General features: G+C 43.8%; 1 protein-coding gene across 3 annotated transcripts; it reads left to right on the forward strand.

Moving 5' to 3' along the window:
• Window positions 1-15326: 15326 nt before the first annotated feature.
• FAM124A (family with sequence similarity 124 member A) lies at window positions 15327-115034 on the forward strand. Of its 3 annotated transcripts, none has more exons than XM_058686356.1 (4): window positions 15327-15614; window positions 25077-25108; window positions 43944-44677; window positions 50571-51244. In XM_058686356.1, exons 1-4 carry the CDS (start codon window positions 15550-15552, stop codon window positions 50748-50750), a joined length of 1011 nt encoding a protein of 336 aa, XP_058542339.1. In that variant the 5' UTR covers window positions 15327-15549; the 3' UTR covers window positions 50751-51244. The 3 variants fall into 3 exon arrangements, with proteins under 3 accessions (XP_058542339.1, XP_058542332.1, XP_058542334.1); XM_058686349.1 differs by lacking the exon at window positions 50571-51244 and adding an exon at window positions 111690-115034 and having other exon boundaries at window positions 15330-15614; XM_058686351.1 differs by lacking the exons at window positions 25077-25108; window positions 50571-51244 and adding an exon at window positions 111690-115034 and having other exon boundaries at window positions 15330-15614.
• Window positions 115035-121896: the final 6862 nt, after the last annotated feature.

Raw genomic sequence — 121896 nt, forward strand, 5'->3', positions numbered from 1 at the left:
CTGTAGTCACTGTCTCTACCACACAAAATTATTACAATATTATTACCTATATTCCCTACACTGTGCTTTTTATCTCCATGGCTTAGTTATTGTATACATGGAAATACGTACCTCTCAATCCCTTTTACCTCTTTGGCCCATCCCTGACCCCCTTCCTCTCTGACAACCAACCACCGGTTTGCTCTCTGTATTTACGAGTAGGGTTCTAGATTTTTATTTATTTGTTTGTTTGTTTTTTAGATTCCACATATAAGTGAACTCATAGGGTATTTGTCTTTCTTTGTCTGACTTATTTCACTTAAAATATTATGTTCCAGATCCACCCATGCTGTCACAAATGGCAAGATCTCCTTCTTCGTATGGCCGAATAATATTCCATTGTGTACATATTTTATATATTTTATAATTTATACATATTTTATATACATATGAATACACACACACATATGTACCACATCTCTATTCAGTCATCTATCGATGGACACTTGGCCTACTTGCATACCTTCTTGGTTCTTACAGATTATCTGACATTCTTGATGACAAAGGTCCTTGCCCAAACTCTACTTTGGCTTCTGTAAGATAGTTTCCCACTAATCTAGATCTTTCCAAGTTTCCTCCTTCTTGTGCTCCTCTCTTAAACAGTGATGTTCCCAGGGTCTCTTGGACTCTTTTCCTTCTCTTCCTGGCAACGGCTCTCAATTAAATGCTCATCGCATTCTTCCTATATTAATCCACTGGGAGAAGTGAGACAATTTCCACCCCATCCCCACCACCACTGTCAACATAACTCATGAGTAATGTCACCTGCTCAGCGTTAAACAGAAAAGTCAGTAACGCAGAGAATAATATTAACCATATATAGAAGAAAATAGAGAGATGGCGCATAAATACAAAACTAAAGCTGTTTGTGTCTGTCCAAGCCCAATAAACTGGCTTGGGAGTACCTTCCCCTCCCAAAGGCACAACTGGAGATTTTTAACCAAGAAAGCCGAAATCTGAACTATCGCACTTTGTTCTTGCTGAAGAAAGACTTGAATAGAAGGGTGTGGCTAGCAGGTGGCCTAAAGAAAGAGTAACAAGACAATGCCAATCTGTCCACGTGTCCAACACACAGACCAGAGGAGAGGGAACCCTTGTGGCCAGATCTGAGAGCTCACTGCCGTGGTTCATACCCTGTTTTCCCACCCCCCTATCCCATAATCTGCCTGAAGTAAGCAGCCCAGAGCCAGGGTACTTAAGAAAAGAATCTCATCTTTTGCTATGTGGGCAAGAAAGAAAAAAATCGAAAAGGCACCAATGTCCCAGCCCCTACCTCAGCCCCTTCCTTATCTTGGTCCTCCGGTAGAACCCCTCCATGGGTGCAGGCATATGTCCCCTCAAACTGATTGTGGCTTGCTGCAAGCAGATGTAACGGGCTCTTCCAGGACCATAAATCATCAACTTGAGATTCTGTCACTTCCAAGGAGAGCAAAAGGAAGAGGCTGGGATCTCGAGACTGTTAACTCAAGAATCAAACCTCCTACGCTCAAATCCCAGCTCATCCACTGACTGGTTATATGCCTTCAGCAAATTACCTGCCTCACGGTACCTCGTTTTTCTGGTCTGTCAACTGGGGATAAGTAGAGCATCTAACTCACAGGGTTTTAAGCATCCAATGAGTTAATATATTTGAAGCGTGTCGAACAGTGCCTGGCTCGGAGTTAAAGTCTCACTATCCTCCTAATGGGCAGGGAGGAGCAGGAGAAATACCACAAATCTCAGCAGTCCTGTGCTCAGAACATTCATTGTGCCTCTCCTAATTTCTGCTCATTAGAGCAAAGCTTGCCTCCTCACTGATTCTTTTCCCCCCACGGCAATTACATCAGAAGCATGGCGCTTCTCTCTCTGGTTATTTTTTTCTAAGACCCAAGCAGAAGAAAGGAATCAAAGAACTACTCGCTCAACTGCTTTATCTTCCTCAGGGTAAAAAGTTTAATAAATTAGAACATTCTTCCAGCTGGTTCCTGTGGAGAGTACAAAGTTACCTTTTGAATTATGATATATTTTGAGCTAAATATTTCTGTCTAAATGCAGAACATTTCTGCAGCCTGGTGTCTTCTAGGTTGGTTGTTTGCTATTTTGTTTTTATAAGGGAGCAAAAACCATCTGTAGAAAATAATTCTCATGTATAGACAGAAACTGCTTCATTATTTTCACCCCAACCTCAAGTTTAGCTAAAAGCACAAACAACACTTTAAGACACAGCCTCAAACAGTGCCTAGAAACTTGTATGTGATTGTTCTGGACCAACAGTTCAAAAAGAATCATTAACCTCACTTCTCTATCATGGGTTTTATACTCACCAAACAGCCTTCTGATCATAATGTGTCTTACACTGATTTGTCCTCAGACAGAGAACGTACTGAGCAGTGAACCTAAGTCTTTGGGAGAACTTAGTGGTCCTATTTCTCACTCTAAATTAATGAACTGACGTGTTGGCCATACATCAATCACTTGTGAGTTAGATGTATACAAAACAGCCCCGAAAACACCGGTTAGTTCTGCGGGGCCTGGCAAAGTAGAGTTCTTCATCCTCTGAAGCTTCTAGAATGCCATGGCCACGTTCAATTTTGATTGCCATTTTGTAAGCCCTAATGGGGATCCACCTGGTTTACCTTTATAACGTCTCCATTTGGTTCTTAGTTCCTGTAGCGACTACCATAGCTACATCTCCTGCTATGGCCTCTATCTGCCAGGGAACCCTAACTGAATCCCACAGACATGACAAGGCTCAACATTTTTAAGATATAGTATGTAGTCTTGTCCTGCAATCCCACTCTTCCTTCTGCCCCTAAGGGTGCTGGGAGATTATGGAAGGGATTTAAGCAGAGAAGTAGCATGATTGGGTTTGCATTTCTATAAAACTTCTTTATCTGGTGTAGAGAATATATTGTTAGAGGGCAGGAGTGGGTACAGGGATGCCAGTTGAGAGCGATTTCTATCATCTAATTAGCAACAATGTTGACTGAGTTCTTTCCATCGGAGATGAAGAAAAGGGGACAATTCAAGAAACATTGACAAGGTGTACTTATGATGATTGGATGTGAAAGGTGGGACAGATGGAAGTACCAAAGATGATGCCCTGGTTTCTGGTGGATGGTGGGATTGTATACTAAGAAAAGCGGCAGGTTTGTGGAGAAGGATCATAATTTCTGTTTTGGACCCGTTGCATTTGACATATCTCTGAGGTATCTGAAGGAAAAATACCAGGTAGGGAATTGAACTTCAGGTTGGAGCTCAGCTAGGAGAAATGGGTCAAAGATGCAAATTTAGGGGGCACCTGGGTGGCTCAATCTGTTGAGTGTCAGACTCTTGATTTCGGCTCAGGTCATGATCTCACAGCTCCTGAGTTTGAGCCCCACATCGGGCTCCAAGCCGACAGGGCGGAGCCTGCCTAAGAGTTTCTCTCTCCCTCTCTCTCTGCTGCTCCCCTGCTCTCTCTCTCAAAATAAGTCAACAAACTTTCTTTTTAAAGATGCATATTTAGAAGTCATCAGCATATTGATAGTGCTCGTATTTGTGAGCTTGCGTAGGGTCACCAAGGTAATGAGTGGAGAATGAGAAGAGAGAGAGAGAGAGAGAGAAATTAGGACAGATTCTAATACAGGAAGTCAGATTGATCTGTAGGATTTGGCAGAGGAATCTGAGAAGCAATTTTCAGAGATGTGGGAAGAGAGCCAACAGGGGACGATATCAAGTAAAGGGAGTGCTCCAGGGAGGAGGGTGTGGCTGCCTGTGTGGGCTGCTGCTGAGAGGTCAAAAAGTTTCTATAGTCTTTCTGTTGGGAAAAATTCTATGATAGGATTGGAAAACACTTATTAAAAGAAACAACAACAATAACAAAAACCTCTCTGGACAGCCCTAGGTTATGTTTTGAAATGCAATGCAAATCCTAGTTACATGTAATAAAATAACTTTTCAAAAATGATTTATGCAGCACCAAAATAAGGAATTGAAAAAAACAAAAAACAAAAAAACAACCCTCACATAATTGTTCATCCAGAAAGTTGGTCACTGCGATGTCACACATTTCAATGTTGCCAAATATCTCAGTGTTTGGCATCATATAAACGAAATGGGCAGATGTGTGACAGTCTTTTTTTTTTTCCATGAATCATCCCAATATTTAGCATCATGTGCAAAACAACCCAAAACTTTCCACAGCACACTGACCCAGATTCCCTTCCTTTTAGCATAAAACCAGGGGGTTGCGCCTTGATCTTTTGGGTTAATGCACTGTTGGTTTCTTAAATCACTTAGAACACCATTTGTCAATGTTCCCAGACTCACAGATGAACCATCACATGTGTTTCCTCCCACCGTGAAGCCAAATCCAGATCAATTTTGAGTCAGCCGCACACGCCCTCTGAGGTTGCCATATCAGGCCTTGCTTGTTTCCAAGGTGATGAAGCTGTGCAGTTAGTTACTATTCCAAAGCACACGGCTAGATTCCCATCACTATGATATATTCCATTTTCTATTCAATTTCATCCCCAGGAGAAAACTCAAGGGTTATATGGAATTGCACATTTAGACTTGCCCTTCTGTCAAACATTAATAGGATCATGGAATCATAATGCAGAGGGAGGCCTGGGGAACTCACGGGGTCAATACACTCCCCTTCAGCGGGAGAACATCTCACCTGACCCCGAGGAACTAAGGAATCCTTGTATTTAAAAGAGCTGCTTTCCCTTTCAGAAGAGAAGATTCTACAACCTCTGGCAAACAGTTCTCTGTGCTTAGCAACCTCTACCCTGTGAGAATCCTAGGTGCCATGTCAAAGCGACCATTGCAGTCGAAGACCGCTAACCAAAGATAGAATGGGAAGAAAATGACCTAATTTACCTCGAGATGACTCCGTATAATACTTTGAATTCTGGAAAACATCATGGAACAGTGAAGGCATCAAAGCACAGCCAGTTCACAATGTAATGTTTTCCACATTATATTACTCACGCCTGGAAGAGTCCAGAGGTCACTTGGGTCAACTCTTGAGAGGCTGTGGGAATTAACCACTGTCACTCATGGTACCCTTTTTCCAGACTTCTTCCAGTAAGTAAATCTCCCGGTGGGATGAAACTTAATTATTTGGACCATGTCTGCTCTGTTATATATTCTGCCTTGCCCATGATGAATGCTTTAATAAAACTGTAAGTCTCTTTTTTTAAAACAAGGTGAACATCTTTGAGAATTTTCTGGTTTCCTCCAAGGGCTTAGAACACTCACAGGCCCTGTGTTCGGTCACCCTTTCAGCAACATTTGCTGAATGCCTGCTGTGTGCCAGACTCAGTATCCAATGCTAGGCACAGAAATATCTGTTGTAGTAACACTCACCGTGTGTGAAGCCCCGTTTTAGACCGTGAAGGTTCAGGGGTGAGCAGAATAGCCTAGTCTTCGTGGAGCTCGTAATTTACAGGTGGAAAAAGGGAATGATCAAGGAACCACCAAACCAAATGCAAAATCACCTCTTCGTTAAGACCCTCTGAAGGCATAAATAGGGAGATCCATCTAGTCAGGAAGGAAACAATTATTGACAGCTGATCTGATGATGACCAAGTAGGTAAAGAGGGGCCAGGAAGAGTATTCCAGATAGAGAAACCAGCGTATGCAAATGCTCTAGGCTGGGAGAGGAAGCACAGTTGGACATCTGAGGAGGTAACGAATGCCGGTGCGGTTGGAGCACAGAGAGTGGAGAGAGAATGGGGTAGGGGTGGCTGTGATGACATGTGACTGGAGGTTTGGTACCATTCTGGTCTCTGTCCTAAGAGCAACAGGAAGCTGTTACAATCCTTTAGGCTGTGGAGGCGGTGACACCACCAGACTTGTCCTTCAGGAAGAGTATGGTGACTCGATGGGACAGAGGGAAATGGATGTGCGGAGCCATTTGGAGGCTAGCCTAGAGAGGAGGAAGAAAGGACTGACATGATGGCAGTGGAGTTGGAGACAAGTCGAAGATTTCAGGGCACCTCTAACAAGCAGAAACGACAGGACTTGGTGAGGCATTGATAAGCAGTTAAGGGAGAGAGAGTTTTCAAGGAGGACCCCTAGATCTCTGGCTGGCGAGTAGGATACATGCTGGTACTCTTCACCGGGATGAGGGATGGGAGCATCATGGCAGGGGTGAGGGTGGGGGAGGTGATCATGAGCTAAGTTTTGTATACCTTTAATTGGAAGTGCTTTTGAAACATTCAAAGAAAGATGCCACAGAGATAGTAAGGCGGTCAGGCCTGAGGCACGGAGGAGGTGTCAGAGCTGGAGATTCATGTTAGAAGTCCCAGCTGAAACCATAGGCCAAGGGAGAGAATGCAACGGAAGAGGAGAAGGGGGCCTAGGGACAGAGATGAGACCTTCGGTGAAGACCGAGGGGGAAGCCCGCGTGGGAGACAAAGCAGATGTGATCAGAGGGGTGGGAAGAAAATTAGGGAGTGTGATACCAAGGGAAGAGTCTGTCCAAGAAGAAACGACAAGTTAACAGTGTCTAGGGAAACGAACACCTACCTAGAGTAGAAAGGAAACAGGGGTTGTAAACAGAGATAATGCTTTCCGAAAATGTGCTGTGTGAGGAGTGGCAGTTGATGAGAGAAAACATGGCGGTAAACAGGCTAAACAGGCTGGGGATTTTCTCTTTCCTTTTCTTTCTTTCTTTCTTTCTTTCTTTCTCTCTCTCTCTCTCTCTTTCTTTCTTTCTTTCTTTCTTTCTCTCTCTCTCTCTCTCTCTCTCTCTTTCTTTCTTTCTTTCTTTCTTTCTTTCTTTCTTTCTTTCTTTCTTTCTTTTAAGTAGGCTTCACACCCAGGATGGGACCCAACATAGGCTTTAACTCATAACCCTAAGATCAAGACCTGAGCTGAGACTGAGTCAGCCACGTAGCTGCCTGAGCCACCCAGGTGCCCTGGTCTTTCTCTTTTTCAACATGAGACAGATGAGTGTATTTCAATGTCAGTGGAGAGACCCATGAGAGGTTGAAGAGACCGCAGATAGAAAGAGCAAGCAATAGAGAACAATTTCTGAGAAGGCTAGAGGGGATAGAAGCCTTAAGTGGAAAGACTATATTTTGAAGGTAGTCATTGTGGGTGTTGACAAGGTCAGTTTCTTAGACTATAAAAAAAACAATGACCACATTACCAGAGCAAGTAGCATCATTGCCAGTGTCAGGGAATCCCAAAGATACTGTCAGTTGATCTTGTCCTTGCCATGCTGAGGACAGCCGGTCTGGTCAGGGCATTGTCTACTGGTCTACCCAGGACGGTGGTTGCCTGAGCCTGAGCTTTGCTCAACAACCCCAGGCACCCCAAAAAATAGAGCAATCTTCTCATTCTGTGGTTCATGATACTTGTAAACATATCTCACAGAAGTCTCCAGGGGTCCAGACATAGTTCTGGAAAAAAAAAAATAAATAAAATAAAATAAAATAAAATAAAATAAAATAAAATAAAAAAATAAAATAAGGGAACAAGGTGAGTACACCAATAGGTGTTACATAAAAGGTCTGGGAGGTCAAAGAGGTAAGGAGAGCTCCCTCAGCCTGGCTTTGGATTTGAGAAAGGTTATCACATGGTTTCCAAACTGTCTAGTTCCTTTTTAATTCTTGGATACAGCTGGTAGCGGCTTAAAGGCATGGGTTGTGCCCCATGTGTGTGTTCACAATGCCCAGTGCTGTACCTGATACAGAGCAGTTGATGGACCAGGAAAGATTCATCACAGGGAGTAGAAAGAAGGTAGAGACAGAAATGACGCTGGAAAGACAAGTGTCACGTCGACGTGTTTGCCTGTATTCCATGAGTCAGGCGGTAGTGATGAAAGTTAAGTGCTGTGCTGTCGGGCGATAGCAGCAGATCTATCCAGACCCATTTCAAGGTGGTTTCACTTAAAGATGTGCAAATAGAAGTCTTTGTGAGGCTAAGGAACAGACCGGGAGACAGAAATGAAAGTGGGAAGGTTGGAACTGGCGGTCATAGATTTGCATCTGGGAATTGCCAATTGCATTTGGAGCAGGTGGAAAATGAAGGCAGGGTTGGGGTGGAAAGGATGAATGTGGCCAAATACTAGGGTCCTTGTTGGACCAGGGGAGGAACGAAGATGTCTGTAATGTCCACTCCTCAGAAGTGGGATCCAGGGAGTGGGAAGGGAGCCTCAGAGAAGCAAGGTTTCTGCCCTTCCCCTGTCTGTGAACTCTATTCCTTCCTTCAATCTCAACAAACATCTTTTTCTTTTTGTTTTTTTACGGAAGAAAGTTTATTCTATTTTAAAGTTTTTATTTTAATTCCAGTTAGTTAATAAATCAATCATCAACATTAATATATATAAACTAATAAACAGTGTTATATTAGTTTCAGGTGTAGAATATAGTGATTCACACTTCCATACATCACCTGGTGCTCATCACAAGGGCACTCCTGAATCCACACCACCTGCTTAATCAACCTACATCTTCTAGTCTGTGAAACCTTTCCCTGTCACTTCACCCTCCTTCCCCCGCCCCTCCCACGCTGCTCAGGATGTATTGTTCGCTCATGTCCACTGGCTCTAACAGCATTTTGTACGTGTTTCTAGACTGAACCGCACACACGTCTGTCATAACGTTCATTACATCGTGTTGAGGATTAGGCTTTACTTGCCTGGATCTCCCACTAATGACTGTCAAGATTCAAAGGCAGGGTCTCTCTCTCTCTTATGTGGACCAGATCCTACGGGATCCCCAAGTCAGTATCATTTTGAGGAGTGAGTGAGTGCATGGCATTTGCGTGGAGAGAGTCAAGAGCATTTGGATGGTCATACATGGAACCCAAGAGAGCTCACAAAGAGAGATACGGATTTGGAACCTGACTGTAGAGCAAGATGATAACGCCCAATGCTTCTCACACACCAGGCACAAGCTCTGCGAGGTAGCTTCTCCATCCTCCCAAAGCCCTAAGTATGCCCGAGATACAAGCAAGGGATCTGTCCCTTAGAGAGCTTACTTGCCCCAGATCACAAACCTAGAAAGTGATGGAGGGACAGTTTAAACTTGGGCAGTCTGGCCAGCATCAAAACTCAGTCTTACCCATTATACAGACTATCCTGCGTCCTACATGAGACTCCTTCAAAGGTAGTGTGATGGGCTCAATTGTGTGCCTTCTAATCCATAGACCGAAGCCTAACCCCCAGCACCCCAGAATGTGACTATATTTAGAGATAAGGTCTTTAGAGAAATAATTCAGTTAAAATGAGGCCATTAGGGTAGACCTTAATCCAATCAGACAGGTGTCCTTATCAAAAGAGGAAATTTGGACACAGAAAGAGACAAAGGAATGTGCGCGCACAGAAGAATGACCATGTGAGGGCACAGAGAGAAGGTGGCCACGTGCAAGCCAACGAGAGGGACCTCTGGAAAAACCGAACTCATCACCACTGTGATCTGGGTCTTGTAGCCTCCAGAACTGTAAGAAATTCCTGTTCTTTAAGCCACTTGGTCTGTGGTACTTTATTATAACAGTTCTAGCAGATTTTTTTAATGTTTTTATTTCTTTTTGAGAGAGAGTGTGTGAGCAGGGGAGGGGCAGAGCGAGAGGGGGACAGAGGATCCGAATCGGGCTCTGTGCTGACTGCAGAGAGGCTGATGTGGGGCTTTAACTCATGAACCGTGGGATCATGACCTGAGCCAAAGTCAGACGCTCAACAGAATGAGCCACTCAGGTGACCCTGACCAGTCTAGCATATTAATGCAGGCGGTCAGAGCTGTGGAAGATTGGGTCACTGAAAGAAAGTGTCAAAATGTGAAGAGGACAGACAGCCAACCTTTCCAAGTCTAGATCATTAGTATGATGACGAATGGGTGACCTGGCCATAATTCCCAGGAGGTGTGGCTATCCTCAGTGTCCTGAGTCCCGGGTTTCATTGTACTTTTGAATTTCCACAGCACTTTTCCAGAGGTCTTTCCCCACCCTGTCTCACTTTTCGACCACCCCTGGCGGTTGGAGGGGTAACCGTGAGTATACCGTGGGGTGTCTGATCTTAAACTCCAGAGCTCACACCGGGAACTGTAGGCTCAGAGTCTTAAGAAGCCTCCCAGGCCAGACCACTGTCTCTGCTGTCCCTTATCCAAGCCGAGTCATTTATACTTGAATGAGATTATTTTCCAACTCAACCGGTTTATCTTTAGTTTCCTTTATCCCTTGGCCATCTGGTCCCCTTATGCTTGCATGTAAGGCTAGTGGCTTTCTTTGTCTAAGTAGATTTGTCAATAGTTGATAATTTTTCTTGTCATGATCATAATATTTATTTTTCACATCAGACAAACTCTTCTGGAGACTTGGAAGAAAGAGATTTCCACCCCCCCCCCACCCCACCCCATATCTCTCTTTAACCTGAAATGTTTGCTTCTGGAACACGTGGTTTATAAATAAGGTATTAAATAAAAGTGAATAGGGTGCCTGCGTGGTTCAGTCAGCTGAGCGTCTGACTCTTGACCTTGACTCAGGTCATGATCCCAGGGTCGTGGGACTGAGCTCCACTTCAGGCTCCACGCTGATCATGGATCCTGCTTGAGATTCTCTCTCTCTTTCCCTCTGCCCCTCTCCCCTGCTCACTCTCTTTCTCTTTAACTAAATAACTAAATAACTAAATAAGAATGAGCAAAACTTCCCAAACCAACATATCTTCCTGTTCTATTTGCTTCTGGATAACCTAAACTAGTATTTCATTTCAAGAGCTTATCTTAGATCTGGGCTGGCCTCACAGCAAATGGTCCAGAAGGTTTACACTCACAGAAGGTGTGGCCCAGCTTCCCTCCAAACTGAAACTTAAACCCAGGCAAATCCCATGCCCAGGAGATTTAAATGTTTATCTTTCTCAATCTGTATTGCTTCAAGTTCTTATTCTTAAAGCTACTTATCTTCTGGTTGTTCCAAACCCTCAGCCCCTCCCAATTACTTGTGACCTTGTTAATTACTAATCTGTGTCTTCCATCAGTAAAATTGATGCTCTTACTTACCATCAGATTAGTTTGAGGTTCCCCCCCTCCTCTGGTTAAGGGCTTTGATATTCCGGTCCCACTCTAGTGACAACAGCACCGTGCACCTGTCGGGAGCACTGTGGGGCTCTGAGGGGCCCTCTAAGGGAGGCTAGGCTTGGTAGGAAACCAGCTCTGCCCTGGGGGCCCGGAACCTGATAAACTGCCCTCTCCTGACCTCGAAAGCTCCATTAGGCCAGGCCCTGCCTCTGGCTCGTTCTCCATCCTGTCCCTGGCATCCAGCCACTGCCTGGCACACCGTGAGTGCCCAATAAATAAATGGATCAGTGGCCTTATTTTCTAACACACCGACACAGGCAATAGCATCAACAGAGACTGAAATGGGCATTATAGGTGAAATACAACATGAGAATGCTGTTCAGTTCGTCTGAGAGAGAGTCATTAAAAAATCAGGGATATCTTGTGTTGGTATGCTTCGCAATTTCTAGAGGGCTTCAAGTCTCCTGCGAGATTGACACCAACAGCCTTAGTTTAAGGACGAAGGAAGCCTCACGAGAATTTTGTGGGGATTAAAGAGATCGTGTATGTAAAGCCCCCTGGCACAATGCCCGGGATGCAGGAAGAGCTTTTGAAACAGTTGTGAGGCACCCTCTCTTCTAGTGACATGACGTTCAGTCCAGAACCCAGGGTTGACATTTCCTGGCCTGTGACCCCATCCTCAGACAGACTTGATGTCTTTCGGGCAGCAGGCACACCACCTTCAGAAGACCACGGATACTCCCCCGCCCCCATCTTACAGGGGGGAGGGAGGAGGGCGTTGCGCCCCAGGACCAAAGCCATCCATGCTCAGTGACTAGAGGTAGAGCCCGGGAACCATGTACAGGTGACGGGCAAGACACCCCCTGTGTGGTTGCCACAAGGTCCTCCTGCTGATTACCTGCTGGCGACTCTTGTACCAAATAAACCAAATGAGGCTCCTAAGACCCGAGGACTGACGTGGGAGCCCTCCTGTAACTGAGACACGGCTGCTCAGAGGGACCACGATTACCGTTCAAACCTCTCTTCCCCATAACAAACGCATCACTGACTTACCATGAGCCCTTGTGCCAATGGTAAGCGGCACTTGCGGCCCCCGTGGTTGAGGGGGCCTGAATCAGTGCATCATGTTGAGGGGCAGCCCGGGGTTTTGGCCTGGTCTGACCTTTTTCAAGACATCGGAGGAAAACGGAAGTAATTCAAGGAGCACCCATTTTCCATGGCCTTCCTTCTTGGGGCCGTACTTAGTTCACCCTTTCTCCTCCGCCCTTTTCTCCTGCCATCCTTCGAGGCTGTGCCTGGCCTACCGGTCGGCCTTCCAGTTAGGTGACGTAGGTTCCGTCCACACTAAATGGGCACCCTGCTCCTCTGCTCCCCACGGGTGGCCTGGGGCAAGGCGCCTAGACTTGCTGAGGTTTAGTTTCCTCGACTGTAGGATGAAAAACTGAACGTACCTCACCGACCTTTACTGACGACTAAATGAGGTGGCATTGGGGACAAAAATGAATCGTCCCCACACAGAACTGACCAAGTAGGTTTCCTCACAGCTCTAAGGATAATAACATGGTAGAATGTCTGTTACTTACACATTCCATCCGTTTTATCCATTTTTTAGATCTGGTTGCGTTGACACAATTTGTCCTTCTACTTTGCACATAGGCTATGATGGTCTGTTGACCTCCCGGGGATGTCGCGTTTACGTTGAGATGCCTCCCTGCCTTTGCCATTTGGTGTTCCTCTCATCACCCAGCTTTCCTCCACTCTAACTGAATGCTTAGCGCCCCCGCCTGCCTCACACCCCCGGGTCTCTCTATCTGGAAAGCTCTCCTCACTCCTGCCTCCACCCTGGGACTGTTTCCCTTTCATTCACTAACACATATTCATTGCTCCAGATATTGGGGATGTGGCAGTGAACTAAACAGAGTCCCTGCTCTCATGGAGCTGGCATTCAGAGGGTAGGGGAGGGAAGAGCAGCTAATTAGTAAATAAATCTCTCATACGCCCATGGCTGGTAGAGCTTTAAGAAAGACTAGCAGGATAAGGGGATACTGTGATTCAGGTTTAGCTAGGAAGTGTTCTCCAAGGAAAGGGCCATCTGAACATAGTCCTGAAGGACACGTGGCAGGAATCTTACAGAAAATCTGGGAAAAAGTATTCCAGGGAGAAGGAACAGCAAGTGCAAAGGGCCTGAGGCAGACGAGGGCTAAAATATCCCTTCCTGAGAGAGCTTTCCTTGACACCCCAACTTAAATTGTGTTCTCTCTCTCTCATGACACACCATTCTCCTTGGAGTGTTTTTCTCCATTTGTGTGTTTTATATTAACATATGGAATTTAATTAGTCTCCCCCTCTGGATTATAAACCCCGTGATGGCAGGTGTCCTATCTGTTCCCATTTTCTTTTATTTGTGTATCCAGAATTCACCCTCTTGTCTGGTATTTAAATAGTTATTGAATGAATTGATACATTGAAAATGGTTATTAATGGCATTGGGCAGATCACTTACACAGTGTAATTTTTTTAAGTTTATTTATTTTGAGAGAGAGAGAACAAGTGGAGGAGGGGCAGAGAGAGGGAGAGAGAGGATCCCAAGCAGGCTCCGTGCTGGCGGCACACAGCCCAACGCAGCGCTCAGTCTCACGAACCAAGAGATCCTGACCTGGGCTGAAAATTAAAAGTCAAACGCCAACTGAGCCACTCAGGTACTCCTCACACAGTGTAATTTTGCCTCGTGTGAGAATTTTCTTTTAAAAGTCAGTACATAGGGTGGGGTGAGGGGAGTTTCCCCTAAAGGACTGGCACTCTTCTTTCTTCCAGCTAATGAGCACAAATTGAGTATAATACACCCATTTCTGTTTTCCATGCAAGGAATTTTATGTTAAGTAAAGATAATTCAGTTGAGATTTGGCGTTGGCATGTTTACCTGTGCTCGTTTTCTTGATGAGGTTGCACTTGTATTCTTTTATTAATTGGATTTCTCTTTTGTGTAATTTAATCAAGATACAAATTAAAAAGAGTGATATTTAGGTAGGTAAGGAAGGAAGAACAGAAGAGAGGGGAGAAGGAGAGAGGAAAGAAATTATATTCCTCTTCAAGATATAGCTTGTCACTGCTTTGCAAGTTAGGATTGGAAATGTAGCTAGCTCATGCTTTCAATGTAACAATAGCTGCCGGTGAGTAGTACTTGACATTATCAGGATAGATGCTAAGTATTTTTACATGCGTGTTCTCATTAAACTCACAACAGGCTCTAAAATAGATATCAATAGCCCCATCTTTTAGATAAGTAAATTAAGGCTCAAAGAAGTTAAATAACTTGGCCTTAACACAGAAGAAAGTAGAAATGAGTGCCTTGGAGAGGGCTGTCAGAATGAAATCCGAATTGTTTTCATCCCGCCTCCCCTCGAGTTTCCTTTCAGCCTCACACTACCTACTAGGGAGAGGTGTGCCCCTCCAAGAGTGATCATTACCTCCCCCCAAGGCGCTGATGGGGGTCCTTTACAAACATCCATTATCATATCCTTACTGCAACAACCCCTGCAGGTACATCCAATGGTCTTTATTTTTAAAGGCATTTTTTTAAAAATAGCAAAAGAATGCATGACACAGATTGTAAGTGTCGTGGGGTGGCGGGAAGCCACTCAGACCTGCGCTACGAAAGGCGATAATGAATTCAGTGTTGGCAATTCTCAGGAAACTATACGAAAACACCTAGGTGTTCCAATTGGTCCCAGTAGTGAACCAGATCCCTCCTTGCTTTCACTGTGCGGTCGGGGTCGGGTTATTCCGCGGTGCTGCTCCCAGCTACCGGGCTCAGGCACCTTTGGGCAATCCCGGGGACGCAGAATTCTGGGGCTGTGGGCCCCAGCGGGAGGGGCGACTCCTACGCGCGCGCGCGCGCACACACACACACACACACACACTCACACACCACCCGCGGTCGCAAGCGCGCACCGACAAACATCTACCTCACCCAACCACCCACATCACACAACAAGGGGCACGCGACTTCACACGCCTCGCCCGCTCCTGCACTCAAACCACACACGGAAGCGCAAAACACGAGCTGGCACAGGCTCGCGCACACGCTCACACCCCGGGCACACACCCTCTCGCGCGCGCGCCCACCCCCTCGCTCGCCGGCACACGCGCGCGCGCACACGCGCACACGCCCCGTGCACCCACCCTCTTGCGCGCGCACGTGCCCCCGCTCACCCGCACACACGCGGGCGCACCGCCGCGCGCACACGCACACGCTCACACGGCCGAGCGGCGAGGGGCGGGGCCGGGCGGGGAGCGGCAGCCAGTGCGCGGCCGGGCGCCGCCAGGAGAGGGCGCGGCGCGGGGCTGCGGAGCGCGGCTGGCGCCCGAGTTGTTTCCCGGAGCCCGGAGCCGCGAGACGCTCGCAGTGAGCCCAGCCAGCTCGGGCCGGGCTGGGCTAGGCGGGGCCGGGCGGGGCGGCCCACAGGGAGCTCGCCCCGGGTCACGCCGGCGCCCGCCAGCCGAGCGCGGCGGGGAGCGCGCCATGGACCCCAAAACGGGCGGTGGCGAGGAGGATGACTGCGTGGACTCGGGCGCCGAGACCGGAGGGTGAGCCGCGCCGGGCCGGGCCGTGGGCGGGGGACGCTCTCCGAGTTGCGCTGCGGCTGCTCCCTGCCCGGGACCTTCCCGGACCCCGCGGCAGAACCGGAGCCGCTGGGGCCGGACGGGGCCGCGCGGGCTGCCCCTCCTGCCGGACCCCCGGTGGAAGGCAGAGGGGCTGTGGCGGGCCGGCTTCCTCCTGGGCGGTCCCCGAGGGCAGCGCAGCGTGGTCCGTAGCTGCCCCGGGCAGGGCGGGCCCCACCCCCCGGGGGAGGAAAGTGCAAGGACTCAAGGTTCAGAGTAACCCCCCGCACACCACCACATCCCGCCCCTCCTTGCCCCCCGTTATCGCGGAGATGATGTCGAGTACCCGGCAAATGCGGTGCCCCCCCCCCCTGAGATCATCGTTAGGAGATGCGCTTGCACTTGTTTCCACCTTCTGCGAGGACTTTATTCTTCTAGCCCCGCAGCTCTCTGGAGTCCGGGCTGGGGGCTGGGGACGGGAAGAGGATAGGACACCCGGCACCTAAGTTCTTTCAGAATCCTATAAGAGGGTGACATTTTTCATTCCCGGCTTTATTGTGCTTGCTGAGACCCGCTGCTCGACTCATTTCTCCGCCGAACTTCTCTCTGCGCACGTGTCCCAGCCTTGGGTACAGGTGGGGTGAAAATGGTGCTATGATCCAGCCCTGCTTAAAGAAACAGCTTCATCGGACTCAAACGTGTAGCCCAGACCTTTATCTCTGGGGACTAATTAGCCTTCTCCCAACGACACGGTTTTCCTGAGTGGGACAAAAGACCGAGTATCTTTAAGGAGATGAATGTCATTGTAAATGCTTCCACCCAGCTCCTATCGCCAGAGGATTTCCCTGTGCAGAGTCAGCAAACATCCAGGATGCGAATTCTGACCCAGGAGGAAAGGATGTCCTTTCCTCTCTGGAGTAACCCTGGGGGTGGGCTGGAGCTGCCCAGATTACAGAAAGCCTCATTCCTGGAAAGTTGAGGACATTTAGACTATAATCTCGGGGCTTGGCAGCCCTGTGAGGACAGGAAGAGAGTCCAGTCCCAGAATGGGCACAAGGGGTTAGGCTTCCTAGGCAGTCACTCCTGCGGACCCAGCCCAGCCTTCCCTGCAGGCTCCACCCATTCCTAGCCCAAATCTGGGACCTTACACCCTACAGCAATGGGCTTTCCCTGTCATCCCAACTTGCAATCATTTATGGCTCACTGTGGAGCCCAGTTACATTCTGGTGAAGTAACCTGATTCCAAACACTGCACTCCCTTGTTTTTTCCCCCCACACGTAGTGTATAAGGCATTTATCAATTTTAATTGAAGATCCTTGGCTTTTTTTTTTTTTTCCTTCTGCCCCTAGTTAGCTAGGCCATGAATAGAAGAAGAAAACAAAGCAAAACAAACTAGCTCGTTTTCAGCTGGGTTAAATAAGGCACTAACTAACAGGTTCATCCATTTTCAGTTTGCAAAGCTCACCTAAGACAGGTGTTTTCCCCCAAAGATTCTGTCCCGGAGAAGTGGAGGGGAGGCCCTGACCCAGGAGTGACAACTCCCTGGGATCCCCGCGAACAACATGACAGCTGCCAGCGTTCCTGGGAGGGGCTTGCTGAACATACGGACACCAGAACTTCTGTTCACTGCTTCTGTCACTGAAGTGTGTAGTTGTAACAGAATAGAATTGTTTACTTATGGCCTTAGTAGCATCCTTAGGCTAAAGATCAAAGTAAAATGGCATGCACTAAAATAAAAGAGTTTTGATGTAGAGTTAGTAATCTTGCATTGGCCACATAGTCATATATTTCCTGAAATTTGGTTTGGTGACGAAAAAGCCGCTCGCAGTTTCCTAGCTTTTGCAGAGTTTGCCCCCTCTAGCCCTCTCTCGCTTTCCTAAAACTACCTGTCGAGACTATCTACCAAGCATGTAGAAAGCACTTAATACGTGTTTGCTGTCATGACTGTTTTTAAAATACAAACCTGATTCTCTCCCTCTCCCTTCCAAACTTTTAGCGGCTCTGGCATCTATAACAAAGAGCTTAGACTGGCCTATGAGTCCCCCTGGTGTTACTGGGTCCTCCTCTGTCTCTCTGGCCTTATTTTTCGGCGGGACCGCCCTCGTACCCAGCATCAAGCCACATGAGCAAGGTGTTTCTGATTCCTTGCCTTTGTCGGGCCGCCCTTTTCGCCAGCTATGCCCTTCTCCACCTGGCATGCCTGTCCACCGGGTGAAACTCTACCTTCATTCCAGACTCAGCTCAAGTGACACATATGCTCGGGCAGGGATCGTTAATTTGAGGTCCATGAATTGTTTGAAATTTTATGCAAAATGATGTTCTTTGTGGCTTTTTGTGAGAAGAGACTGGTTTTTCATCAGATGCTCGAAGTAGCCTGTGATCCCCTCCAAAGGAAGTTGGGTAGCGTAGAAGTTTCATTTTCAACATGTTGTGTCTGAGGTACTGGGAGACGTCTGAAAGGTGATGAGCCAGCCGTTGAGTGTATCTGTCTTAGGAGGTCAGCCTGATGACACTGCATCGGGGAACCGTCGGCCTAAAAATGGCAGTTGCAGTCCTGGGAGCAGATTTAAATCAACTAAAGGCAGTAAATAGCAAACCCTTACTAGCATTTACTCCATGCTGGGTACTGCGCTGAGCCTTTTATGTAATCCTTCAACAACGCTGTGAAGCAGGTACTATTTAAGACCAGCCTTGAGAAGTGGGTGAAGGAGGAGGAGCTAATAAAGGGGCCTAAGGAAAAGTAGGCATGGGGACGAAAAGAAAGAATGTGGTTTCCTAGAGGCCAAGGGGAAGAAGGGAAAGGCATCAGCTGTGCCACTGAGAAGTGCATTAAGATGCAGGAACGCGAGGTGCTCTTTTTCTCAAACGGAGGTAATGAAGGAAAGGTGGAGTAGAGGAGTGGTGGAGGCGGAAGCCACGTCCTCTCCTCCTGACTCCAGGAGGGAGCAGAACGTGCTGCAGAGGAGGTCGCTAGAGTGCTGTGTCCGAGACAGGGAGGGGCGAGGAGAGGCCGTAGCAGGAGGAGGGTAGAGGGGGTGCAGGAAGGATTCCCGAAACATAGGCAGTAATCGGTCTCCTATAAAGACGTGTTTATAGAAAAGACTCTGAAAGGGAAAGAATAGAGATACAGAAAAACCGATGGTTTGTGACGTCCACTTTCTGAAAAGGTGGAGATACGTTGGACTTCAGACCCCTCGGTTAGATGGGCTTTGCATAGAAGGGGAGGCCCGTCTCTTCTTACAACCTGGCGGGGAAGATGGCTTTCCGTTCCAGGCAGGTGCGACCCCCTCCCTCAGGAAAATGGAGGGTTTTTTTTAATAATTTTTTTTTTAACGTTTATTTATTTTTGAGACAGGGAGAGACAGCATGAACGGGGGAGGGTCAGAGAGAGAGGGAGACACAGAATCTGCAACAGGCTCTGAGCTGTCAGCACAGAGCCTGATGTGGGGCTCGAACTCACGGACCACGAGATCATGACCTGAGCCGAAGTCGGATGCTTAACCGACTGAGCCACCCAGGGGCCCCAGGAAAATGGAGGTTTGAAATAGTTTGGGCACCGCTGAGTGAGAACCCGCCTGGGATCACTGGGATCAGTGATTGTGACTGGATGAAGGTACCGCTCCACCTTGCTATTTACTTTCCTGAAGCGGTGGTCAGCTCCTTAGGGACAGGCAGTAAGGGAGACGGTGAGTGGTTGAGATCATCAAGGTTTGGGGGGAGAAGGCCTATTGCCAGGCCAGTGTGAACAAAACATAGGAGCAAGAGATTTGGAGGTATCGACGGAGCTATCAATCCTTTCGGCAGCATGATCAAAGAGAAGGCTCTAAGAATTTTTGTGCGTCCCAACTGCCGGTGGGCAACTGTGCTGCTCACTCTGACATTGACAATCAGGGGTGCCTGCGTGGCTCAGTCAGTTAAGCTTCCAGCATCGGTTCAGGTCATGATCCCACAGCTCATGAGTTCAGGCTCTGCATCGGGCTCTCTGATCCTCTGTCCCCTTCTCTCTCTCTCTGCCCCTCCCCGACTCACAGGCTCTCTCTCACTCACTCAAAAACAAATAAAAACATTTTTAAAAAGTGACAGTCAAAAGAGTCGGGTTACTGGGGTTCAACTCTGTGCCTTTAGTTTTCTCTGCTGTAAAACGGGGATGACGATAAAAGTACCCACCTGACAGGGTGCTTGTGAGAATTAGCCTCTACATTTAAAGCCCCTAGAACAGTGCCTGGTGTAAGTGAACCCTCAGTACGTTATTTCTCATCATGCTATTACTGCTGTTACGAACAACACTCCAAATGACAAACTTACAGTTGTATTTAATAAAAATGTGTATTTCCAGGTGCCCTCAAGATCATATGTTCTTTATACTCATCGCAGTGGATGCTCTGATGTTTTTCAATGCCCTAAGAAATTTGATCATCGTTCAGAACATCTGTGAGGGATAGGACAAATGTTATGATTTTACAGAGGAGGAAATGGAGGTTCAGAGGGTGCACGACCAGTTAGTGGCCTAAAATGGAAGCCTGGGTCTCCAGCATGCTTCCCACCTCGTGCCTCTCAAAGAGCCATCGATCTGCAATTAATTCTCGTTTCCTGTTCAGGCATTGTCTTTTGCTCGAAATGCTATCTCTGCTGTCTGACCCACCTAGTACAGGCCAAGATTAAAGGCAAACTAGTATTCTTCTGTGGCAATTGATGTCATTTTGAAGCTCTCCTTTTCCAAATGCACGTGAAAGCAAGCTTTGTGCTTCTGTGTACTTTTCGTTAGAAAAAAACTGGCAAGCCAGTTACTATCTTAAGAAACTATCTTAAGAAACAGAATCCCTTAACAGAGGGACAGGCAGTGTTGTTGTAAACCAAAATAAAAGACACAGAGTGAGACAAATGCTTTACAATGGGTGTTTCATTAGTGGTGTCTCCCAGATTTGGCTTCTGAGACACTCTTTCAAATATGACCGTTATCTGATAAATTATATTTTTAATACTGTATAAACGTTTGTGTACTTATTTTGAGAGAGAGAGAGAGAGAGAGAGAGAGAGAGGTGAGCGGGGGAGGGGCAGAGAGAGAGATAGAGGATTCGAAGCAGGCTCTGCACTGTCAGCACAGAGCCCGACACGGGGCTCACACTCATGAGCCATGAGATCATGACCTAGGGTGAAGTTGGATGCTTAACCAACTGAGCCACCCAGGCGCCCTGGATTATTTTCATTCAGAAGGTTGATCTGGCACTAATGAACCTCCACTTCCATGTCACCTGTCACTGAGCTTCTGAAAACATAGGGTCATACCATACCCTTTGGGTGACCTCCACCTGACATTTCAGTTGATTTAAGAGATAGCAAACAATTCACAGGTCTACTGTTTATAAAGCAGGTGAATGGGAAAGGTTAGGGGGAATAAATTTGAAGATGGGACAGGTTTAGAGAACAGTAAAAGGTGAAATCTTGCAGAGAAGACAGGATGATCTATTAGGCACTCTATTATCTTTGTGTTCAAGGTGGGGCTAGTTAGCTCTAAATTACCATGGCATCTAATTCAATGGACTGAGAGCTAACAGATGAGATCCATAATGCACTGAGCTGATGTTTTAGAGAAACGTCAAGATCAATATTACTAAAATGCCAAGATCAATTCTTCTGCCAAGATTTTCCTGGAAAAGAGAATTTAAGAAGGTATATGGCTTCTGACAGTGATAACCTGTCTTAAGTGCAGACCCTTTTATATATAATCCCTATATGTATAATTGTAAGTAAACTACAGTGAAGGCACTGCATCTGACTTTCTGGTCATTATTGGCACAGGTACCAAATAAATGTAATGTTTGCAAATGTGTCTCTTATATGTGTCAGATGTGTGAAGATCTACAATCCTTGCATTATTCTACTTATCTGTGTCATGTGCCCATACATTTTCTTCCTAAAATTCATGGGTTCCCCTTTCATGCTTTATTCTCGTAGAGTTGAATGTCTTGTGCAAAGCCAGGTGGATCAATTCTTAGGATGTGAGACCAATAAACAGGATTCGCTGCTGTTCCCTCCTACCTTAAAAAAGCTCATTTGAGGTTGAGCGTCCGACTTCAGCTCAGGTCATGATCTCACGGTCCGTGAGTTCGAGCCCCACGTCGGGCTCTGTGCTGACAACTCAGAACCTGGAGCCTGCTTCTGATTCTGTGTCTCCCTCTCTCTCTGCCCCTCCCCCACTCATGCTCTGTCTCTCTCTGTCAAAAATAAGTAAACATTAAGAAAAAATTTTTTAAAAACTGGAGGTTATCTGCCCCTCCAGAGAACTGTAGTCATTAGCTGAAACTTTTTGAACTTCTTTAAAGCACAAAATTGTTTTAAGCTTTACAGTTTGTCTTTCACCAGCAATATAATAATTGCAGTAAATAATCTTTTGGAGTTATTTGGAATGTATTTTATGAGCTGTAAAAGTGCCCATAGCTTGACTCAGTTCCTGTTGCCCCTCATGATAATTTTTGTAAGGAAAAGAAAGTAAATCTCAAGCTATATTTATGAGTATCTCATCTCTGTGTGCTTTCAGAAGTGAACAATCAGAAACAATCATATAGCAAACAACAGGCAAATGGTTGAATAAATTATAGTACATCACTTTACAATTATAATTTCAGGAACTATAGCAACATGTTGTGACGGTATTTGGTGAAAAGAGCAGTTTAGAATTGTATCTCCATCATTATGGCAACTGTGTACAAATTACATAAACAGGATCAGCGGTTGGAGAGCACTGTGAGTCTTTAGGTGACTTTTCTTCCTGTTTGATTTCCGTTTTGATGGTGGACAGGGATGGAGGTTGGGGTGATGGATGAGACTGCAGAGCTGGACAGAGGCCATCATTCATGGAAAGAGGGGTTTATGTGGTACACTGTTGAGCTGGGGCTTCATCCAGAGAGTGACAGGATCAGATTTGTGCTTCGCAAAGACTGGCTGCTGTTTGGGGAAGGAACTGGAGCGAGACGAGAGTGACAGGCGACTGACCAGCTGTCAGGCCTGACCCAGACGGTGCCTTTAGTCCCAAGAACTACATACAGAGAGATGCACGGCCGGGATCTTTGTTACACAAGCACCTAGCCTAAAAATACTGCCGTTATACCTTAAGATTCTCGAAATAGGTGTCGCATGTAAATTCCATTCTACATTCACATCCATCTGCATGCATGCCTGTATGCATTTGTGAAACGCATCTGCCTCAGGAGTACTTGGAAAATCCTAGCTGAAAATACACATTTTTAATACATAGTCCAATCACACATTGCCATTGAATGTTTCATTTGAATTGTCATGAAATTTCTTTAAAGCCTGACCATCCTAAGATGATCATATTGGATTGGGATTGTTTGGTCGTTGCAAAATGCCTGTTGACCATTTGTTGCATTCATATACAATTACATTTCTTTTTTTTTTTTTTAAGTTTATTTATTTTGATAGCAAGAGACAGGGAGGGAGGAAGAGAGAGAATCCCAAGCAGGCTCTGCTCTGTCAGTGCCAAGCCCGACATGGGGCTCAGTGTCACAAACTGGGAGATCAGGACCTGAGCTGAAATCAAGAGTCAGGTGCTTAACTGACTGAGCCATCCAGGCGGCCCTACAGTTAGATTTCTAAGTTTTGTCCTAAAGTTAATTTAGTCCCGCCTGGTTCCAGAAAGAATTTAATGCCCCAACACTGGGGTTAATGATCCTGACTGTCCTCTCTTGCATTTTCCTTAGCCAGCGTGTCACCATGCCCCAGCCAATCCTTCCACCTTTCAGCTCCTGTCTTGCCGTCACCCTGCCCTCGTACTTCAAGTCCCTATCATTGCTCACCTCCTGGTCTCCTCGCCAATAGTATCGGTTTAGTTTCCTAACCAGGAATGTAAAAACTTGGATTAGATGTAGGCGGATGCAGTTTGTAATACATAAAGGGATTTGCAAATGTTAGTAGTTGCTATTCTCTCCAGCTTTAAAATTCAGTGATTCTGTAACTGCTAAAGCATTTCATTTGAAAAGGGGAAACTACATGCTGTTTTCCTTCCATTTTGTTCCTCTACCAATAAATCAGTGCATCATTTGGCATGAGAGATGTAGGTTATTTCAACGGGTAAGAGGTGTGCTTTTTTGTGATGTTTTTTGAAGCTTTGTATATGCTTTGTTGATGTGGTAACAAAGTCAGTGGAGTGAAAATTGGATAATTTAAGAAAGGCAACATGAGACTAAGTAAATAAAAGGAGGGTGTATGTAGAAAATTAAACATAATTAACTACTTTATTTGCATAACCATATCCCCTAACTACCACTTGCATAATAAATCCCTACGTGCTTGAGAGATTAATTTTCTACTGAGAATGACTTTGGGACACTGGGGGGAGAAAACCAAGAGCTTCTATACCATATACGTTGCCAGAGAGGGAAGGCTTCCCAGCCACACAAGTAGAGCAGAAACTTCATAGAGATTAAGCAGGCAGATCCTTGGCCAGATTCCCATTCTCACAGAGGCTGAGTGCCAGGAGCTGGTCTTTCAGCCTAGAAACTGATGGGTAATTTCACCCTGGCCCTTACCCTGCCTTTTTCCCTTTCCCTATCACAGCCCACATCCTGTTACTCTAATACGCAGCAGGATTTCTTCTCAGCTGGAACTGAAATCAGTCAAGCATCATTGTGCCTTTGTGTTTCCTGAGGGCCAGCCACACCCTGATTGTGGAAGCCCTCACCAGCCAGGGTCCCTTCACACTGCCGCCGGGTTCCATCATCGCTCTGCTGATGGCAGCCAAGAAACATTTCCCCGTGGTGTGGAGCTAACTTGAAGGGTGCTCATTTGCGGAGGTTTAACCTTCTGGAGAATCATGAACCCCCTTGAGAATGTGTTGAAAACTTTGAGCCTTCTCCCCAGAAAAATAAGCTTCCATTCAAAAATTTGCCAGTGAATTTAGATGGTTCAGGACCCAGCTGGTCTGCCATCTTAGAGATCCAGAGAGCCCACGTGAAGGAACCCCGCTTTCTGAAGTGCCTTTGGGGGTGCCTGAGTGGCTCAGTCGGTTGAGTGTCCAACTGCGGCTCTGGTCATGATCTCTCAGTTCATGGGTTCTAGCCCCATTTTGTGCTGTCTGCTCTCATCATGGAGCCCGCTTTGGATCCTCTGTCCCCACCCCATCTTTGCCCCTACCCCACTCGCACGTGTGCTCTCGCTCTCACTCACTCTCTCTTTCTGAAAAATAAACATTTAAAAAAATTTTTTTAAAATAAAATGCCTTTAAAATTTTGCCTTCACATTCAGACGTAATTTTATTTTACACAAAATCCCTCTGCACTACAATTTTTGATTTGTGGTATTTCCTCACATTTAAATGGCTACTTACCACACTGTAAGACTGTTTTTTAAAATTCTGGCATGAAGAAATCATTTGGATAAAGAAAAATAATGTCTAATCCTACTAACACCAAGGTTTTGTGTTTCAGGTCTGACTACAGCCACATGTCCTCCACCAGCAGTAAGTATGGTTTAAATGTCCTTCAGCGCTGGCCTCTCAGCCCCACCTACCTGTGTAACCCACGCTTTAACAGAAGAATCACCCAAGGTATCCTTGCCGAAGAGCATGATGCGGGATCCTCTGACTCTGAAAGTTGGGGCTTTTCCTGGAGAATTTAATTGTACCTTGATTTCAGAACTAACTAGCTCTAAGAACTAACTAGTTCTTAAATTCTCCAGGAAAAGCCCCAACTTTCAGAGTCAGAGGATCCCGCATCATGCTCTTCGGCAAGGATACCTTGGGTGATTCTTCTGTTAAGGCCACTACTTTCCCTTTGGAAACTGAGTCTAGAGGAGGTAGCCTAGGCTCCGTTAGGACGGATGCTTCTAAAACAGCCTCTCTGAATAATCTGAGGTTACTCATTCATTCAACAAACATTTATCAAAAACCTACAGCCCAAAGGCTAACAGCTCAGAGCATGCATGGGGTGGCCTCGGTTCATCTGTTGGGTCAATGTCCTCCCTTGTAGTTTTGTATCTGCAGACAGATGTCATAGGTGATTGTCCTATGTGGTCAAAAAAAGAAGTGATTGGGAATATGTTTATAAACACACTGTAAGCATAGAAAAATATGCCTGTATTAAACGCTAATTTACAAGTAAATCTACTCATGGGAAATTAGGCCTTATATCTAGGAACAATTTGCAGTGATTAGGATCACTACATAAATGACCAAAGCCATTCAGATTAATTAAACACCTATTTTAAAATAACAAAAAATTGTCTTACAATAAAAGCCCTGATTATTTGAATCAGTAAATACTGAATCATTTTTCCTATCTTACTTCCCTGTTAAGCCTCAATTCTAAATAGTACTCAAATGGAAGGCCACTTAATTGGATTATTCTATTTATTGATGTTCTTGCTTAGTTTTCCTTTGCAATAAGAGACTGTGCAGAAAGCTGTATTTCTGGAATTGTAATTTAGTGTCAAATTCTATTTAGTTATTAGTATAACTGCGGCGAATAATCTGTGATCATTTCAGCCAACTGGAGACCCAACATTGCCCCTTAGTTATTAAGAACCATTAGTGATAATGAGAATAGTGCTCCAGTGATTTGCATTCCCTCCCAGAAGCTTCTGGATTCCTACAAACCACGGAAGCCTGTCTTCAACTCTCTCTCTCTATGCTGCCATTGTCATTCCACTCAGTTTTGCCCAGAAGCTACATTTCTTTAAGAACGATTTTTATGAAATACTTGCCTAAAGCCTTTGCTCAATTCGTAGCTCTCAAATCAGTCCTCTGGGTCACAACAAAGCACCTCTCTTGTCAGCGAAACCGGTAATTTGGTTTGGGACGCTTTCCTCTCCGTTATTTTAATTGCGATCTCTGAGTTGGAATTTCTCTCAGTGCAACTGGGATCAATAGCCGTTTATTGCTCTTCCTTTTCTCTTTAAATGTTTGGTGATTCCTGCCTCAGTCTTCAGTGTTGGGACCTCTAGGTAAGTGAGGATGTGTATGCATTTCATATTTCAGTTAGGACGTGTATTTGGCTATAAATAATAGAGAAAAAAATAAGGACTTAAGTAGGGGTTTGTTTTCCTCTAACAGTAAAAAAAAAAAAAAAAAAAAAAAAACTCAGAGGAGACAATGCAGGTCTGATAGGGAAGCTTCTTTTATCGTTTTGCTTGGCTTTTGGCTTCTGTCCTTAGGGTTGCCTCAGAGTTACAAGATGGCTGCCTCTACCACAGGCATCACATCCTTGTTCCGGGCAGGAAGAAGGGGTGAGTGGATACTGCTGGGTCCCTGGCTGTCTTTGCCTAGTGTTTGCCTGGCCTGTCTTTCCTCCCAGCCAGGAGCACAAATCCTGGCCACACCCAGATGTAGGAGAAGGCCCCTTTAGCAGTCAGTGAAAGGTAACAGAGTGGGCCCTTTCTGAAAAGAAAAAAAAAATTAAGTCTGAAGCCTTAAATCTGTCCTTTAAAAACATAAGTTTGACAGTGCTCTAATAATAAAAAGTATTTTCCAGGTAGATGTTAAAAACCTCATTTCCCCATGGACGAGATAATCACATTCAGAGGACTGAGTAGAGAGATTTTACTGTCCATCCTGAAGGATTCAGTTCCAGGGTCGCTCCTTGTCACAGCCCCACCTGTGCCAACACCCTCTATGTGACTGGCAGGACCCACAGAGCTGACTGGTCCCAGTTCCCACTTGTCGTCGTGACCCTGCATCTCATCGTCATTCCCTTGCCCTTGGGCAGTCTCTCTGAATGACTCAGTTCTGATTTCTGGTTGGGATCTGAGCCTTGGTTCTAACCATTTACTGTTAGGAAATGGATTTTTCTGTCTTCTAGTGGTTCCTGTTCAACATTCACATGATGCTCTTTTATCCATTCATTCCTGAGTTCACAGGGGCATAAGAACTTGCGTGGGTTGAGCTAGGGTTAGAGTCTGTTTGTCCACGGACAGAAAGCTTCCTCCGAGGGCACTGGTTGCTATTTAGGTATCCTCTTTTCCCTCAGAATGCAGGGGCTGTTTCCTCATGCTGCCTGCCCCTGATGGCAGAAGAAGAAAGGGCATCACCAAGACAAAGTAGTCAAGCAGTGGTGTGGCATGGGACTTAGGTCTCCTACATCCTACTTCTGGAATGGAGTCAGGGAGGGCATGTGGCTCACTGGGCATTCTGTTTTCCCTTGACCTCAAGGATCACAGAATCACATTTCCATTGAATGTGTTTGGTGTCACTTTCAGTTCTTGGGGAAGTAGCTGAGGAGGCTTCTTTAATGGATAGTTTTGTAAATGGGGTGAATGTCAATTTGGGTAAGTTTTTTTTCTACTTGCAATGGGTCCCTTTGCCTTTTTTAGATTGACAGAGCTGACAAGCTTTTCCTTCGTGCTTTCTACAAAGCGAAATACACTGTTAACACTCAGATCTCAATAAATCACAATACTTCCTAGGAAGGATGAATTTGATTTATACTCCCAGAATTTTAGGTGGTTTTTCCTGAAAACTGGTTAGAAGATCATCAAGCCAGTATGTACAATTTGCATTCTTAAGTGATTTAAATAAAATTTATAAACAGGATAAAAATAAAAACAATAATTATGCTGGGAGAAGAAAATCAACTGTGCCAGGTAATGCTAATGAAATTCCCATCATGTATGATTGAATATTTTCATTCAAATAAAGATTATAATCAGACTTGGAGAATTATTCTTAGAATACGTTGGGAGCTTAAAAATGGTATCTTTAGGACAATGTGACATTTCTTGAGGATCTCTAGCCCCAGGATAATGCCAGGAGAAGGGGGTCAAAGAAGTAACTAGTTCTCTTTATTGGAGACTGTTCTCCAACAGCCTCCTCTGTTTGCCCTCCTAATCTGTGCCTTAAAACTGCTCCTTCTCACAATTCAGGTATAGTCATTAACTCTTTACCGTATAAACTGCCAGTGGCAGCAGAAATGCCTCACAATTTTGTGCCACTTCATACTTTTCAAAATGCAAATGGTAGAAGATCCTTTGAAGTGATACCGAGGCCCTTGGCAATGCCCTGAGGAATTCCCCGTATCTGAAATTATGGAGAAAGGGTCATGTACAGCGTGTTCTGCTGATTTGAGCCCCGGACCGCATACCAAGGTATGCAGGGAAGGGACACATCGTGGGGTGGGCAGGAGTCACGGAATCTGTTCTTCAACCCACGCAGCCCTCAGATTCCTGCTCTCCTGTTGTTTCCCCGGCTTTCTTTTCCTAGCTCCCTGCTCTGTCCTTCCAGTGACTCAGGCAGCTTCCCTGTTTCCTGCCTGCGTTCTCCCTGCTGGTCCAGAGCTCCCACAGGCTGTAAATCCGGTGGAGTTCTGTCCTCTTAGCTTTCCTGGGTCCGCCATATCTGTGACCTGATGCCGCGGGCCTCTGGACACAATCTCTTCTTGAGGAAAAAGCGTCAAGTGATCCCAGGCATTTTTCAAATAGGAAAGTCAGGCGTCTTCAGTTCATCACAAGGCCTTGTGGCTGGTTTAGAGCTGCTACAGGGGCTTGTGGGTCTTGCCTTCCTGCTGTCTGCAAGGACATCTTATCCCTTCTTAAGGCTGCCTCGTCTCACAGGCACATCTTTCCACATAAATACCATCTTCTCCCTTTCATGTCTTCATAGTCTCATCATTTCCTTGAAGTTTTAAGGTATTAAAATACCCCACGTTTTAATTTTGTCTTCGGCCATATCTGTGCCTCCCCTCAGCACAGAGGGAAAGTTCAGCCTCATTGCGATTTAATTAGTAAAAGTAAGGAGCCTTGAAGGCAATACACTGAAAGGACATGGGGTGCTCTGTGGAACTTGTTGCTGGTGGGGAAGGTTGAAATAAAAATGATCTGTGGCTCTGTATCCAAGAGCTAACTTCAGACTTGGGATAATGAAATTCATTGTTTTCTTTCTGGGTTTGTTAGACAAGTTATTGACAGATGGATGTTTTAAAGAAGCCAGTTGTGCAAATAAGGACGGTCAGTATCTTAGAGAAGGTGATGGTAGCCAATTTAACTTTGATCCATGGGTAAATTTCATCGTTTTCATTTTTTTCTTCTGTGTACAATAATTTCTCCATTATGATTTTCAGAATAAATGCTTGCTCCTGTAGGCTCTTATTTCCTAAGATCCGGGAAAAACCCAGATCTACTCATTAATCCTTATGAAGAACAATTTTAGCCATTGCATGTGCATAATTTTGTGACCAGCATGAAGTTGGCAATGTACACAGTTTTTCAAAGAGACTAAAACATCCACCTGTCCATCCCCAGCTAAACACTCCTATTGCAGTGAAACCATCAGAAGGAAAGGCACGAATTTTCTCTAGATCAGAATGTGGCCTTGTAGGCAAAGTTGGTTATGGATAGTAATATGGTCTGTGGGGCTAATCTGACAAGTGTCTTAAGTAGCTTCATTCAAGACTATCACGACTGTCATCCATTTCCCACATCTTCAGTGTCCTAGGGGCTCATTAGTGATACTAATGATGTTTGACATACTGTCATAAAGCCAACAGGTGACATAAAACAAATCATGGGAGAAACACTCCACTTATTTCCAAGTAGAGGAAAGTCAAGGTTTTGAACTCCTACTTGGTCATTCCATTGAGCCGGGAGCTCTTAATTTTGCAGCATCCAGAAATGAACCCTAAATAAGAACGATTTCCATCTTCAGTGTGCATTAAAAGCACGCTCGCGTCCAGGACTGCTCTCGAAGGAGATTCAGGGTGACCTGCCACATAGCTGGAATGAATCTGCAACCCTAGGCAAGGTCTCCGTGAGTGGCCTTGTGTTGGACGCTCATGGCCCTGATAACACAGCCCTCCTAGACATGTGGCCATGGCTGCAGAGACCAATCGGAAATCATGAAGATGTTTTGCATGTGGACAGATAGTCTGCTTGCTTTGTCCATTCTGTCCTCCTTTGTGGCTCTGCCTTCCACAGTGACTGTAGGATTAAAGCTTGGACTCAGAAGTCTCTATTGTATCCCCTGGCAATGGGCACCTGGTACACTTACAGCCATTGCTCCTGTCACTACGTGAGAAAGAGCCCTTAAGGCTTCTTCCCTCCTCCTGGGAATGCTCTGGCCTCCTTCCAGCTTGCCCTGACTTTTAGAGAGAGGGCCCTGCTGTTGGTGGCTCTTCTCATGCTTCCGAGCGTCGAGGCTTTCTGTGACAAGCATGGCTCCTGGTTTGAGACGCTCATTATGTTCCTGGACCTTCCTCTTAGATCTGGAGCCACTTAGCATGTAGCTTGCAGGAAACTAATGAAAAGGCCACTTGCATCATTTTTGGCAAGTCTGGGTCTTGAAGCCACTCAGGTGGAGGCTTAGCCGCAGCCTGAGAGCCACAGAATGCCAGCTGGTGCAGGTTGGGGTCCACTCGCTCAGCATTTTGTCAGCTGCCCAGAGAAGGTATTCTTGGTCTGGCAGAGCACATAAATCTCCAAACTGGAAAACTTGCTACTCAAAGTATGGTCCACAGACCACTGCTTCAACATCGCCCCGGAGACTATTAGAAATGCAGAATTCCAGGCCCCGCTCCAGACCCCCTGAGCCATGTGAGTTGTTTGTACTGAAGTTTTAAGGGGCACTAATCTAGCTCATCTCCCCAGTGAGCAAGGTAGGTATCGTCTATCCAGATTTCTTTTAGATTCTGATTTTTAATGGCATAATCTGTATACTCTTGGACTTGTATAATATCTACATGAGAAAAAAAATTCACTTGACAAATGTTTAAATTATAGATTATTGATCATTTAAAAGAAGAAAACTGTGTTCCTCTCCTGAGTAGTTCATTTTAAAACATAGAATTTTTTCCTTATCTCCTGAGTAGTTTGTTTTACAACATAGAGTTTGTCCTTATCAAGCAAGCTAGAGATGTGTGTTTGGGGTTTTTTTGTTTGTTTTGTTTTTGTTTTGTTTTGTTTGTTCGTTTTTTTGAGAAGCAGGCGCCAGCCTTATCTGTAAGATCACAGACTAGTGAATGAAGCCTGAGATGAACGAGGGTACTGGAGCTGAAAATCAGTGCACTTAGACGTTATTGGACAGTGTGGGTTCTGTACGGCCAAAGTCCTCTGCATGGGAATCCGGAAGGCTGGGAAACACTGGTATTTGGCAGTTGGTAAGAAAAAAGCGACAAGCAAAGGTACACATTAGGAAATCAAGCGGCGAAGACCATCTACCACCTAAACAACTCCTTTGATGCTCTGTTACGCTGGCATCCGCTTCCCCCCAAATAGGGTGCAGTCCAATGGGTCCAAAGATAAGTTCTAATTGTGTGACTTCAGCTCCTAGAGGTGGTGTCAGTTTCTGTCCAGGATAGGAAGGAAAAATGGGGGCCGACTTCTCACAACCACGTTCTCCTTTAGAAGCTGAAGTAACCCTTCAGGGACAGCTGGTCTACCAGGGTCGTCTGGACTACCCACCCCAAGGAGGGAGGGAACACAGTCTGCAGTGAGTAGTTTCCATCCCACCTTCCTGACATGCTTGGTGCTTTTCTCAATTTTAAGTAATTATCATTACTCAAATAATACATCGTCATTGTAGACAATTCAGAAAATACATATTAGCAAAAAGAAGAAAACTCAGATTGCTACCATCTAGAAATAACCAACAGTCGTAACTTGCCTTTATAGATTTTTTTCTGAGCATCTATATTGCTAGAGTTATATATTATTAGCAAAAATAGTATAGTTTTATAGTCTAATTTTCTCAATAAGTATATGTGAACTTCTTTGTTGTCAGTAAACTTCTACAATAGTTTGTGCAGTATTCCATTATATTTCTTTACATTCACCAGTGCCCAGTTGTTGGCTTTTTTATTATTATAAACAGCATTGCCAGGAGTATTTTTATACTAAATCCTTGTGTGTATCCTTCATTATTTCCTTAGGATAAATTCCTACAAGTGAAATTGCTATAAGCATGTAAAGCTTTTGATGCTTACTGTCAGCTCATTCTCCAGGGGTACCATTTCACTCGCCCCCCCCCCCGGCGTGGATGAGGGTGCCAGGGCCTCATAAAAACTGTGATTTTTGTGAATGAAAAACAATATTGACGGATACACACACAATAACAATGGTCAAAAGTGCTCTGAAGAGACGGTGATAAATGGGGAGACTCTTGGGTTTTGGAGACCTGCAACCTGAAGTCTTTTCTGTGTTTCTCCTGAAAAGTACAGTATTGATTACACTCCCACTGTGACATAGCAGCAGGAACAGCCAGCAAATCCATCAGTACTCTGCACAGGCGTTATGACAAGTTGGAAGTGTTTGGGGACTATTGTGCAAAAAGCCAGGTCGTACCCACTAAAGCTTACGATATTCAGAATTGATTAGGAAGGCAAAGAGGATCCTGCCCATCTTCCTTTGTTTCTTCTTTGTAAACTTTCTCTCCTTCCTCCACGTCGATCAAACGTCTATTTTGTACGACCCGCTAGTTACGGGAGGGAAGGAATATTCCGTCTGCTCTCTGCTCTCCCTCCCCCTCTTGTTTTTATCTCACCTGGCATCTCCTGCCACTATTGTTAGCACAGAAAGGCAGTGCAGCCTGTGACTGGAAGGCCTCTCTGTCCTTTGTAACAAGAGCAGTTGTGAGAAGTCCTTCATTTGTCTGTTGCAGAGAGAGCTGGGCTTCCTCTGTGATTCGTCTTTATTTCACAGCCTCAGGCTTGAGCACAGCGAGGCTAAAATGTGTGTAGGTCACGGATAACCTGGACTCAAGCTTGGACGCATCTTTCTATGAGGTGGCATGCTTCAGGAGTCACATTCTAGCATTTTCTACTCTCTGTTGAGAACTCTATTTGAACCTCCTGTTATAGTGAGTATGAATTTTTACAGTCACATGCTCAGGCATAAGACTAGAACCACTGTACTTACACTGAAGCTGAACTTCACTCTGAGCTGCCCTCACGCCTAGCAGCTGAAGGCACGGTGCTCTCTGCTGTGGGACCTCCACCCCTGCAGGCCTTGGCCCAGAAGTTTCGGTACATGATCCTTTCTCAGAAACCCTCTGCCATCCAGACGTCGGTCAGGTCCCTTCCAGTCTTCTTCCTTCCACCAGAAGCCCAAACCTGACAATCTCTGAGCTGAAAAGGCCACTGTGGCAACATGGCACAGGTGATGCAGGGGGAAAACCCTCTCTGCTCTAGGTTTTTAGCTTTTCTTAGCTCAGAAAACGTTTTCTGTCTCCTGAGCCCCAGGCCTTGCAATAGAGAGCCTTTGCCCTTCAAGACTGTTTTCTCTGCTGTGATCTGGAAACTATATATGAGTTCAGGAACTTGACTCATGGGCCTATCTGCCCCCACCCTCCTGGAAGCCATGAACAGCCCCGAATGTGCAGGTGGAGGGCCACAAGGCAAGAAGAAAATTGTGGTAAATGGGAACTTTGGTTATTCTCTCCAAAATTCATCTGCTGTGTTGGTTAGAACACATCTCCCACTTTGTTTTCCTTCTCTTTGTCATGTGTGAATACCTTGCTTCCTGAGGTTGTGAGCTCCAGAAGGGACATGTGTCCTCCTGCTGTGCAGTCGTTGGGGCTGTTTACAGGAGAGCTGAAGCAGAGCCCCTAACTGGGAGTCTGAGAGATGTCTGCTCCTTTCTAGACCTGCCATTAAGTGGCCGGTCAACTTGGGCAAGTTGCTGGACCTCATCTATGACATGAGGAGGCTAGACTAAATGCCTCCTCCATCTTTAATTTTCTAGTCCTGTCCAGTAGGCTTGTTCTTCAGGGGGTTGGAAGGTAAATATTTTCTAAGGAAATGGAAACAAGGACCAGGAACATGTCAGTATCATGTTGAGATTGGTCAAGCAGTGGAGCATTTGGTCGAATTTTAAACCAGAAAAAAAAAAAAAAAAAAAAGTCCGCAGGCTCCCTTCCCTGCATTGCTAGTTTGATCCTGAGCAAAGCCAGCACCAGATCTCATCACTGGTCTTCCTCCTGTGGCAGTCAGGATATATTTTATGAGCACCTACGTAGTGCTTTTTTCTAAAATGGTTGTAATAGCTAAACGTTTGATTTTTCAACATCCTGCCAGAATAAATCCCTTTGTAAAATAAGTCTTAATTACTGTAATTGTGAGGACTTCTCCCACCAGCTCCAGTTATTAGAGGTCTGGGGTTGGTTGATGAACAAATCATTGGGGTAGGTTTTGGTCACCGTCCTCCTCTTTTGTCTGTTCCGTTGTGATAGATGTAACTTACCTCTCAAAACACAATGAATATCCTAACCCCGTTGTTTGCGAGCCCTGCTGCCTCATCTCCCAGTCTGTAGAATTTTCTTGAGGTCCTGGCTCTCAGGATGACTTTGCTACTGCTGAAAATGACAAGGTATATACGAAGCCGTTGAAAACGAGTGCACATTCCTGAGTAGAAGAAAGGATTCTGTGTCAAATACTAGCATCGCTTCTGTCATGTCGAGCCCTTTACCTTTTATACTCCGAGGGTCTTTGTCCAGTATTAAGCATCAGACTTTGGTGGGCAACAGACCTGTGTTACCTTCTCATAAACTTTCAAAATCACTACAGTCGTAAGGACTTAGAGAACAACTCTGCCATCAAGAGATGGCCCTCGTTCCTACCGCTTTTCTACCTTCTCACACTAAAGACCTAGCAACCTCCTAGTCCCCTTTCAGAATTTTTGCCAGGCTGTGTTGGAATTTAAAGGGTCTTTGTCGTTGCTCTCTGGTGAGTGGCTGGCCTTTGCTTCCCCCTCTTCTTCCTATCTGGAGGTTTATTTCAGAATGAAACTTAGAAGTACGTACAAAATAAAATGCATATTTCCTTTTCAAGGGGAAAAAATATGCAGGGTGTCTAAAGACCCTGTCTTACTTTCTCTATTATGTCGTCCTTAACAGTGTCCTTAATAGGGTCTCAACAGTGTAGCAGGACACTGGCACGCCAGTGCCACACTTCCAGATCCCTGACATCGTTCCTGCAACAGATGGTGAGACTAGAGAAGGCAGGCAGCTATCGTTACGGCTGTAAAAGGCCTAAGGATCAGAAAGATTCCACATTGTTTTCCTCTGCCAAATGAAAATACAGGTTTTGGCTTAACCACCTCAGCCTATATTCCATTTTTCAATTACAAGAAAGTACTGTGAACTCAGGCTGAGAGAGGAGAACTTTTTTTTTTATTTTTTTTAATCTTTCTTTATTTTTGAGAGAGAGAGAGAGCACAAGCAGGGGAGGAACAGAGAGAAAGGGAGACCCAGAATCTGAAGCACGCTCCAGGCTCCGAGCGGTCAGCACAGAACCCCATGCAGGACTTGAACTCACGAACCGTGATATCATGTCCTGAGCCGAAGTCGGAGGCTCAACCGACTGAGCCATCCAGGTGCCCCGAGGAGAACTTTTTTTTTTTTTTTTTAATGTTTGTTTATCTTTGAGCCAGCGAGCGAGAAAATGTGGGCAAGGGGCAGAGAGAGGGAGAGACAGAGGACCCCAAGTGGTTTCTGTGCTGACCACAGAAAGCTTGACGTGGGGTTTGAACTCGTGAACCGTGGGATCATGACCTGAGCCAAAGTCGGACGCTCAACCGACTGAGCCACCCAGGTGCCCCGAGAGGAGCACAATTTTATCTGCATTATTCGGATCCCCGATGTTAAAAAACCTTGCGTGTCATCTTGTTGCCACCAGATTCTCGCTATTCCCACCCTACCTCTAATTTTGGCTTCGGCTGGGGCTGGCACTGGGGTCAGCCTTGCCACTTTCACAGCCCAGCATTGGAGGTCAACCAAAAGCCTTGTCAAAATCCTAAAACTACTAAGGATTGAGAAAGCCTGAGATTTTATCTTAGCTATTGGCAGGGGCAAAGGGAATTGCTTCAGTTTGTTCATTAGTTCAGAGGTTTGAGGAACTAGCTTTAAAGGAAAACTGTTAAAAAAGAAAAAAAAAACGATGAAGGCACGTTATTCATTACATTCGGGATGAATAGACTCTCTGGAGAAGGAATTTGGAAGCCCCTTTCTGAGAGCCTTCACTTCAGGCAGGCATTCCCGGGAAGACCAGGCAGCTTAGTGGGGGGAGGCTGGCTCTTTTGTGGCACTTGACAATGGAGTCGGTTTTGTGTTCGTCACCCTGGAGCCTCTTTTCCTCCCGCTTCCTGACCTAATTTTTCTTCCCAGCGTCCGCCTGCGCCCGGCCTGCCTTTGTTGCACACCCGATCCGCCGTCTCACCTGGGTTTTCTGCCACTCAGTCATGAGGGTCTGGTTGACCAGACCAAGGATCCAAGTCCCTGAACCGCTCAGTGCCACACAGAGGGGCTTTAGAAATGCAAATAAGGAGTTTATTCAGCCTCCTGCATATGCGGTTCCAGAAATGTCCAGGCAAGCTCCAGGGCCAAATTCCCTAAACCGGCAGCAGCTGGAGGTGCCCTTGGTCTGATTCTTTTAGCCTCTTGTGGCACTAGAATGGCACATGGTAGCTTATGCAGGTGATGCTAACTGGTTGTGGCTGTTGCCTTGGAAACCTGTTATGGTACCACATTCAGGATAGGTTGCTCCGTGAAGTGTCTGTCCCTTGCACTTAGCTGCCTGACTTCATCTTCTATATTTGTTTGCTCTGACTCCCCCACTAGATTATAAGTTCCAGGAAGGCAGAAAGTCTTTCGTTCCCCACTGTATCCTGCAGTGCCCAGCACAGAGTAGGTGTTCAATCAACGTTGCCTGGTTCAGTAAATGATTTGTATTGTAAGTTGTCAGTGATAAATGGTGGATAAAATGACAGAGACGTCAGCCATCGTCCAAAACTTCTAGAAGGAGGCATCTGAACTTGTATCCTGAGAGTTGGCTGGGCCTTGCCTTTGAAATGAGAGATCTGGACTTTGAACTAGACATACCTGCTGCTGGGAAGGAAATACGTTGGGGACACACAGTAGTTTGCCAGTTCTGGGAGGAGGGCCAGCCTGGCAGGCCCCAGGCAGTGGGAGACAGCACAGGCAAGAATGGGGTGAAGCCCCCCGGGTGCGAAGGATGGCAGGAGTCCCGGTGCAGGCAGCACTGAGACAGCTGAGTGGGAGGTCCGGCATCAGGATGTCCGTCAACAGGCAGAAGGACCTCAGTCCCTGCCCAGACTTTACCAGACTCCAGCTTAACGTGTCCATGCGGGCCCGGGATTGCCAGAAACTGCCCAGGCATAATGGTCCTCCTCCATTCACGGCAGAATCTCCTGCCGCATTGCCTGAAGGAGCTGAGCCACACTTTCAGGGCCCAGCCAAGCAAAGCAAGGACGGTGAGCTAGAGAGCAAGAAAGCGCATAGGCGCAGAGCACGGAGACCCTGTTCTGGGTGGGCCCTTGTCAGATCCATGAATATTTCACCTGCAGCGTGGGGAGAATATACTTTTATCATGGTATTGTTTTAAACTAAATGAGATAATATATGTAAAGCTTTTAGGACAGTGTCTGGCAAATAAGAGCTTCATATATGGTTATTACTGTCTAAATTGTTATCTTTTGAACTTCAGAGACCCAGGGCACCTGGGCGGCTCAATCGGTTAAGCGTCTGACTCTTGATATCGGCTCAAGTCGTGATCTCACGGTTCATGAGTTAGAGCCTGGCATCAGGCTCTGTGCTTACAGCACGGAGCCTGCTCAGAATTCTCTCTCCCTCTCTCTGCCCCTACCCTAGTCATGCTTGCTTGCGTGCTCGCTCTCTCTCTCTCTCTCTCAAGAGAAATTTCTATTAAAAAACATTTTTTCTTAATACCTAAATAAGAGACAAGGGATATACAAGAGAGGTGAAATATTGGGGGGAAATGTAACAAATACACAGATTCATAGTACACCTTCTGCCTCATAGAAGGCCTGACTCTTACAGTGCTTTACTTAGAGGTGCTTTTTGTTTTACATTATCAAAAAAAAAAAAAAATGTGTATGATCACACGGGAAGGAATCTGACAGCTTTGGTAATACCTGTAAATTTGTGAACAGCTCCCATCCTCTAACCGGCCCTGGGGAAGTCCGTCTGTTGCCCAGTTCATGTCTGGTCTGTGTCTCACCCTAAGTGAACAGGTGCGGTCTGAGGCCCTCCGAGAAGACGTGTAATAGATACGATAAAGGCAGAGCATCTCCCACAGTCGCAACATCCCTGCTTCTCCAGGGAGGCAGAGAGGCTTTCCGTGACAATTAATTATTCACATTTCTTCTCCTTCCCCTCAAATACTTGGTTTCCTATCCAGCTCCAGGAGGCACATTTTCTCTGGGGTGTGGATAACCCTAGCACCCAGCACCCAGTGACGGTTTGGAGCTGCACACTGTGGCTCCTGGGGCCCGTTTATTTTAGGGCCTCGTGCAGTGGGCACGTGCTGGTGATGGCTGGAGCCTATTAATGCCACCGCTCACTCTCCTCATTCTTCTCAGGGTAGGATTTTATCGACTTACATCGCCCTGATGCACGCAGTGCAAAGGGAGCTTGGGGGTCGGGTCTTCATCTTCCTTCCCTGCTTGTTCTTGGCTGCATCCCAGGCTGCCCAGGCGAGCTGGTGCTCGGTCAGATGCCTCTCGCCGTGCCCCCACCCTGCTCGAAGGCTGGGCATCTTGCCTTTCTGCTAAGCTGTCAACACGCACTCATCCGCAGGGGCTTCAGCATGGCCTTTGTTACTGCTCTCTCTGGGAAACCTTTGTGTGGCGGATGGAGGTGTCCTGACGCCAGGCACCCTGACAACTCTGTCTCGGGGACTCAGAAGCCACCTTCCCCGCGACCTCTCCACACCCAGGCCTCACGCTCGCCTGCAAGCATGAGAGGGCAGCACTCGGATGCAAAGACCTGGGTGTGTGCCATCGGGGAGGTGGTTTCTGGATTCTTCTTCTTCACACACCCAGGGCCAGAAGAAAGAGATGTAAATGAGTGACCAGGACATGGAGCTGGTGGCCGGTGGCTGAGAAGCCAGCCAGCCAGAAGGAGGCAGGAAAGCAGTGGAGAGTGGTGACTAGTAGTGTGACCAGAAATGATGGGGCGGGGCCGCTCTCCTCCTGCTATGAAACATACAGCGCTGGAGGGTAAGCACACTTCCCTGCAGAACCGTCCGTGACTGTGCAGACGCGCCTCGGATGCTGTGCGACCTTGGCAGATTACTTCGCCTCTCTGTGCCTCGATTTTCTGCTCTCTAAAATGAAGACAATGATAGTGCCCCCCCCCCAGGGTTGTTTTAAGGATTAAATGAGTTTATATACGTAGAACACTGAGAAAGTGCCGGCCCACAGAGAACATCATATGTGTCTTAGCTAACGTCTCTCCACATACGTGGCTACGCACACACCCTGAGAGTGGGCTCAGTATCTCAACGGGACTGCCTCACTGTTCTGACAGCTCCTTTTCTCAAATATTTTTTCTACTCCATATGTCCTTTTCTCCTCTCGCAGAAATCATCTGTAGTTTTCTCAAGTACATTTCTTCATCCCCTAAATCTTTCCAAGCCTTTCTACCTCTTTCTGTTCATACTGAACATTCATAAATGTTCAGCAAAGTCGCGTGTCCCCACTGTTGGGAGATGAAGTGACCACGGAAAAGTGAAATACGCCTTTTACTTGGCTGTGGTACCTTCCCCTACCTTTGCTGGAGTTGCCGACCAGTGGGAAATTTCATTGGTTTGCCTTGTGCTGCACTTCTGCTGATAGTGGTTGTTCAGCGAAACAGAAAGTAGCCAGGTGAACAGAAGAGCAAACAAAGAGAAAAACCACAAGAGCCCATGAATTCTGATTTGTTTCTTAAGCCACCATGATGATTTCCACTGATTCAGATCTATATGGGGGCACACACGTATCAGATCACTGCATGAAAGCAAGAATACAGTCGAAAGGTAACTTGATCCATCCTTCAGTTCAGCCCATGACCTCAACAGCGCATAGGTCCCATTGCTAACAGGACATCCCTCCTGACAGTCGTTCCGGCTGTCCGTCTCACCAACATGGCCAAAGTGGAACTCCTTATCTTTACCCACAAATCTGCCCTTCTTCCTCTATTTTGTGTGTCTTAGTTAAGCATCGATAACTGACCAGTTACTCAAGCCAGAAACATCATGGTACACTCCTCTCCTGCTTTCCCTGCCTCCCATCCCAGGCCTGTGGGCTCCAAAGCTAGTCCCCTGTGCCTCCTCAAGAGCCTGTGAATCTGGGCCTTTTCTGTATATCCACTGAAACTGGAAATATTGCTGTGTAACAACCACCCCCCCCCCCCCAAACACTGGCTTGAAACAACAGTCAATTCTTATTTCTCACATGTCTTAGGTGCTCCAGACCAGGCCCAGCAAGGTGGCTCTTACCATGTTTCTTCTGTGGGTGTATGAGATTGGCTGATACAGGCCGGACTCAGCTAGGGCGGCTGTGATCCATGTGTCTCCTATCCTGCTTTCTGGCACTAATGTGCTAGCCTGAGCACATTCTTCTCAGGGAAATGTCAGAAGCACAAGAAGGCAGGCCCCAACACACGTCACCATTGTGTCTTTCTGTTGAGCAGAGTTAGACATATGGTCGAACCCGAAGTCAAAGGGAAGGGAAAGCACTTCACCCATTAGTGGGAGGAACTATAAAGTCCCATGGCGGAGAGCAAGGATACAGGGCAGGAAAAGAACGAGGGCCAGTAACGCCATCTCCTCCAAGGCCAAGTCTTGTTATCTGTTGTCTAGGCTGTTTACTCATTTTATGACTTCTCACTTGGCTTCCCCCTGACTGGATTCCAGCATCCCTTTATTAAAACTTTCCACTGCCCCTTATCACTACCAAATTGAGCTAAAGCCCTGTACAACTTGGCTCCAGTCCATTTTTCCCCGCTGCGTCTGTTACCACGTTTCAGAATTACTCACCACCCCCTTCCAAATGTGCTTGTTTTTTTGCACCATTCTGTGCCTTCATAAACAGTCTTCCCTCTTCCTGCAGTGATCTCCCCCACATTGGAGGTTATTATGAGTGAGATGTTGTTTACCCTTCAAGGCCCAGTTCAGAAAACTCCAGAAAACCTTCCCAGAAGCAGTCTGGAAGAAAAGTTGCTCCGTCCTTTGTCACACAGTAGTAAATTGGAAGGACATCACGCTCATATTTAACTGGTACAAGTTCAAGAATACATGCTCAGCCATAAGGGGCTGGAGTTATATAATTTCACCCACCATTCTAGTCCATGATCATGGAAGTGCCGAGACTTGACTTTGCTGTTACCTTGGCCATCCTTATGTTCCAGAAGCCTCTCGCAGGGGGAAAGGCACAGCCTGCTGAGTAGGGATCTGGTGCTTACTGATACAAGACTATTCTTTTATAACATAAGCCATGCGGCAAGCCTGTTATTTCATCTGGGGTTCAGCCAGAGGAACACCTGTCTGACTATGCTGTCTTGTTACAAGCAGGACCTTCAGTGCCATATTGGAAATTTAAGGGACTTTTCAATAGTAGTATTGTCTATAGGTAATTTTTAGCGCAGGGTAACCTTAGACTCTAACCCCTGCCTAAGATGCTACTCTGTCGTGTTTCCTATAGGCATATATCAGATTGACTTTTAATTTTTTATGACTGTATTTACGACGTTCTCATTTGTGACTTAATGGTTCTTTAGAGGGCTGCTGTTGTGGTTGTCCGGGTTATATCCTGCACACTTCTAGGGGAGCAGCACCATTCACACCGGGGTCTACGTAGACAGACTCCCATGGTACTCGATGACACCAGCTTCCTCGTCTCTCAAGGGTCTGCAACATACTGATTCCTCAACAACTGCGTAAATAAATGAGTAAACAAGAAAGGCCACAACAGACTGAATTCACTGTTCCCAAGTGAAATAATCTAACAGCCAGAGTTGGGATGGAAATTCAGACAGGTTTTGGTCCAACAGAGTTAAAACCGTGTTATTACAGGTGAATATAAGGAAATATACCTGCAAGCCCATTTGGCATGTGTTGCGAGCCTAGGAAAAAAAAATTGACTTTTCATCCTGTGAATTGATCGAGTTTATTGTTCCTAAAAGCACATCACGCTTCTCAAACGTTATTGACTGCATGATTGACTTCGGTCTAATACCCTAGTGGACATTGTGAGGCATGTGTGTGATGACAGATCTACATTCTAAATGAATCTTGCCGCTCCCCACCCCCCCCCCAAGTTGCAGTGGACTTAAAGATTTCTTGATTTCCCTTGGATGAATCATAAAGCCTGTAAAAATGCAAATAGAGTTACCTTTTAACAGAACAAGTCTCTTTTTTTTTTAATTTTTTTAATGTTTATTTATAAGAGAAAGAGATAGAGTGTGAGCAGGGAGGGGCAGAGAGAGAGAGGGCAACACAGAATCCGAAGCAGGCTCCAGGCTCTGAGCTGTCAGCACAGAGCCCAACACGGGGCTCACAAACCATAAGATCATGACCTGAGCCAAAGTCGGACGCCCAACCAACTGAGCCACCCAGGCGCCCCAAGAACAAGTCTTATATCAGGCTGAGAAAATGTGCTCAATATTTCTGAATTAGAAATACACCAGTGTGGCCAGCAAACATTTCACCATGTGGGGTAGCGTTGCCAAGTTAAATGGCCAACCTCCCACTTGAGTTCAATGCTCTCAGATGTTCTTTCTGCCAGAGACATCGGGAAGGTACACAACCCGTTCAGGATGTGTGGGCCCCTGAGTGGACATTGCCAAAGGAGAAGCCCATAAGATAGCATTAAGGAGGCAGCAATGGCCCCATCATGCGCCCCACCCCATCCCTAACGACAGCCCCAGTAAGCAGCCTCAGCAAGAACACTGTGAGAACACTGTGCTCCCCGTGCACAGTCCCCTCCCCCACCCCCATGGTTGCTCCAGGAGCAAGGTGGTCAGGACCAGGCCACCCCACCTGATCAGCCTACTCAAAGGACACGGCGAGCCTCCCCTGCCAGGGCTTTATCTGTCAGAGTGAGTACCTGGCTCAGCACCTAGCAGGAAGTGTAAAGAAAGGATTCCATAAATGTTTGTTAAATGAGTGAACAACGTAAACCAGCAAAACAAGCCAATCAGAGGAGTGCAGTGTTACAGGGACCTTTCGTGGGGCGAGGCCCTGCAGCTCCTTCCGGAAATACTAAATGGCCTACGTGCACTTAATGCAGCCGCGTCTCTTCTAATGGGCGTGCTGTCCCCTCCACATCCGTGGAGATTGGACTTTCTGCCGCCTAATACAAAGTAACACTGGACCAGATGAAGTCCGGCACCGGGGACCTCCTAGCACAGGCCAGCGTGGGAACTTCCCAACAGTAGTCAGGTCTCAGCTTCTCGGCTCTGAACGATCACGGAGTCGGCGCAGTGACGATTTAGCCTCTCCTCCCGTGAAAGCCTTGCATGTCATCACGGGACCCCTTTAATGACACGGCCTTTTCGTTTCTCTCTCTGCGCCCCCCAGGTGAGCTCTCCGTGGAGGAGGCGCAGGACCCTTTCCTGGTTAGCATCCACATAATCGCAGACCCAGGGGAATCCCAGCCCCTGCAGGAGGCCATCGACAAGGTCTTGGCCTGGATCCACCCGGACCTGCAGCTCTTCCGGGTCTCGGAGAGGCGGGCGCCCCGGCGGCGGAGGAAGCTCCCGAAGGTGGCGCAGCCGGCGCTGGCCGTGGTGCTGTTCCTTCAGGAGGAGTACGGCGAGGAGCCCATCCTGCAGCTGCACCGCACGCTGCAGCGGCCGCCCTGGCGCCACCACCACACGGAGCGCGTGCCGCGCAGGCTCCTGCCCTACCTGCCCTGCAGCCAGGACTTCTTCACGCTGGCCCCCGGGACGCCGCTGTGGGCCATCCGGCCCGTGCACTACGGCAAGGAAATCGTGCGCTTCACCATCTACTGCCGCCACGACAACTATGCCGACATCCTCAAGTTCTACGAGCTGATCCTCCGGCGCAGCCCCAGCCAAAAGAAGACGGACTTCTGCATCTTCCCCATTTTCTCCAACCTGGATGTGGACATCCAGTTCTCCCTGAAGAGACTGCCCTGTGACCAGACCCCCGTCCCCACCGACTCCTCGGTGCTGGAGTTCCGGGTCAAGGACATCGGCGAGCTCGTGCCTCTCTTGCCCAACCCCTGCAGCCCCATCAGTGAGGGGCGCTGGCAGACGGAGGACCTCGACGGGAACAAGATCCTCCTGCAGGTACCTGGGGCAGACTGGGGTGTGGAGGGCGGGGGGGGTGGGGGGGAAGGTCTCTGTCTGTCTGTGTCTACCTCCCTGTGTGTTTGGGGGAACAGAGAAACCAGGGGGTTGGCTCTGCCAGAAACTCTGGTTAGTACCTGGTAAAGAGCAATGAGCTAAGAAACAAAAAGGAGGGATCAGTGGCCTCCTGTCTGGCTCTTAGATGAAATCGAGGGGTCCATACTGTGCCCGAACACAAGAGGAGGCATCAAGGGTTCTCTGCATGGGTTGTTTTCACTTCACCGCCTTGGCTCTGTGCCTCAGCAAGCAACTTCCAGGTCCTCTGTGCCCCTCTTCACCCACTGTTTGAGCATCGGCTAAATGCCAGTGACTCCTGGGGATTTCAGATGAGCTTATATCCCAGGGACCTTGCTTGTTATGGAAGGTTCCTGAATCTACTCCCTCACACTTAGGGAGTTTTTACCAGTGCATTCTTCCCTTCCACAAAGGACTTCAGGAAAACCCAGCTCTTTGAAAATTGTAAACTATATTGACATTCCGTAGAGAGGATGTGCTTGTTTTCTTCTTCCCTTCAGTGTCTCCCCACCTTCCATCCCTTCTACCACTAGGCAGTAAGTAGGTTGTTAGAATCAAATGATCGCTTGAAAAATTACTTTCTCATAAATATTGTAAGGAGTAAGTGATGCCTTTGGAGTTTTTGGTTTCATTAAGTCTGGGAGGAGGCGAGTGAATACATTTTAAGGAAATGGATGCAGTAGAAAGTCCTGTTCTGTGGTTAATCCTTCACTCAATTGCTGGATTCCTTTCTCCTCCCATCCTTCCAGTGGCTGTCTGACACCCTTTCAGGATCATTAATCATACTCTAGAATTCAAAATTCAGCAGGTAGATTTAAGAATGTCCTGCACTTGGCCCTACCTGTAAATGCTTTCCAAACCCAGGCTTTCTGGAATTAACATGTAAATCAGTTCCAAGCACATAGGACTTTGTTTCTTTTTTTTTTTTTTAATTTTTATTTATTTTTGAGAGAGAGAGAGAGCACGCACGTGCGCGAGTGGGGGAGGGGCAGAGACAGAGGGAGACACAGAATGGGAAGCAGGCTCCAGGCCCTGAACTGTCTGCAGAGCTGGATGCAGGGTTCCAACTCCAACTGTGAGATCATGACCTGAGCCTAAGTTGGACACTTAACTGACTGAGCCACCCAGGTGCCCCAGGACTTTGTTTTTCTGAAAAACCCCTGGCCTGGGCATCTCAGTTTTCACGTTTGGCTACCTAGAAGGAGAAAGTTGATAGCGAATTAGGGGCCATTATCTTGAAATCACCTCCTGAAGATGCTGATTGTAGTTACTTGAATCACAGGTACAGCTTCATAGCTCTTGATTTTGACATTAAGCATCAGAACTGTAATCCACACATCCCAAAATGAAGTGAGAATTTGGCACATGTCAGATAGCTGGTTAAAACTTTAGGCGGGCCACACTGCTCAAGTCAGAAAGATCACCTTGAGATATTAACTGTTTATGGGACACAGATACTTTTCAGTTTTTTCTTTGAACTATACAGATAAGAAACTAAATAATATTGCTTTATTATTCAGTGAACTGAATGCTAGCTAATTGTCTCTTTTGAAATGTGAGAAAAAACTTGTGTTTGAAGATTGCCGATGCTTGTATGCAAAATATAATGCAGTTGAATAAGTAAAAGTAAATGGAAGGGTTTTGTTTATGCTAAAAGACCAAAATGAATATGATTGTTTTGAAGGGACTCCTTCCTTTTTTGCAGTAATTAGAATACTTTTGAGGCCTGTAATAACGGAAGTGAAAGAACAAAGTATAAAAACTTGGCCTGGACTGTGCTCAGAGGAACCATTGAAAGAATATTTCAAAGATTCACACATTTAAATGGTTATAAAATCTGTACAGGTGCAGGCTTTTGAAGTTAGAGCATCAAAGTGTGAAAAAGGTAAGAAAAAAGATTTGTATCTTGGGTCTCAGGAATGCAGGCCTTTGTTCCATATAGTAATATGTCGAGGAGGCAAATTAATGTGGACAGAAATGACTAATATTCGCCCCCCCATAATTCTTGATTATGGCCATTTGTACAGGTTTCTGTGACAGAGTCACAGCAGAAAGCAACCTTCTGCTCTAGCATGAAATATGCACCCGCCCATCTCTTTAAGTTACTTTTAAAATAAAAATGTATGTGTCAGTCTTTAGCAACATTAAGATAGTTAAGTCATGGAGAGAGGGACCTGCCTGGAAGAGTACCTTTTAGCCACATCATCCTTAGCAGTGTATGTCTCCCAAGTTATATTTTCAATTATAATTTCTAATATAAATGCTTTTGTTCAGTTGGGTGGAGTTACCATACACTGAAGCAAATCTTGGGTAGTTTTTAGTTGCTTTCTTAAAATACAGATTGCATTTTATTTCCTCATCCTGCCCTATTAACATTCCGTACTCCAGAGAACTCTTCCTTTGATTTAATTCCCCTGGAAGAGACAGAAGGTTTTTTCTGGGAGTTACCCAGCCTCTTATAAGAATTTGGAAATGTTTTGGTTTTTATTTGTTTGTTTTTTAATTAAGTAGGCGCCACGCCCAACATGGGGCTGGAACTCATGACCCTGATACCAAGAGTCACCTGCTCTACCCACAGAGTCAGCCAGGCACTCCTGGAAATGTTTTTTACTAAAATACGATAAGATGGAAAGAAAGACCTCCTCCTCCTGAAACTCCTCTCTCCTTTCTTGGCACTGCTTGATTCGGCGGGGGGAAGGCAGGGAAGAGGAGGGTGGGGAGTTGCTCGCACAAGTTGCCCGAGATCCCTCTGGAAAATGCATCCTAGAAATTTCCATTCGTGCTCAGTGACACTAAACTGCAGCTTTCTGGAGTCACGATCCGAGTTGTCTGAATCTTTCCGCGTCCCCTAGAGCTAAACTAACATTGTGTGTTGGACACAGCAGGTTCTCTTTATAGGTTTCCCTTTACTTTTTATTGAAGAAGAAGTGATATAGTAAAAGTGCATATATCCTAAGTGCACAGCTCAGCGAGTTTTCACAAAGTGAACATTTGTGTAAGCAGCATCCAGATGAAGAAACGGTAGAGAAGGCTTCTTCCCCACTCCTGCAATGCCCTTCCCGCAAATGAACATATTAATTACTCCGTTTTGCAGCAAGTGGGGAAGAAGTATCTAGTCCAAGAAATTGGGAATGTGCGTATGTTATTTTTTTTTTTTTGTACTTATAAGAAGATCTCACATTTTAAAAAGATTTAAGGTAGCTGACAATGATACATGCCACACAAGAAGATTATTATAAATAATTAGACAGAAAGGGATTTGAAGTAGATAGAATATATTGCTAGGAAAATCACATAAGCCAAAGGTGATATCAGGATGCATGCATTTCCCGCATAGTGTCTAGAGCTAATTGGTAGCCACTAGCCACATGTGGCCGTTTAAATTTAAACTCAGAATTAATCAAGATGCCAACTCCAGTTTGTCAACCTCGACACACTTCAAGGACTCGGTAGCCACACGTGGCTAGTGGCTACACTATTGACTGGCACAGATACATAAAATTGCCATCATCACAGAAAGTTCTGTTGGACAGCATCCTTCCAGCAGTAGTCCTCATATTTGATTTAGAGTTCTCTAGCAGCAGAAACACAGGGGACACTCATCAGTGACAGGACTTAGAGTCCATGGGGAAAAATAAGCCGTGCCTAAGATGTGCAGGTTTGCCTCGTTCTGAGTCGTGGGAGCGGTGCCACCCACACCTTCTCGTGTCCACGGTAGGATCAACAGCCCGCCCTCACCTGTACCCCTAGAATAACTGCACCGAGACCTTACAGACCTCTTTCTTTTTTTTTTTTTTTTTTTTTTTTTTTAATTTTTTTTTTTTTCAACGTTTATTTATTTTTGGGACAGAGAGAGACAGAGCATGAACGGGGGAGGGACAGAGAGAGAGGGAGACACAGAATCGGAAACAGGCTCCAGGCTCCGAGCCACCAGCCCAGAGCCCGACGCGGGGCTCGAACTCACGGACTGCGAGATCGTGACCTGGCTGAAGTCGGAGGCTTAACCGACGGCGCCACCCAGGCGCCCCAGACCTCTTTCTTATACGGTGTCCTCAGAGTGGGCCGGGGTACCTTGCCAAGCATAGTGTGGAAAAGCCACCGCACAGAGGGTGGGCAAAACAAGGCAGTCTCTGCCAGCAGCCCCTGGGCACTTGGCTTAATCCTAAAAGGAGGGATACATCTTCAAGCAGTCTCCTCAAGTTTGTTTCTCCGAGGCCTGAATGGAGGGCCACCTGCCTCCTTTGGAGGCCCTGCCATGGGCAGGGCCGGAGCTGTCCTTAAGGAATGATTTGGGATGCACCCAAACTCACACGCAAAGCACAGTTGAGGGCGCAGGGCTCGGTTCCTCAAGAGCAAGTGACTGCAGCTTCAGGCTGGGGAATGTTGACAGCGTCTTCAAAGAAGCAAGGTAATTGAACAATGCTGTCGAAGGCTTTGGGAGTCTTATTCCATAGGGGATGGTCACCAGCTGTTCTTTGTGTCCGCAAAAGGCAAAAGAGGAAATCCGTTTGGACAAAATGGGTCAGGTAAGATTTGAAGGGCAAAAGATCAGGGGCACCCGGGTGGCTCGGTCGGTTGGGCGTCCACCTCTTGATTTCGGCTCAGGTCAGGATCTCACGGTTTCTGAGTTCGAGCCCCACATCAAGCGCCGTGCCGACAGTGTGGAGCCTGCTTGGGATTCTCTCTCCCCCTCTTTCTGCCCCTTCTCTGCTCATGAGTGCACACGCTCTCTCTCTTTCTCTCTCTCTCTCAAAAGAAAATAAACTTTTAAAAATGGGCAAGAAATCAGACACACACTTGTTGAGATGCCAGGCTCAACCTCTGAGACTCTCTTCACTGGGGAGCTTTTAAGGCCTCATCCATGCCAGCTACTTTACTTGTCTTCTTACATAGTGAGGGGATTGAGTGGACCACCAGTCTCGGGACACGGGGGACACCGGTGCTGTGAGGTCATGGGGACAGAGGCTGATGAGGATGCAGTTGAGGGACTGAGGGGGCTCCAGAGACTTCTTAAAAGTGCTGAATTGTGGTAAAAGACACATAATAAAATTTATGATCCTAAACATTTTTTTGTCTTTATTTTTTAAATTTATTTTGAGAGAGGGCAATTGGGGGAGGGGCAGAGAGAGAGAGAGAGAGGGAGAGAGAATCCCAGGCAGGCTCCACGCTGTCAGCACGGAGCCCAGTGCGGGGCTCGAACTCACAGACTGTGAGGTCGTGAACCCGAGCCAAAGTTGGAGGCTTAACTGACTGAGCCACCCAGGCGCCCCCATCCTAACCGTTTTAAAATGTGCAGTTCAGTAGTGTGAAGTGCATCCACGTCGTGCCCACACCACCACCATCCTTCTCTAGGTCTCTCTTCATCTTGCACAACTGAAACTTTACCCATCAAACAGCAACCCCCGCGCCGCCTCCCCCAGCCCTCGCCAACCTCCACTCTACTTTCTGTCCCTGTGAATTCGGCTACTTTAGGGACCTCACATGAAGGGAATCATACAGTATCTGCCTTTCCATGACCGGCTCGTTTTACTCAGCATAACGTCCTCAAGGGTCATCCACGTGGTAGCACATGTCAGGATTTCCTTCTTTTCTAAGTCTGACCGATATTCCCTCGTGGACATGCCCATGCATTTTGTTTATCCACTCATCTGATGGGTACTGGGATCGCTTCCACCTTTGGGCTTTTGCGAATGATGCTGCTGTGAACGTGAGTGTACAAATATCTCTTCGAGTTCCTACTTTTGCTTCTTCCAGGCGTATGTATACCCAGAAGTGCAGTTGCTGGATCGTATGGTAATTTGTGTTCATTTTTTTATAGGGAAGAACCACCATACTGTTTTCTGTAGCAACTGCACTATTTTCTATTTCCACCAACAATGCACAGGGTAAGACTTATTTTTTGCCAAAGAAGAGAAAGCCTTGCTCTTTGTTTGTGAGGCCACAGCATGTCATTTTCTGCTGTAGGAGGTTGGAAAGAATAGAGCAAACATTGAGGTGAGACTTGTCTTATTATGATGCGCCCCCATGTACTCTAGAACTAGACTCTACAGCAGAAATTGTTGACTTGCCATCCTTGGACCCCACACACAGGTTGTATGTATGTGTTTACGTGCATCATTGGAAAAGGTGCATCAGATCTGTCTCTTTCAAGATTAAGACTCTGCAGAGGCGTCTCATGGCCCTTGCAGGCCCTTCCAGACCTTCACCAAGGCCTAAGGCTTTACATCAGCTGGTCGCTACCTACCTCTCCAGCTTTATCTCCCACTTCTCTCTCCTCTTGGTCCCTCATGCCTTCCATAATGGGCTGCTTTCTGTTCCTCCGATGTGGCAAGCTCACTCCTGCCTCAGGGCCTTTGCACCCAGTGTTCTCTCCACCTGGAATCATCTCCTCCAAGATCTTCTCATCATTTGGGTTTCAGAGATGCCTTCCCTGCTGCCTCACTTAAAGTAGCTCCGTTTGCCTGACCCCAGCACTCTCTATGATATTATCTTTTTTTTTTCCCATACTTAACTACCATCTAAAATTATTTTGTATATTTATCTATTTACCTCTATATTATCTATCTCTACTACTAGATTGTCAAATGAATAAGTATATGAATGAATGTGATGTTGGGCAAGAGGGCCTAGAGCCATAACTGGAATCTCAAATGGGTCCATGACCGCCCTATAGCTTCTTACATCTGGGTTGTGATCCCCTGTTGAAAACAAACTTTGGCAAACATTTATTAGATAACCCCTCTGTGCCAACAGTATCCCCGTCACCACCACCGCACCCCACACCCCCCTTCAGTAGCTCACAAGCCAGTGGAGGCAGCAGTCATGCAAACCAAAATATCCAGCAGAATGTTCCAGATGCTGTGATTTGAAATACACAGGGCCGTATACGACACAGGCTTTGTAGTCAGATGAATTGGGATCGGACCCTAACTCTTTTACTTGCGAGTTGAGTAACTCCAGGCACGTGACATTACGTTGCTAAAACTCTGTTTTCCAATCTGAAAATACAGAATTATAACTCTTAACCATGCAAGGTTGGACATTTGGAAAGAATGCCTTTGAGCTACCTCTCAGTCAGCACCCATGAATCAGTGAACAGGGGCTATTGTTACACAAAGGGTGGATTGGTTGATGCTGGCCAGGGGTCAGATGGTCACGAGAGTCTTCTTAGAAGAACAGATGCCTGAGCTGAGCTGACTGAGGGTGGCCCTGGGTCCAGGGGTTTCAGGGGAGCCCCAGGGCAGCAGCAGACACAGAGACCCAGGCAGGGCTGCTGGGCCCAGGGCAGTGGTCAGGGTTCCGAGCTGCTGTCCTGAGGGCAGGGAGGCAGCTGGTGAGAAACCAGCTACTGGAAACGCAAACCACTCTTCAGATGCTCAGGACAGAGACGCCAGAGTCATTCTGGGGCCTTCTCTTTCAGGAGGTCCCTGTTTATTCCACTTCCAGAATACACGCAGACTCTACCTGCCTCTCACCACTGCCACCTCAGGCCGGCTCAGCCGCTGGTGTTTCCCCGGGAGCCCCTGAATAGTGTCCTGATTTCTGCAGCTGACTCTCCACTGCACAGCTAGAGGGCCCTCTCAGACATAAGTGACACCATGGGAGTCCTCTGCTCAGAGCCCCTGGGGGCTGCCCATCCCACCCCACGTGGAACACAAGCCTGCTTCTCCAAGGTCCACTGTTCTTGCCTCGCCTGCCACACTCCACCCGGCCACCTGCCTTGCTGTCTGTCCCGTGGAACACACTGTTCCGCTCTGTCCCCTCTGCCTGGAGCCACACAAGGGCCCTGTGGCTGCTCCCTCAGCCCCCTCGGGTCTCCGCTCAGCGTGCCCTCATGAGCAACGCCTCCCCAGCCACCCAATGAAAAACACCCGTTTCCTGTTCTCTCGCACACAGACGCTCCGGCTCCCTGCCCTGCCTTCTTTGTCTCCACTGCACTGTCACCTTTTAACCTGCTTTCTAGTGATTGAGCATAAGCACCTTGAGGGCGGCGACTTTATCTGATTTGCCCACTGGTGTATCTCTAGCGTCCAGAATAGTGTCTGGCCTATACTCGACGCTCAGTGTTTGAATGAATAAAAGAAGGAAAGACAGGAGGGGAGAGAGGTGGGAGACTTCGGGCTGTTTCGGACCTGCCCAGTGCAGGCAGACTGAGTGGTGGAAAGCCCGCACGTGGCTGCTAGGAGGAGGTTGGGGGCGAGGGGGATGTAGAGAGACAAGGACCTGGAGGAGGAGACTGAGACAGGAGTGACCTAGCTGACTGCGGTGGGACTCAGGCCACTGAACACTGGGCAGAGGGCAAAGAAGAGGGGTGGGCGGCCTCCCCTGGCCTCTCCCTGCCTGTCCCCCTGGGCCGTTATCACCAACAGCAACTGGGGGGACTAGCAGTGGTCCTCGGCACCTTTGACTCACGAGCACACATTGGTCGTACTATTCCGTGTCCTTGTCCGAGGGACCCGGTGGGGGCCTGGGCATTCCCTCTAGCAGTGCTTCTCTAAGTTCAGCAGGCATGAAAATCACAGATTGTCGGGGCGTGCCTGCAGAGACTGTGGTCCAGGAGGTCCGGGGTGAGGCCTGAGATCCTGCATTTCTGACCAGCTCCCAGGTGCTGCGGCTGGTAACACCCTCTCTGTTCACCATACGCGGGATATTATAAGGCAGGACTACCCAGTGGCTGCTTTGTGTTCAATTATTGCTGCCTGGGGCGTGTCCACTTTGTAAAGTATATTATACTTGTACTTAATAGCAGGCTTGGGACAGAACACCAAGAACACAAGTCACAGTTTTGTGGTGATCATTTCCCAATACATACACGCATTGAATCATTGTGTTGTACGACTGGAATGAACATAATGTTACGTATCAGTTACGTATCATTCTTTTTTTAAAGGAAAAAAAAGTCAAATCGCAGGAAGTATCTGGAGAGTGGGCAGAACTTCCTCACGCTGTTTTTGTTTTGTTTTGTTTTCATCAGAATGAAATTGCTACTGTGCTTTTTTCCTCTTAAAAAAAATATATTCTCTACCTCCCCTCAGTGACAAGAAACCCACTGGAGCCAATTTGTTTGTTGAGGGTATTTTTTATTTTATTCTATTGAAGTGTGATTGACATATTAGCTTCAGGTATACAACAGAGATTCAATGTTTATGTGCCTTATGAAGTGATCCCCACGAGAAATCTGGCTGCCATCTATCACCATACAAATGTCTATGAGTTCATTTCTGTTTTGCTTTTGCTTTGTTTGTTTGGTTTTGGTTTTTTTTCCTAACATTTTTTTTTAATGTTTAATTTTGAGAGAGATGAGCAGGGGAGGGGCAGAGAGAGAGGGAGACAGAGGATCTGAAGCGGGCGGGCTCTGTGCTGACAGCCGAGAGCCCCCTGCGGGTCTCCAACCCACGAGCCATGAGAGATCATGACCTGAGCTGAAATCGGACACTTAACCAACTGAGCACCCAGGCGCCCCTCTGTTTTGTTTAGTTTGTTTTCTTTTTTCACATGTCTCGTAGAAGAGAAATCATATAGTATTTGCCTCTGTCTGACTTATTCATCATATTATCCTCTAGGTCCATCCATGTTGTTGCACATGGCAAGGTTGCGTTCTTTTTTGTAACTGAGTAATATTTCTCTGTGTGTGTGTGTGTGCACAATGCACGCACACGCGCATACTTACGTTGACCACATCTTTACCCATTCGTCTACTAATGCACACTTAGGTTGCTTCCACATCTATTGTAAAAATTGCTGCAATAAACATAGGGATACATATATTTTTTAGAATTAGTGTTTTTGTTTTCTTCATATGCACACCCATGAAGCAGAATTGCTGGGTCATAGGGTAGTTCTAATTTTTTGAGGAACCTCTATACTGTTTTCCCCAGTGGCTGCACCAATTTACATTCTTACCAACAACGCATGAGGGTTCCCTTTTCTCTACATCCTCATTAACACTTGTTATTTCTTGTCTTTTTGAAAATAGCCCTCTGATGGGTGTGAAGTGATAGCTCATTGTGGTTTTGATTTGCATGTCCCTGATGATCAGCGATGTTGAGCATCTTGTCATGTGTCTGTTGGCCATCTGGACGCCTTTTTAGGAGAAATGTCTATTCAGGTCCTTTGCCCATTTTTTAATTGGATTGTTTATTGTTTTGATATTGAGTTGTAGGAGTTATTTATATATTTTGGGTATTAATCCCTTGTCAGACATATGATTTGAGAGATCTCCCACTTAGTAGGTTGCCTTTTTGTTTTGTGGATGGTTTCCTTTGCTGTGCAAAACCTAAAACTGTTTTTATCCTGTTCCCAGCGCTAAGCCTGATGTCCAGTGCACGGCAGCTACTCAGTAAACATTAGCTCCTCCCCCTTGGTCTCTAGTATTCTCAGGGTAGGGGTGCAGTGACCCAAAGGGCAAGGTATCTACTCACACCACGTGAACCAGAGGCCATCGGGCATGCCACCTGGCTCTACTCACAAGGTTTGTGGCTCCCAGTCCAGACTCTGAAGAAAATTACTGTTTTCAACCAACTACAGTGCCGATACTGGGCTGTTTTATCTGTGCAGACTACCCAGGGTGGTTGAAAGTCGCCCCCTGAAAATCATTTCCCAGAGCATCGTCTGGCTTTGGTATTTCTGCAGAATGTGTAAGTGACATCATAGCTCTTTCAGGCTTGGAAGGAAGAGTAATTTTCTCCTTGGGGGGGGGGGAGGGAGAAGCAAACTGTGATTTTAAGCCTTGGCAAGACTCAGAATCAGCTCTCTGAGGCAGAGGGAGGAGAATGAGGAATTTTAAGCATGTTTTCTGCTCTTAGTCTTAGAGTACCTTTCCTTTCGGCTGCCTGTCTCACTTAGTTTATTTAGTTTGGTCTGTCCAGGGCTGTGCTCCCAAAGGGGTCAGGTTTGGTGGTAGATCTGGAAGAAAGTGCTGCTGTTTCTGCACCTGGCAAACGGCTCCCGGCCAGCTGGGCCAGTCCCCTCCAGGCCAACCTCACTGTGTCTGTAAGTAAACTGCAACAGAAACGGATAGTCTGGCACTCTGGGGAGCCGTCTGAGTCAGCAAACACCTTGAATGTCTCCTCTCAAGACCAGGAGAGTCCCTGGGCTCCAAGTGCACAGCCAGTCCAGACCATTCCATGGAGCAGGATGTGTACAAGTGTGGTGCGGCCAAGTGGGGTGTGGTGTGTATGCTCCGGAGTTGGGGCTCCTCCCTCTGGGGCCAGGGACAACAGGACCTTGGCCGATGCCTTCTGGGAGCCAGCCGTTAGGAGTTTGGGCTGCAGATCTCACAGATCCAGACCGAATCCTATTTGTCTGATACCCTGCCAGCCCTGTCAGCTTGGCCAAACCGTGAAACGCCACACCAAACACCTACTTGAGTCTCCAGTGACTTTTCCTCCTGTGTTAATAGACTTTTTTGTCACCTTCCAATTAGGCATTCTTTGATGTGTTCATTACTTTCTAAGTTTCCTTAGAAAGTAATGAAACCAAATTCCCCAAATTTACTTTTGGAAGTGAGAGTTTTTCTCAACGACGCTGTTGCTACCACCATAACGGAACGTTTTTGTGCATTTTCTTTCAGCTTTCGGTTTTTGTTTTATTTTGTTTGGGGTTTTGGTCACGTAAACCGTATACATCATTTTCTTTAAAAACCTATTTTGTTCGCTTTGTCTTTCTCACCTGTCCTCAAAAAAAAAATGTCAGCAAAGACATTTTGCTAAAGGGCTTCAGATCTTTTGGTTGATTTTCTCTCTCTCACCTCCAACCTTCTACCCAACGAAATGGAAATTCAGATGTTACTTTGAGTTTAAGGAACTTTCTGCCTGATTCTTGGCTTCATGCCCGGAGAATGAGCCCCTGGACCCTCTGAAACTTTATGCTGAGGGAATTTCTATCTCCCTCTTTGTATTCACATACAGCTTTGCCACCTGAGAAGCCTAGGTTCCACTAGTTTGGATTTTTGTCACCTAAGAGGAATCACTTTCTTCCCAAGGTGGTCTGGAAGGGGACATCTGGGAGGATCCGGTTAATATGTACCAGAGTGGCTGTCACAGAGCCCGCTCCTGGACCCAGTATAGCCCCTGCTGATGTCCGTGGGAGCCAGAAGGTCTGCAGACCCTTGGGGGGGAGCCCTAACCTTTCCCACTGAGTGACCTTGGGCTGTGACCTTTCCTTCTGCTGTGTGGACCAAGGGCAGGCAGGGTAATCAGTAGGTCCTGAAGGGAGGCAGGAAGGAGTGGAGGGTTTCAGTCACGGGGAGGGGCAGTGGCAGCAGGAGGAAGAGCCTGGACAACCCCCAGGCCTGGCCCACAGGGCTCTCTCTCCACCTGCTGCTGAAAGCTGGTGGCCTGCGTGCCCCAGTGCCAGCTCTGCTCCCAGGAGACCAAGTGTGACTCCACATCGGGCAGAGCGCCTTCTCTGTGAGCACTCTGCAGGTGCAGGAGGAAGATGCCTGGATTCGACTGTCCTGCTCTGTCCAAAAGGGATCTGAATGGTTCCCGGCCTCTTTGCCCACCTCCCTGGCCCCTGGATCTCACTGTATCCCTGAGGGTGCCTCTTCGCCGAGTCCTTCCCTGCTAAACAAAAGGCCATCATGCATCCCCTGGCTGAAGAGCCACTGCGATTAACAAGTGACAGAGACACATCTCTACTGGGTCTCACAGTAAGGCTCTTGCTCAGCCAAGTGAGCCTTTTCTAAATGGGCTTTAGACTCAGTGACTTGTAAGTAGGGGGGATGTGGTTAAAACTAGTGTAATATTCCACTTGGGCACACAAATATCTCCAATCACTTTGGGAAGGAGGCAAGCAAGCAGTATCCCTCATTTTACTTCCACTTACTGATAATATTACATAATCCTGCTTGGTTTTACTTTTTATTTCGTTAATACTTCTTAATGTCTGTATTTGGTATATATAAATTATGTACTGCCTTACTTCTGCAAGTGTTTTAAGTAAGTGTGTATATCGCAGAATAGTTGTCTTGAGAGATCAGAAAACATATAGAGAAGGGCAGAGAAAAAGGAATTGGGGATTCATTGTTGAGCTTCCTGAAAGCCAAAGCAGAAAGAGAAGTACAATTTTCATTGTTTGATTTAAAAAAAAAAAATCCAGATCTGAAAACACAAATGTTTCTGGGTGCTGAATTTCAGCAGGTTCCTTTTATAACAATCAGTCAAGATAACAGTGGATGGTCTTCAGCAATGACTTTTAGAAGATGCAGAAATGTTTTTTGTGTGGCCATGGATAAAGTCGAGGATGACCGATGACTTTAGTCACTGTAACCATTGCTGTGTTTAGGTGAGAGATGCTGTCCTGTTTGCTCTGGAAGTGTTTTAATGCTTGTTATTTGTCAAAGACTTGGGAAGAGGAAATAAATTATAGATGGCGTACATAAAACCTTATTGTGGCAGGATGGGAGCAACCATTCAGGTGGACCCATGAGGCACCTTCTTTCCCTGCCGCTTGTCCTTGTTCCTGTTCTCATAGGGTCCCTCAAAACCCAAGTCACCTTCTGCTGGTACATCCTTCGGGACTCAATCCTCACTCCTACCCAACACCCCCTGCCCCCACATATCAGTCCCCTTCTGTCACTGGGTTTGGTGGCTCATGCTTTAAGATGTGTCTCTGCTGAAACCAATGGCTTCCACTTAATAAGCGTATATCTGCCTCTCTTGTGGATATATATCACCTTTAATCTCCAAAAGCTGAAAATCTTTTTTTTTTTTTTTTTTTTTTACCATTTTGCATATTAGAAAAATGATTATCCCAGGTTTGGCCTCTGAGCCACAGTTTGCATTTGTATCCCATGTCTTCCAGAAACTTAACGCTATGACCCCGGGCAAGTTACATTCTCTCTGCCTCAGTTTCTAGATCTGTCAAGGAGGGTAATAAAAATAAGCACCTCGTAGGACAGCTGTATCAACCAGGGCTCACTCAGGCTTATGAGTGACCTACCATAAGGACTGTACATAATCATGGGAAGTGGCAGAGAAGGCTGTGCCCCTGGTGTTGGACCTGAGATTTCCCCAGATCTGATCAACAGGAGAAAAAGCTGAGGGGAAGTCAAGGTCAAAGGTGTGCTGGAATGGACCTGAAATGCACCTGACACCTGACCAGGGCCAGGAGCAGCTGACGATGGAGGTCCAGTGGGAGCCGGAGTCCACAGGCCCCAGGGGCAGCCACATGCCCACCAGGCAAGCAAGCAGACCAGCACTGCATGTACAAGCCGCCACGGTGCCTAGCACCCTGCTCCAACCTGTAGAGCGTGAAAAATGGCTGCTCCTTCGTTTCCACCTCACGTCCCAAGCACATTTCTCTTGTGACCAACCTTACACAGAATCATGCAGAGAAGGGAATTCCAGGAAACATAGTTTCCACATAGCTAAGTTGACCCAATGCAAAGTCGTGATGATTATGGGATGAAGTCACTGAAATACAGGGAAGGATCTTATTTTTATTCTTTTCTAGTTTTATTGAGATATATTTGACATATAGCACTGTGTATAAGTATACAGCGTGATTTGACCTACATGTATTGTGAGATGATCACCCTGAGACGTTTAGTGAACACCAGGCGTTTCATATAGTTACCAAAAGAAAAAGTTTATTCCTTGTGATGAGAATTCTTCAGATTTGCTCTTAATGACTTTCAAACATGCCATATGGCCTTGTGAACAGCCATCATTTTGTACGTGACATCCTTAGTACTTATTCTTCTTATAACTCTGGGTTGGTACTTTTTGACCAGTTTCATCCAGTTCCCACACACATCCCCCTACCCAACCCCTGGAACCACAAATCTGATCTCTTTTTCTATGAGCTTGCTTTTTCTTAGATTCTACTTATAGGTGAGATCACATATTTGTCTTTCTCTGTCTGGTTTATTTCACATAGCATAATGCCCTCAAAACCTTTCCATGTTGTCGCAAAGAGCAGGATTTCCTCCTTTTTAATAGCTCAGTAACATTCCAGTGTGAATATATACCACAACTTCTTTACTCAAAGAAGTGTCCGTCACTATGGACACTTAGGTTGTTTCCATGTTTCAGCTGTTGTGTATAATACAGCTGTGAACATGGTGTTTCCGATATCTTTTGACATCATGATTTTTTGTTTCCTTTGGCTATGTACCCAGAAGTAGAGTTGCTGGGTCGTAGGGTAATTACATTTGTAATTTTTTGAGGAACCACCATATTGTTTCCCACCAATATGGGAATGGTGGCCCACCACTTCACAATCCCACCAACAGTACACAAAGGAATTTTCCACACACTTGCCAGCATTTGTTATCTCTTGTCTTTTTGGGCATGGCCATCCTAACAGGCATGAGGCATTGTCTCATTGTGGTTTTGATTTGCATCTCCCTGATAACTAGTGATGTTGAGCACCTTTCCATGTACCTGTTAGCCATATGTGTGTGCCATTTTGGAAAAATTACCATTCAGATTCTTTGCCCATTTTTAAATTGGATTATTTGGTGTTTTGTTATTGAGTGATTTTATATATATAAATATATGTATAAATATATATTTATATAAATATATATAGTTGTATAAATATATACATAAGTATATTTTATATACATTATATTTATATAAATATATCTTTATATATCGTATTTATATAAATTTATATTTATAAATGTAAATTTGTATGTAAATATTTGTAATATTTTTATATTTATATGTAAATCAATGTAAAAATGTATATATGTATATATGTAAAATGTAAATTTTTAATATTATATAAATATGTCATAAATATAAATTTATATTAATTTATATAAATATAATATATATTATTTATATATAATTACTATATATATCTTTATATAAATATGTTATATTTATATATATATAAATGTGTGTATACACATATACATACACACACACATATTTATATTTTATATACAAATAGTATACAAAAATAACCAGATATGTGGTTTTCAATTTTTTTCCTATTCCATAGGTGTTCCTTTCACTTTTTAATTTTTTTTCTGTGAAGAACCTTTTTAGTTTGATGTAATCTCACTTATTTTTTATTTTGCTGCTGTGCCTTAGGGATCATATCCAAAAATTCATTGCCAAAACCCATACCATGGAGCTTTTTTTCCTATGTTTTCTTCTAGGAGTTTTATGGTTTCTAATTTTACATTTAAGTCTTTGATCCATTTTGAGTTACTTCGTGAGTGGTAAGATAGGGGTCTAATTTCTTTCTTCTACATGTGAATATCCAGTTTCTCAACAGCATTAATTGAAGAAACTATCTTTTCTCCATTGAGTATTCTTGGCCCCCTTGTCATATATTAGTTGACTACTTATGGGTTTATTCCTGGTCTCTCAGATGTGTTCTGTTGTTCTCTGTGTCTGGTTTTATGCCAGTGCCATACTGTTTTGATTATCATAGCTTTATAAAATAGCTTCAAATCTAGAAGTGTGATACCTCTAGCTTTGTTCCTCTTTTTCAACAATGCTTTGGATATTCAGGGTCTTTTGTGGTTCCATGTAAACCTTAGGATTGTTTTTTCTACTTCTATAACAAATGGCATTAGAATCTTGATAGGGATTGCATTGAATCTATACAAGTCTTTGGGTGATGTGGACACTTTTAATATTAGTTTTCTAATCCATGTACATTGAACCCCTTTATGTTTGTGTAATCTTCAGTTTCTTTCATCATTACCTTGTAGTTTTAAGTGTAGAGAACTTTCATTTCCTTGGTTAAATTTATTCCTAAGTATTTTGCTGGTTTTGATGCTATTATAAAATGTCATCGTTTTCTCTATTTCTTTTTCAGATAATTTGCTGTTATATAAATGCTACTGATTTTTGCATATGATTTTGTATCCTGCAACTTTACCGAATTCATTGTTAGATTCAACAGTTTTTTTGGTGGCATAATTAGGATTTTCTATATGTAAAATCATGTAACCTGAAACTAGAGACCATTTTACTTCTTTCTTTCCATTGCTGATTCCTTTTATCTTTTTTTTTATTTTTTTAATGTCTTATTTATCTTCATTTAATTAATTAATTTATTTGCCTGATTGTTCTGACTAGGATTTCCAGTAAAGTGTTGAATAGGAGTAATGAGAGTGGGCACCATGGTCTAATTCCTGATTATAGAGGAAACGCTTTCAACCTTTCACCATTGAATGTGATGTTAGCTGTGGGTTTGTCATATGTGACCTTTATAATGTTCAGGTAGTTCCTTCTATACCTAATTTGTTAAGAATTTGTATTGAAGAAAAAAGAATTTTTATCATAAATGGATGTTAAGTTTTGTCAAATGCTTCTTCTGCCTCTATTGAGATGATCATATGATTTCTTTTCTTTCATTCTATTAATGTATCATATTTGTTGATTTGCATATGTTGAAACATCTTGCACTCCAAGGATAAATCTCACTTTATCATGGTGGCTGATCCTTATAACATGCCACTGAATTTCGTTTGCTACTATTTTATTGAGCATTTTTTGGATATATATTCATCAGGAATAGGTCTATAGTTTTCTTGTGGTGTCCTTTTCTGGCTTTGGTGTCAGGGTAATACTGGCCTTGTAAAATGAGTTTGGGAGTGTCCCCTGCTCTTCAATGTTTTGGAAGCATTTGAGAAGGATTGGTGTTAATTCTTTTGTAAATGTTTGGTAAAATTCACCTGTGAAGCCATATGGTCCTGGATTTTGTTTTTTTTTTGGGGGGAGGGGGGGATTTTTTTTATTACATATTCAATGTACATATTCAATTGGTGTTTTTAGATTTTCTATTTCTTAACGATTCAGCCTTGGTAGGTTGTATGTTTGTAAGAATTTTTCCATTTCTTCTAGATTGTTCAGTTTGTCATGTTCATAGTAGCTTCTCATGATCTTTTAAATTTCTGTAATATCTGTTGTAATGTCTCCTCTTTTCCTTTATACTTTTGTTTATTTGGGTCCTCCCTCTTTTTTCCTTGGTGTCTAGCTAAAGTTTTGTCAAGTTTGTTTACCTTTTTAAAGAGCCAACATTAATTTCATTAATCTTTTCAGTTGTTTTCCTTCTCTCTGTTTCATATACTGGTGCTCTTTACTAGTGCCTTCCTCCAGCTGAAGGACTTAGTTTTCTCTTCTTTGAGGCATAGACTTAAGTTTGTTATCTTGTTGCTTATGAAGGTATTTATCGTTAAGAACTTTCCTCTTACAGATGCTTCTGCTGCATCCTGTAAGTTTTGATACATTGTGTTTTCATTTTCATTTGTCTAAAGATACTTAGAAATTTCTCTTTTAATTTATTCTTTGATCCATTGGTTGCTCAAGAGAGCATTAATTTCCACGTATTTGTGAGTTTTGCAGCTTTCTCATGTTACTGATTTTTTAGTTTTATACCATTGTGTTCAGAGAAGATACTTGGTATAATTTCAGTCATCTTGAATTTGCTAAGACTTGTTTAGTGACGTGACGTATGGTCTGTCCTAGAAAATGTTTCATGTGTGCTTGAGAAGAATGTGTATCGTGCTTTGTTAGATAAGCTGTTCTGTACATGACTGTTAGGTCCATTTGGTCTATAGTCTTGCTCAAATCTTCTGTTTCCTTATTAATTTAATGTATGAATGACCAGACCATTGTTGAGAGGGTTTTACAAAGACCCAAACTATTATTTATTGGTGTTTATTTATGTTAGTTTTTGCTTTATAGATTGAGGTGGACCAATGTTGGGAGTATAAATACTCAAAATTGTTATATTTTCTTAAGGATTGACCTCTTTATCATTTTATAATGGCCATTTTTGTATCGTCTTTCCATTATTTGTTGCTTTTTTTAATTAACATTTGCTTGAATATCTTTTTCCATTCTTTTACTCTCAGTCTACATGTATCTTTAATTTAAGTCAGTCTCTTGTAGGCAACATATCATTAGATCTTGTGGGGTTATATATACATGTATATATACATTCAGCCATTCTGTACCTTTGGATTGGAGAAATTAATCCATTTACATTTATAATAATTATTGATAGATCCTTAATATTGCTATTTTGTTCATCATTTTCTGACTGTTTTGTATATCCATTTTTCCTTGTTTCTTTTGCTTTTATGTATATTCATATATAGTATATATATTTTACATATATTTATATGTACATATTTTATACATTTTTATATGTATATATACATACATATTTAAATATATCGATGTTTTTCAGGATCAGTATGCCTTGACTTCTGTATCATGCTCCTTTGTGTAATTACTACAGATTTTTCCCTTATGGTTACCATGAGGCATACATAAAATATGTTAAAATTATAGCACCCTATTTTAAACTGATAACAACTGTATACTTTTACTTCTCCTCCCACTCACATTTTAGTATTTTTGTACTTTGCGTTCCATAACAGATTATTGCAGTTGTGACTATTTTTATTTTGTTTGTATTTTTAACTTTGAAACTAAAGTTGTAAGTTTATTACACACCACCTTTAATTACCCTATTACAGAATCTAACTTTGACTATATATTTACCATTACTAGTGAATTTCACTCTATCTTCTTATGTTTTTATGCTGTTAAATAGTGTCCTTTTACTTTCACTCCAATAACTCCCTTTGGCTTCCTGTAAAACAGGTCTAGTCATGATGAACTTCCTCGGCTTTTGCTTGTTTGGGAAAGTCTATCTCTCCATTTCTGAAGGACAGCTTTGCTGGGTATACAGTTCTTGGTTGAGAGTTTTTTCTTTCATTATTTTGTATATATCATCCCATTCACTTCTGGTCTGAAAAGTTTCGGTTGAGAAACCTGATGATAATGTGATGGGAGTTACTTTGCACGAAACTTGTCTCTTCTCTCTTGCTACTTTCAGAATTCTTTGTCTTTGACTTTTGAAATTTTAATTATAATGTGGGGTGGTGGTAGTCCTATTTAGGTTCAACCTGTCTGGGGTCCTTTGGGCTTCATGGTTCTGGGTGTCCATTTCTCTCTACAGGTTTGGGAAGTTTTCAGCCATTATTGTTTTTAAGTCTACTTTCTGTCCTTTTTCTTTTCTCCTTCAGGAATTCCCATAATGTGGATGTTTTTTCTTTTGATTGTGTTGCACACATCCTGTAGGCTTTTTTCACTATTTTTCACTCTTTTTTCTTTTTGCTCCTCTGACTGGATAATTTCCAATGTCCTGGGCCAGGTCATTGATTCTTTTTTCTCCATGGTCAAGTCTGCTTTTGAAACTCTCTATTGAATTCTCTAGATTGGTCATTGTATTTTTTTAGCTTTAGGATTTCTGGGGTGTTTTTTTAAATGGTTTCCATCTCTTTATTGAACTTATTTTTGTTCATGCATTGTTTTCCTAATTTCATTTAGTTGTGTGTGTGTTGCTTTAGTTGATTAAATATCTTTAAGAGGATTATTCTGAATTCATTGTCTGACAGTTCATCGATTTCATGGATCTCCATTTCTTTAAGTCAGTTATTGGAGCTTTATAAATTTCCCATGATGGTTTCATGTTTACCCAATTTTTCACAATCCTTGATTCCTTACATTAGTGTCTGTGCATTTGAATAAGCTATTTCCTTTTCCAGACTTTGCACATTCACTCTGTCAGACAGTCCTTCACCATTCTGCTTGGTGATCTGGCCATGTCAGCTGATAACATACTCAAGCAGGTGGAGGTTGCTATCAGAGTCTATCTTTGGTTTGTTTTTGGTTTTTTTTTAACGTTTATTTTTATTTTTGAGACAGAGAGAGACAGAGCATGAACGGGGAAGGGTCAGAGAGAGGGAGACACAGAATCTGAAACAGGCTCCAGGCTCTGAGCTGTCAGCACAGAGCCTGACACGGGGCTCGAACTCACGGACCGCGAGATCATGACCTGAGCCGAAGTCAGCCGCTTAACCGACTGAGCCACCCAGGTGCCCCCAGAGTCTATCTTTGGATGAGGCCACTGACAAGGCTCTGAGGTCATGGGTGGGTGGGAGTGCTAACTGGCTGATAACACTGGATAGGACTGCTCCCTGTTCAAGCAAGGCTGTAGGATAGGCTCCGTGATTCCTGGAGTTTTCTGGTCAGGCTTCCCAGGTGATTGGGACTGGGTACTATACTCTGTAGTAGGCACAGCTATGAATTAGCTTCCCTGTCCTGGTGGGGTACCAGAATAGGCTTTGAGGCCCATGCTGCTCATTATCTGAGGACTGGATATCCTGGTCAGACAAGGCTACCAATTTTGCCGTGCAGATGGGCAAAGCCCTGTGTTGTGCTCTCCATTCATGTGTCACTGTAAGCAGGGCTGTAGGGTGGACTATACAGCTTCTCATGTGCTCTGTTTAGGTCTCCTGGTTGGGTGGGCTGACAGCTGTATTGAATAGTGGATGGGGCTACAAATTAGTTTCTCTGCCCAGGCAGGGCCCCATACAGGCTCCAAGACTGGCAAGGCTCTTGTTTGGGGATCACATTAGTCAGAACTATGCACCAAGTTCTGTGGCCTGACAGAGCACTGTCCCAGCTCTTGAGATGAGTGGGCCCACTGGCTGGGCTCTCCACTCAGTGCTTCTATAAGAGTTACAAATTGGGCTATACAGATTCTTGGGAGCTCTGATTAAGCTTCCAGAGCTGGAGACTCTTCTGCTTTGGGTGTGGCAATAAATTCTCTTCCCTGCACGGTTGCAGAGCAGTCCCCAGGTCTGGCAAGGCTCCTTGGGAATCAAATCACACAGACCTACACGTTAAGCTCCCTGTACAGATGAGGTTACAATATTGGCTCTGTGGATACAGAGCTACTAGTTGGATTTTCTGCTCAAATGCCACAGTAATCAGGGCTGCAGGGTGGGCTACTGAGATTCTCAGGAGCTCTTGTTAGGTTTCCTGGTTAGCAGGGATGGAGGCTGTATTCAGCACTGGACAGGGCTACAGGTTAGCTTCCCTGTCCCAGAGGGGTAAGGGGTCAGGGGACATGGCACACAGAGTATACCCGAAAGCTGACAAGACTCTTGTCTGGGGAGCTAATCAGGCAGACTTGTATACCAAACTCTCTGCCTAGACTGCGTCACCAGCTTGCCTCTGAAGACAGGCTGGGCTGCTCATTGGGCTTTCTTCTCTAGCGCTGCTGGGCCAAGCTGTTACCCAGGTGCTCAGGCCAGGCTTCCCTGTTGGGCAGGGCTCAAAGCTACCCTCAGTAGAGTGAAGCTATGAATTAGCTCCCTTTTCCAGACAGAGTAGGAGAGCTGACTTCATGTAATTTCCCAGGTGTTCTGATGGAACTCTGAATTAACCCCCTTACCTGGGTGGAACAGAGAACTGGCTCCAAGCCTGACAAGGCTCTGTGTGGTCTTGACTCAAGTCAACACATACCTCAGGTACCCTGGCTGAATGGTGCCACTGGCTTTCTTCTGTGTCTCTTCTGCCTGTGGGACTCCACTCAAGTGTGGCTGGACTGTGCAGCTTTCAGGTGTTCCAGTGTGGCTTCCTGGTTAGGCGGGACCAGGAGCTATACTCAGCAGTGGACAGGACTGTGACTCAGCTCCCCTGCCTGGGTGAGAGGACAGACCGGGCCCCAGAACTGTGAAGGCTTGAGTCCTGAATCAGGCAGACCTGTGTTTTAGTTCCCTGGTCAGACTGTGCCACCATCGTGGCTCTGCAGATGAGCAAGGTCGGTTGGGACTACTACTTGGGTGCTGCAGGTAGAAACTCAGCCAAGATCCGACTACTGGTGGTTGCAATCCCCTCCCACCTTCTCCATCATGATCAGATTTCCAGTCGTCAAGCTCTGCAGATGCTCTCATGATCCTCATGAGGTGAGACAGGAGTGGGGGCTCCCAAGGAGCAACGCACAATGCTGGCAGAGCGGGATGTCCACCCTGGGCTCTCTCTTCCCACTGGAGGCTCAAGGGAGACCTCTCTGCATGGTGCTGTGCTGTCCTGGGGATGGGGCAATGCGGTCAAGGTGTAGTTGCTTCTCTTACCCTTCTAATGAATCTGTCTTGTTTTCTGTGGTGCAGGGGGTGCATCAGCCTTGCCCCCCAGGTCTACGATTTTCTCAGTGGTGTCTCATTCACAAATAGTTGTTAGTTGTGCTTATTCTTGTGAAGGGGAGTAAAGGTAGCAATTACCTATGTTACCATCTTGGAGATCTCCTAGGGAGAAGATCTAGAATAGTAAATCCTGGCACATAGTAAGCTAGTAGGTGTTTGCTGCTGTTATCGCTATCATCATCTTCAGAGCTAGTGAGCCACTTGCCCCAGGCCACAGAGCTAATAAGTGGCTCACTAAGGTTTCACATGCACACAGGTGGCTCTGCCATTGGCTGAACTGGTGGCTGCCAGGACCTCCCAACCTCTGGGGCCTCTCTCCAGAATATAACAATTCTGGCACCTTTCTGCCTGAAACAAGAATTCAAGATGCTTGACTGGTACATATGAACATGCGCTCACCTCTGCCACATAAATGGGATATGCCTACATTATTCTTGGGAGATGCAGGCTGCAACATGTAAGAATAAAGTGTTATGAGAGCCACAAATTGCTTTCAGGGGGTTCAGCAAAAAGCTATATATTGATCCTACTACATATATGTATTCTCATAAATAGGTGTATACATATAGACAAATTGAAGGGTAAAATATACACACGTATAAAATATATCTGTACATATGTAAATAAAGAAAATGAGACCAAATAACTGTGGTATGTGGGGCATTCCTAGTACTATTCTTTCAACATTTTTTCTATACTTGAAAAGTTAAATAATAAACATTGGCAAAAAATACACATATTTTCAATCATTTTTAGGGGATAGTTTGGAGGGCCTTTCATTAAAGTCTACTGCATAGACATTGTAGGATATGTATTTAGAATATATAAAAACTATAATATACTAGGTAAAATATAAAACAAATACAGTGCTCCTTTACTCTTGAATTGGATGTCTAAAGCAGCATTTTAACGTGCATTAGTAACCAGGAATCCTCTTATCTGACCCCAAAGCCAGTTGAGCGAGTGGGGCTCAGTAATGCTTAGTAAGCACGTGCAGTTTGCCTATCGCAGCACTTGGCAGCTTGACTCTAAAGAAGGGGATGAGGCCCATTATGGGCGATATAGGTTAATGATTTACAATACCATAAGTTTATAGCCATTGTAAAAATGTCTATAAGGAATGGAGGTTGCAAGAGCAGAAACTTGAGTATTCTCCCAGTAAAAGAAAAGGCCACCCACCTAGGGAGAGTATGGCCTGCCTCCTGTGTGGCCATGTTCCTTGGTCTCTGCCCACAGAAGGTCCTGTGGCTTCCACTGGGCGCTGCTGTTCTCATGCTGGCCCTTGGGAATAAATCAGTCCTGCAACGCCATCCGCTCCCATAATTAATCCTTACGGCAGTTTGTGGCGTCAACACAGACCTGTAATCTGTAGGTCACAGGGAATTTACATCATGCCTAAATTTAACCAGTTGTTCATTCACCCAATTTACAGAGTACCTACTCTGTGCCAGGCACTGTGAGCTCAGAACACAGCAGTAAGCAAGGCAGAAATCCCCACCCTCATGAAATTTCTATAGGAGCAGGAGGAGACAGATAATAAATTCTATAGTATGTTAGAGGAGATACTTTGGGGGGACAAATGGATTCACACTTTGTAAAACTTGCAGTGCAAGGCTGATTCTGTTTATCAAAACACTGCTAATTAAACCTTCAAAGCCTAAGAATTTTGATTTACTTTAGTCAAGCAGTATTTGTCCTCATAGATGCTAAGATTCACTGTCACACAGAGCAAAAACTTCTAGAAACATCTGGATAAACTTCCTTTGGGAAAAGTGACCATATTAGCTTTCAAATGCCCTCTTCCGCTTTTGCAGAATATATTATACAAAATATATATATAGAATTTATTTTTCTGAACACTTGCATCAAAATCTCCTAGAGTATTTGATAAAAATGCATATACCATCATACCTACCGATTCATGTTCTTTTGACTGAAGCTAATGAATCTGGACCAACATGTTTTGTTCTATTCTATACTTCAGGAACCTTGGTGATGATTTGTTTCTCTGGCGTTTGCTAATTGAGGTACAATTAACAAAAATAATAGTAGTTTCAGATGTACAACATCATGATTTGTATGTGTCAAAATGGTCACAGTAAGTCTAGTTAACATCCATCACCAGAACCTTTTTTAAAGTTTATTTATTTATTTTGAGAGAGAGAAAGAGATCACAGACATGGGAGGGAGAGAGAATCCCAAGCCGGCTCAGTTCTGTCAGTGCAGATCCCAATGCAGGGCTCAAACTCACAAGCCATGAAATCAAGGCCTGAGCTGAAATCAAAAGTTGAATGCTTCACTGAACCACCCAGGCACCCCTCCATTACCTGAACTTTTAAGATCTACCCTTAGAAACTTCCAGTAGGTAAGTGAGTATTATGTAGCTGTAGTCACCATGCTGTATGTTATATCCCCGTGACTTACTTATTTCCTGACTGGAAGTTTGTACCTTTTGACCAGTTTCATCCATTTCGCCCACCCTCACCCCCTCCCACTGGCAATCACCAGTGTGTTCTCTGTATCTATTAGACACCACAGAGAAGAGAAATAACACAGCCCTTGTCTTTCCCTGACTTGGTTTCACTTAGCACAATGTCCTCAGGGTCCATCCATGTTGTTGCATGTTCTCTTTTTTATGGCCAAGTAATATTCGTGTGTGTGTGTGTGTGTGTATTACTTTTCTTTATCTGTTCATCCACCAGTGGACACTTAAGGTGTCCATGTCTTGGCTATTATAAACAGTGCTACAAAGAACATGGTGCAGGTATTTTTTCAAGTTATTGTTTTTGTTTCCTTCAGATAAATACCCAGAAGGAATTGCCAGATAGTAGGGTAGCTCTATTTTTAACTTCTTGAGGAATCTTCATACTGTTTTTCACAGTGGCTGCACCAATTTACATTCCCACCAACAGTGCACAAGGGTTTCCTTGTCTCCACGCCCTCCCTCGCCAACACTTGTTACTCCTTTTCTTTTTGAAAATAACCATTCTGACAGGTGTAAGGTAATATTTCATTATTGTTTTGATTTGCATTTGCCTGATGACTAGTGATGTTGAGCATCTTTTCGTGTGTCTCTTGGCACATCTATATGTCTTTGGGAAAAATGTCTTTTCAGATCTCTGCTCATTTTTCAATCAGGTTGGGTTTTTTGTTTGTTTCTTTGATATTGAGTTGTAGAGTTCTTCACAGATTTTGGATACTAACCCTTTATCAGATAAATGATTTGCAAATATTTTCTCCCATTCAGTAGGTTGCCTTTGCATTTTGTTGATGATTTCCTTTGCTGTGCAGAAGCTTTTTAGTTCGATTTAGTCCTACTTATTTTTGCTTTTGTCACCTTGGCATTTGGTGTCAAATCCAAAAAGTCATCACCGAGACCAATGTCAAGAGCTTACCGTCTATGTTTTCTTCTCAGAGCTTTAGGTTTCAGGTCTTACGTTCAAGTTTTTAATCCATTTTGAGTTTTTATGTATGCCCATTTGTTTGTTTTAGCTTTTGTTGCCTGTACTTTGAGTGACTACCCAAGAAATTATTGCCAAAACAGTGTCAAAGATCTAGGAGTTCTATGCTTTCAAATCTTACATTTTAATCTTTGGTCCATTTCAGGTTAATTTTTGTGAGTGTGTAGGTTGGTCGTCCAGTTTCCTTCTTTTGCATGTAGCTGTGCAGTTTTCCCAACTCTATTTATTAAAGACATTGTCTTCCTCATTGTATTTTTTTGCTCCTTTGTCATAAATTAATTGACCATACATACATGCGACATGTGTTTATTTCTGGGCTCTCTGTTCTGCTTCAGTTGATCCATTTGTCTGTTTCTATGGCAATACCACTGTTTTGAATACTCTAGCCTTGTAATATAGTTTAAAATCAGGAAGCGTGATGCCTCCAGCTTTATTCTTTCTCAAGATTGCTTTGGCTATTTGGGGTCTTTTGTGATTCCATCCAAATTTTAGGACCGTTTCTTCTATTCCTATGAAAAATACCATTGGAATGTTGATAGGGATTGTATTAAATCTGTGGGTTGCCATGGATAGTCTGGACATCTTAACAGTATTAATTCTTCCAACCCATTAGCATGGAATACTTTTCCATTGACTTGTGTCATCTTCAGTTTCTTTCATCCAACGCCTTACAGTTTTCAGTATACAAATTTGTTATCTTCTTGCTTAAATTGAATCCTAGCTATTTTATTTCATTTCATTTCATTTCATTTCATTTTTGATGCAACTGTAAATGGGATTTTTAAAATTTCTCTTTCTGGTAGTTCATTATTTGTGTATATAAATGCAACAGATTCTTGTGTATTGATTTTGTATCTTGCAGCTGTACTGAATTTATTAGTTCTAACTGGTTTTTGGTGAAGTCTTTAAGGCTTTCTATATACAATATAGTGTCATCTGCAAATAAGACACAGTTTTCATTCTTCCTTTTTATTTGGATGCTTTTTATCTCTTTTTCTTGTTTAATGACTCTGGCTAGGACTTCCAATACTATATTGAATTAAAGTGGTGAGAGTGGCCATCTTGCCTTGTTCTTGATCTTAGAGGAAAAGCTTTCAGTTTTCACCATTGGGTAAGATGTTAGCTGTTCACTTGTCCCATATGGCCTTTATTATGTTGAAGTATGTTCCCTCCCTACCTAGTATGTTGAGAGTGTTTATCGTAACTGGGAGTTGAATTTTGTCAAATGCTTTTTCTGCATCTATTGAGATGATCATGTATGTTTTATCCTCATTTTGTTGATGTGGTATATTGCATTGATTAATGCTTAACCATTGTAATCCTGGAATAAATCCCACTTGAACATGGTGTATGATCTTTTTAATATCTTGTGAATTCAGTTTGCTAATATTTTGTTAAGGAATTGTATATCTACGTTCATCAGGAATATTAGCCTGTAATTTCTTTTTCTTGTCATACCCTTGTCTGGTTCTGGTATCAGGGCAGTGCTGACCTTATAAAATGAAAGTGTTCCCTCCAATTCTATTTTTTTGGAAGCGTTTGAGAAGGAATTAGCATATATTCTTTAAATGTTTGGTAGATTTCACCACTGAAGCCCTCTGGTCCTGGACTTTTTTGTTGATTGGGAGGTTTTGATTACTGATTCACTTTCCTTACTAATAATTGATCTGTTTAGATTTTCTGTTTCTTCATGATTTAGTCTTGGTAAGCTGTATGTTTCCAGGAATTTATCCATTTCTTGTGGGCTGTTTAATTTATTGCCATATAATTGTTCACAGTAGTATCTTTGATCCTTTGTATTTCTGTGGTATCAGTTGTAACACCACTTTCATGTCTAATTTTATTTGAGTCCTCTCTTTTTTATTGGTGGGTCTGTCTAAGGTTGTCAATTTTGTTTATCTCTAAAAAATCACCTCTTCATTGTTGAAATGCTATACTGTACACCTGGAATGAATATAACACTATGTTAACTCCACCGGAGTTAAAATTTTAAAAAAAAAAACAAAAACCTCTTACTTTCATTGATCTTCTTTATTGTCTTTTTGATCTCTCTTTAACATATTTCTGCTCTGATCTTTGTTATTTCCTTCCTCTACTACCTTTGGGTTTTGTTTGCTGTTTTTCTACTTCGTTGAGGTGTTGGGTGAGGCTATTTGAGATCTTTCTTGTTTCTTGATATAGGAATTGATTGTTGCAAAATTCTCTGTCAGAACTGCTTTTGCTACATCTCACAGGTTTGGTATGTTGTATTTACATTTGTGTTTTTCTCAAGGTAATTTTTGAATTCTCGTTTGACTTCTTCTTTGACCCTTTGGCTGCTCAGTACTGTGTTGTTCAATCTCCATGTATTTGTGAATTTTCCAGTCTTCTTCTTGTAATTGATTTTTAGTTTCATATCATTGTGGTAAAAAAAAAAAAAAAAAGGTTGATAGGATAGGATTTAAAACTCTTAAATTTATCAAGACTTGCCTGTGGTTTAACATGTGATCTATCCTAGAGAATCTTCCATGTGCGCTTGACAATATATGTATGTAACTTTGAAAATTACAAAATACATGTCATCTTAGTCTGATCCCAATATATCGCTTATCTGTAATATTTGCTGTCAGAAACTACAAATGGATTTTTCTCCCTTGGACCTCAAAAGAGAAGGGTATCTTCCCTAAAAAGAGAAGTAAAGAAAATGCCTAATACAGCCAGGCTGAAATCACACCTAAGTCATTAAGTTATTGACTACACTCCCTACACATTTCCAGGAGATTAGGTTTTGCAATTTATTTGTCACCTAACTTTCACGTAAGTAAGATTCTTTTTTATGTTCTACCTTTTCAGATTCTAAAGACATTCAATGTAAATGAGAAATGTAATTTATTTAAGACAAAGCCTGATGTTGAACCATCTAAGTTATGATATGAAGTATAAGGGTTAAGACGTTCTTCTGTTCATGTTTAGCACTGGTCATCTCTGTATCGTGGCCAAGTAAGGTATTCCCTTCCTAGTACTTGGTTGGCAAGAGCCCTCTCCCCCATTCACACAGGTACATGCGGAGCACCAGGGTAGGATAACCCAGTCCTGCCTCCCAGCTCTAGTTGAACTATTTAGACCGTGCATTGATGTCATTTTGGCATTGGGGAAAGAAAAGTTTGGGCTGGGAAAGAAAAGTTAGTCTCCCTCCAGGTGGCTGAAGCTGTAACATGCAAAGCTATGGAGCGGTTAGCAGCTGTGTTTTCCACCACATAGAGAAAGCCACACCACCGTGAGAGAGAAGAATGGTGCTGACCAACAAGAAAAAGCCAGAGAAGAGAAAAGAATGGACCGCACTGCATGTGAATCCTTAGCTCCACTTATTCCTGTGGCTCACTGCACTTCTGCAGCTATGAGTGTTTCTTCAGTATTACATTTTCCTTTATTAAAAAGCATGAGGCGAGTTTCTGTCCTCGACAACTGAAAGGGTAGTACGTTCAGTCTTATAGGACAAAATTCAGTTTGGATCACCGTCTTTTGAGAAGGCTGTAGAAAGGATCAATGAAAACAGTTAAATAATAAACATAATCATGGAGGAAGCTTCCAGAGCTTGGGCATTGTTGAATAAAGAAACAACTTTATAACCTATTCCAATACTATAAAAAGGCCTTTCGTCTCCTTTTCATCAGAATAAGTGGGGCAAGGTCAGAACTAATACTTTTTCTGTTAGACATAACTTCAGACTCCTGCTATGCTGTTTGTGTGACCACCCTAGGCTGCGTGTATTTGTTCAGGAGCGAATCCAGTTACTCACCCCATTGTTTCGCTTCCTTTCCCTTGGGGAGGGGGTTCTTTCTTGGCTCTGTAACCGAGGTAATGGGAGCAGGACCATGTGGCATGAACATGCCCAAGCGGGACCTCAGGAGGAGGCAGAGACTCTAGAAGCCTGTTGGCCCACAGATGGCCCCAAGAAGGTGCCAAGTTTTTAGGGCCCTGGAAACCAGGGCATCAAATCGCTTTTCCATGATCCCATTAAGTTTTATGGGGTTGCTAGTTGAGTCCCGAGCAGCTTAGCACCTTTCTTTCCTGACCCTTCCTCTCTCCTCAGTTCCCACCTGCTTTGGGGTCGTTCCATTAACACCAGATTCACATGGGGTATTTCAAATAGCTGGGCCTTATAGGCTCCTCTGCTTCATGAACCCAAGAATATCTGGTTATCAGGGGACTGTAGAGTCAGCAAAGCCTTAAAAGGTAGGAATCCAATGGGGTAACATGTAAATATCTTCAGAGAAACACATGGAGACCTAACGAAGCAGCGATGGAAGTTAGCCACAGACTGAGAGCAGGTTGCAGAGGCTGTTAGTAGAGAGAAATTACATAATGAGCGAACTTATCCAGGGAGATGGGCCCTTTAAGTCCTGGAATCCCTGGTATAGCAACCATAGAAGAGGGTCCTACTTCTCTTTCCCTGTTGGGACATCTCCTGGCCAAACAGCTATCCACGTGTAACCTCAGTCCACTAGAAAAGCAACCCCAAATTATTTGGAATCACATAGTTATCCCCTTAGTGGATATTTATGTTTTAATCCAAGAAAAAAATTAAATACAGAAATAATAAAGTAAATAAAATCTATAATATTAACATTTCTGCTTTAGGTTCAGAAATAATTTGTTCATGTTTGATATTTTAAGAATTTGTTGGGGCACCTGGGTGGCTCAGTCAGTTAAGTGTCCGACTTCAACTGAGGTCATGATCTCACAGTTTGTGGGCTCAAACCCCATGTTGGGCTCTGTGCTGACAGCTCAGAACCTGGAGCCTGCTTCGGATTCTGTGTCTTTGTCTCTCTCTTCCCCTCCCCTGCTGGCACTCTGTCTCTCTCAAAGGTAAATTAAAAAAAAAAAAAAAAAAAAAAAAAAAAGAATTTGTTGTGTTTTAGAGAATTTGGTCTATTAGAGCAAGAGATCAACTTTGTGATTCCAATTTAAAATGTAGTTTATAATTGATTTATACTTGCAGTATTAAGTTGAGGGGTATAGGGTAAAGTTTTAGTAAATTTGTAAAATTGAAACGTTTAAGAGGATTTAATATTCACCATGTTTATATGTTTAATCAGCTTTACACGAATATTTAAAGTATTTTAAAGGTTTTTCTTGTTAAATCAGCAGTCACTGAACTAACTACTTAGAAAATCAGTACATTAAATATGTAAGTGTATTTTAAGATGTTAAAGGAAATTAGTTAATTAGGCTGCAAAAGCCCTTTTAAAAATAAGTGTTAATTGTTAACATTTGATAGATTAGGAGAATAATAAGATTTGGGAGTTGAGCTCAAATCAGTAAGTTTAAGAAGAAATTGGACTTGAAATTGGTAACTTTAATTAATGGGATATTAATTTTTCGAAAGTAGTTTTGGATATTTTTCTGTACACAAAAGCAGATCAGAAAACTTCTAGAATTTTAAGTGAGTAACTAATGGAAGATGAGTTTAATCCCAGCCAGAACGAGTCCATGTACAGCTGGAGTCGTCCCCAAGACTGGAGAAAGTCCAAGGACCCAGCTACTGAACTGGGTGAGTTTAGGACCAGTGAGACAGTTCTGGGGACCCACTCCCACTCATGGCATTCTGGGAGAGGTTCTGTTTACTTAGGGCTCTCCAAGATCCCATGGAAATTGGGATCCAGCCCATCCCTTTGATGATCCTCTGCAACCCCAGGGTGGGCCCAACCCCAAGCAGTGACCCTGGACCCGTATTTGTCCTCCGGGCCTGATAGCTGCTTAAGTGCCTAATATTTCTTCAGGCAAACAGCCAACTGAACATATGTCAGGTCGTCGCCATATCTGAAAATACAAGCCTGAAATGACTCATCCTTTGCAACATATGAAGATACTTGCATCCCATCTTATTTTCAGTAAAAGTGGTTATTTCATTGACGTATTTGTTGCACATCTATCAAGTTGTTCCATCTTTAGGTCCTTCTGTTTCTGCATCTGTGTCTTGAATAGTAAGCTCTTCAAAGACAGGATTTTTTTTTTTTTTTTTTTTTTTTTTTTTTAACTTACTTTTCATCACCCAGGAAAGCCCACACACAGTTCTAGCCAGGAGAGCACCTAAGGACATAGTACTGCTGCATTGCAAATAATAGCAATAGAGAGTTCTTGACATGTTACTAACCCATGAAACTTTCAGGTGCTGTCCTAAATTTTGTTCGCTGAGTGGAGGCATTGTTATTACAAGACTAATCTCAGCAATCAGTGTTTTTCCCCAGCGAGGCAGATTCACGGAAAAGATTAGATCCATCTTTGCTCTTTAGAATGTACAGTGCCAATGACGTCTGTGTGTTCTGGGGAAGGCTGGATGGGGCTTTTGTTCAGCCTGGGTCTTTGTTCTGTAGGGCAGTTAGTTGATCTCTTCTGATGGAGGCAGCCTTGTGTTTCTGGCGTAAGCGTTATAAATGCATTCAATAGTTGTGTCTGTTCTAAGTGAGTTAACAGATAATACTGCAAGAAGAAACTTATGTAAGCCACAGCAGTGGTTGGGACTGATGAGGATTCAAGGCTAAAAGGCACATTTTGTTATTAAAACACATTTTCAGATAAGAACAGAGTAAAAAATTACTGAGAGGGGAAGGTGGCAGTGGAAACTTTTTCTTCGGAATTTCCATCATCTGTATCATTTTCCAGACAGAGGTTAATTGAGAGAACAAGTTCAGTGTACTTAAGCCAAAATAATTGTATAACGTGAGGAAAAAGTGAATGCTGTTCTGATTGATACGAGAGGGGTAAAAAAGAGAAGAGAATATTCCTGTGTGCTGGCTGCACCTCTCCCACTAGCTTTCTCAGTGCAAATTATACCAGGCTCAATTTTCTGGGTCTTGGTTTTCGTGGTGTTTTAGAATCACAAATTTTGGGGGCTGGAAGGTTGTAAGAGTTCATTTCACAAAAAGTAAGAAAGAGGGTTTGTTGTGTTTTGTTTTTTTTTTTTAAATTCCAGTATAGTTAACATACAGTGTTATATTGTTTTCAGAGGTACACTACAGAGAATCAACAGTTCTCTGCATTACTCAGTGCTCATCATGATAAGTGTACTCTTAAATAAACTTTTTAATTAAGTTTATTTATTTTGAGAGAGAGAGAGGGAGGGAGGGGCAGAGAGAGGGAGAGAGAGAATCCCAAGCAGGCTCCATGCTGCTAGTGCAGAACCCGATGCAGGGCACGAACTGTGAGATCCTGACCTGAGCTGATACTAAGAGGCAGACACTTAACTGACTGAGCCCCCCGGGTGCCCCAGGCTTAGTGTACTCTTAATCCCCTTCACCTGTTTCACCCATCCTCCCACCCACCTCCCTCTGTCAACCATTAGTTCTCTATAGTTAGTCTATTTTTTGGTTTGTTTTCCTCTGTTATGTTTCTTAAATTCCACATAGGAATGAAATTGTATGGTATCTGACTTATTTTGCTTAGCATTATAACCTCTAGATCCATTACTATTGTTACAAATGGCAAGACTCCGTTCTTTGTTATGGCTGAATAATCTTCCATTGTCTATATATGCCACCTCTCCTTTATTCATTTATGTATCAGTGGATACTTGGGCTACTTCCATAATTTGGCTATGGTAAATCATGTTGCAATAACCATAGGGTGCATATACCCTTTTGAGCTAGTGTTTTCATATTGAGTGAATACCCAGAAGTATGAATCCTGAATCATATGGTTGTACTATTTTTAACTTTTTGAGGAACCTCCATACTGTTTTGCTCAATGGTGCACCAGTCTGCATTCCCATCAACGGGTGCATGAGGGCTCCTTTTTCTCTACATCCTCACCAACGCTTGTTTCTTGTGTTGTCGATTTTAGCCATTCTGACAGGTGTGAGGTGATAGCTCATTGTGAGTCTGATTTGCATTTCCCTGATGATGAGTAATGCTGAGCATCTTTTCATGTGTGTGTTGGCCATCTGGATATCTTCTTTGGAGAAATGTCTGTTCATGTCTTTTGCCTAATTTTTAATTGGATTATTTGGTTTTTAGGTGTTAAGTTCTTATATATATTTTGAATACTAACCCTTCATCAGATATGTCATTTGCAAATATCTTCTCCCATTCACTAGGATGCCTGATAGTTTTATTGATAGTTTCCTTTGCTGTGCAGAAGCTTTTTATTTGATGTTTTTTACTTTTTATTTTTCTCACACAATCTCTTATTTTTGCTTTGTCTCCCTTGCCTCAGAAGATATATCTAGAAATAAGTTGCTTTGGCTGATGTCAAAGAAATCATTGCCTGTTTTCTCTTCTAGGATTTTATGGTTTCAGGTATGACATTTAGGTCCTTAATTCATTTTCAATTTCTTTTTTGTATATGGTGTAAGAAAGTGGTCCAGTTTCACTCTTTTGCATGTAGCAATCCAGTTTTCCCAGTACCATTTTTGAAGAGATTGTCGTTTTCCCATTGCATATTCTTGCCTCCTTTGTCAAAGAGTAATTGGCCATATAATCATGGGATTATGTCTGGACTTTCTGTTTTGTTCCATTGACCTATGTATCTGTTTTTGTGCCTGTATCATACTGTTTTGATTACTACGATCGATCTGCAAATCGGGAATTGTGAAGCTTTGTGTTTCTTTTTCAAGATTGCTTTGGCTATTCAGGGTCTTTGTGGTTCCACATGGATTTTAGGATTGTTTATTCTAGTTCCATGTAAAATGCTGCTGATATTTTGATAGGGATTGCATTAAAATATGTAGATTTCTTTGGGTAGTATGGACATTTTAGCAATATTTGTTCTTCTAATCCATAAGCATGGAATATCTTTCCATTTGTTTGTGTCATCTTCAATTTCTTTCATCAGTGTTTTATAGTTTTCAGAGTACAACAGGTCTTTCACCTCCTGGTTAAGTTTCTTCCTAGGTATTTTGTTATTTTTGGTCCAATTGTAAATGGGATTGTTTTCTTAAGTTCTCTTTCTGCTCTTTCATTATTATTGTATACAAATGCAACAGATTTCTGTACATTGATTTTGTATCCTGTGACCTTACTAACCTTAGGGCTCTGTATATATGGTATCATGTCATCTGAAAATAGTGAAATTTTTACTTCTTTCTTACCATTTGGATGTCTTTTATTCCTTTTTCTTGTCTTATTGTTGTGCCTAGGACTTCTACTACCATGCTTAATAAAGGTGGTGAGAGTAAACATCTTTATCTTGTTCCTGACTTGGGAAAGTTCTCAGTTTTCCACCATTGAATATAATTTTAGCTGTGGGTCTTTCATATATGGCCTTTATTATGTTGAGGTTTGTTCCCTCTAAACCTACTTTGTTGACGGTTTTTATCATGAATGGATGTTGTGCTTTGTCAAATGCTTTTTTGTGTGTCTGTTGAAATGATCATATGGTTTTTACTTTTCTTTTATTGATGTGATGTGTCACACATAGATTGATTTGCAAATACTGATCCACCCTTGCAACCTAGGAAGGTTGTGAATGATTGTTTTAATGTATTGTTGGATTCAGTTTGCTGGTATTTTATTCAGTATTTTTGCATCTATGTTCATCAGAAGTATTGGCCTGTAGTTCTCCTTTTTTGTAGTGTCTTTATCTGGTTTTGTTATAAGGGTAATTCTGGCCTTTTAGAATGAATTTGGTAGTTTTCTTTCCTCTTCTGTTTTTTGGAATAGTTTGGACTCTTCTTTAAATATGTGGTGGAATTCACCTGTGAATCCATCTGGTCCTGGACTTTTGTTAGTTGGGAGTTTTTTGATTAATGATTCAATTTCATTGCTGTTAATCAGTTCAGATTTTCTCTTTCTTCCTGATTTTTTGGAAGGTTATATGTTTCTAGGAATTCATCCATTTTTTTTCTAGGTTGTCCAGTATGCTGGCATATAGCTTCTCATAATATTCTCTCACAATCCTTTGTATTTCTGTGCTGTTGGTTGCCATGTGTCCTTTCTCATATCTGATTTTGTTTGAGCACTCTCATATGCACGTTCTCACACTCTCTCTTTCTGACGAGTCTGGCTATAGGTTTATCAATTGTTTTTTATCTTTTCAAAGATAAAAGGTTTATCTTTTCAATTGATAAAAGGTTTATCAATTGTTTTTATCCTGGTTTCATTGGTCTGTTCTATTGTTTTTTTAGTTCTGTTTCATTTATTTCCTCTCTAGTTTTTATTATTTCCTTTTCCTACTGGTTTGGGGTTTTGTTCTCTTTCTAGCTTCTTTAGGTGTAAGTTTAGGTTGTTAATTTGAGATTTTTCTTGCTCCTTGAGGTAGGCCTGTATTGTATAAACTTCCCTTTTAGTAAAGCTTTTGTGCATCCCATACATTTTGGACCATTGTGTTTACATTCTCATTTGTTTCTACGTATTCTTTTTATTTCTTCTTTGAGTACTTAGTTGACCCATTCTTTATAGCATGTTATTTTTTTTAAGTTTATTTATTTTGAGAGAGAGAGAGTATACACGAGTGAGCAGGGAAGGGGCAGAGAGAGAGGGAGGGAGAGAGAGAATCCCAAGTAGGCTCTGTACTGTCAGCCTGATGTGGGGCTCCATCTCATGAACCGTGAGATCATGAGCTGAGCTGAAATCAAGAGATGCGCAACTGACTGAGCCACCCAGATGCCCCAGTAGCATGTTATTTAACCTCCATGTATTTGTGCTCTTTGCAGATTTTTTCTTGTGGCTGATTCTTAGTTTCATAGCATTGTGGTCAGAAGAGATGCATGGTATGACTTCAATCTTTTTTAATTTGTTGAGACTTGTTTTGTGGCCTAATATGTAATCTATTCTGGACAGTGTTCCATGTGCACTTGAAAAGAATGTGTCTTCTGTTTCAGGATGGAATGTTTTGAATATATCTATTAAATCCATGTGGTCCAATGTGTCATTGAAAGCCACTATTTCCTTGTTGATGTTCTGTTTGGATGATCTGTCCATTCATGTAAGTGGGGTGTTAAAGTCCCCTACTATTATTGTATTATTATTGATTACTTTATGTTTGTTATTGACTGCTTTATGTATTTGGGTGCTTTCATGTTGGGAACATAAATATTTACAATTGTTATATCTTCTTGTTGGATTGTTCCCTTTATGATTATACAATACCTTCTTTGTCTCTTGTTACAGTCTTTGTTTTATAGTCTGTTTTGTCCAATATAAGTATTGATACCCTGGCTTTCTTTTCACATACATTTGCATAAATGCTTCTCCATCCACTCACTTTCAATCTGCATGTGTCTTTAGGCCTGAAATGAGTCTCTTGCAGGCAGCATATAGATGAGTTGTTGTTGTTTATCCATTCTGTCACCCTATGTCTTTTGATTGGAGTGTTTAGTCCATTTGCATTCAAACTAATTATCAATAGGTATGTATTTATTGCTATTTTGTTACTTGTTTTACGGTTGATTTTGTAGTTCTTTGTTTCTTCCTTTTTTCTTTTCTCCCACAATTAGTTGGCTTTTTTGTGATATATTTCTCTGGATTCCTGTCTCTTTATTTTTTGCATACCTATTACTTTTGATTTGTGGTTACCATTAGGTTTGTATATAACATCTTCTGCATACAGCAGTCTATCTTAAGTTAATGGTTGCTTAAATTTCAACCCATTCTTTACTCCTCTCCCCCACCCCAGTGTTTTAGGCATATGGTATCATACTTTACATCTTTTTATTTTGTAAGTCCCTTGACTCATTTTTACAGATATACTTGTATGACTGTATACTTTGCTTCCTCCTTTTCTTACTTTTATTTATGGTCTTTCCTTTCCACTCAGAGAGTCCCCTTTAACATTTTATGTGGGGCTGGTTTAGTGATCATGAATTTCTTTAACTTTTGTTTGGGAAACTCTCTCTCTCACCTTCTGTTCTGAATTATACCCTTGCTGAATAGAGTATTCTTCACTGCACATTTTTTTCCTCCCTGTACTTTGATTATATCATGCCCCCTCCCTTCTGGCCTGCAAAGTTTCTGCTGAAAACTCCACTGATAGCCTTATGGGGTTTCCCTTGTGTGTAATTGTCTTTTCTCTTGCTGCTTCTAAAATTCTTTATCATGACTTTTTGCCATTTTAATTACTATGTGTCTTGGTGTGGACATCCTGGGGTTGATTTTGTTGGAAGAGCTCTGTACCTCCTGAATCTGGATTTCTATTTCCTTCTCAGATTTGGGGGGTTGTCAGCTATGATTTCTCTCTCTTCTCCTTCTGAGATCCCTATAATGTGAACGTTAATTACACATGATGCAGTAGCTGAGTTCCCTAAGTCTACTCTCATTTTGCGTAATTTTTTTTCTGTCATCTGCTTAGCTTGATGACCTTCCAGTACTCTGTCCTTCAGGTCACTGATTCGTTCTTCTGCTCCCTCCAGTCTATTTATTCCATCTAGTGTGTTTTTCATTTCATTTATTGTGTTCTTGATCTCTGGTTGGTTCTTTTTTTATGTCTTTGTTAAGGGTCTTACTTGTGCCCTCCACTATTTCCTCAAGTAATGATCATTACTTTAAATTTTCTGTCAGGCATATTACTTATCTTCATTTTGCTTAGGTATCTTGCTGTGATTTTGTTCTTTTCTTTCATGTGGGACATATTCCTGTGTCTCCTCATTTGTTTACCTCTCTGTGTCTCTTTCTCTGGGTTAGTAAAGTCAGCTACGTCTCCTGCTCTTGAAAGTAGTGGCCCTGTGAAAAAGAGGTTCTATAGTGCCCTACAGTGCAGTGTCCCCTGTTCACCAGAACCTGGTGCTTCAGGGGTGTCTCCTATGTGTTGTTGCTTGTGCCCTGCTGTTGTGGCTGAGCCACTTTTGCCTTCAGTCATTTGCAATGGTTTTTGCCTGTTTGGGGCAGGGTTTGGTCTCTGTGTTGTTAATGGGCCAGTCTGGGGCCACCTTGGCCTTGAGTTGAGGCCGACCAGCCATCTGCAGTAGGACCAAACGGCAGGGCACTTTCCTCTGTTGTACCTTGAGAAGCTTTTGTTGGTGGGCAGGGCCTGCAGTCAGACCAGCTGTCTGCCCTCAGCCCACTGCTGGGGCCATAGTCTGACTGGTGTCCGTGGTAATCTTTTCCTCTCCCTGGGGTAATAGTCACTTTGAGGTGGTGCTGGCCCCTGTTGGGGCTGCTTGCCAACAGCATCGCTTTGGATGGGCTTTAGCCAGGAATATATGGAAGGAGGCAGATCCCCAACTTGTGCAAGGGCAGGACACAGTGTTAGCAAGGTTTGAGCTGGTCTTCTGGGGGATGGAGACCTGCAGGGCCAGGATTGAGGCAGGCCTGGCTAGAGGAGATGGATCCACTGAAGTGTGGGGGGGTGGGTAAAGCAGGATTTGCGGTGTTAGCAAGTTAGGTAACAAGAGTCAGTGCCTGCTGGTTCATGCAGGTGGCTCTGTGTTTCTGCCAGGCTTGGGGGGGGGGGGGGGCAGCTGAGGAGGGAAATGGCACCAGCCAGCTCCTTTGTTCCTGGAAGAGTCTCCCAATGATCTCTGGCCCTCTAGGATAGGCTCTGAAATTAGTAAACAATTCTCCCTCCCATATGCCCCAGGCATTTCTCAAACTGCTGCTAATGTGATCTCCCCAGTCTGTTTTTTGTGCTGTCTCTTTAAAGGCAGTGACTCAGTTTCCTCTTGCCCTACCAGCTCTCCCAGAGCTGAGCTTGCTGATTTTTTTTAATTCCAGTTTTTAAGTCCTGCTGATTGTAAGAACTCATGAAATTCAGCCCTTCTGGTTTTCAAAGCCAAATGTTATGGGTATTTATCCTCCCAGCATGGGCTCACTGGTGTGACAGTCAGTTTCGACCACAGGCCCCTCCTTCCCACAGACTGTTGTACAGATCCTTTAGCTCCCCACCGCCTCTCCTGCCCTTCCTACCCTCTTCATTGTGGCCTCTTCCCTAAGTTTAGTTGTGGACTTTGTTCTGCCAGTCTTTGGGTCATTTTCTGGGTTACTTACACTGATGTGAGTGCTACGTAATTGTGTACGTGGACAAGATGAGCTTAGGGTCCATCTTCCCAGCAATAGAAGAAGGGTTTTTAAAGTTTTGAAAAGTATACAGCCCTGAAAATATACACTTTCAGTAGCCATAAAAATAGGTATGGGACCAGGCCCAAGAGAAATAAAGCCAGGGCTAAGGGTAAATCAGGAAGTTGAACTAAAACAGCAGTCCCTGGGGGCGCCTAGATGGCTGTCCGTTAAGCGTCTGACTCTTGATTTCCACTTGGGTCATCATCTCACAGTTTGTGAGTTTGAGCCCCACTTTGGGCTCTGCGCTCACAGTGCAGAGCCTGCCTAGGATTCTCTCTCTCCCTCTCTCTCCACCTCCCCCATTCAGATACACATGCTGATACACAGTCTCTCTCTCTCTCCCTCAAAATAAATAAACTTTAAAAAAATAAAACAGCGGTTCCTGTCCTGGCTTCACGTCACAATCACCTAGGAAGTTTTTCAACTGATGCCCACCGCAGAGATTGTTTCAGTTAGAGTGGAATATTGTTTAAAAGCTTCCCCGGTGTGTACAGCCAGGATTGTAAACCACTGACCTATGCAATACGATACATTCTGCTTTCAGACAACTTGGGTTTTAAGGACTCTGTTCTGGAAAATTAATGTATTAAATTTGTTCTGGTAAACACGTATTCAGTGATCCTGATGATGGTGTCGGGGGCCAAATTTGAAGACAGCCAGGAGGGGACCATCATGACCAGCAGTAGTCTAGCAGTCATGTACATTGGCCAAGCCCACTTCAAGTTTTCGAAGATGGTTAGTAGACGTGCCTCTGTCTTGCCTTATTTTAGGTGCAGTTCCTTGTCAGATATGGACAGCTAACTCAGCCTTGAAATACCACTGCCTTTGAGTTTTGATAACCCATTTTTATTGGTTTATGTTAGAACGTGGTAAGGAACACACACTTATCCATAAATTAGTAATTGGAGTCCAGGCCAAAAAACAAAGAAGGTGACAAGTACCCCACACTTGAAGTTCACGGAAGCTCCAACTGTGAAACCAGCCATTTCCCTTTTCAAAGCACGCTGGGGGGCCCGATTCAGCAGAACCAGAGCTCCTTCCACCCCCGTCTCCATATAGGAGTGCTGGGGGCATGTCCATGTCAGGTCAATAGGTTATCTTTGGGAGAATACATCCCCTCTGCTCCCTACAGGATCAAGGGTCCCCAAACCACACGCCCTACCTGCCCCCACAAACTATCATTCCGACCCACTGAATGCCCAAGATTGGATGGCCCAGGCCCAGTGTCGCCAGGACCCTGAGGAAGGAGGATGACCAAGGTAAATGGGCCGGAGTACACGCACAGTATTTCTGGCCTAGGTGAGGGGGTGGTAAAATTGGTTCAAAAGTTGGTATAAAAAGCTTTGCTGACAGAATTCAACAAAGCAGAACCATGGGCCTCGTCTGGCCTGTTGCCTCCTCCTGTAAACACAGCAGTTGAACCCCAAATCGGCCGCCTCTTCCTCATTCCATCAGAATACTGAAGTTTATTCTCTGGAAAGGGGGGACACCAAACCTAATGGAGGGTAGCGGTGCTGTACTGAACCCAGAAAAAAACAGGTGGAATTCTGTGGCCTTGACAGCCATGCACCAGCCAAACGTCCTTCCTGACTGGATTCAAGAATATAAGCTACCGGATTTCTAAAATGCCAAAGCAAAAGATGGAGAGAGACTAGGGAAAATGGACAGGTGAGTGCCTAACGTACCAGAGAGTACAGATCTGGAATGGTTCTCTCATTGCATAAAGCTCTATTGAACAGTGCTGCTCTAAGAAATGAGACTCAGCGGTCAGGGCAGAACATTTTTTTTTTCCCATCATAGGCTTTGTAGAACTTTTTTTCCTAATGTCTATTTTTGAGAGAGTGCACGCACGCCGGCAGGGGAGGGGCATAGAGAGGGAGACAGAGGTTCCCAAGCAAGCTCCGCACTGATGGCAGAGAGCCCGATACGGGGCTTGAACTCAAAAACCTCAAGATCGTGACCTGAGCCAAAGTCAGACTCATAACCAACTGAACAACCCACGTGCTCCAGCACTACTTTGTTTTTAAAAAGTCTGCCCACATTTCAGTTGATAAAAATAAAAATTTAGTTTAGAAAAAAATGACGGAGAGACATTCCCATAGAATTTTGATCCCTGAGCTAATAAAAGGGCATTATGTTTCCATAATACAAAAGACTAGTCGTGCTTCTCAACTGAGGGAATCTCTCCACCCCTGCCATGTCTGGGAACATTTGGCAAAGTCCTGAGACAGTTTTGGTTGTAACATGTTTGGGGGCGGGGGGGGGGGGGCAGTGAGTAGGATGCTTCTGGCATCCTACAGTGTATAGAACACCTCCCCCCACCCGCAGCAAAGAACTATCGAGCCCAAGATGTTAGTTGTGCTGAAGGAGAGAAACCTTGAATTAAACTAATCCCTGTGATCCAGTCAGGCCCCTAAATGTTTTTTGGTTTTATTTTTTTTTTTACTTTAATGAATAATCCCATAGCCTGCAGTATATTAATTGGCCAAGGTTGAGTCCCCCAGTCTAGTATTAGTGCACTAGAAAATGAAAAGGAAGAACAGCAGCAATTACTTGGATAATTCAAACCAAAAATAACAAAAGCTGAGTTCTTTCCATATTTTTGAGATATGATTGACATATTGTGTAAGTTTCAGGTGCACGATGTGTTGCCTTGAAAACGTTGCAGTAGGATTACTACAATAGCATTAGCTAACACTTTTATCACATGACATAATTTTTGCTGAGAATAGTTAAGATCTAGTTCCTTAGCAACGTGGAGGGTTATAATACAGTATTGTTGACCATAATCATTTTGTTGTATGTAAGATCTTCAGAACTTGCCTATTATAAGTTTGTAATCCTAAATAATGTCTCCCCAGTTCCCCCAGCCCCTGGTAACCATCGCTGTATTCTGTTTTTACAAGTTCATTATTTTTAGACCCCAGATCTAAGTGACATTTCTCTTTGTCCAACTTATCTTAGCATCATGCCCTCAAAGGCCTCCCATGTTGTCACAAATAGCAGGATTTCCTTCTTTTTCACGGCTGAATAATATTCTTGTGTATATGTACCAATTTTCTTTATCCATGCATCCATTGATGGTTACTTAGCTAAGATATGGAAATAACCTGCTGCAGTGAATATGGGTATGCAGCTCTCTCTCCAAGATACTGATCTCAATTCCTTTGGGTATATATCCAAGAATGGGAATACTGGATGATATGGTAATTAAATCTTTTGTACTCTGAGGAACCACAATCCTGTTTTCCATAATGGCTATACCAGTTTACATTCCACCAACAGTGTATAAAGTTTTCCTTTTCTACACATCCTCACCAAAATTTGTTATCTCTGGTCTTTTTTCTGTAAATCATTCTAATGGATGTGAGGTGATACCTCATTGTGGTTTTGATTTGCATTTCCCTGATGATTCCTGAGGTTGAGCATTTTATCATATACCTGCTAGCCATCTGTGGGTCTTCTTTAGAAACATGTCTATTCAGATCCTCTGCCCCTTTTTTACTCAGATTGTTTTGGTTTTTTTCTTATTGAGTTAGGACTTTATTTTTTTGGATATTAACCCTTTATCAGATATATGATGTGCAAATTTTTACAAGTATTTTCTCTCATTTTATGGGTAACCTTTTCCTTTTGTTGATGGTTTCCTTTGCTGTGTAGAAGCCTTTTAGTTTGATGTGTTCCCACTTGTCTATTTTGCTTTTGGTGTCAAATTCAAAGATCATCACCAAGACCAATGTTAAGGAGCTTACCTCCTATGTTTTCTCTAGAAGTCTTTAACCCATTTTTATTTCTTCATGATTCGGTCATGGTATATTGTATATTTATAGGAATGTATCCATTTCTTCTAGGTTGTCCAGTTTGTTGGCATATAAATTGTTCATAGTAGTCTCTTATGTTTCTGTGGTATCCATTTTAACATCTCTTTCATTTCTGATTTTGAGTCCTTTTTGTGGTGAGTGTAGCTAAAGGTTTGTCAATTTTGTTTACCTTACAAAAAACCACACTTGGTTTCACTGATTTTTTTAATGTATATTTTTGAGAGAGCACAAGCAGGGGAGAGGCAGATAGAGAGGGACACACATCCAAAGCAGGCTCCATGCTCTGAGCTGTCAGCACAGAGCCCAGCATGGGGCTCGAACCCACAAACTGAGATCAAGACCTGAGCTGAAGTTGGATGCTTAACCGACTGAGCCACCCAGGTGCCCTTTCACTGATCTTTTCTATTAACTTTTCAGTTACTGTTTCATTTATTTCTGCCCTGATCTTTATTTCCTTCCTTCCACTAACTTCGGTGTTAGCTTATTGTTTCTCAAGTTCCTTGAGGTTAAAGGGAGGTTGTTTGAGATCTTTTTTTGTTTCTAGATGTGGACATTTATTGCTCTGAACTTTTAGTACTGCTTTTGCTGCACCCCCTAAGTCTTGATAGATATTTTTTACTTCCCTTTTGATTTCTTTTTTCACCCATTGCTTTTTCACGAGTATGTTGTTTAATCTCCACAATTGTGAATCTTGCCTCCTATTACTGTTTTCTGATTTCATGGCATTACCATCAGAAAATATACTTGGTATTATTTACTCCTAAATTTGCTAAGACATGTTTTGTGTGCACTTCAGAACGTATATTCTGCTGTTGGATGGAATGTTCTGTATCTGTCTCATATCCGTTTTGTCTGAAGTGTCATCAAATCCATTTCCTTAGTGATTTTCTGTCTGGATAATCTGCCCATTTGTTACAAGTGGCATACTGACGTCTACTATTATTTGTATTGCTGTCTGTTGCTCTCTGTTAACAATTGTTTAGTATTTCTAAGTGCTCTCGTATTCGGTGCATGGATGTTTAAAATTATTATATCCTTCCGATGAATTGACCGCCTCACCCTTAGTTACAATTTTTGACTTACTGTTTGTTTTATCTCATATAACTACCTCTGCTCTTTTGGTTTTCATTTACTTGAAATATTTGTTCATCCCTTCACACTCAGCCTGTGTGTCTTTCAGTGCTTAAGTGAGTCCTGTGTAGACAGCATATAGATGGGTCATTTTTTTTTTAACCCATTCAGCTAGTCTGTGTCCTCTAATTGGAGAATTTAGCCTAATTATTGATAAGTAAGCACTTACTGTAGCCATTTTGTTAATTGCTTCCTGATCGCCTTACAGTTCCTTCCGTGCTGTCAGTTTTTGTAGTGGTTTGCTTCCTTTCTCTGTCATATAGACTTTTGCTCTGCAGTTACCATAAGCTTTCATAAGGTATCTTATAACCTTCTATTTTAGGCTGGTAAAAACTTCAATTGCATGAGAAAGTTCTACCCCTTGACTTCATGTCTCAATTTACATCTTTTTATATTGTGTCCATTAACATAATATTGTAGCCATGGTTATTTTCAACCCTTTTGTCTCTTGTATGCTAGATTGCAAAGTGATTTATGTACCGCCATTGTACTATTTTGAATTTCAATATATATTCACAGTAAATTTTATACTTTAATATATTTTTATGTTACTAATTAGCATCCTCCTATTCCAGTTTGAAGACTCAATTAGCATTACTTGTAGAGCAGGTCTAGTGGTGATAAATTTCCTCACCTTTTGTTTGTATGAGAAAGTCTTTACCCAGTAAGAAATGAAGGATAAAGCATTCTTGGATGAGTTTTTTTTTTTTTCTTTAAGCACTTTGAATATATCACCCCACTCTCCTGCAAGGTTTCTGTTGAGACATCTACTGAAAGCCTTATTGGGAGTTCTTTGTATGTAATGATGGTTCTTTTTCCTCTTGCTGGTTTCAAGTTTCGTCGTTGATTATAATGTGTCTTGGTGAAGATTTCTCTTTGGCTTAAATCTTTTTGGGGATCTTCGAGCTTGCTGTGCCTGGATGACCATATTTCTCCCCAGATTTGGGGGAGTTTTCAGCCATTAAGATTTCTTTTCCTTTCTCCCTTCTTAGCCTTGTTTTAGAAGTCCCAGAAGGAGTTGGTTTCTTTGATCATGCCCCATAGTTCAAATAGGATTTCTTCATTTTCTTTGAATTTCAAAAAATGGGATTTTTGTTTAAGTTGTTGGTAATCATTTCAGCCAGCTACTTCTAAGATCTCTTCATTTGAACTATGACAAGGGATGTTTCTCTTTTGAAATTCCTTAATCAAATTCTTAACGTTCCTTTGTTAATACAAAACTCAGCTCGGTTTGCCTCTTTACTTTACAGCCAATAGTAAGGTAATACATAAAGCATTCAGGGAAAATTGTAGGACTTAGACCAAGCTTAACTTTTGGGCATGATATGCTCCTCTAATGAATCGTATTTTAGATACAGATTCTGTCATTAAATTTATCAGCCTCAGCTCCTCAGATCCATTTTTCTCAGATTTTCTCTATTGTTCCTCAAATGGATAGCTTTTTAATATATATCCAATAGCCTGGTAGGTTCCTAGCAGTTCCAGCTGTTTATAGTCCCTTTCTATGTAGTATCTTCTATGATGCTTGCCACATATTCCCAAGAGCTGCCACTGATATTAAACAAAGCTGGTCCCTGAGGCATTCCTTGACTTGAAAAATTTATTTTTATCATAGATGCTGCTGCCACTTTACCATAATCCCAGAGTTCTCATGATTTCTTTTCCTACAAAAACCATTTATGAATACTTGTGTGTGTGTATATATACTTATACATATATATATGTATAAGCACTTTAAAATTCCCTTGGTAATCACTTTTAGAATATCTGTATTTTTACCTCACATGTATTTTTTTATTCATTCAGTAGGAATTTATTAAGTGACTGTTATGTGCAAATATGAACATTTATACCAATATTAGAAGTCATTCAACCCAGTTGCTAAAAGCCTTGCAGCACCGGGATTTTATAGTTAAACCAGTCCCTCTAACTACATATCAATATACATTTCTGCAGAATGGCTCTGTTTTGGCGATTTGCAAGGTCAGGCTTATGAAAGGACAGATAGTGGCTTTAGTAGATACATGCTGCTTTCTCTGTCTTATGTGTGGCAGTCCTCAGGGTTCCAAGCTTTTTTTGTGTTAGGTTCTCCACACTGTGACTTAGCATAGCTGGTAGATGGGTAGCAACAATTTCTTAAAACACAGCATAGTAAGTACCAGCCTTAAATGATGATATTTACATCTGAATGTATACATCTGAAAAGAGAATTGAATCCAGAATATACACAAAGAGCAAACACTTCACTAAAGAGGATATCCAAAAGGCCAATAAAAATATAAAAAGATACTCCATATCATCAGTCATCTGGAAAATGCCAAACCCACCAGGATGGCAAAAATTTTAAAGAACAGTAACACCAAATGTCGGTGAGTGTGTGAGGCAACTGAAACAAATTCTTAGAAGTATATATTGATACAGTCAGTTTGGACATTTGTTTTCCAGTACCTTCTAATGCTAAAAAAATAAGCTCACCTTTAGATATACACCCAAGAGAAGTGAGTGCACATTGTTCACAAAAGAGGGAAGGTGGTGATAGGAGGCTTCCCACCATCACCTTGAGTTTGGTTTCTGAAGATGGGCAAGTGTTCTCTAAGCAGACAAGCATGAAGTCATGGAGATATAAGCCTACCTGGTGTGTTGGGGAACAATATCATTTCCAAATAGGTGCAAAACACAAAGATTACTCCTTCAGTCTTGTGTCTTTCTGGAACTGTACAGTGTCGCAGAGCTTGCTACTGGGTCTGTTCCGCCAAGGGACACGTTCAGATTTGTCCTTCTCCACATCACGCAGATTGGTGTGTGCCATGAAATTAGGGAGGCTGTGTGACTGTTAGCAGGAAGCCAGGCAGTGCGGATGGTTATCACTTGGCTGCCATTTGGCCAATTCTGGAGAAAAAGTACTTTTCTTCTATTATAGAATGACACACAGGATAAAATGACCATCTAGCCAAGATTTATATGGCCTAGAAAAATCTCTTTGACACTATTCAAATGTCCTATCTAGAAATGTCACTGATTTCACCAAATGCGCACAGGTTTTGTTTACCTTTACAGTGCGATTTTCCTCTAAACCGTCCTCATTTCTTTCCAATGACCACTCTAAAAAACAACACAGGGTTTCAGGTTGAGCTGGTGACATAGGAGGGTCCCAAATTCACCTCCTTCCCTGGACACACTAAGATTACAGCTGTGAGATTTGCTTTCTTCTGAAGGAAACCCAAAAACTAGTTAAGCAGATCCCCCAGATCAGGCAAACAAGAAGCACACCCACATTAAAGTGGGTAAGAGCGGGAGTTCTGATCCAAGATGACAATGTAGGAAGACCTTGAACTCACCCTCCTCCATGGGCACACCAAATCTGTACCTGTTTATGGAGCAGTTCCCCCCTGAGGGCTGAATGAACAGCTTCTGCATAACAGAAGACCGAGAAGTCACATATCAAGAGAGTTGGGAGCATGAAGGGAACCCCCCCCAACCCTTGACATTATGAACTGAAGTGGGAAGAGTTAATACAAAGGGGCTGTGAGCGGATTCATCTGTCCTAGGGCACAGAAAAAAAAGGCTGCAGTTTAAAACAGCAACTACAATACAAAGGAACTAGCACTATAACCCGGCCGCAAGGCAAGAGAGCTGCTGGACCTCTCCCTGGGTCTAAGGGGCAGGCTTCCCCACCCCTAAGCTTGGCAGTACGGGTGGGAGCAGGGTCCATGTGCCCAAGCCAGCCTAACTCAGTGACCTCCAGGCCCCTAGCCCACAGCACACCAGCTGTCCCCCTGAGGTGGCCTCAACACAGTGCTGCACACACCAGGACAGCCCTGCTCAGCACTTAATACATTTTCAGCTATTGCACGAAGGTGACACAGGCACAAGCAACCTGAAGTACTCCAGGCTCATACCACTTCAACTTCAGCTGGGTACCCCCAGTACAGAGTGCTCTGGAGCAGCTCATGCCTGCCTCAGCTCTTAGTTCTTAGTCCAGAACATCCCAGGACCCCCCAGCGGCACCATGCCTTAGTTCCAGGTGCCCTACCAGAGTGCCCTCTGCTGGAGAGCCCAGGACACCCTGGCTTGCACCCACAGTCTACAAAGGGGATGACTATACCCAAGACCATTCCTTTGAGTTTAGAAGTAGCTATTCTACCTTACTCATGGATCCACAGAAAGTCAAGCAATATGAGGAGACAGAAGAATACGTTTCAAATAAAAAAAAATTTCAGAAAAAGACCCAAATTAAATGGAGATAAGCCACATGCCTCATAATGGCTGTAAAGTGATGGTACATGAAGGTACTTACTGGACTGGAGAGAAAAGTAGAAGGACCCAATGAGAACTTCAACCAAGAAAAAAATGTAAAAAAGAATCAGAGCTGGAAAATACAATAACTGAAATGACAAATATATTAGAGGGAGTCAGCAGTAGATTACCAGATGCAGAAGAACCGATCAGTGATCTGGAAAACAATAGAACAGCTAAAGGAGAAAATAATTTTGAAAAGTGAAGTAGGTTAAGGGATTTCTTGGACATCAAACAGACAAAAACTTGAATTATGGGGTGGGGGGCAAAAGAATAAGAAAGAAAGGTATAGAAAACTTATTTGAAGAAATGATTTAAAACATCCCTAACCTAAGGAGATAAATAGACATCCAAGTTGAAGAAAGAGTTCCAAACAAGATAAACCCATGGAGTTCTACACCATAACACATAATTAAAATACCACAGGTTTAAAGGTCAAGAGAATTTTAAAAGTTGCAAGAAGCAAAAAGTTACATATAAAGGACACCCCATAAGGCTATTGACTGATTTTCAGCAGAAATGGAATGTATCATGCTACTCCCTTCTGGAATGCAAAAAGCTGGGAGAGAAAAAAATCTTACAACCAAAAATATTCTACCCGGCATGGTTATCGTTCATAAGTGAAGGAGAGATCACAAGTTTCCCAGATAAACAAAAGTTAAAGGACTACATCACCACTAAACCAGCCTTAAAGTAATGATAAAGGGACAGGTTGATGTGGAAAAGGCCATAATTAGAAGGAAATTATGAATAAAAAGATATAAAACTGACAGCATTTTTATATGTGGAGGGGGAGCAGAAAAGTTCTTTGGACACATTCTAAAACTTAAGTGACCATCCACTTGATATAGACATGATGCTATATATAAAGCTCATAGTAATGATAAACCAAAAACCTGTAACAGATAAAAGAACAGAGAAAGCCAAGCATAACACTACAGAAAGTCATCAATCACAAGGGAAGAGACCAAGAGAAAAAAATAAGCGGAGAAGAACTACAAAAACAACCAGAAAACAATTAACAAAATGGCAATAAGGACATACATGTCAATAACTCTGGTTTCTCTTCAGATCGCATAAATCTTCCCCCTTTAAAAAAATTTTTTTAACGTGGTATTTATTTTTTGAGAGAAAAAGAGACAAAGCATGAGTGGCGGAGGGGCAGAGAGAAAAGGAGTCACAGTCCAAAGCAGGCTCTGAGCTGTCAGCACAGAGTCTGCCGCAGGGCTCGAACTCATGAACCACAAGATCATGACCTGACCCGAAGTCAGATGCTTAACCAACTGAACCACCCAGGTGTCCCAATATTACTTTAAATGTAAATAATCTGAATGCTCCAATCAAAAAGCATAGGGTGGCAGAACAGATTAAAAACAAAAAACACCCATCTTTATGCTGCCTACAAGAGACTTACTTCAAATCTAAAGATGCCTAAAGACTGAAAGTGAAAGGATTGAAAAACATATTCCATGCAAAAAACAAAAAACAAAAAACACACAGTCTTTATCTTTTGTTTTAAAGAAGGGCATTACATAAGTAAAAGGAGTCCAACAAGAGGATATAACAATTGTAAATATCTATGTACCTAACATTGGAGCATCTAAATACATAAAGCAACTATTAACAGACATAAAGAGAAAAATTGACAGAAATACAAGAATAGTAGGGAATTTTACCACCCTACATATATCAATGAATAGATCCTGCAGGCAGAAAATAGGGAAACAGTGTCTTTGAATGACTCATTAGACCAGATGGACTTAACAGATGTAAACAGAACACTGCACCTAAAAACAACAGAATAACATTCTTTTCAAGTACACATGGAATATTTTCCAGACTAGATCACATATAGGCCAAAAACAAGTTTTAATAAATCAGCATCTTTTTTCTCCATAACAGTATGAAAAGTAGAAATCAATCACAAGAAAAAAAACTGGAAAAAAAACCCAGAAATATATGGAAGCTAAACAGCATGCTACTGAACAACCAATGGATGGGTCAATGAAGAAATCAAAGAGGAAATCGAAAAATACATGGAAACAAATGAATACACAATGGTCCAAAATCTTTGAGACACAACGATGACAATGCTAAGAGAGGAATTTATAGTGAAACAGGCCCATCTCAAGAAATAAAAAAAATCCCAAATAAACTAACCTTACAAATAAAGGAACTAGAAAGAGAACAAAGCCCAAGGTTAAGTAGAAGGAAGGAAATAATAAAGACCAGAGCAGAAATAAATGAAGTAAGGACTGGAAAAAGAAAAAAAAAAGAAAAACAGAAAAGATCAATGGAACCAAGAGCTGGTTCCTTAAAATATAAACAAAATTGATAAGCCTTTCGCCAGACTCAAAAAAAGAGAGGCCCCAAATAAAATCAGAAACAGAAGTAAAAACCAACACCACAGAATGTGTGGTTCTAAGAGACCACCACAAAAAAAAAATTATATGCCAACAAATAGGACAACCCAGGAGAAATAGGAAAAAATACAAAATCTGAACAGACCAATTACTAGTAACAAAATTGAGTTGGTAATCAAAACACTCCCAACAAAAGTCCAGTACCAGATGGATTCACAGGTGAATCTACTAAACACTTAAAGAAGAATCAATACCTATTCACTAGCTATTCAAAAAAAAAAAAAAAAAAAAAAATAGAAGAGGAAGGAAAGCTTCCAAACATGTTCTTCAGGGCCAGTATTGTCCTGATACCAAAACCAGACAGGGACACTATGAAAAAAATAAAGCTATAGGCCAGTATCCCTGATAAGCACAGATGTAAAAATCCTCAACAAAATGCTAGCACACTGCATTCAGTAGTACATTAGAAGGATCAATCATTCACCTTAAGTGGGATTCGTTCCAGGATGCATGCATGCTTTGATATTAGCATATCAATCAACACGATACCCACATTAACAAAACTAAAAATAAAAATCATACGATCATCTCAACAGATGCAGAAAAGATATCTGACAAAATTCAACCTTCATTCATAATAAAACTCAACAAAGTGGGGAGTTTAGAGGAAACATACCTCAACATAATAAAAGCCGTATATGACAAGCTCACAGCTAACCTGCTACTCATGAAAACCTGAGAGCTTTTCCTCTGAGATCAGGAGCAAGACAAGGATGTCCAGTCTTGCCACTTTCATTTAAAATAGAACTGAGGGGCGCCTGGGTGGCTCAGTCGGTTAAGCGTCCGACTTCAGCTCAGGTCACCATCTCGCGGTCCGTGAGTTCGAGCCCCGCGACAGGCTCTGGGCTGATGGCTCAGAGCCTGGAGCCTGCTTCCGATTCTGTGTCTCCCTCTCTCTCTGCCCCTCCCCCGTTCATGCTCTGTCTCTCTTTGTCTCAAAAATAAATAAATGTTAAAAATAAATAAATAAATAAATAAATAATTAAAATAAAATAAAATAAAATAAAATAGAACTGAAAGTCCTAGCCACAGCAATAAGAAAAAGAAATAAAGGTTATCCAGATTGGTAAGGAAGAAGTTAAACTGTCACTACTTGCTTGCCGATGACATGATACTATATATGTGGAAAACCCTAAAGATTCCACCAAAGCAACTATTAGAAGTGATAAATGAATTAAATGAGGTTGTAGGATACAAAATGAATACACAGAAACTGGTTGTGTTTCTATACACTAATAACAAAGTAGCAGAAAAACTAAGAAAACAATTCTATTTATAACTTCATTAAAAAAAGAATACATATGGGGGCGCCTGGGTGGCTCAGTCGGTTAAGCGTCCGACTTCAGCTCAGGTCACGATCTCGCGGTCCGCGAGTTTGAGCCCCGCGTCGGGCTCTGGGCTGGTGGCTCAGAGCCTGGAGCCTGCTTCCGATTCTGTGTCTCCCTCTCTCTCTGCCCCTCCCCCGTTCATGCTCTGTCTCTCTCTGTCTCAAAAATAAATAAACGTTAAAAAAAAATTAAAAAAAAAAAAAAAGAATACATACGTACCAGTAAACTAATCCAAGGAGCTGAAAGACCTACACTCTGAAAACTACAAAACATTGGTGAAAGAAAGTGAAGACAAATGGAAAGTTATTCCATGCTCATGGATTAGAAAAATATTGTTAAAATGTCCATACTACCCAAAGCAATCTGCAAATACAGTGCAACCCCGATCAAAATACCAATAGTATTTTTCACAGAACCAGAAAAAATGATCCCAATATTTGTATGGGATCACAAAGACCCTGAATGGCCAAAGCAGTCTTGGGAAAGAACAAAGCTGGAGGTATCACAATCCTTGACGTCAAGATATACTACAAAGCTATAGTGATCAAAACGGATGGTGCTGGCACAAAAATGACAGATCAATGGAACAGAATAGAGAGCCCAGAAATAAGCCCACATTTATATGGTCAATTAATCTCAACAAGAGAGGCAAGAATATACAACAAAGACAGTCTCTTCAACAGATGGTGCTGGGAAAACTGGACAGCTACATGCAAAAGAATAAAACTGGACCGCTTTCTTACACCACTCACAAAAATAAACTCCAAATGGATTAAGAACTTAGATGTGAGACCTGAAACCATAAAGCTTCTGGAAGAAACATAGGCAGCAATCTACTGAACATGAGCCTTGGCAACATTTTTCTAGATATGTCTCCTAAAAACAAAAATAAACTACTGGGACTACACCAAAAATTAAAAGCTTTTCCACAGCAAAGGAAACTGTCAACAAAATGAAAAGGCAACCTACTGAGTGAGAAAAGATATTTTCAAATGATATATCTGATAAGCAGTTAATATCCAAAATATACAAAGAACTTACACAACTCAACATCAGAAAAATAATCCGATTAAAAAATGGGCAGAGGATCTGAATAGACATCTCTCCAAAGAAAACATAAAGATGGCCAACAGACACATGAAAAGATGAAAGGATGCATCACTAATCATCAGGGAAATGCAAATCAAAACCACAATGAAATATCAACACCTATCAGAATAGCTAGTTTCAAAACAGTAAGAAAGAACTGTTGGCAGGAGTATGGAGAAAAGGGAACCTTGATGCACTGCTGTTGGGAATATAAATTGGTACAGCCACTGTGGAAAGCAGTATGGAAGTGCCTCAAAAAATTAAAAGCCAATACCCTATGATCCAGTAATTCCACTACTAGGTATTTAGCCAAAGGAAACAAACACACTAATTCAAAAAGATACATGCACCCCTATGTTTAGTGTAGCATTAGCCAAGATATGGAAGCAACCCAAGTGTCCACTGATAGATGAATGGATAAAGAAGATACGTGTGTGTGTGCGCGTATACACAAATGCATACATACACACAATGGAATATTAGCTATAAGAAAGGATAAGATTGCCATTTGTAACAACATGGATGGACCTAGAACGTAGTATGCTAAGTGAACTAAAATGAAAGAAAAAACAGAAACAGACCCATTAATACAGAGAACTGATGGTTGCCAGAGGGGAGGGGAGTGGGAGATACAGGCTTCCTCTTAGTGAATGAGTAGGTCCTGTGGATGAAAGGTGCAGCATAGGGAACACAGTCAATGTTATTGTCATAGTGTCTTATGGTGACAGTTGGTAGCTACAATTGAGGTGAGCATAGTGTAACATACAGACTTGTTGAATCACTGTGCTGTGTACCCGTAACTAACGTAATGTGGTGTGCCAACTCTACTTCAATTAAAAAAAAAAATTGGTCAGAGAGACTGAGACACAGTCTCACAATGAATCTCAGCCCTGGCAGGGTAACCCACCATCAAGAGGGATCTCACAACTCATAATCTCTCCCTGTGGAGTAAAGGCTTTGAACTCCTCTTGTGGTACTACAGCTTCTAAGACCTGAACCTCGGAGATAAGTCCCCAAAACATCTAGCTTTGAAAACCATGGGCCTCATGTCCATGAGACCCACAAGGCTATAGTGATCTGGAAAATAGTTCTTTTTTATTTAATTTTTTATTAAAAAAAATAAAGTTTACTTATTTTGAGAAAGGCAGAGACAGTGTGAGTAGGGGAGGGGCAGAGAGAGGTAGAATCCCAAGCAGGCTCTGCACTATCAATGCAGAGCCTGACTCGGGGCTTGAACTCACAAAACCATGAGATCATGACCTAAGCCAAAACCGAGAGTCAGATGCTTAATTGATCGAGCCCCAGGCGCCCTGAGAAATAGTTCTTAAAGGGCTAGACAGTGCCCTGATTTTTGCAGCTGTCATCCAGGAGATACTCCTTGGCTGCTTGCTCTAGTGTCCAGGGGGTCTTACTTTCATGGGTTCCACAGGATTTTAACAAACTGAAAAAGAGTTCTTAACCAGCTATACATCAGGGCACAGCAAAGAAGCATCAGACAAATATTCTTTAAAAGAAGCTTATTAGTATATCTTTATAGCTATGGCCTGTGGGGCATGCTTTTATTTAAACACTTGTATAGGAGCTGACTACAGTCCTCTCCAGAGACCGGGAGGGCTGGTGGACACCATCCTTGTGCTCTCCATCTTCACACGTTTCCTCTTCCTGGCCCAAGTTTGCCAGTGTCTCCACGAAAGGAGCTTTTATATTTTTTGGTGCCCTAGGTTTTGTGGCTGCCACCCTGAGAAAACATTCCTTGATAGCTTGGCTCTGGTGTCCAGCAGGGCTTATGTTCCCAGATTCAGTGGGATGGTAGCAAACAAAGAAATGGTTCTTAACTGGCTGTCATCCCAGAGCTCAGTGCAGAGGGAGCAGACAATAATGCCTGTCACCCAGTCTTCTGCTGAAAGAGGTATATTTGCATACTTTCAAATGTGCTGCTTGAGGTTCTTGCTTTCCATCAGCCTGAATCTAGGTGCTGACTGAGATCCTCCCTCTGGGATACTCACAGGTCTTAGAGCGCCCTCAATTGTTTGGAGCAATTAGGAATAAAATGGGCTGCTTGGACAAACACAAAGTTTTTGAGATAAAGAGCTAGAGCAAGGATGAATAAGTCCTTCAGACTGGGAAGTGTGGCTCTTTTCTCTAACACAACCAACACAGAAAATCAAAAAAAATGAACAAAAGAACATGTCCCAAACGAAATAACAAGATGAAATCTCAGAAAAAGACCTTAATGAAACAGAGATAAGTTATTTACCTGATGAAGATGCTCACTGAGCTCAGGAGAAAATGAATGAACAAAGGGAGAAGTTCAACAAAAAGAAAATATAAGAAAGTACCACATAAGGAGTCATAGAGCTGAAGAACAGTTATTGAACTGAAAAATGCACTGGACGGGTTCAACAACAGATTAGATGAAGCAGAAGAAAGGATCAGTAAACTTCAAGACAGGGCTTTGGAATTCCTCCAATTAGACCAGCAAACAGAAAAAAATAAGAACAAGAGTGAAGATAGCTTAAGGAACTTATGGGACACTATGAAGCTAACTAACATTCATATTATAAGGGTCCCCAGAGGGAGAAGTGAAAAAGGAGCAGAAAATCTGACAAAATAATGGCTGAAAACATTCCTGATCTGGGAAGGAAACAGACATCCATATCCAAGAAGTCCAGAGAGTTTCAAAGAAGATGAACCCAAAGAGACCAATGTAAGACACATTATAATTAAAGTGTTAAAAGTTAAAGACAAGGAGAGAATCTTAAAAGCAGAAAAACAACTTCTTACATACAAGGGAACCTCTGTAAGACCATCACTGGATTTGTCAGCAGCAACTTTGCAGGCCAGAAGCGTGTGGAATGATATACTCAAAGTGCTGAAAGGAAAAGAAAAAAACTGCCAACAAAGAATACAGGGTGAAGCTGTCCTTCAGTTGAAGAAGAGAAAGTTTTTAACACAATCAAAAGCTAGAGTTCATTACCACTAAAGCAGTCTTACAAGAAATGTTGAGGGGACTACTTTTAGTTGAAACAAAAGGATGTTAACGAGTAACAGGAAAACAAAAAAGTATAAATCTCACTGCTAAAAGTAAATATATAGTAAAATTCAGAAAAATCTAATTTTGTAAAGGTGATGGGTTCATCATTTATGATGCTAGTATGGAGGTTAAAAGACAAAGTTGTAGGAATAACTATAACTACAGTAATTTGTTATTGGATATACAGGATAAAATGATATAAATTATGGCATCAAAACAAAAATGTTGGGGTGGAGCATAAATATTTAGAGCTTTAGGATGTGTTCAAACTTATTACATTAAAATAAACTACAGTATATAAGTTGTTTTTTTGTAAGCCTCATGGTACCCCAAAGCAAAAGCCTATAGTATATACACACAAGATAAAGAGAAAGGAATCTAAACACACCACTGCAGAAAATCATTAAGTCATAAAGGAAGAGATCAAGAAAAGAAAGGGATTATAAAACAGAAAACAGTTTTAACAAAATGGCAATAAGTACATACCTGGCCATAATGGCCTTAAATGTAAATGGGGGAACTTGGGTGATTCAGTTGGTTAAGCATCTGACTCTTGATTTCAGCTCAGGTCATGATCTCATGGTTCATGAGTTCAAGCCCTGCATTGGTCTCCATGCTGACAGTATGGAACCTGCTTGGGATTCTTTGTCTCCCTCTATCTCTGCCCCTCCCCTCCTTGCTCTCTGTCTCTATCAAAATAAATAAATAAGCAAATAAAGAAGCAAGTGTGAATGGACTAAATTCTCCCCTCAAAGACAGAATGGCTGAATGGATTTTAAAAAACATATCTCTATACAAGATGTATCTATATACTACCTACAAGATGCTTCCAGACAGAAAGTAAAGGGATAAAGATTTTCCAGTGGAAAGAAAGCAGGGGTAAGCTATACTTCTATCAGACAAAATAGACTTTAAGAAAGACTGTAATAAGAGACAAAGGTTATTTTATAATGATTTTATAGTGTCTCATTTGTCAATGAGACAAAATGGAAATTCCACATGCTAAAATGTGCGACACAGCTAAAGCATTTCTGTGACAGAAGTTCATAGAGATAAATGCCTACATCAAGAGACCACAATGAGCTCAAATAAACAACCTAACTTTACACCTCAAGAAATTAGAAAAAGAAAAAAGAAAACCCAGATTTAGTAGAAAGGAGATAATAAAGGATCAATGAACCTAAGAAAAGCTAAAACAGAATTGACAAACCATTAGTTCAACTCATCACAAAAAAAAACAAGGACATCCTTCAAAAAAAAAAAAAAATCAGACATGAAAGAGATGTTAAACTGAGTACCACGGAAAAAAAGGATCATAGGAGACTACTATGAGAAATTATATGCCAGGGCACCTGGGTGGCTCAGCCAGTTAAGCATTGAACTTTGGCTCAGGTCATGACCTCACAACTTTGAGCCCAGATTGGGCTTTCTCTCTGCTGTCAGCACAGAGCCTGCTTCAGATCCTGTGTCTCCCTCTCTCTCCGTCCCTCCCCTGCACACTCTATCAAAAATATTTTTTTTTAATTTTAAGAAAAGAAAGAATGGATAAATTGTCAGAAACATAAAATCTACCAAGACTAAATCATGAAGAAATAGATAATCTGAACAAACCAATTACTAATAAGGAGACTGAATGAATAATCAAAAACTTCCCAATGGAAGTCCAGGACCAGATGTCTTCACTGGTGAATTCTACCAAACATGTAAAGAAGTATTAATACCAATCCTTCTCAAACTCGTCCAAAAAATAGGAGAGAAGGGAACACTCCAAACTCATTTTACGAGGCCAGCATTGCCTTGATACCAAAACCAGACAAAGATGCCACAAGAAAATTACAAATCATTATCCCTTATCAACATACATGGAAAAATCCTCAACAAAATAATATTAGCAGACTGAATTGAACAATACATTAAAAGGATTATACACCATGATCAAGGGGGGATTTATTCCAGGGATGCAAGGATAGTTCAAAATCTGCATATCAGTGTTATATACCACATTAACACAATGAAGGATAAAAATTGTATGGTCATTACAATAGATGCAGAAAAAGCATTTGACAGAATTCCACATTTACAAAAAAAACTGGGGTTGGGTATAGAAGCAACACACCTTAACATCATAAAGGTATATATATAACAGTTAAGCCCACTGCTAACATCATACATAGTGGTAAAACGCTGAAAACTTTTCTTCTAAGGCCAGAAACAAAAGATTCCCACTCTCCCCACATTTATTCAGTGTAATATTGCAAGTCTTACATCAGTTAACGAAGACAGAGAAATAAAAGGCACCCAAATTGCAAAGAAAAAAGTAATAACTGTCACTATTGATGGATTATATACTATAAATAGAAAACCCTTAAGCCTATACCAAAAAAAACAAAAACAAAAAAACAAAAAAAGCCCTGTTAAAACTAATGAATTCAGTCATACTGCAGGATACAATATCAATATATACAAATTTCTGGCATTTCTATACACTAATGAACTATCAGAGAAATTAAGACAATACCATTTATAATTTCATCAAAAGAATAAAGTACATAAAATGAATTTAACCAAGTTGAGAGACCTATATACATTGAAAACCAAAGACATTGATGAAATTGAAGAAGACACAGATGATGGAAAGGTATTTCATGCTCATGGTTTGGAAGGAAATGATCAGTATTGCCAAAAAAAAAAAAAAAAATGTCCATACAGCCTAAAGCAATCTACGTATTCAGTGCAATCCTTATCAAAATCTCAATGGTATTTTTCATACACCTAGAACAAATAATCCTAAAATGTGTATGGAACCACAGAGGATCCTGAATAGCCAAAGCAATCGTAAGAAAACAACAAATCTGGGGACTTCACACTTCCTGATTCCAAACTATATTACAAAGCTATAACAATAAAAACAGTATGGTATTGGCATGAAAACAGACACAAAGAGTCATGTGGTTGGTTAATTTACAACAGTGGAACCAAGAATATACAATGCAGAAAGGACAGTTTCTTCAGCAACTGGGACTGGGAAAATTGGACAGCCAGCCACATGCAGAAGAATGAAACTGGACCACTGTTTTATACCACACATACAAACAAACTCGAAATGGATTAAATGCTTGAACTTAAGAACTGAAATAAGATCCCTAGAAGAAAACAGGTGGTAAGCTGCTTGACATTGGTCTTGGTGATGATTTTTTGGATTTGACACCAAAAGGAAAGGCAGCAGAAGCAAAAATAAACAGTGAGGCTGCACCCTAGAAGGCCTCTGCACAGCAGAGTAAAAGCAACCATCAACAAAATGAAAAGGCAACCTACTGAGTGGAAGAAAATATGTATCTGGTAAGGGGTTGATATCCAGATAAAGAATTCACGTGACTCAGTAGCAAATAAACAAAAAAATCTTATTAAAAAATGGGCAGAGATGCTGAATGGAGATTTTTCTATAGGGGGCTTTCAGAGGGCCAGCAGGTACATAATACGGTGCTCACATCGCTAATCATCAGGGACATGCAAATCTAAACCACAAACGCTATCTACCACCTCCCCCCAATCAGAATGGCTATTACCAAACAGACAAGAAACAACGTGTTCTCAAGGATGAGGAGTAAAGGCTGTGGAATGTAAATTGTTGCAGCCGCTGTGGAAAACATCACGGAGATTCCTCAAAAACTAAAAATAGAACTACCATGTGATCCAGCAGTTCCTCTCGTAAGCGTTCATCCAAAGAAAATGAAAACAGTAATGCAAAAAGATATTTGCACGCACCCTCCCACGTACACTGCAGCATTATTTAAAATAGCCAAGGTACGAAAGCCACCTATGTGCCCACCAGCAGATGAACGTGTAAAGAAAAATATTTTTTTTTAGCCATAGAAAAAGAAGGAAATTCCACCAGTTATGACAACAGAGGGTCTATCTGTGCTAAGGCAGTATGCTAAGTCAGAGAAAGACAGGTACCATATGATCTTACCTATATGTGGATTTAAAAAAAAATCATAGATACAAGGAACTGACTGGTGATGGTCAGAATTGGGAGGTGGGGAGTGAAGCTGTTCAAAAGATGTAAACGTTCAATTATCAAATAAGCCCTGGGGATGTAACACAGCCTGATGACTGCAGTTAACAATACTGGGCTGTATACTGAAAGTTGCTAAGCAAATTAAAAGTTCTCACTACAGGAAAAAAAAGTCTATCTGTGGTGATGGATTAACTAGGCTTATTTCACAATATACATAAACATCGAAAAATTATGTTGTACACCTGGAACTGATGTTATATATCAACTATATTTTAATGAGAATTGTTTTGGTAAAATAATTTTATTCAAAATTTTTTAAAGAATTTCACAAACAACATAGGCTTTGCCTGTGGGTATCCCTCTTAGTGGTTATATGGAAACTTCCCAAAGGACAGTGAAAGGAGAAGGAGGATGTGTTTTTCTTTAGAACAAAAATCTGATTTCTCATGTGAACCCATTGCCCAATTTCCTTGAATTGCCCCTAATTTTTTTTTTTTATTAGTCCCTGGTTTAAAAGCTCTATTGCTGGCTCATTACATAGCAGACGATGCCACAGTAGTTGTGTTTGTGCCAAGGACACAACAAGAAATGACCTTTCTCAGAAAGGAAGTGTGAGGATGAATGTGAACTCCGGTGTGACACTGCCCAGGGTCACTGGGTCAGGGGCAGAATCCCCTTCACTGGGGAATCTACCCATGTGCCAGGGAATGAACCTACTGACACCCAGATCATTGAAAAAGATGCTTCGGCTCAGACTCCTTTACCTCCCTAACTGCAAACTGTTTATGCTCAAAGTTGCATGAGAAGCTTCTGGGTTGATTACTGCAATTTCAAGTTTTTGAGGATTTCAGAGACATAATCAGATCTCCTGGCTAGCTGCCTTAAGCAGATTCATTTATCTAATGCCATTCTGTTCCATAAATAGCAAAGGGGGGAACCACTGGCTTCCAGTGAGTCAGCTAGCCTGCACTGCTTCAAAGAGAAAGGAAGGTGACCCCGAGGTACATTGCTGCTGTCACAGAAGGCAGTCCTGAGGGACAAAAGCCAGGGCAGAGAGAGGCTTCCAAGGAAGGAGGGCACATAGGGTATTGTTTCAACTCTGGAAAGATCACCTGGGGAGGGGTTTCCTGAGACATCTCCAACCATTCATTCTCAGCCTCTAGTGTTCCTGGTCAAGTCAGACGAGCAGACGAGAGAGGCCGGAAACAGCTACCGCAGCCAGGAGGACACAAGAAAGCAGCTCCGTGTTTGGTCTACGCGACTTGTCTTTCAGACAGACAAGACCCTGCTTCTTCTGTACAGAGCTGGGGAATACCACCAGGGAATACCAGATGTGCTCCAAACACATCCCACGTGTGCTCAGCCCGAGAGCTGGGGTGTGGAGGCTCGCAGCCACCCTCCTGCAGCTCCCTGCCCCCAGGCCCTGTCATTACCACCAGCCAACACCGGTCCAGTTGGAGCCCCACCTGCCCAGCTGGCACTTCCACGGTGCACCTGGGCCCCCCTCTGGTGACAAACACCAGGTGCCTCCTCCTCTCTTCAAAGCAGCATAATTGAGGGTTTATCTGAATTCCTGCCTTCATGATGGAGTAAAAATAAGAGAGCACAGGTAGGTTTGTTAAACAAGCACAGCGATGACAATACCTGCCATCAAGTGTTCCTCCTCTGCCAGTTGTTCCTGGTTTTAAGTCAAAGTTAACACCACACTGTCCCTGACAGCGGAAAGATTGAGAGGTCTCCTAGCACTTTCTTTCTTGGGAACCTTGGCCTTTGGCTTCTCAGGAAGTAATATTCAGAGGCTCCCTTTTTCAAGCATACTGAGAATGCCAACATGCTCGCCAAGAGCGTGCTCCTCGAATAAGGCTCCAAAGATGGAAGTGATAGGGTAATGTGTAAGAAAATTTCCAAATAAGAAAATACACTGGGGCACCCCGGGGAATTGGCCCTGATAGACATTTTAATTAATGAACATTGCCTCTCCCCTCCCAAAGCATCCTCCATCCCCGAGGACTTCCTTCTGTAAAGAGCTTCATGATTTATCTTCTCTTGTTTGGCCAAACTCCAGCGAGTAAGAAAATCAGTTTGCCTCCCCGACAGCCACCTCGCTGTGATACCTCTTGGGCACAGCTGTGCCTTCAGAGGCTGCTCCTGTCCCCATCCCAAAGGTAGGACTCTTCATGCTTACCCTTCCAGAGTCAGAAGGGCTGGGTGGGAGTCCGGGCGATGCCGGAGCATGGAGCAGCAAGCCCTACTGAGTGGATCATACCTCCAGCAGGAACCAGCTCAGCTCCAAGTCTTCTTGCCATGTTCAGCAAGGTCCCTCGTGCACATAAAAGCTGGGGCTGCTGCAAACTGAAGTGTCATGGTGAGGACAGCCTTGTGGAGCACTATCTTTAGAAGACTGGCACCGAACCCACTTACAACCTGCACTAAAAGCACTCTGCGTCACATTCTTCAAGCGTCAGTAATTTCAGACCGTCAGAAATCTCAATTGCCACTTTCACCTTTAGCTCCTTAAGCCACCCTTGGCAGAATGATTTGGGAATTTCAGGATGCTCTCCAGAGCCTGGAGGGCAGGAGTAGAATCGGCAGGACAAGGGTACACATCCACGCTACAGGATGTAGAGACTGAGAATTAAGGAGAGGATCAGGAAGGGTGGACAGCAAAGCCATACAAAATCCTGAATATCTGAACTGATGTTTAAGAAACTCATGCGAGCAACTGAAAATACAGCTTACTTGACATGAATCTTAAAAAGTGAAAGACTACAGCAGTATCTTCCAAATGCTCTTTCTGCCACCAGTCTTGCCCCCCCTCCCCATCCAGTCCTTTCTCCTTTAGCCTGCTGCCACAGATTTGGCCATGCCACCATCTTGCTTTCAGGCCTTTGGGTTTTGAAATGCAGGTGCCTTATACATACTACATGATTTGGGGCCCACCACGACAAGACTCCTCTCGCCTCTCAGAGCTCACCTCTTGGCTTTGGTTCTTGCCTCCAGCCTCTGATCAGGCTGCTTTTGTGCCTGAGTGTGGTTCCATGCTTCACCTGTTGCCCTCCAGGTGGCAAACACTTCTTCCACTTCTAAGATTTCATCCAAGTGTGACCCTACCTTTCCCCATGCTGCCTCACCCCTATTCAACCTCTCCCTCCTCTGTGCCTTAACATGGCTTGTATATTGCCATTCGCTTTATCATCAGAGCTCACTTTATTATACTTGAACATCGTATTGTTAATTGTTGGGGGCTAAGACCATGTCTTACGCAAAATTATCTGTCCTGGCCCTCCAGACATTTCTCACACCAAAGAGCACATAGAAAATGATAATATTTATATAGTGCAACAGGCTGCTGGTGAAAGAGATCCAGATCTCAGCTTGCCTTTGATAACCCATTCAAAGCGTAAACACACCAGTGAGGAAGCCCTGCATAAAAGACCCTCCTTGATGTTGATTGAAAGAATGAGTCAATGAGTCTGTTTATAAGATTACGAGATATCAGGGCCCCTGGGTGGCTTAGCCATTAAGCATCTGACTCTTGATTTTGGCTCAGGTCATGATCTCATGGCCGTGGTATCAAGCCCCACATCAGCGCAGATCCTGTTTGGGATTCTTTCTCTCCCTCTGTGCCCCTACCCCACATGCGCATGCTCTCTCTCAAAATAAATTTTAAAACTTAAAAAAAAAAAAAAGATTGCAATATCTGCAATTAGGCAAAGATCTTAGAAATCAATGAAAGGAATGGTCATATATTCATATAGTTGTTGGTCAAAAAAACTCCAACAATTAAGACTTCAACATAAAGAGAAGTATGTAGATTTCTTACCCAGTTAGTCAAGGTCTCCTTGACCACTATGGCACTAGACTCCATTTGCAACTTATCTTCTGTCACTGCTTTTCATGCACCTGCACTGTAATCAAGCCAGACTACCAGTGCCCCCTGCAAGTTCCTTGCTTACCTGCCAACAGTCAGCCTCTGTTTGAATTGGCCTCTCTCCAGAACAGCCTCCTCTCCACTCATGCCATCCACCAGGAGAACAGCTGCCCATCTCAAAGGCTCACCTTGAGGGCCACCTCCCCTGAAGACTCCTCTGCTCCTACCGGGCAGGCATGGTCTTGCCCTCATAGCCCTATTATTGTGCCCGTCATCACAGTCTCGTTCTTGTCTGACCAATTTCTTTTTTGTCTCCTATCCTTTCAATGAAATGTAAGTTTCATGCGGTCAAAGACTGAGTCTCATTGCAGTCCTTCCTCCTTTGCCTATAACAGATGCACGATAAATGTATATTACATTCAACTGTATTTCCCAAGTGGCTGTGGGAAGACTCAGTTCCCATTTAATAGGGAGGTAAGGGTGCTTGTTGTGTAGGGAAGGGCCGGTGTCTCATAGCCTGCTGGGTGCCAGGAAATATCTCTGATAGTAAACCATCCTCCTAATCCTTATCTCAAGGATTCATAAATCAGATGATCCTGTACTTAATAGAGCCAGACCTGCTAGTCCCAAAACCATTATTTCATGGAAACTTTGCATAGTAAGGTTGGCCCGTAAGCTTGGGCACTGAGCTAGGCCAGGCGGAGAATCTCAGAGAAGCAGACCCAAGTGGGAATGTGCAGCGGAAAGAGAAGTCCCCAGTTCTGTGCAACGGAAGCAGGTTCCTGGTGCGCCACAGGGAGGGTGGGGGAATAGCACAACAGGGTGAGGTGTTAAAGGCAGAGAGACGGCTTATCCAAGGTCTGTGGGGCATCCACGGTGGCAGGCAGTAGTCAGCAGCCCCCTTTCCTGTCCAGGTCCTGGAAGGCAAGGTCTGTGGAGGATCGGTGGCCCCAGACGGCAAGTAAATAAATGCTAATTTCCTGATAGCCCCTCACTCGTCACAGATATACTGCCCTGAGCCACGGGCCACCCCTAGGATATGTCCTGGCAATCACACATGTACTGGAATCAAGTCCCGTGTTTTCTGAGCCGAGATGCTCTGTGCTACCCCACCCTGATCGCCCTCATCTTCCCATGAGTTACACGCAAACAGTGGTGCTCTGGTTGGAGAGAAACACACCCTCCCAGCATCCTGTTTGCACTTACTGGTAATTCTTATCTCCCTCCTCCGTGCGCAGCCCAACCCTCATTCTTGTGGCTAATCCGCTGAGCGAGCAGTTACTCCCTGCAAGGCCAGGGCCTGTATCTCCTCCCAGGTTCAGAGAGGGCTCCTCAGGCTGAGATGAGCCACACTCTCCCCAGCTCTGCCGCCTCTGTCTTCGCGTTAGAGTTCGGAGAAGGAAATTCCTGGTCTTGTTTGATGGCCGTGACCCTGCTGGAATTTTCCAGTGACCAGGAAGTGTGTCTCGTGGCAGTCCCGCCCACCGCTAACCTGATGCGCCCTCTTCCCCCTACAGGCGCAAAGGGTGCACAGGAAGTTTCCGAAACCCGGCAGAACTCAGCCCCCGTCAGAGCAGAGACCTCATCCCGCGCCTCCGCCGCCGAGCACCGCGGCCCCGGCCCCGAGCAGCACACCTGGCGGCAGCCAGCAGCCCCTGCCGGAAGGGTCACACCTGGGGCCCGGCCCCACGGGCCTGCCTCCTGGGCCCCAACGAGCCAGCGGCCCTCCCAGCCTCCCCTGGCCTTTCCAGAGAAGCAAGTCCTTGTTTTGTTTGCCCACGGGAGACCCCTCCCCGGGCTCCTCGGCCCTACCACAGTGGTTCTCAAACACAGGTGACGCGGGGCACAGGGCATCGGAGTGGAGGCATGGCTGCCTCCTCTCCATCGATGACTTGGAGGGGGCCCAGGAGACGGACGTGGACACGGGCCTCCGCCTGTCCTCCTCGGACCTCTCTGTGGTCTCTGCGTATTCCGCACCCAGTAGGTTCTGCGGCACCGGGGAAGCAGCCCTCCCCTCTGCAAGATGCGGCGGCCACTGGTCCAAGCCCAGGGGTTCCAGAGACGGACCACTGCCCGCTGGGGGCGGAGTGACCACAGACACCTCCTGGGCTTCCCTCCCTTTCTTCACCAAAGGGCCCGCCAGCTCCTCCGCGACAGCTGCTGCTGCTCCCACTGCTTCCGGCCCCTCCTCGCTCACAGCGTCCGCGCCGGAGCCTCCCTGTGCTGCTCCCAGCGCCGAGCAGACCGGCGGGGATGCCCCACCGCCCCCAGCGTTGGCCGGACCTGTGGACAATGCCATGGAGGAATTCTACATCTGAACACCCTCTGCCCTTGTTTTTCAGACACACCGGCTCCGGTCCTACTGGCCCTGCTGGGGCCCGAACCCTGCCCGCGTTCTCAGCCTCGCTCCCCGGTCTGTCTGGGATCCGGCTCATCACACGTTGGCCGCACGGCCCATGCTTACCTGAGAGGGGGCAGGTTTCTAGACACTCGGTGGAAAAAAACCAGCGTTTTTATGCAAATAAATTCTCAAGCTTCTGTTGTAAAAATTTTTTGAATCCTCCGTTCCCTTTGAGATACGGTCTAGTGCACTTAATACAATTTAAATGCTTCCTATAATTATTTGAAATGAAAAGAAAACCTAGTCAGCCGGAGCTGATTTGGCAATTTTTCATGCTGTGAAGGAAAAACAATTAAAGCCAAAACGTTGAATGTGGGAAAGATACTAAGTGACCTGTAGGAGAGATTAGTGCACCATAACGTAACATACAGCTTACTGGATTCTGCGTACGTATTTGCATTACCAGGGACCAGTGGCCCTGAGAATTTCCAGGGAGTGCTTAATAGTGAGAAACCTCAGCTTGATAAAACAGTAAACATATATCAGACTATGGTAGTGTCTCACTTGGATGCCGTGCGACATCGGGAAATCTGGATTTATGCGAAGGTAGCTAATATATTTTAGAAGGATTTATCCTGAGTGACAGACTCTGTGATTTGAGTTCCCCAAACCAGACTGGCATCCACCTTTCAGTGACACCTTCACCGTAACAAGGAGAGTCTGCAGAGGACCACTCCACTCCCCGGATTTATTTGGATCACTGAAGAATTGCTCATTGGAGTAGGTAGTGTTAAGATTCTTCAACTTTAAAACCCACAGTCCAAGGGCTACGTATATACGTCTCTATGTAAATGACAGGAGCCACATTTTATACCACTGTCTCCAATAAACGTGCATTGTCACACACCCTGAGCTTTTCGTCCTTAAATAATTTGTAACATTTTTTAAGCGGCATTTCGATTGCACAGATTAATAAATGCCCCCATCTTCTCCACATGGGAAGCTTTACAGGAAATGCCGCCCTGGACAAACACTTTCATTGCTAGCCTCCCATGAGTACACAGAAGCCTTAACTGAAGCAGGAGCTCGAGCCCAACCTTAGCCTTTTCTGCCTGTTGTCTGCCTCTGTCAAGCTTGAATGGTAGTTCAGTGTCACCTTTCTCACTCCAGTGAGGGTATGTTTACAGTTCCAAATTCAGCAGTGCCAAGTGCTTTCACCTTTGGGAAAGAAGGGCATGGATTTATTTGCCTTGCTCATTTCCTCATCGGGTGCTCCTCGCCTACAGGACTCGTAGCCCAGCTCTCACCTCTCTGGAAGTGCCCAGACCAGTCCAGACACCGCCTCAGAATCCTCGTCGACACTGTCCTCCAAGCTGCCGTTAAGCCTTTGCCTTCCCTGTAACGAGAAGCTCAGATCCTGTCCCAAACATCCTGGATATTCCCGGCCTCCCAAATCATCATATGCTCCATTTTAAGTAAATAAAAACATGATCTCTTATAATTCTGGGCCAGGAGAGAGCAAACTTTTTTCTAGAAAGGGCTAGGTAATGAACATGTTAGGTTTTGCCAGCCATTGGGTTTCTGTTGCAACTACTCAACTCTGTCATCACAGTGCGAAAGCAGCCATGGAAGATGTGTACGTGAATGGGCGTGGCTGAGTTCCAGTAGAGCTTTCTTCACAAGAACCGGCCTAAGCCTCGTGCTGGACTGAGGTTGATTTACGATCTCGGGCACAGTCCACAGTAAAGCTTCTCAGTCTGCAGCCCTCTGCTGCTGTGGGGTCCTCACGTCATGCCAGTGACTACAGAACCACAGGGCTCAGAGCAGTGAGGGACTTCTTTCTGCTGAGATGGTTCCTAGAAAGCCGCTAGCTGTGTACCTCCCCTCCGGAAATGTGACTCACGGCAGCTGAGGATGAGAAACATGTTAACGTTAGGGAAGAGAAAACTCCGAGGTGTCGATGCAGCCTCTGAGGAACAGGAGGCAAACTCATGCGTAGCAAAGGTCCATGAGACATAAAGAAGTGGACCAACTGCCAAGTTTGGTTCCTCCTGGCTTCCCCCCTACCAGTACCCTTATTATACTTGCATGCACCCCCAGGATTGTGTCGGAGCCCAACCCTGATGCTGTCTGATCCGATCCCTTCTTTGTGACCCACCCTCGGCACAGTCCAGTCTACCCAGTTCAGCGACCCCAAAGGATGTCAGCGATGCCATTTAAAAGCAGGAAACGCAAGATGCCCCTGTAACACAAGGGGAGCACTGAAGGAAGCCCACCACACACATTCATGCATCCCCCCCCCTTCCCTCCCAGGCTGTGGTCAGAAGTGCCCGTACACCCTGTGCAGAAGAATGTCACAGAGAGATGTTGACAAAGCCCCAGCTTCAACTTCTAGCTGTGCACCAGCATTTTCCTCATCCAGGAAGTCTCCTGACACCCACTGGGGGATCCTCATTACTTTTGTCGTGATAGATGGCTGACATACTGTAAATGCTCAATAAATTTGTTCAATTGAAACACACGAGGCAGTCTCAAATTATTTTCCTCCTGGATTAGGCTCTGTGGTGTAGGAAATCTAGATTTTAGCCCTAGTTTTTTGTCATTTAATGGAGCCCAATCTCTTGTTGACCTTATATCTCCCCCCAGCGTTGCACAGGCGGTGGGGCATGGTGCCACATGTCCTGGTCTAGGACAACCCATCTCTTGTCTCTTTTCCAAAAAGACTCTCCAAATTACTGCTTATGGTCCCACCTTGGTCTACTCTAAATACCACCCAGTATGGGCTAGAAAGATCAAATTCTTCTTAGGTAGTTCCTAACTGACCTGCCAGCCCCTACAGAAATCATCTTGGGTCACCCATGGGGGTGGGTTGGTGAGCTACCAAAGATAATTTTGTGATCGGAGGGCTGACGTGTGTACAAAATGGAATATAGTCCTGGGTGTTCTTTGAGCCCTGTGACCCAAGAAGAGGGGAATGGTCACATGGAAGTCAGTGGGACCGTGCTGTAAAGTACGTTCCAAGTAAGACCAAATGTTTACTTTTATTGGGAAAACCATGTAAATCAGGAAAAATACAGGAGTCTTTCTTTCCCCCTGCTGGAGTCTGTGTAGATGAATGAATTCTCCAATTCATCAGGTAAGAAACACCTAAGTAGATTCAGAATTCCTGGAAGAGATTCTTTAGGACAAATAAAAGTAATCGTGAAGAGCTCCTCCCTCCCAAACCCCCAGAATGCTATCAACAAGCCATTGTGGTCAATGATCTCAAATCTGAATTTCAGGAGAGCAGTGGAGAGAGCTGAATAGTCCTCTTTCCCCCTCCCTGCCCACCACATCTCTCCGTGTTTCTGGTCTCAACACAAATGCCTCTTATGATTTATAGGGTTCTGTTTCTCTTTAATTCCTTGGAAATACAATTGATCAGATACAGTAGAGGCCTGAGAAAAATAACATGAGAAATTGACTTTACCTTATAAAAATGGATTCAGGAGGGGTCAGGAACCTGAATTTAAAGATTTTTATATAATTAAACTCTTCCAACTTTTACTGAAGGCTGTTTTCTAATCCTGGGCATAGAAGTCTAGATACAAAATGTCTTTAAATCACATAATTTGAGTGAATAACGGAAGAAATATCAATGGTAATGTTGGCACACTTTGGTCTTTAATAATTTTTCTAGAGATGTGATAACTATTGTCCAATTATGTGCCCAAAATTAGGATCAACATAGCCATTTCAGAAGTCTCCAGAGTTATTTGGTGAAACTGAAAAGGCCCCTTCTCTGGGTCCCTATGGCATGCTTTCTGAACTCTCCATCTGTGATGAGGGTCCCACTTCCAGCTGCCTAAGATGATATAGAAAAAATGCTTAGATAGATGAGGCACAGGCCCCAACTGGCCTAGTCCAGTTGGAGATTGCTGCAACCACCCCGTTATTTGAAACACTGGTCTTATAAGTTGAGCATCTGGAAGAAGCCAGCCAGGCTCCCTGAGGTCAGCCTTGCCCAATCTCTAGAACAAAGCTCAGAGCATTTTGGAACAGGAGCAACTCCGCATGTGTGTGGCACAGTCCAAGAAAGGGCCTGATGAACGAAATCCTTCAGGCCAACTCACCTTGCTAGCTAGCTGGCTGTGGGAAAGCTTTGGTGCCACCTGCTGGCCGCCATGCCCAGGAGGGCCAGCAACCACCCTTTTCGTTGAAGATGGCTCCACCCAGATGAACAAGAAAGCATTTCATTCCCACCTATTATTCTGCATTTATTTTATTTCTACAAGGTATCACAGCAACTGAAATCACGACAGAAGACAATGCAAATAGAAGTAGAAAAGCAGGGCTAAGGGCTAAAGGGTCCATAAATATGCCAACCATAACGAAAGAAAAACCTAACTGTTGTGGATGACTCTCCCAGAAGCCAAAGCAAAAAGGGAAACTTGAGTAGCCTGGTTCTCACATAGGATTTGAAAATCTAGTGACATTGCCTTAAATTCATTATAATTTAAGTTGCCTTGATGGTATTCCTCAATGGGAACCAAGTTTTCCTTAGCACAGATTTCTAAAAATCACTTAGAAAGGGATTTCCAGGAATGATTTTCTCTCAAGGGATACCAGTTTGGTCCAAGTTGATAGCTTTCTTGATTGAAGGATGGAATTTACAAGATCTGGAGGAGCAGACACAACCATGGGTTGACTGAGCCTTGCTAGACATCTCCAGCCACACTGTGGGGAGAGGGCAGAAAGCCTGAAGGCTGGCTTCCTCCACTCTGGAGACCAAATCTATAGTTTGGCACGTGGAGGGCAGGTGATGAGGCCAACATCCCACTGAGAAAGCAGAGGCTTCTACCCATGGTTTTCGCCTACACGCATAGAGAGACCACATCTTCTGGAGGCCCCTCTGCATCCTCACCCGTGCTCTGTGGTTCCAAAGTCTACTCCACTCTCTGCCCCTCTCCCTGGCACTTGGAAGCCCTTCCTGATAAGTTACAAATCCCCTCAGCTTCCCTCCCCGAGCTTCCTGAGAATTGATACGAATTCAGGTCCCCGTACCACCTCCTTCATTGCTCTGAAGAGATTCACTTATTCATCCAACAAGCATTTACTGAGCTCCACTACGTGTCAGGCTGGGTGCTCGGGACCCGGGACTGAACAGAAGAGACGTCGTCTCTCCCTCAGAGAACCAGCCGCCCCTACTACCATCATTAATGTTTAGATTTTATAGTCCCGCTGATCGCTCTGATGGAATTAACCTCTGGTGCAAGTACCTACATGTTCAGATTTTGGCATCAAGCAGGCCTGGCTTCCAATTCTGACCATCACCCACTGTGTGAGCTGAGGGCAAGTTATTTCACTCTCCTGGGCCTCAGTTTCACCATCTGTAAGATACGGACAACAATACCTACCTTGGGGGATAATTAGGAGACTTAAATTGCGTAATTTGCATGAAAGCCCTGCGATGCCTACATCACAGCCATACTGAGTGAAGGCTGAGGTTCTTTCCTCCTACGTATTGAGTGAAGGCTGAGGTTCTTTCCTCCTACGTATTGAGTGAAGGCTGAGGTTCTTTCCTCCTACGTATTGAGTGAAGGCTGAGGTTCTTTCCTCCTACGTATTGAGTGAAGGCTGAGGTTCTTTCCTCCTACACTGGGGCTGCAGGATGGCACGTGTTCTGACCCCGGGGCTCCAGGCTCCTCACATTCCCGAGTGCAGGGAGCACGGCGAGGGCTGGCTTCCCAGCGCTTTTTACAACACAAGTTCCGCTGTCCCCTCGCCACTGTCTCTCTGGACGATTCCCCCCGACAGGAAAGTGCCTGTCCGTCATCACATCCTCAGCTTCCCGGCTTCTGTCTCTCCTCCATCTCAAGCGGCTTCCGGCAAAGCCAGACCTTGTGCTTGTGCCCACCTGCCGCCGCTGCTGCTCCCAGATCTCCAGCTGAGCTTCCCTTCGCCAACCCCCAACGCCTCAAGCCTGTGCAACCCATTGTGCCTTCCCGCCTCTTCTCTCCTTCAGGCGCCGCGGGCCGTGTGGCACCTGCAACGCTCCCCTCTGTCCTGTGCCTGCAAGCGCTGGCCCGGCCTCACTGCCCGGCCTCCCCAGGGCGGGGGGCTCACCCGTCCACCCAACCTTCATCGCTGCTTGGCCAACTTCCACGCAACTCACAGGCTCCAACCGTCCACACCTGCTCCGACTTGCCAACCGCCCCTCAACTGCCTGGGTTTGCACTGCCCTCAGCAGCCAGCCTGCCCCCTATCCGGCCACGACCAGAACTGCCCACCGTCCCCTCCACCTCCCTCCTCATCACCTGCCGTGTGTCTGATTCTCATCAGAGAGGACACAACACTAATGGGTAGAACAGATTGACCGCCAGGTCCTCTGCCCTTGGACATGGTTTAAAGACCGGAAATGCAGCCCAGCTCAACAGAGGAAGCTGATCTGTTGAGCAAGGAGAGTCCTGGTCCTATTTCCACTCCAACAGTTATGTTCCACTTCCTGCAAAATGAGCCTCCTGTGTCCTATACAAGTAAATCACCCCATGCCAGCAGCTCTGGAATTCTCCTTAGCCATAAAGCTCAGTGGCAGTCTGGGTCTATGACCTGAGCTGGCTGTGCGGACCCACAGGGACCCCTTTGCTTCTTTGGTCAGTGTCCGAGCTCACGGCCCTGCCCCGTACTTCCCAGGAGTGATTCCCTGTCCAGCTTCACCTTTGTGCCCTCGCTGGATCCAGGGAACCGGCGGCAGCTGTGGAGGCAGGCTCAGGATCGTGACCCAACCACATGCGACCAGCTTCCTGCCACAGGGACACATCCGGTTCCCAAATCAGTGTGACCCACACCCAACTAGCACCACACTCACATACCAGGCAAGACCAGCTCCTTCCGCCGCATGAGTCCTCAGCTCTGTTCATGGTTTCTTCTCTCTTCAGCATTCACATCCAAAAAACCAGATTTGAATGTCATCACTGAGACATACTGGCCGTGTGACCCGAATCAAAATACTTCATTTCTCGGGGCACTGGGGTGGCTCAGGTGGTTGAGTGCCCAACTCTTGATTTCAGCTCAAGTCATGATCTCAGGGTCATGGGATCAAGCCCCGCGTCGGGCTCTGGGCTGAGCGTGGAGCCTGCTTAAGAGTCTCTCTCTTCCTCTCCCCTGCTCACTCTCTCTAAAAAAATTTTTAAAAAGAGACAAAAACAAAAACAAACCACCTTCATTTCTCACCTTTGGTTTCTTCATTTATAAAGTGGAGGAAATCAGAGCTGGGCGTAGGGCACTCGCCTCAGGAGCAAACTGAGGCAGCAAGATTAATAATATTTTAAGAAACGAGGCCTTCTTCATAGGGTCATTCTAAGGAACAAACGAGATCAAGTGGCCAAGTCTGGCACAGCAAGAGGTCGTTTTCACTTTTCAAGTGAGCAAAGGTTCTTAATACTCAATTTCTGTTTCTACATGGCTCTTAGCAGTAATTGGTGCAACCTTTTTGGAGAGAAGCGTGGCAATAGATCTCAGTAGCCTTACAAATGCTCATGCCTTGTAACTCAATTTCCAGGCCTCTATCCCTGGATGGATAAAGAAATTATCCAAGACGGAAGTAAAGCCTTATGCATCTGTTGGTCATAGTACAATTTGTAACAGCAAACCACTAGGAAACAACCTGAACACGTGTGTATAGATTGCCCTTGACCATGTAAAACAGTGCAGAGAAACACAGACTGCCAAGGAGTATGTCAAAGCAGAACAGCTTTTGCTTCCGGATAGTATCATCATGGGGGGTATTTTTTCTGTTTCATTTTCTTTTTTGCACTTGACACATTTTCCATGATAAACATTTATTAATTTTATAATGAACAAATAAGGATTGTAAAACTAGAGAAACCCAGTCACTTTGAGGGTTCTCAATTTTCACATCACGTCTGCCCCCATTCCTGCTTCTTCGCCCTCTCCAGGTTTTACGTGCCTTCTGTTCCTTCCCCCCAACCCTAGCCACACAGGTGTTGTAGACTAGTGATTAGAGCAAGGGTCTTCTAATCCTGGCTCCTTCCTTACTAGCTGTGAAGCCCTGGACAAGTTCTGTAACCTTCCATGACTCCACTTCCTCATCTGTAAAGTGAGGGCGGTCAGATACTTCGCCTCTCAAGAAATTTGTCTACACCATACAGAAACCGGCTTCAAGACCGCCTCTGGGGCTGAACGGCAAGGATGACAAGGTTGTCAGTAAGACTACAAGAGACCAGAGACCCTTCCCCAGTTCACCTACCATTAATCCTCCTGGACTCCTGTATGTCCCCATTCGGGGGAGGGCAGCACTCAATTGTAACTACAGTGGAACTTCCCTACGACACACAGGATGATGGCTCCACGTCCGAATCAGTTTGATTTACAAAAGTATTTCTGCACCCCTGATGTTGCTGCCTGAGAGCCACGCCCACTATCCAGTGTCTTTATAAACCGTGTTACCACTGCCCGCGTCTACGGCCACAGACTCCCAACTAGTTTCATGGCCCCCGCATCTCCCCACTCCTGCCAATTTTTTTTTGAGAAGTGCTTTGCACACCCTCCTGCCATGGCCCCTTCTTGCCAACCAAGCAAAAGTACCCGCTCCCCAGATACACCCTCAAGGTTCTCACCACCTGGCCCCCGTCACCTTGTACATACTAGCACTATTCTATGCTCTGGCCAAACAGGCTCTTAACTCTCCACTAAATATACCCTGTGCTTCCCCACCCGCATGCCAAAGCTCAGCTTATTCCTCCAACTCTCCGCCCATCCAACACCCAAACCCTACCTTCCACCAAGGCCAGTGCGAACAGCGCCTCCCTCAGGAAGTCTGACCGGTTCTTGCTGCCAGAGCACTTTCTGGTGTCATTCTGTGTAAGCACTCGGTCGTCTGTAACTCAGGACAAATCACAGGTAGTCTTGCTGTTGTTTAGGTACAAGGCCGATCTACCCAGGCAAATTATAAACTAGTCCGTGGTCCAAAGCAGTACCTGAATAAGTAAGATTCAAATGAGCACATGAGGGAGGTATTCACATTTGTCACAGCTCTTCAGCGGCCTCGCTGGTGTGCCACTCATGATAAATCCCCATTTTCACATTCCCAAGTCAAGGCCCCTGACCTGCCTCAGGCTGTTCACTTCGTGGTTATTCAACCCAAATGTCCTGCAGGGGGGGCGGAGAGGAAGGAATTGTAGGCAAGGAGGAAGACTCACGAGGCCATGCTGAGCAAGTCTGGATGTACACAGAACCTCCGCCATTTTTAACTTTGTTTTCTGTTTTCAATCCCATCTGCCTTTATGCTTCCAGACTGAAAAACCCTGACTTTTCTGATCCGTTTGTATGAAATTTTCTCTGTTCCCCCCTCCTCACCTCTGTTTAAATTTCAGTTATTATTT

The sequence above is a fragment of the Neofelis nebulosa genome, chromosome 1, assembly GCF_028018385.1.
Source record: "Neofelis nebulosa isolate mNeoNeb1 chromosome 1, mNeoNeb1.pri, whole genome shotgun sequence".
NCBI lineage: Eukaryota > Metazoa > Chordata > Mammalia > Carnivora > Felidae > Neofelis > Neofelis nebulosa.

Excerpts from the sequence above, each read along its gene's own strand:
- FAM124A (XM_058686349.1), top strand. The coding sequence starts at position 15,550 with ATGGACCCCAAAACGGGCGGTGGCGAGGAGGATGACTGCGTGGACTCG. Across the intron at positions 15,615-25,076 it reads TCGGGCGCCGAGACCGGAGG|GTCTGACTACAGCCACATGT; the intron begins GTGAGCCGCGCC and ends TTTGTGTTTCAG. Across the intron at positions 44,678-111,689 it reads GGAACAAGATCCTCCTGCAG|GCGCAAAGGGTGCACAGGAA; the intron begins GTACCTGGGGCA and ends TTCCCCCTACAG.